The sequence below is a fragment of the Anguilla anguilla genome, chromosome 4 (assembly GCF_013347855.1).
Source record: "Anguilla anguilla isolate fAngAng1 chromosome 4, fAngAng1.pri, whole genome shotgun sequence".
NCBI lineage: Eukaryota > Metazoa > Chordata > Actinopteri > Anguilliformes > Anguillidae > Anguilla > Anguilla anguilla.
In genome coordinates, this window is record NC_049204.1 from 1,671,792 (window position 1) to 1,812,792 (window position 141,001).

Here is a 141,001-nt window from a genome sequence, read left to right on the forward strand (position 1 = left end):
TGGCGACTGGTCAGAGAACGGCAGCTGCGCGCGGCCGGGACGCCTTATTAAAACAGGAAACCATGTCACGTCCGCGAGAGATAAAGGGGAACACGTGCTTGCCAGGAACCCAGGTGGTGTTCGCGCAAACAGCGATAATTCGCAGACGCATTGTCTTTCAGACTCAGTGTCAAGATGTTCCTTTTGACTCATCTGAAGAACACGACTGCTTTAAAATGTTAATAAATGCATTTCCGTAGTGTCACCACCAGGGTTGTTTTCAATATGATGGCAATTAAGTATGGTTTCTACTCATGATTTATATCTAACAAAATCCTACAGTAGCCTATAATAAGAAACGGTAAAGAATACATCATTTCAGATTTTGAAAGAAAGACATACATTTAGCATGTAGCCTAATAAAAGTTGGATTGCACGAGGTCCATAGGCTCTCTTCCAGAATGCGTAAATGCAATTTCTGAAACGCATATTACATATTTCACACGATTTATATAATACTTCATATTGACTGACTGCAAAAAAGAAAAAGAAATACCAGGTTATAAGCAGTAGATGGTGCAAATTGTCAATATACGTATTTAACTGAAACAGCTGCCCTATCTATTGTTAGATTTTGCAGGCTTTGAAAACTGACCTGCAGCTTAATCGCTGTTATTTGGTGTTAGTTGCAGTTCTTCAAATGGATGCTTGTCAACGGATAAATGTGACCCTTTGGTTTTGGGTTGTGTTGTCCTCCGTGGGTTGGATGGGAAACATTTAACTAAACTCTGCTCTGACGAGATTGGGACACTTTGAACTCAGTTCAGGGCTGTACACTGTTCATATTAACGCCAGTGGATCTTTTACATGTGAAACTGCCTTTAGCAAAGGGTCAAAGACCGGATGTTGTCCCTGCTCAATTAGGAGAGCAGATTGAAGCACCTGAAAACCCTTACCAAAGCTACCTTTTGTAGCTATACTCATAAAACCTGACGTACTCCTTCGTTTTTAAACAGCCCGAACACCACCCAGGATGGTTCGATTAACAACAGCGTATAGACTGTGACACGTACAGTTTTTGTTATCATTTTGTTTGCTTTTTTGACAACAAATTCAGAGTACCAATATTTCGATTCTCCGCAGTCTGTCTTAGTTCGTCGGCCTACTGTATTATATTAAATCCTCCTCAAACATGCTAAGGTTATTCTCGTTTTATATCGCATTAGATTAGATTTGTACACTTGCCCTGTCCTTGCCTGCCCGTTTATCCGCCGGTGGCAGCAATGTGCATCTTTTTAGCATCGCTTCGCAAAAGGAGGAGAAACATTATAATCACGTGATTCTCCAGAGCCGCTTCGGAAGTGCTGGTCGTAAGCGGAAATACACATCCTGTCAAGTGCGCCTGGCGGGAATCTATTTTATGATAACCTGCATGTAAACATATCCTACTGTACGGATCTATCGTATCGTTCTATTCTATTTGAAGACTTTCATTCAAACTATTGGGTAAGAACAGCATAAAATAAACACATCGGCGATGCACTTTAATTTCTGGTTTTGCACACATAGCTATCATGGCAGCTAGTGAGCTCATTGTAACTAAATTTCTCTATCTCCGAAACTACCTAAGTTCGCTATATTTTGATTGAGTGAGCAAGCTGTTTATGAACTTATTCTCGGTACTGTTGCGAAAGCTCACGACTGGCTCGCGTGAATTGGTAGTGATGTAGAAGCTTAACAAATTGCATTTTGAGGATTTTATCGTAAAGCTAGCTAAACTAGTCATTCCATAGCACTTCGCAACGACCCATTCAGTAACAAAGTGTAGCGATTGTGTCCAAAGGATGTAACTAGTAGTGAGCACTTAACTAGCCGATCACGGAGTCATACCGAGCTAACTGTCAAACTCTTCTAACACAAACTTAGTAAAAAGTTAACTGTTGCGTGTTTTGACAGCAGAAGAGGATCATGCAGGCATTTCTGAAAGGCGCGGCCACTCAGAGCATTAAGCCGCAGAAAGATAAATCTGCCGGGACAAGCGGGGAGAAGAAGCCGAAGCCGGTGCCGTGGGTGGAGAAATAGTAAGTAAATACTTGTGTATCTGCTGAATATAGATATGCATCAGTTATACAACGGATGGGTCCAATATTTCCCTATAGGTATATATTCACCACTAAACAGTGCCAATTATTTAATTAGATTTTGCAGAAACGTTCATTGCCCAAAATACGTAAAATATAGATGACATGATTTTGTACACTATACTTGGCCCATAGATATGCAGATGTGGATGTATTTGTGAAAATGTTGCTTTTACATCAACCTCAGCGCAGTTTAGTATCCATGGCTACAAAAGCCAGGATTTTCAGACGCCAGAGGTAGATTTGTCATTTGGAGACACGCAAGGAGTTTCTTTAAAACTGAATAACAGTTTACTGTCCAAATAAGGAAAACATACCCACACGCACATAGGCATAGATTTTGGGGGGGGCGCAGGGGATACGTCCCCCTCAATATTTAGAACGTGCATTTGTCCTCCTGAATTTTGTGTTTTCCTTTACATAGATAAAGACATTTCCACTATAAATTGATGCAGAAAAGGGACCCCCAGACCCCTCGCTTAATGTGTCCCCCCCAATGTTCAAACGAAACCTACACTACTGCACACACACACAACACAATCAGATGATAAGTAGCAATAAGCTGACTGGTGTTGTAAGTGCAACCAAAAAACAATTGGGCAGAAAAATACATCCGGTCCGAGAGGAGAGGGACCACGCCCCCTTTGGGCTCCTATTGGTCAGGACGTCCCCCGCGAGCGGGAGAACCAGACAGGACAGAGATAGCAGCAGCGGGACGCGACTGAAGGCAGCGGTTCGATCTTGAGTTCGAGCTTGGGTTCGGTAGTGATGTCACTTCCTGATTCTTTAGTGGACGCTTGTTGACGTTATTTCATCTCCACCGGTGAAGCAAAAAGGTTTAACTTTTAAAAAAAATATTTAGATTAGAATAATTACAGAACTAAACAAGCACAACCAACCAAAAACACAGAAAGAACCCTAATCTACACATAGTAGAGAACATTCTAATAAACTCTTTCCTAAATGTTGATGGAATCCAGATATTCCGGTATAAAATATGGCTTTTTGGCCATAGAATATTTCCCATAAAGTACATCGTAAACTGCAGATCTTATTTCAGTATACTGTGAGTGGGGATTACTCATCATGCAGTAATTTGCACCAGGGTACTCTCTCCATGCTCTGTCCTGTCTCTGTGGAATGGGGTCTGAACAGGGCTGTGTCCCTGTTTCCATGGAGACTGCAGTTAATGACACTTCCTGTGTAGATAACTGTAATTGTTCAGTGGGGGAATTGGCTTTACATTTAAAGAGATCTGCAAGTGGCACGGGCCAGATTGCACTTAAACACACTCCATTTGCTGATAACTGAACATAAAGATTAAAAAAACATTTTCACCAATATTCAGGACAAAATTCTCCCGTGATGTGATTCTTTTTTTTTTTTTTTTTGGCAATCATCATGTTTTTCAGAAATAATGTTTGTCAGTTTATTGAGTTTCTGTAACACACCTATGAATGGATGTAGTGATATGACTTGTGACGTGAATCTGACACCAGGGCTGTTTTCTATATTGGCCTTTTAGAACTCTGAATCCTTTATATCCGTTCTTGATGTCTGAAGAAAAACATGCTGATATTGTTTGGTAACATCAGCACGCTGAGGTTGTTTGGTTAATTTGCTGGTAAGGGGATATATATTTTAAGAGTTTGATAAAATAATTCATGAAAACATAATGAATGCTTATGTTTGTGTAAAATGTTTGTGATTTGGGCAATAATGTGTATGTTTGCATTAATTACTTGGTCAAATTTTTTAAAAATATATATCATCTTACCAGCAAATTAAGTCACATAATCCTACATCTGCTATAAACCTGTTGTATTGGTTTACAGTGTATGTATGTATGTATGTATGTATGTTTGTATGTGTGTGTGTGTGTGTGTGTGTGTGTGTTTATGCATGTGTGTGTTTAATATATTTCCAATTTCTTCTCAGCCGACCAAAATGCGTAGACGAAGTTGCTTTCCAAGAAGAGGTGGTTGCAGTCCTTAAGAAGTCTCTAGAGGGCGCCGATGTGAGTGTTTTTACTGGAAGTACAGTGCTGCGTATGGAATGTTCAGGAAGTACCGCGGCTGCGCTTCGAAAGGTTGACAGGAAGCGTCTCATTTCTAAAGGGAACATTCCAATGCGCGGCATAATTTTCATCATCTTTTGAAGACTTTTTGAACGAGTCGGGTGAAATCTGAGAAATGTACTGCAGGTGTGAAAATGTTTTCCCTTTACATTTTTTCATATTAAGTATTCGTGAAACAGCACAGACCTATAAGCAACTGTACACTGTTCAGATCAGTTTTTGAAGAAACACCCATGCTGTCATTAAACACGCCAGCAAGCGTCTGTCATTTAAAAATGTCGCACCCCGATGTGAAGTGTTGCAGTTTGGTGAACGGTACAGCTTTAGCCTGCACTGTTTTGTTACCTGCGGTCTCGGAGAATATTTAAATGTAGACGCTTTTGGATCCTGCTTAGGTTTCTGTGGCACTATAAATATCCCGGGACCTGTTCGGCTTCAGCTGAGTCCCGCTCCGTACGGCTGGTGTAACCGAACCTCGTAACCCGAGCCGCGGGCGCTACGATGGCATTTACGTGCCCTCTGTTCTGAGCACGCCCAGAGCAGTCATCCAGCAGAGACGCCTCGCAAGAAACTCCCGCATCTCCGCACATTTTCCCTTTTACTGACGCTGAACATATGCGTCAAACTGCACTCGTCTTTAAAAAAAGAAAAGAGAAAAAATGTGTATAGTGAATGCATTTAGACAAGTTTGTAATGTGATTTTTGACGCGAGGCTGCAACGGTTTTAAAGTTGAGTTGTTTGTGTTAATGTATATGATGCGCTTACCTTCAATCCAAATTTTGCACAGTTTAAAACAAGGTGGAGAACCGTCTTTGTAACACAAAGGCCTGTCCTAATGTTGACACTCCATTGCAGTTAATCATTCACCCAGTCAGTCTTTGTTTTTGTAGAGCACCAATTGCAAACAAGTGGTCACACAGAACTTCATTCGGCCTGGGGGACTTGGGGCTCTATTTTTTCACATGTGCTCCAAATTTGAAAAATTTTGGTGCGTGCTAATGTATCCCAATTCGTAGCCGTGCCCTTAAATCATTTTTTTAGTTAACGCACACAGGTCCATGGCTCCTGCTGAAATGTGTTGAAGATTAGCAGATGGTGGTCATTTGTCCTGCCCGCATGCTAACACTGTTCCCTTCCTGTTGTATTCTGGCCTGCAGTAGAATGAACACTGTGATAGCAGTTAGAGGAGTAGTGTGGTTGTTGAAAGAGGAGTCCGAACGCTGAGGACGTGTTTCTGTTCTGGTATCGATTTCAGCTGCCCAACCTGCTGTTCTATGGACCTCCAGGGACAGGCAAGACCTCCACCATCCTGGCTGCCGCTCGCGAGCTTTACGGGTGAGAGCAGGAGGAGGACTAACAGCAGCAGCAGCAGCAGCAGCAGTAGTAGTAGCACTACCAGTAGTAGTAGCTGCAGCAGTAGTAGTTGCAGTAGTAGTAGCAGTAGCAGCAGCAGCAGCAGTAGTAGTAGCAGTAGTAGTATCAGTAGCAGTAGTAGTAGTAGTAGTAGTAGTAGTAGTAGTAGCAGTAGCAGTAGCACTAGCAGTAGTAGTAGCTGCAGCAGTAGTAGTTGCAGTAGCAGTAGTAGTATCAGTAGCAGTAGCAGTAGCAGCAGTAGTAGTAGCAGCAGCAGTAGCAACAGTAGTAGTATCAGTTGCAGTAGTCGTCCCTGACTCAAGGCCCCAGTGTGCTCCACATTCCTCCTGTTTGTACAAAAAGAGTCGAATCGTCCCCAGCCCCAGCTCCCACACCCCCCCACCCCCACCCCCACACACACACATATATATGAACCCGCTGTCCTCTCTGTGTCCGCAGCCCAGAGCTGTACCGGCAGAGAGTCCTGGAGCTGAACGCCTCAGACGAGCGAGGGATCCAGGTGGTCAGGGAGAAGGTGAAGAGATTCGCCCAGCTGACGGTGGCGGGGAGACGCACAGAGTGAGTGCTCACCTGGGCTCCGCTCACCTGCGAGTGGGGTTTCCTGTACACCTGTCCCCACACACACCTGTACATTTATACCTGTGTCCCACACACCTGTACATTTACACCTGTGTCCCATGCACACCTGTACATTTACACCTGTGCCCCATGCACACCTGTACATTTACACTCAGGCACTGTCATTACTTTCATCAGATAAAGTTGCAGTGAATTGAAATGTACGTTCATGATTAAGTTTTTAAATTTGCACATGATACCTGTTGTCCTGCAGTTTTGGGGTCCCTTGTGTAACGTGTGTTTCTCTTGGTCAGTGGGAAGCCCTGCCCCCCGTTTAAGATCATCATCCTGGACGAGGCGGACTCCATGACGGGCGCGGCGCAGGCTGCTCTCCGGCGCACCATGGAGAAGGAGTCGCGAACCACGCGCTTCTGCCTCATCTGCAACTACGTCAGCCGGTGGGTGGAGGACCGCGCAGCATCTCCTCGCCATGCCCTGCTGCCCCACCCCCATGCCACGCCCTGTCCCGCTTTGGCACCTGATCCCACCCCGCCCCGCCCCTCTGCCCCAGCCCGCCAGACGTGCGCTAACACCGCCTCTCCCTCCCTCCAGGATCATCGAGCCCCTCACGTCCCGCTGCTCCAAGTTCCGCTTCAAGCCGCTGGACGACCGGATCCAGGGCGAGCGTCTGCGGGAGATCTGCGAGAAGGAGCAGCTCCAGTGCAGCGAGGAGGTGGGAGCCAGGTGTCCTCCTCGGTCGTAGATCGTTTCGTCCTCGGGATAACCATGTCAGGGCTGCGCGGCGGTGCGGTGGGAAGATCCCGGGTTCGAATCCCAGCTTGGGCCTTTCTGTGGGGTCTGCATGTTCTCCCCGATGGCTGGGCTGATTGGAGAGTCTAAATTGCCCGTGGGTATGAGTGTGTGAGTGAACGGTGTGTGTACCCTGCGATGGACTGGCGACTGGTACAGGGGTTATTCCTGCCTCTCGCCCAATGAATGCTGGGATTGGCTCCAGCAACTCCCGTAACCCTGACTAGGAATGAACTGGTTAGATGATGTATGGATGGGTAACTGTTTTATAACTGCTCATATGTTTAAAACTGGCCTGATCATATGCGTGTAGTTAAGCGTGTGGTTTAGTTTGTAAGCGGTTTGTGGTTTAGTTTGTAAGCGGTTTGTGGTTTAGTTTGTAAGCGGTTTGTGGTTTAGTTTGTAAGCGGTTTGTAGTTTAGTTTGTAAGCGGTTTGTAGATTAGTTTGTAAGCGGTTTGTGGTTTAGTTTGTAAGCGGTTTGTAGATTAGTTTGTAAGCGGTTTGTGGTTTAGTTTGTAAGCGGTTTGTGGTTTAGTTTGTAAGCGGTTTGTAGTTTAGTTTGTAAGCGGTTTGTGGTTTAGTTTGTAAGCGGTTTGTAGTTTAGTTTGTAAGCGGTTTGTGGTTTAGTTTGTAAGCGGTTTGTGGTTTAGTTTGTAAGCGGTTTGTAGTTTAGTTTGTAAGCGGTTTGTGGTTTAGTTTGTAAGCGGTTTGTGGTTTAGTTTGTAAGCGGTTTGTAGTTTAGTTTGTAAGCGGTTTGTGGTTTAGTTTGTAAGCGGTTTGTAGTTTAGTTTGTAAGCGGTTTGTGGTTTAGTTTGTAAGCGGTTTGTAGTTTTGTTTGTAAGCGGTTTGTGGTTTAGTTTGTAAGCGGTTTGTGGTTTAGTTTGTAAGCGGTTTGTAGTTTAGTTTGTAAGCGGTTTGTGGTTTAGTTTGTAAGCGGTTTGTAGTGTGGTTTGTGTGTGTGCCTGTAGTTTAGTTTGTAAGCAGTTTGTGGTTTAGTTTGTAAGCGGTTTGTGGTTTAGTTTGTAAGCGGTTTGTAGTTTAGTTTGTAAGCGGTTTGTGGTTTAGTTTGTAAGCGGTTTGTAGTGTGGTTTGTGTGTGTGCCTGTAGTTTAGTTTGTAAGCAGTTTGTAGTTTTGTTTGTAAGCGGTTTGTGGTTTAGTTTGTAAGCGGTTTGTAGTGTGGTTTGTGTGTGTGCCTGTAGTTTAGTTTGTAAGCGGTTTGTAGATTAGTTTGTAAGCGGTGTGTAGTTTAGTTTGTAAGCGGTTTGTGGTTTAGTTTGTAAGCGGTTTGTAGTTTAGTTTGTAAGCGGTTTGTGGTTTAGTTTGTGAGCGGTTTGTGGTTTAGTTTGTAAGCGGTTTGTGGTTTAGTTTGTGAGCGGTTTGTAGTTTAGTTTGTAAGCGGTTTGTGGTTTAGTTTGTAAGCGGTTTGTAGTTTAGTTTGTGAGCGATTTGTGTGTGTGCGTGTAGTTAAGCGTGTAGTTTAGTTTGTAAGCGGTTTGTGGTTTTGTTTGTAAGCGGTCTGTAGTTTTGTTTGTGAGCGGTTTGTAGTTTAGTTTGTAAGCGGTTTGTAGTTTTGTTTGTGAGCGGTTTGTGGTTTAGTTTGTGAGCGGTTTGTAGTTTAGTTTGTAAGCGGTTTGTCCGCTCGTCTCTCCGCAGGCCATCGCTGCTCTGGTGAAGGTGTCGGAGGGGGACCTGCGGAAGGCCATCACGTTTTTGCAGAGCGCGGCTCGACTCGACGCTGAGAAGCAGGTCACCGAGAGCCTGGTCATCGAGATCGCCGGGGTACGTACAGCACGCGCTGCTGAGGAATGATTCCCAGTTAGCCGGGGTACGTACAGCACGCGCTGCTGAGGAACGAGTCCCAGTTAGCCGGGGTACGTACAGCACGCGCTGCTGAGGAATGATTCCCAGTTAGCCGGGGTACGTACAGTACGCACTGCTGAGGAACGAGTCCCAGTTAGCCGCGGTACGTACAGCACGCGCTGCTGAGGAACGATTCCCAGTTAGCCGCGGTACGTACAGCACGCACTGCTGGGGAATGATTCCCAGTTAGCCGCGGTACGTACCGTATGCACTGCTGAGGAACGAGTCCCAGTTAGCCGCGGTACGTACAGCACGCGCTGCTGAGGAACGAGTCCCAGTTAGCCGGGGTACGTACAGCACGCGCTGCTGAGGAACGATTCCCAGTTAGCCGCGGTACGTACAGCACGCGCTGCTGAGGAACGATTCCCAGTTAGCCGGGGTACGTACAGCACGCACTGCTGAGGAACGATTCCCAGTTAGCCGCGGTACGTACAGCACGCGCTGCTGAGGAACGATTCCCAGTTAGCCGGGGTACATACAGCACGCACTGCTGAGGAATGATTCCCAGTTAGCCGCGGTACGTACAGCACGCGCTGCTGAGGAATGATTCCCAGTTAGCCGCGGTACGTACAGCACGCGCTGCTGAGGAACGATTCCCAGTGGAAACGTTAGATGCGTTTGTGGCTTCAGTTAAATGCGCTTAAATGAGGTATTTGTATATTTCATTTGTTTGACGAGTATATTATTTACATTCATTTGTTCTATCTGATTTCTAGGTTGTGCCCACAAAGCTAATTGACAACCTGCTACAAATTTGTTACAACAGCACCTTTGATAAACTCGAAATCGCTGTCAAGGTACGTACTGAGACCCGGAGTCCACAGGTCGTCATCAGTCCTGGAGTACACGTGGTTTGGCTCTTACTATCAGACTTCACTCGGATGAATAAGGAAGTGTGCGTCTCTGTTCTGCTTTACCTCAGTCATGTGACCGGCACTCTTATCCACCGCCATCAATACAGCTCACTTACACAGCCTATTTAAACAGCTGGGTGCTTTACTGAAGCAACTCAAGTTAAGCAAACGTATTTAAATAGCTGGAAATTTTAATGAGACGGTTCAGGTTAAGCAAGTATGTTTGTATACAGCCGGATATGTACTGAAGCGATTCAGGTTGAGGACCATTGTTGGAGGTCAAGGTGGCAGTGCCCAACTGGGAATGAAGCCTGCAGCCTCTGGAATGGGGATGAGGAATGCTGGGATTGGGGATGAGGGATTCTGGGATGAGGGATTCTGGGATGGGGATAAGGAATGGTAGGATGGGGATAAGGGATGCTGGGATGGGGATGAGGGATGCTGGGAAGGGGATGAGGGATGCTGGGATGGGGATGAGGGAATGCTGGGATGGGGATGAGGGATGCTGGGATGGAGTTAAGGGATGCTGGGATGGGGATGAGGGATGCTGGGATGGGGATGAGGGATGCTGGGATGGGATGAGGGATGCTGGGATGGGGATGAGGGATGCTGGGAAGGGGATGAGGGATGCTGGGATGGGGATGAGGGATGCTGGGATGGGGATGAGGGATGCTGGGTACTCTGACCTAACGGCGCCGCACGCCGCCGTGTTCCGCAGAGCATGATCGACGAGGGCTACGCCGCCACGCAGGTCATCGGCCAGCTGCACGACGCCGTCATCGAGGAGAGCCTCAGCGACCGCCACAAATCGGCCATCGTGGAGAAGATGGCGGTGGGTGCTGCTTCAGTCTGCCTCGCCGCGGGTTTAGCACAAGGGCTGTAATTAGACTCCTCACCCCCCCCCCCCCCCATCTCACTAACATTCTCACACCCCCACCCCATCTCACACCCCGTCCCCCATCACACTCGACCCCCCCGTTAAAGGCCCCAGGGCCTCCCTGCGTCTCCGTGCTGTGAGATGTCTCCATATTTCATCGGAATTCTCCTTTGGCTCATAAGGAATGTCACCCTCTCTCACCTGGAGATCTGATACATGTGCTTTTAACTGCTTTTGAGCGGGTGTGTGACTGAGCAGGTGTGCTCTTGAGCAGGTGTGCTTTTGAGTGGGTGTGATTGAGCAGGTGTGTGATTTTGAGCATGTGTGTTGGTGCAGGTGTGTGATTGAACAGGTGTGCTTTTGAGCATGTGTGCTTTTGTGCAGGTGTGTGATTGAGCAGGTGTCTGATTGAGCAGGTGTCTGATAGAGCAGGTGTGCTTTTGAGCGGGTGTGTGATAGTGCAGGTGTGCTTTTGAGCGGGTGTGTGATAAGGGTCTGCAGGTGTATGCAGGTGTGTGATAAGGGTCTGCAGGTGTGTGATCAGGGTCTGCAGGTGTACCTGTGCATCCCAGAGCAGACCCGTTACCTGTTTTGCGTTTCCTCCGCAGGAGGTGGATAAGTGTTTGGCGGACGGTGCAGACGAGTACCTGCAGCTGATGAGCCTGTGTTCTGTCATCATGCAGCAGGCAGCCCAGAGCACCTGAGCACCTGTCCTACCTGAGCACCACACCGCCTCACACCCCCCCCCCCCCCCCATCATCATTTTGTACCTCATTAAAATACTGCCCATGTTAAATTGGTCTCCTGTGTTCCTTGTAGCTTAACTTTTAGATCGTAAAAGGCACTCAAATCGCCAATTTAATCAATGTTTTATTCCTACTGAGGCAGTTTCACACACCCAGATTAAGCCTCGGTCTGAAACAGAGGTAGAGGACTTTGGTAAGTCATAACACATCAAGGGCTTTGTGTTCTTCACAGCTGGAAGAAGAATATTCACCAATAAAGCCCAATATGCCATGGCCTATACATAGCACCTCTTAAAACAAAAAAATAGAATAAAACATTCTAGGACAAACTCCATTGGAAACAGCTGTTTTTAGTCGGGAGAAGGCGTAATCTGGGGCAGCGAAACGGCCTCGTTGCTATAAGCAGAAGAGAATGAGGCGCGAGAAGTGTCGACAGGGCAACCTGTAGGCTTCCGTTTTAATGCCTTCATTCCGGCATGCGCATGCGTCTTTAGCAAGCAGTCACTGTACGCGAAGCAAACTGGTTGTAACGTAACGGACACTAATCGCAGCATTTTTTAAAACTCGAGGATTCGCGAGGCAAATCAACCACAAAATCACCGTCAAATACATGCTTCTTTGATCTAAACAATATGCCACTCCCATTAAAGCGAACACGCGCAAGGCAATTTTCACGAAACCAGACATTTAATGTTTAAATGCGTGGTTACATAGTCAACAATGTCATTGATGTAGATAAAACTGCATCGAGTGGAAAGTCCACGTCAAGCAACAGCGAGCTATTTTTAACAATCGGCACAAACACAGCTGTATAGTGGTGCAGGCAAATTAATGGAAGTGGCACCGACTTCAAGATACAAGTACTGTCACTTAAGTTAATTTATGGCCACAATTCACCAGTCATTTCTGCGACTAGGTGTTTCAATGGATCCGAGTCAGTAAATAAAAACGCGAGAAACCATACATTTCCTCTTTATTCTTTAAACAAGGGTCAAATACAATTCATATTAGAAGGTAAAGTTTTAATTTAAATCATTGCCCACATTTAAAGAGGAAGTGTTAATTTTGGGTGGCCTCATTGGAAAAAAAGCATGATTAAACAGATTTAAATACATTTCACAAAATAAAACTAAAAAGAAAAAAGTGCTTTGAAAATTTGGTAGGTCACTGCACCTGACCCAAGTTTTACAATAACTAAATGTTAGTTTCACATAATTAGCAGACTTTATACAGCACTTATATCTTTTAGTCCATAAGTAAATTACTAAACGATAGAGAACATCTAACACACACACCTTTATTGAACTAGGAAAAAAATACCTACTGAAGAATATGTGTAAAGACCCCGTGTCTTCGAGTCCCATCCCAGCAGTCTAACTGTTAGAGGACGCAGTCTACAACCGTCCTCAAAAAGAGCTCACGACCAAAAGTCGACAGACTTAGCAAATATCTGAATTTTTTTCATCCACTTTCAGCATCGAGACGAGATTCAATATTTTTTTTTCTCCAATAAAATAAGCACAATGCACGCGTTTATTCAACAACAGCGAGCACCGCATAAAATGGATCTCATCTCGGGGTCAAATCAGGTCGGCCACGTTCATGGGCATCTCCTCCACAGTAGTATTGTAAAACGTCTCGATGTCCCGAAGAATCCTCTTGTCTTCTTCAGTCACAAAGTTAATAGCAACTCCCTTCCTGCCGAAACGGCCACCGCGACCGATCCTGCGCGGAGAGAGAAGGGGGGGGGGGAGGGAAGTGGAGCAGGTAAGTCCCCTCAGGTGACCCACACCAGGTGTGCACCTCAGGCACTGGAGAGCCAGAGGCCCACTGCTTCTACCCCAGGTAGGGAGTTTTAACCACACAATGAACTGCTTTAACTGATCAATAAACTACCGCCTGAATAAAAACGAACGCCTGAAGACCCCGGGTTAGACCCCAGCAAACCCCACGGCTCCCCTAACCCTAACCCTAACCCCACGGCTCCCCTAACCCTAACCCTAACCCCCCGGCTCCCCTAACCCTAACCCTAACCCCACGGCTCCCCTAACCCTAACCCCCCGGCTCCCCTAACCCTAACTCTAACCCCCACGGCTCCCCTAACCCTAACCCTAACCCCACGGCTCCCCTAACCCTAACCCCACGGCTCCCCTAACCCTAACCCTAACCCCACGGCTCCCCTAACCCTAACCCTAACCCTAACCCCACGGCTCCCCTAACTCTAACCCTAACCCTAACCCTAACCCCACGGCTCCCCTAACTCTAACCCTAACCCCACGGCTCCCCTAACCCTAACCCTAACCCCACGGCTCCCCTAACCCTAACCCCACGGCTCCCCTAACCCTAACCCCACGGCTCCCCTAACCCTAAACCTAACCCCACGGCTCCCCTAACCCTAACCCCCCGGCTCCCCTAACCCTAACCCTAACCCCACGGCTCCCCTAACCCTAACCCCCCGGCTCCCCTAACCCTAACCCTAACCCCACGGCTCCCCTAACCCTAACCCCACGGCTCCTCTAACCCTAACCCCCCGGCTCCCCTAACCCTAACCCTAACCCCACGGCTCCCCTAACCCTAACCCCACGGCTCCCCTAACCCTAACCCTAACCCCACGGCTCCCCTAACCCTAACTCTAACCCCCACGGCTCCCCTAACCCTAATCCTAACCCCACGGCTCCCCTAACCCTAACCCCACGGCTCCCCTAACCCTAACCCCACGGCTCCCCTAACCCTAACCCCACGGCTCCCCTAACCCTAACCCTAACCCCACGGCTCCCCTAACCCTAACCCCACGGCTCCCCTAACCCTAACCCCACGGCTCCCCTAACCCTAACCCTAACCCCACGGCTCCCCTAACCCTAACCCTAACCCCACGGCTCCCCTAACTCTAACCCCACGGCTCCCCAGGACCAGGGTGGCACGGTGGCACAGGGGCGCCTGCAGCCTCACCTGTGGATGTAGTTCTCCCGATTCGTCGGCAGATCATAGTTAATGACGAGAGACACCTGCTGCACATCGATGCCTCGAGCCTGGAACACAAGCACACCCGTCAGCATCCGCGGGACGGGTTTAAATCCCGAGCGGGCACCCAAATTCACAGAGTGTGGTTTAAGCAGTAACAGGCGGCTCGGTGCGGCTGTATCGGCCCCCGGGCGGATCCCATCAGCCAATCGCTCCTCAGCGCTGGAGCCCCGCCCTCCCCCCGTCTAACTCACCAGCAGATCGGTGGTGATCAGCACACGGCTGGATCCCGACCGAAACTCTCGCATGATCACGTCCCGCTCCTTCTGGTCCATGTCCCCGTGCTGCAGAAGGGTCAGGCGTTAGGAGCAGCACGGCCTGCCTCAACTCCGTAGTACCACACCAGAGTTAAATAACGGTGTGGCTCTTCCCACACATTAACACTGGAGATTACTGAACACCGTTCAGCAGTATACTTCAACCAATATCCAAAGCAAAATTCTGCAATCTGACAGCAGTACATTTCAGGAAGTAAAACATTTTGCGGAACATTCCCAGCAGCTGGGATATTTACATTTTTTATTTTTTTTTAATACAGTTTATAGTAATGAGAAATAATCTCCCTAATTGCCGGGTATTCTGGGAAATGGAGTCTTACCAGGGCAGAGACGGTGAAGTCCCTCGCATGCATCTTCTCCGTCAGCCAATCAACCTTTCTTCTTGTGTTCAAGAAAATGACGGCCTGGGTGATGGTCAGGGTCTCGTACAGATCACACAGAGTGTCCAGCTTCCATTCCTGTGACAGAGGAACAAGCGTCAGCTCTCATACTCAACACACACCACACACTCTCACACACGCACGCACACACACACACCAGAACGGCCGCTGCTGAAGGACAGCTGTGACACAGCCACCCTGGGACAGCACACACCGGACATTCGGAAAGAGGTCTGTCCCCGTCCCGTGGAGGGTGCCGTGCGGTTACTCTCCTCCTCGAGTGTACTTCAGCTAGCATCATCACAGGACCCCAGCCAAGGGCTTAGAGCTCGCGACTTCAGCAGAGTGCTTTAGCAAGAAGGGTGTGTGTGTGTGAGAAAGCCCACCGTCGCTACGCTAATCGCAGATTCCGCGCAGCTCACCTCTCGCTCTACATTGATGTAGAACTGCTTGATACCCTCCAGGGTAAGCTCCTCCTTCTTCACGAGGATGCGAATCGGATCTCGCATGAACTTTTTGGTCACCTCCAACACATCGGCCGGCATCGTAGCCGAGAGCAACACGACCTGCGAGGGAGACAGAGAGAGGGAGGGGTGACCTGCAGGAGACGTTTCCAGGACAACAAGCGCAGGAGTTTTCAAGAAAGGTGTCTGGGTCCATTCTCCCAGTGCCCAGCTGGCATGATTGCCCAGAGATTTTCAAAATTAATTTTCGTTTTGTATGGGAGAAAGGAGTCATACAAGCATTGCTGCAGTCAGGTATGACTTTAGAAAATGGCAATCCATTCCACTAAAAAAATAAATAAAAATAAAAGGAAAAAAAAGAAAAGAAAAAAAGTCCAATGGCCCAGTAAAGTGCTGTAATGTAACATGGAGAAGGGCACATACTCATGCTCTAGCTACTCGTTTGGGCCTTAGCGGTTCATTACGTTTAACAGTTGCCATGAACAGACTACACAGAACTATACAAACACTCACTTGGATGTTTGTGCTTAACTTTTGGAAAATTTCATAGATTTGATCCTTGAATCCTCGACTCAACATTTCATCAGCTTCGTCCAAGACAAACATCTTGATCCACTTAGGAGCTGTGAAGACGGGGAGACCAGTGTGAGACCACGGGGTCTTACCAAACACCGTTCCAAAAAAAAGGGCGCACATCACCATAGCGATCACAAGAACAGAGGGAATCTCCATCACACTTCCATCTATTGAAGAGGACAGCCAGGGCTCACTCTCAAACTCAAAAGTTTGCTTTTCCATGACTTTTCAAATGATATCAAAGATAGATGTGTGATCTTCAATTTGATACAGTAAATCAGGGAAACTTACGCGGTGGACCTACATATTGAGGAAGATAACTGAAATATATTTTGTCTACAGAAGGCACGCACCTCACTGTCCATTGGTGAACAGAATTTTGTCAGTGAAATACATGTGCAAAGCTGCTCTCCAGCAGACTACATTATGACCAGCAGCAGACTGGTATTGCAAGATCTGCTACCAACTTTGCAAAGAAAGTGGAGTGCATTTGCATTAAACAGAAGCTCTTATCTAGAGCAGCCTATATTACACTGAACAGTGCTAGGCAAGGCATCAGTCAACTGTACTAGTACTCAATACATGAGCAAACAAAATGAAGTCTGAGACGGCTACAGGTACAAGAGCTAAATGGGTAGCTGTAGTTGTATCAAGATGAAAACAGGCTATGGACCGCACTTTTACTTTTAACATACCTGGATATTCTCTTTTTAAATCATCACAGGTACGGCTAGTAAACTTACGCTGTATTACTTTTACAAGCCTGTTCAGCCTGCGTGTGATTGGACAGCACGCCTGTTCAGCCTGAGCGTGATTGGACAGCACGCCTGTTCAGCCTGTGCATGACTGGACAGCACGCTTGTTCAGCCTGCATGTGATTGGACAGCACGCCTGTTCAGCCTGCATGTGATTGGACAGCACGCCTGTTCAGCCTGCATGTGATTGGACAGCACGCCTGTTCAGTCTGCGCGTGATTGGACAGCACGCCTGTTCAGCCTGCGCGTGATTGGACAGCATGCCTGTTCAGCCTGCATGTGACTGGACAGCATGCCTGTTCAGCCTGCACGTGACTGGACAGCATGCCTGTTCAGCCTGCACGTGATTGGACAGCATGCCTGTTCAGCCTGCACGTGACTGGACAGCATGCCTGTTCAGCCTGCATGTGATTGGACAGCACGCCTGTTCAGCCTGCGTGTGATTGGACAGCACACCTGTTCAGCCTGCGTGTGATTGGACAGCACACCTGTTCAGCCTACACGTGACTGGACAGCACCCCTGTTCAGCCTGCGTGTGATTGGACATCACACCCGTTTAGCTTCTATGCAATTGGACATCATTCCTCTGTGTTTAGGCTGTGTGTGATTGGACATCATGCCCGTTTAGCCTCCATGTGATTGGACACCATGCCCATTTAGCCTGTGTGTGATTGGACACCATGCCGGTTTAGCCTGCATGTGATTGGACACCATGCCGGTTTAGCCTGCGTGTGATTGGACACCATGCCTGTTTAGTCTGCGTGTGATTGGACACCATGCCCGTTTAGCCTGCGTGTGACTGGACACCATGCCGGTTTAGCCTGCGTGTGATTGGACACCATGCCTGTTTAGCCTGAGTGTGATTGGGAGGGGCGGAGACTCACACAGGTACCCCCTGTTCAGCATGTCAAACACCCGTCCTGGGGTGCCCACCACTATGTGGGGGGCCTCGGCCTGCAGCTTCTGCATCTCGTTGCGCACGTTGGTGCCCCCGATGCAGGCGTGGCAGGTCGCGCCCATGTAGTCTCCCAACGCCAGGATCACCTTCTGGATCTGCAGGAGGAGACGGACTCATTACTGCACCCGTCTATCTGATGGGACAAGGCAATTAAACGAGGGGACTCAGGTTTTTAAAAAAGGAACCACATCAATTCCACATCAATTTTGCCAATTTTGGCGAAGAACTGAAATTCACGGAGTGAATTTAAAGAGCCACAATGCTCAAGGGCTTTTCAGTTCAAAAACTGAATTCCCACACCACCCCCCCCCCCATTCCTGAACAGCATGGAAGCAGGCTCCGCCCCATTCACAGGTGAGCCGTACCTGTTGGGCCAGCTCGCGAGTGGGTGCCAGGACCAGGGCCTGAGTCTCCTTCTGCTCGATCTCCAGCTGCTGCAGGATGGAAATGGCAAACGTGGCAGTTTTACCAGTTCCTGATTGGGCCTGAGCGATGACATCATAGCCTGCAACAACAACAACGCACAGCCGTCAGCCATGCAGCAAGCGGGGCTACATGCAAAACATTTATCTGCAAATCACCTCGGATGAGAACATCTGCTGCAGAACTAAATGCAGAAACTGCCTCTCGCAAGGTGTATTCATCTGGGATCAGACCCAGCTTCCATTAGTCAGACATGAACAGTCCTTTAGGTCAAAGAGCCAAGTCTGGCAAGACACTAAGCTCCCCAAAGCGTCCATCACTGCATGACACCGCTCACAACTGCCTGCTTAATCACAAGGCTGGAGTTCGAGTGATCAGTAATAAAAAAAAAGATTTCTCCATTCCAGGTCAGTCCCGAAAGATGGTAGGGCATCATCTCACTCGAACTCCCGCCCATTTCAAAAGGAGATGATGAGGCTGCGGAAAAACAGGAGCGGTACCTTTAATGCACGGAATTATTGCTCTCTGTTGAATGGCGGATGGCTTCTCAAATCCATATGCATAAATGCCCCTCAAAAGCGTCTCCTTCAGGTTCATGTCATCGAAATTGTCCGTGATCTCATTCCAGTTGCTCTGTTAGACGGGGGAAAAAAACCAAAGCTGTCGGCAAAAGCAACTAAATAAATAAACAAATACATAAATAAGAACACGGACTTGTCGCAGGCAGTCCACTTCAGGAACGTACCTCGATGACACCGTCGGGCTCCATTCCTTCCGGGCCGCCATGGTCTCGGTCTCTAGAGCTGTCCAAACACAAGTATATCAGAACAACTGGAGAGTTATAAATCCAAATGCACCGAAACCTTCGAAGCGGACGGGAGGGCATTCAAGGATAGCTTAGCAATGAAGGCTAACGTCTAGTCTTGTCAACCGGATTTAATTCTTCATTACCAATAACCCCTGATATTAGCGCTACGGAAGCTCAAATCGCTGATCCGCTCAATGCAGAAGAGAGAATCATTAGAACCACAAAAAGGTTTTTCCAACAAGGCATTTAATACGAAATCTCTGAAAACACTACTTAAGCAAAATCTCCGATTATGAATCAAACGGCGGAGGCAGGCCGCTCCCTACGCAGTTGCGCAATGGATGCATCGCCTATTCGCCGAGTGCATATAAGGTCTGTCAAATTCTCCGTATCGACATTCAGTGCCTCCGAGACCGTGCGATTGTCCTGGCTTCATCAAACCAAGTTAACCATATAACGTTATGTAGTAAAACAGACCAATTGATATTTCGCTAATAACTGACACGTTAGCCTTTAGCTACGTTGTCCACGGAAACATAACGGATGGCTAGCTAACGTTAGCTCGATATGTTAAAACAAAGTCCGTTGACTAACGCTAACCAGATGACCGGGCGGGCCTCTAGCAAGCAAAGACCGACCAGTAAAGGTGGCATTCAGCTTCCATTTACTTGCATACATGCCGAACGTCGTTTTTATTGTACAGCGTGGGTCCGTCTGGGTCCGTCTCGGTTTCTATTCGCCGTAGGATGTCATGCACTGCAGATCTTTACGTGCCAAATTCTTTCGCTCCTGCAGTTGGGGGAGGGGGGATCGTGGCCTCCCCGGAGCAGGGTGGGAAAGCGTATGTGCCAGGCTAACGTTAGCAACCGACGGAATAACGGGCATCTAATTCGGGAAGCCATTTCCCCTTACTCAATATTCGCACACTCCGGTGAATGTATTTTAAAGCGGGCACGATTACATTTCCTGTTAAAGTCGGCCTGCTAACTGACCAACCAGAATCTCTCCTAGTTTGGTTTCTGATCCGCGGTGGCAGGCCCCGCTTCTTGCTAGCAATGCATTGCGTATAAATCATGTGATGCCCAATGAGAATATACAAAAAACTTTTAAGCATGCAAATGATATAAAGATATGCAATACTTAATACACATACTAAAACGTATATGATTCAAATTTTGTTTTAAATGAATAGCTATACCTGCTGTAATCCGCAGAACCGCTTGACATGATCCGGCTGAAGCTTCAGTGCTCAACTGAAAAGGAGGAGGAACTAAAGCGCAGATCATTTCATATAGCCGGGACTCACACTTCCGGCATGTAAAAAGTCAGAAGTATTAAATGACAAAAGCCTGCTCAGCGGTGCAGCGATAAAAAAAACATTTTGTACTCTGCATAGTGTTCCGTGGTAAGCTAAGCACGATTTACGCGTGGAATGTGTCCATTTGCAACACACTGCATTTCGAACTACATATTGTTGCGGAAGGATATTGCAGTAAAAGAAAAAGGTGTTCAGATTGCTACGGGGTTTCCCCAGAACCCCTGCGCAAGATGCCACCGGAAGGCCCTTCTCTCTAAAACGTTTATGGAGCTGCCGTTGCACTGCAAGTACGTTTCTCATTTTTATGCATTTCTTTTTAAATAGCTTTAGGAATTAATGATCATTATATTACATTCTGTATAGTACTACACATAATAAGAAAAAACATCTACAGTTACTTGCAAATTAAATTCTAAATTCTGCTGATCAAAATCTATTCTAATGTACTTACTAAATTACATTTCACAATTTAACCAATTTATGACCATTCAAAATGTTAATACCGGGATTATATATATATATATATATATATATAGAGAGAGAGAGAGAGGCACACTATATATTCAATCAAATGAAATATAAAATTGAAATCAAAAATTCAGTTTTTGCCATTAAAGTTCTAATGAATGAATGAATTGCAATTATACTGCTTATAAATTCTGCTCATGGATCTCAAAGGATTTTTACAGCTAATTCGAGATGATCTAAACCACATATGTACAGCACCCACCTGGAAGATTCACATCAGTCACACAGTGCATCAGAAACCTCCTTACATGGATCAAATGGAGAAAAAGATACAGTGGAGTTTAATTTATACATTTACAGGTGTCCCGCGTGTTATGTCTGCTCTCCTGGATCGGTGGAGAATGCCACAGAGATGGGAGGGATCTACATATGACTAGCCAATCCAAATTAGGAGACAAAGGTCCACAGAAAGATGATAAGAATAAGGTTTGCGTTTTATCAGCAAGAAAATAGTTGTGTGTTAATGTGCTTTCACAATGTTTTTAAAAAAAAAAAAAACAAGACCAGTGTTAGTTGTGTCAAGTTGTAGTTTTAGTAGTTAAATTTTTTTGTGGACAATATTATTGACAAGGCCATCAAGCAGGTGGTATGTTTTAATACGTCCATATCAGTGGGGGGTTTCACCAAGCATGATTACCGAGTTAGCTGGATAACTGCCGAGTAAAAGCCAGAACAGCTCTTTTTACTTCAGCCCATGCTCCATATTTGGGATGATTCATATTCATATTTGGGATGATACATATCTTAGGGTTGTAGCTAGGCAAGCTGTTTATCTTAGTTGACTTAGTTATTGCACTTGTGCCTACTCAACTATTGCTTGTTTTACTTGCATAGACCGCTTTGTTGCTGTTTTTGTTGTGTTAATCAGATTAACCTACAGGGTCCAAGTTAAACTACGCGGTCATTCCCTGCACTTGGAACTGTACTTCCCTCTAGGGTCTTCAACACACTTGTTCCTGGTTTTGGTTATACATTTTGTTGTACGTCGCTCTGGATAAGAGCGTCTGCCAAATGCCTGTAATGTAATGTAATGATTTTGGGTTTTACTTGGCGCAGTTATCCAGCTAAGTTTCACAAAGCAGGGCCCTGATATATCTAGCATAAAACGCCCATTTACAGCTGAATCTGTTCCCCGAGCATCTCCACCAAAGCAAGCTGCCGTAGAATATTCATATTAGCACAGTCTCTATATGTTTCTGTAGCTGACAGTGGCAACACAATACATGGCTATGTTAAGAAGTCTAGATAACATTTATTAGTTTGCATATATACACGTCTGCATCCGTAAAATATTAAAAGAGCAGTATTTTTCCCCCCTCATTGTTTAAGCCAGTAACAAAGTGTGAGACTGAAAACTTGTTAAGAGTCAAAACCTTTTTTGTCCTCCCTGTGAAGATTTTAAAAGAAATACGTAGAGAAACTGTCACAAATGAACCTTCTGGGCTACATCTATCATATCAAGTCTAAGTCGCTAAAGGCCCCATTGTCTTCTAGCGTGAGCTCTGGGGCGGGGGTGGGCTTCTTTTGGGGGGTGGGAGGAGGAGGAGGGGGGGTGAGGGGGACGAACTGCTTCCAGGGTTTGGTGGGGCAGTTGAAGGGCTTGACGGGCTCAGACGCCGGGGGGAGCTCGAGCAGGTCGGCGGGATCTGGAGTGGCTCCAGAGCCCGTGGCGGGCGACCGCGAGGTCACCTCCTGCGACTCCTCCGAGGAGTTTGGTGTTGGGGCCGGGGGGGCCAGGGTTTGGGCCGTGCTCACGGGGGGCGCCGCTGTTGCCCGCTCAGCGAAGTTGTTGAAGTGTCTGAGGGGGGACCAGCCGGGAGGTCTCCGTCTAGAAAATCCCGTCTGTGCAGATGATTAAAAAATAAAATAAAATAAAACTCACACCAGCCTCAGAGCCATGAAGAAAACTAGACTGACGCACTTTGAGAAACTTTTCTTTTGATTGTTCGTGTCTCACAGGAGATGCAAAGTGATGGCGACGCACGCATGTGACTCATAGTAACACCAAGAAAAATTGGGGGGGTGGGGACGGGGGTCATCTTCAGCGGGTCTATTTTACCGTTACAGCAATCCAGCGAAAACACGTTGGGATGCCTCACCTGGACAATACGTTCACAGTTCACGTGAGCTTCAGGTTCCTCTCTTCTCCAAGGCGCTATATAAACGGTGGAATTGCACTTGGCAAACTCCTGCACACCGGGACACATCAGACATCAGGACCGCACTCTGGCACTAAACCTCACTTGTTCATTAAAAGGTCAAAGAATACAAATTTTACTCAGGCAAACACAAGGGAATATGACATCCTCAGTAAAAAAGCAAATGGAAATGTGGTCTTACTGGTTCTGTTTCAGCTGGGTGGCACTCCTCTGTTAACTCTTTGAAGTCACTTTTTGAGCAGTTGCTTTTTTCCAGGTAGAACTGAACGTCATACCTGAATCCTGCGACTACCTGCAAGGAAGTGGAGAATCAAGTATGAGGAAGTCCATATGCGCTTTACTCTCAGGAGAGATTCCAACCATTCAAACAGTATGACAACTCAGAACTACAGCTCCCCCCCCCCCCAATCTTTAAAAACAGCCCCCCCTTTTTTACAATCCAGTGTCGCCAACTGTGTTTCCTGCACCCAATGGCAGTCTGGGACAGGTACATGTTGTTCTCGGGGGGGGGGGGGGGTGGGGGGGTGGGGGGGGGGGCTTCTCGCTCAACAATACACCAACGGAGGAAGCTTTCTGTGTGAGTTCCTTACTGACCAGCTGGGGGCGCTGGTGTACAGTGAGATAAGGCTGTCCCAATGAAACAAACCCTTCCACACACTGGAACAGAGCCTTAACAGATACCAGACCGTGGGGCCCATCCACACACTGGAACAGAGCCTTAACAGATACCAGACCGTGGGGCCCATCCACACACTGGAACAGAGCCTTAACAGATACCAGACCATGGGGCCCATCCACACACTGGAACAGAGCCTTAGCAGATACCAGACCATGGGGCCCATCCACACACTGGAACAGAGCCTTAGCAGATACCAGACCATGGGGCCCATCCACACACTGGAACAGAGCCTTAACAGATACCAGACCATGGGGCCCATCCACACACTGGAACAGAGCCTTAACAGATACCAGACCATGGGGCCCATCCACACACTGGAACAGTGCCTTAACAGATACCAGACCGTGGGGCCCATCCACACATTGGTACAGAGCCTTAACGGGAGTCCCAGCTGTGTAACTTTTAATAAATTAGTTATGCTTTTGGTGCAGCCTCCCCTATGGCACTGCGAGCGAGTGAGACTACAGGTTCATTCCAAACGCCTATGTTCACTCCATGCATCTCCTCCTCGCTCCTTAGCTCTGCCCAATGGAGGAAGAGATGCGAGGATATGATACAATAACAAAGGAATCGAGCCAACATGCATTAAGCAAATGGAACGTCCATGTTCAGTCAACATCAACATCAATTACAGATGTGGCTGATGGGCAGAGGGGCGATCCACGGGTGGATCGTATATACGCCACAAAGGATGCACTCGTGTGTCCTCACTGAAGCATCCTCCTGAAGCCTCCTCCCTCCTCTCTCCTCCAAGGCGCCTTTATATGGATTGGAATGTCCTAAAAGATGGCGGACCTCGATCGATATCCGGGTCACGCGAGGACCGAGGACACGAGGACGGATAAAATGAGCGATTGGAATCAGCCCTGGATGCATGTGTACCTGTGGGACCCCAACTGGCCACCAGGGGTCGCTGGTGTGCGATGCGACGCTGTTTCCGAGCCAACTGAAACCCACCCACACGTGGTTAAAGTGGGAATGAAGCAGAACCTGTACCGGTACCCAGCTCGGCTCGCGGTGTGAGGTCCAAACGCACGACCCACCTGCCGTGTGGCGGACACCATTTCGCGCAGCAGGAAGTGGTGGCTGGAGCCGCCCTCCGCGTTGAACTTGGACAGGGAGGACAACACGGGCTCCCTCAGGTCCTCGCTCTCCAGGTCGATCCTCTGGGGACAGCCCAGACACTGCGCCCGCTCTGGAACCACCATGGGCTCCACTGCGAAAAAAAACAACGTCTACAACTTCTGCGTCTGCCGGGACACGCGTTTCTAATCCCGCTGCAGCGATGGCGCTCCCGCAACAAACGTAAACCAGCAGACCTGCGTCACACAGCCCTGCGGAAGGCTTCCCACAGACAGCCCTGCGGAAGGCTTCCCACAGACAGCCCTGCGGAAGGCTTCCCACAGACAGCCCTGCGGAAGGCTTCCCACAGACAGCCCTGCGGAAGGCTTCCCACAGACAGCCCTGCAGATTAACATTCAACGAACGTGAAATGTTTTTTATTGTGAATCTTTCCGTTTTTTCCCCAGAACTAAGGACCATTTTGTTAAAATGAGTGACCTAAAAGGGGTCATGAGTATCCGTCTTTTCCAGGTTTGTGGAGTTATGAAGTTCTGTTTCTGAATTCAATCTGGGATTTTGTGAATTTAGTTAACACAGCTTAAGCTGCTATTGTGTCAACAGCCGATGGACCTAGACAGCAACACTAAGAGAGAGATAATTAAAGTACAGAAACAAAAATCCAGAAGGTACGACAATAACCCTGTAGACAGACACCTGTTTCTGATGAACGTTTGGTGTGGAACTCAACCCTGTTCCAGTTACAGTGTAAATAATTTTTTTACATCTTTTATTTGAGTTCACTGACTTCGCGAGTCACTCAGTCTGACAGCGTCTGCCAAGTGTCAACAGCGCAATGTGAACTCTCAACGGCACAGCCTCCTCACATTCAAACTGCGATTCATCAGGGGCATCTCAGACGCATTTAGAACAACGGTTCATCTCTGCCCCCCAGGGATGGGGAGCTGGGTATTTATGAGCAGGCATGCAAACATGCGTGACAATGCAGATAATGCGATAATAATGCCCTAAATCAATGCGATGTTGCGTGTTACCTGAGGGTTTGCACTCGACTGAAACCACGGCTAGGCTTTCTTCAGCGTTGTTCCTGTACACCACTGCTGTGCACGGGCTGGGAGCCTGGGGGACAGGGACAGTGTGCACACATTCATTACGTTTCACACGTCTGAGCGACAGGGTTATCAGACCCCCCCCACGAGCCAGGAAGCGCACTCACCACCGCATCGGGCTGAGGCAGGTAGTCACAGTCTCGCCACTCTTTGTCTCCCCCTACTGGACAGTCAGACTCTCGCACGAGGAACGTCAGGCGGAACACAGTGGTGGACTCGTTCACATCCTGAAAAAAGGAGATTACACTGCTCTGTGTTCTGTGTTTGCACAGCTGGGTTCATGACCCAGGGGTTGCAGGTATCACTCATGCGGAGGCACTGCTTTTGTGTCCCCAAACAAGGTGCTCAACCTGAACAGTTTCAGCAAATATCCAGCTGTAGAAATGGATTGTGTGTGAAAAGACCAAGCTGTGTCTGTTTCTGTAGACAAGAATGTCTGCTAAATTATTAAATATAATGCTTTCAGCGAATGTTCAGCTGTATATATAAATGCTACGTAAAAAAGACTAAGTTGTCTCAGTTTATAGAACAGAACGTCTGCTAAATTATCAAATGCAACAATATGAATTCTTGACGGTTATTAAAAATGTGAAGACATGAGACAGAACTAGCAAATGCGACATTTTTTGGAGAGCCGTGGAGGAGGCGGTGTGTGGGTTAGCGGGGCGGCACCCACCTTCGAGGCTCCCACGGTCTGGTAGAGCGCAAGCTGGTTCCCCTGCTGCAGCTTGGCATTGTGGGCCACGAGCGCCAGGTCCACGCCGGCCTCCACGTCCTTGTTGTCGCAGAACGCTCTGCTGGACCCTTTCGCTGGCCCCAGCGCTAGCCCCTGCGCTCGCCCCTGCGGCCACAGCAGCAGGCCGACGGCGCCGAAGAGCAGAAAGCAGATCCCCCGCATGCTGAGCGTCCGCACGGTCCCAGAATCCCGCAGCTGGTCAGACGAGCAGCACAGCACACCCCCGTTCTCCACAGAGGTCCCGTGTCCACTAATGATTGACTGGCGTTATATAGCGCCCCTCCGGCCGGCGGCTCCTCCCCCAGCCCGCGATAGGCCTGCTGAGACAGAGAGGCAGTCAGGATGAGTGCATACGACTCTGAGCGCATTAAAATCAATATCTCACATTCACCAGCCACTCCTCAAGGAGTCTCCCACAGGTCCACCCACACGAGCGTCCTCCACACACAGCCACATCCTAAATCTGTATTTCACCGCCCGAGACCCCCGTTTCTCTCCGTCTCACCCCCCCCATTTCTCTCTGTCTTGCCCACAGTCTCCTCCCTCTACTGTTAAACAAGGACACACACCCCCATAACGGAAATCCCTTCACAATATGGTGGAAGAAAAAAAAAAAAAAACCAGTGATGATCATTAGAAAACAAATCATTTACAGCCAATGTGCTTGTTTGTGCTCTCAAATGGGGCATCACAAAATAATGAAAAAATGACACAGGCCACTTACTGCATTGATAACTGAGTTAATTAGGTTAATAAAACCAATAAAAACTGACCGGTGATCTCTGAGAAATGAGTACTGAATGAATGAAGACATGCCCAGTGCATAAATTATTGGAAAGAAAGCATCTGCGACGTTTTCGATGCATTCACAGTGAACAGTGCGCAGGAGACGACACCGTAATAAAAACATCTGCAGGACCGCTGATATGAATCAGCTTCGTCATTATGAATTATAACCCGCAGAGAAATGAATCAGCAACACACTGATCCACAGGCTGCTCCTGCGCTGATTCAGAGCTGCAGGCTGTGATCGGGGAGGGCGAGCCAGTTCCACAAACGACACAGCGAGGCCACAGAATGCTACAGTCGCAACGAACGGAGACTTTGGATGAGCAAACATCCCCCCCCCCCACAGCCCCCCACCACCCCCTCATCAAACGCTTTCCAAACTGCAAAGTTGCATTAATCACGCTGACAAAACTGTGTGTTTAAATAGATACTGTGTTCCTCTACCTTTGACCCAGCTTGCTATGCCCAGCCATCCTACACAGCAACATTGTCAAATACTTTCCTGGAATTTGTGCCGAGCTCCCACACAGCCTGACTGGGGTTCAAGAGCAGGCCAGCGAAAGCAGAACCGCACAAAGTCATGTGTCCTAAAGATCCATTATCACACAGCAACACAAAGTCATGTGTCCTAAAGATCCATTATCACACAGCAACACAAAGTCATGTGTCCTAGAGATCCATTATCACACAGCAACACAAAGTCATGTGTCCTAGAGATCCATTATCACACAGCAACACAAAGTCATGTGTCCTAAAGATCCATTATCACACAGCAACACAAAGTCATGTGTCCTAAAGATCCATTATCGCACAGCAACACAAAGTCATGTGTCCTAAAGATCCATTATCACACAGCAACACAAAGTCATGTGTCCTGAAGATCCATTATCACACAGCAACACAAAGTCATGTGTCCTGAAGATCCATTATCACACAGCAACACAAAGTCATGTGTCCTAAAGATCCATTATCACACAGCAACACTAAGTCATGTGTCCTAAAGATTCATTATCACACAGCAACACTAAGTCATGTGTCCTAAAGATTCATTATCACACAGCAACACAAAGTCATGTGTCCTAAAGATCCATTATCACACAGCAACACAAAGTCATGTGTCCTAAAGATCCATTATCACACAGCAACACAAAGTCATGTGTCCTAAAGATCCATTATCACACAGCAACACAAAGTCATGTGTTCTAAAGATCCATTATCACACAGCAACACAAAGTCATGTGTTCTAAAGATCCATTATCACACAGCAACACAAAGTCATGTGTCCTGAAGATTCATTATTACTGCTCTGCAAACTCCATGGAATAGCAAGGAACATTCTAGAGGAAAAAAGATTTTGTACTAGAATTAAGCTATGACACCAATATGAAAACACCACATATTTTGTACAGATAAACATTTTCATTACGCAAATACATCTCACAGTACAGTACAGGGTCCTAAATGATTGGGTTCTGGACATGAGATTGTGACTGAACCCTGATTATCACCCCCCCCCCCCCTCCCCTGCCTCCACCCTGGCTGATATACTGAGTGCATTGGCACAAAATGGCTCCCATTCCACAGTCCCCCCCCCACCCCTCACACTCCCGCACTTTTCTCCCCCTTCTAAAGTTCTTCAGACAAAGGGTGCTATGTGTTATTATTATTATTATTATGAATCCTCCTACTATTATTATACCAACACAATTTGATTTTCCTGCAATAATAAACAAAAACAACTGCAGTTTCAAGATCACCATAAGGCATAACAACGCATAGAAAACACACTGAGCAGAGCCTTACGAGCCCAGATCCAAACACTGCCTGCCAACATATTACATTACATTACAGGCATTTACCCATTATACTACACTGCTGCAACAATATTCATCACTTCCTGTTAGAGGTAATTTGAAGAAGCAGCGAAGAGCACAACCATCCATGCACTGGTCTGAAGGAGAGTGAGAAAGAAAAAAAAAAAAAAAGTGTGAACGCTTTGCTCATTAATTATGCAATTTTATAGCACTCAGAGCGCAGAGCTGCTGTCCACACCCCATCACTTCTCCTTTTCTTAAACAAACTTGCGCAGCAATTCCACAGATCAAAAAGACCCCATGCATAGCCTGTGAAGACGGCTCTACCCAGGATGCAATGCTGCAGCGGCACAGCCGAAACCACACCACAGATCTCTCACCTCGCTGTCCCACCAAGGCCCCCACCCCACCAAAGACACGGCGCTTCCGCCCCTCCCACTGCGCTACGCTACACCCTGTCCCCGCGCGCGAGTTCCCCCTCAGACGCACCCCAGCAGCGCCGCGGGCCCCCACTGAAGCACTCGGATGGAGAACAGGCTCGTCACCGTCGAGCACAGAGCGGTGCTTCTGCTCCTCTGCGTCCTGCTGGGGACGGGTGAGTCTCTCCTTACCGCCACTTTCTGTACCGCTTACCGCCTCGCGGCTGCGCATCGGGACACGCGGCTGCGCATCGGGACACGCGGCTGCGCATCGGGACACGCAGCTGTGCATCGGGACACGCGGCTGCGCGACATCACACCGGCGAGCGTTCACGAGACGGCGAGAGTTCACGGGAACTGACACAAGCGACGCTTTTCACACATTCTGCTTTCGCTGTCAACTCTGTAACTCCACGGCTCGTTTTCAACAGCTAAAAACGGCGCTTTCATTTACATTTTCATAAAACCCTTGAATATGCATCATTAAAAATGCTGTAAAAGCCTAAGCAATGCAGCTTACTTACAGGATAAAGTGTTTTTTTTTTTTTTTGCCAAGCGACGATATTGTATATACAAACCTTAGGATGTGAGGGTTGCTGGTTCGATCCCCACCCTGGGCATGTCGAAGTGTCCCTGAGCAAGACACCTAAGCCCTAACTGCTCTGGTGAATGAGAGGCATCAATTGTAAAGAGCTTTGGATAAAAGTGCTATATAAATGCAGTCCATTTACCATTTACCATCCTCTAGAAAGACACAGCATGCAAGGAACCTACAAGATAAGTCTACAGAAAAGACGTTTTATTCGGCACACAACTATGCAAGAATCATCAAAAAGTGGTTTCTCAGTTCTTTTTAAAGGAACTGTCATGGGAAGCGTTTCATCAAAAATGAATGTTCTGTTCTAGAACGTTCTCACAGGTAGTCATGGCGAAACTGAAGCGATGAGAAGGGTGATGACTCGTGCGTCAGCACCACCAGCGTGAAACAACACTGTGACTTGTGGGTGAGACAGACTCATGTGAACCCGCCCCCCTCCCATCCCCAAACAGGGACCAGCTCAGCCACAGAGACAGGAGAGGGCGCAGGCCCCCCCAAGACCAGCGGGAACCAGGCAACAACACCACCCTCCAGTGGGACCCCATCACAGCACCCCACAAACTGGACACCCCTCCTTGTCCGTAACCCAAAACAGCCGCCTACAGGGACCTATGACATCATCGACCGCAACGGCTCAGAGTGCCTCAAAGCTCAAATGGGGGTGCAGTACAAAGTCACCGAGAACAAGGTCAGTCAGCTGGGGTCTCTCTCTCCCTCTCGTTCCAGCTCTCACTCTCTCACTCCTCTCCTCCCCCCCCCTTCCTCCCTCTCTCTCTTCCCTCTTCCTCCCTCTCACCCCCGTCTCTCTCTCTCGTTATGATTTCAGTGCACCTCAGTGATGCGGGGGGGTAATAAATACTGAGCACATGTACTCCTAATACTCTCTCAGTACTCAGAAACATGTTGTCATTTGTTGTCGAAGTGACCTTGCTTATTTGTTTTGCAGAACACGCTGTATTTCAATATCGACCCCTCCTCCACCAGGGGAACCGGACAGTGTGGACCAAAGACTTCCAATCTGACCCTGAATTTCCCTGGGGGGCGTCTGGACTTCACCTTTCGCGAGGTATGCAGTTGAGAGTGCGTGGTAAGGTGCAGGATGCGCCTCCTCTGTCTGTCTGCGTGATGTCAGATCCCCCACAGGAAACCGCCGCAGTGACCCGGCCGACCACCCGCACGCGGATAACGGTGTGAGTGACTCAGAGGGGGCGGAGCCTACGCCCCACGCGCGTGAGAACAAAGAGCTGGCGGAGGAAGCGTCCGCGGTCGCGGCGAGCTTTAAACGCCACGCGAAACGACTCCAGCTGCGTTATAACGGGTCACTACGCCGCGGCATAAAGACTCACTCTGTTACCAAGTTACAAACCAGACAGTAATGTTCAAAAAAAAACCCTCCTGATGGAAAAGCAAGCCATTTGTAGACACGGATATTCACCTCAACTGCACTTCTGATTGGCAGCCCTATAAACAGTCACACTGCTGACTGGTTAAACCAGTGGTGTCAAACTCGTTGCCATGGAGGGCCGTGTGTATGCAGGTTTTCATTCCAGCCTCAGATCTTGATTATATAATTAGTTAAATTATTTGCTGAATTAGGGATGCAGGTTTGTGCACAATGGTGACCCGACGTCTATGGTGACCCGCATTGTCTAAATAAAAATTCTTATATTCTGTGCTTCAATGCAGTTGAACGCATATGGCTGAATGAGTAATTGGACTCAATTAAGGCAGCATTAATTGGTTGGAATGAAAACCTGCATACACACGGCCCTCCATGGCAACGAGTTTGACACCACTGGGTTAAACTGTAAAATTGCCATATCGCTTATGGCTGCATGTTAACTTTTTGTTGCTTTTGGAAAATCACAACTGAATAAAATGGGCGTAAGATAAAAGTAGAAAGAAAGACCCCATGTAAAGTAAACTAAGGCCACTGGGTACAAGAGTATACAAGATGTACTGCCGATACCACCTCCACAACCGTGACCCCTGCCCTCAGTTTTGGGTTTTAATTTGGCTCTCATTCTCTTATCCTGTCTGGCGAGCACGCTACCCAGGCGAAAGTCAGGTCCTGGCAAAAACCAGTGTGTGGTTTTAGAGGATAAACACAACTTTCAAGGTCATGGCTTTGTCAACAGGAAGAAAAGATGTCATACGTGACTACAGTCCGAGCCAGTTTGGAAACATCCGTCTGCAAAGACTGCAAGCGTAAGTACTGTTTTTGCGTTTGTCGTGCTACTAGAAAACTAAAATAAGGTGGCTAAGATGATTCACCTCACCGAACGTCTCGCACCGCCTCTAGGAGAGCTCTTCGAAGGCGTAATCACCGAAGCGATGTTGTTCAAGGTCAGCGCTGGACGTTGCTACAAGTGTGACGCCTGGACGACACTTCAGTTCGCCGAGAACCTCAGCGTCAAGATTACAAACGCTAAGATTCAAGCGTCTGGAATAACCGGCAGCAAATTTGGAACGGGTGGGTTTGATTCTGCTGTCGACTGGCACAGTGGACAAAAACAAAGAAAAAGCAGTTGAGATCAGACTTATGGTAAACAGACACTCCTACCTGGTGCATTTATTAATCACAAAGCACCGTTAATCAGGGACAGAACTTTGTGGTTACACCAGCGACACTCACTCTGGCTCCCCAAAGAGCCACAGAGGGGCTCTTTTTATTTTTTGCCTAAAAATCAGAAACCAAATCAGACCAAAGAAACCAGATGAGCTGATTAATCAATGGTTTAAATGGATCAATTAAGTGCTGGGCAGCAATGAACACCTGCATTCCCTGCAGTTATCTGGGGCCTGGACTGAACACCACTGCTCTGTGCTCCGGGGGTACAACAGCCGATCCGTTTCAGGATTTTGTGTCAACTTCTGCTCCTAATTATTTAATTAGCTCGATCATTTCTTGATCTGACTTATGTATAAGCACCAGCTGCAGCCACAGACTGCAAGTGCGTCCTAAAGATTTTACTGTGCTCAAGTACAGGGGTGAACCAGCATAGTTTATGGAGCTCTCCGAAAGCTAAAGTGAAGGTAACTGGTTGAAACAAAAACCAGCACAGACCAACTCTCTAGGACCAGAGTTCTGCACCTCTGAGACACTCAAATCAAATCTTGACCTTGAGTTTTCATTCTCCCCTTTAATCAGGGACAGCAGGTGAGTGAGATCTCAGACCAATCAGTGATGTTAATCAATTAATTAATCAATTAAGTCTCAGGTGGAAAAGAAGCCCTGCGGACCTCCAGGGTCGTATCTGAGTATCCGGTCTGGAAAGGGGTTCTAAACCCGGATTCTGGCAGGTCACAGCGCCTGGTTTTTGTTTTCACCGTACAATCAGTGACCAGCTCAGACCCAAGAAAGCAGGTGCGGTGGATCAGCTGAGTGACTGACAGCTTTAATCCATTACATTCAGCTGAACTGATTTTTTTATTTTTCCCTGTTGTCATTTCAGAGGAAGAGTGCTGGACTGACTTCAACAGACGGGTCATCCCGATCGTTTTAGGGGGGGCGGCTGTGGGGATCTGCCTAATTGCCGTCCTCACCTACCTGATTATCCGAGACAACAGTGCGCAAGGCTACGAGAGACTTTAAGGCAACGCGGCGGTGGCTGTCCGCCATCGCAGGGATAAGCGACTCCACGGGGGGCTGCTTTCTGTTTTCACCTTAAAATCAGCAACCGTTTCACACCCAAGAAAGCAGGCGAGGTGAGGATAAGAGTGTAATCGATGGCTTTAACTGATCCTTTAAGTGCTGCGCCCCCTGCTGGTCTCCACCCGGAGCTGCAGGTCCCTGCTCCCTCAGATCCGATCATTCAGAGCAGGCACTCTCAACCCAGGTGCTGCAGAGCCACAGTCTGCTGCTGTCTTACTCCACACCTCACTGGTCAGATAAAACGGTTGATTACACAGGTAACACACCTCGCCTGGCCTCCTGCGACTGAACTGGGGGGTATTTCAGGGAGCAGGACACTGGGTTAGCTGGATCACCGCGCTGAGTACAACCCGGAACAGCTCTCTTTACTTCAGTCCATGTTCCAGATTTTGGGATGGTTCTGGGTTTTACTCAGCGCAGTTATCCAGCTAACCCAGTTATCCTGCTTTGTGAAACACCCCCCTGCTTGGTCACACAGACTGTTAAGTTACTGTTTTTCTTGCTCTGAATCAGCTGCTGATCTTGAGATGAGAACATAAGCCAGCGAACGCTGCACCTCTCCAGTAGCAGGTCTGAGGACCTCCAGTTTAAACTGTCAATGTCTGCACATGACCCATGTGTCTGTGTGAAGGCTTCACATCAGTGGTCTCCAAACCTGGTCCTGGAGAGCTACAGGGTCTGCTGGTTTTCATAGTGATTCTTCACTTCATGAATCAATTAGAGCAGTTGATTACAGTTAACTCAACTCACCTGGTGTCTTGGGTCTCAATTGGGTGCTGATTTTAAGGTGAAAACAAAAAGCAGCAGACCCTGTAGCTCTCCAGGACCAGGGTTGGAGACCACTGCTTCACACAGACTGCCGTGACCTTCCTCTGCAGCAGGAACTGCAGGGAGAATAGTTTCTGGCAGCCAATTAAACAATAAGGTGAATGAACTGCAGTCTCAACAAAAACAGTTCACAGTGAGTTTTTCTACGAAACAAGTGTTTATGGGTGCATGGTCTCTGACTCCAGTCCTGGAGGGGGCGCTGTGTCTGGGTTTGTGTGGATTCCTTTCAGTTAACAGCCTATTAAAGCCTTGGAAACAAGGCATGTGGACTTTGTAGCCAATCTAATGACTTCAATTATGCACAGAAAACCAGCAGATGCTGCTGAAATACCTGTGAAGAGCTTGTATTGTAAGTTCCATCTGCTTGTACAGCCGGTTTGAGATCAAGCATTACTATTTTCATTATTGTTTTACATCTAAAATTACTTTCAACATGTTAAAATTAATTTTCATTGAAGTGAAAATATTACGAGATTATGAATGCTGACTGTTTGTAAATTTTATGTGCAATACTGTTCATGTGATTAGCATAAGGAAACGGCCCTGAACAAATACAGATAATAATAAAAAAATGATGAAAGCTGAAATGTTCTTTCACACGTTCTTTATATGAAGGGAAAGCCACATAATGGCCAGTCCATTCAACAGTTTAATCTATACATTGGACATTGAGTCTGTTATTGATTGCCTTGGTTGCAAATTGACAATATGCTGAAAACGTGGAGCGAAGATTTACAAGAATCATTCAATAAACCTTTAAACAATGTGTCAAAATCCCACACATTTAAAAAAAAAAAATTTAGACAGCGCTCAGTCTATTACTGAGTTTACATTTTATAAATGACGACTGTTTCCAATTTTATTATTGGGAAACGGACACAGAATATAAAACATATAAAATATCAAACTCGGGGATGCAGCAAGTCAAACTTTTTAAAAATCAGATTATTAAAGATTTTTAATACGTATTCGTGAGAATAACAATTAGCCAAAAGAAAGCAAGGCCGCCACCCCCTGGTGAAAAAAACACATTGCACGTTTCTCCAGTAGTGAACGAATTAAATGTAGATGCTCCATCTCTTGATCAGTTAATGTCGTTGAAACGTGTTTTTCTAAAATTTTGTGACCAGTAAAGAACAACCGACAACTGTTCGTTGACGAATACTGTTTCACAAACTGATTGATTCTCAGACATCCTCATAAAATACTGTTTGTATGACATAAACATATAAAGTACGGCGCCGGGCGCAATGTAGGAGCAAGATCTGGAAAAGGAACTATTTCCCACATAAGAACCCGCGACTGTTACAGGTAACATTAAAAGTATACATTAATATATATTTGACAAATTAGAATATGTTACACAGTCACATATGACTTTTTGGTGACACGAAACAACATTTCCATATTAACAGGTCGTAATGGCAACTTCAATCACGACTCGCTCACCGGGAACGCGAAAAAAAAACAGGATATCATGTGCTCACCGGGAACATATATGTTAAAATGAGCAACCAAGCATGGGATCTAAATTGATTGCTCATTTTAACGCGAAAAAAAAACAGGATATCATGTGCTCACCGGGAACATATATGTTCCCGGTGAGCACATGATATCCTGTTTATATGTTCCCGGTGAGCACATGATATCCTTCATTTTAACGCGAAAAAAAACAGGATATCATGTGCTCACCGGGAACATATATGTTCCCGGTGAGCACATGATATCCTGTTTATATGTTCCCGGTGAGCACATGATATCCTGTTTGAAGTGAAAATTGAAGTGAAAATATTACGAGATTATGAATGCTGACTGTTTGTAAATTTGATGTGCAATACTGTTCATGTGATTAGCATAAGGAAACGGCCCTGAACAAATACAGATAATAATAAAAAAATGATGAAAGCTGAAATGTTCTTTCACACGTTCTTTATATGAAGGGAAAGCCACATAATGGCCAGTCCATTCAACAGTTTAATCTATACATTGGACATTGAGTCTGTTATTGATTGCCTTGGTTGCAAATTGACAATATGCTGAAAACGTGGAGCGAAGATTTACAAGAATCATTCAATAAACCTTTAAACAATGTGTCAAAATCCCACACATTTAAAAAAAAAAAATTTAGACAGCGCTCAGTCTATTACTGAGTTTACATTTTATAAATGACGACTGTTTCCAATTTTATTATTGGGAAACGGACACAGAATATAAAACATATAAAATATCAAACTCGGGGATGCAGCAAGTCAAACTTTTTAAAAATCAGATTATTAAAGATTTTTAATACGTATTCGTGAGAATAACAATTAGCCAAAAGAAAGCAAGGCCGCCACCCCCTGGTGAAAACAACACATTGCACGTTTCTCCAGTAGTGAACGAATTAAATGTAGATGCTCCATCTCTTGATCAGTTAATGTCGTTGAAACGTGTTTTTCTAAAATTTTGTGACCAGTAAAGAACAACCGACAACTGTTCGTTGACGAATACTGTTTCACAAACTGATTGATTCTCAGACATCCTCATAAAATACTGTTTGTATGACATAAACATATAAAGTACGGCGCCGGGCGCAATGTAGGAGCAAGATCTGGAAAAGGAACTATTTCCCACATAAGAACCCGCGACTGTTACAGGTAACATTAAAAGTATACATTAATATATATTTGACAAATTAGAATATGTTACACAGTCACATATGACTTTTTGGTGACACGAAACAACATTTCCATATTAACAGGTCGTAATGGCAACTTCAATCACGACTCGCTCACCGGGAACGCGAAAAAAAACAGGATATCATGTGCTCACCGGGAACATATATGTTAAAATGAGCAACCAAGCATGGGATCTAAATTGATTGCTCATTTTAACGCGAAAAAAAACAGGATATCATGTGCTCACCGGGAACATATATGTTCCCGGTGAGCACATGATATCCTGTTTATATGTTCCCGGTGAGCACATGATATCCTTCATTTTAACGCGAAAAAAAACAGGATATCATGTGCTCACCGGGAACATATATGTTCCCGGTGAGCACATGATATCCTGTTTATATGTTCCCGGTGAGCACATGATATCCTGTTTGAAGTGAAAATTGAAGTGAAAATATTACGAGATTATGAATGCTGACTGTTTGTAAATTTGATGTGCAATACTGTTCATGTGATTAGCATAAGGAAACGGCCCTGAACAAATACAGATAATAATAAAAAAATGATGAAAGCTGAAATGTTCTTTCACACGTTCTTTATATGAAGGGAAAGCCACATAATGGCCAGTCCATTCAACAGTTTAATCTATACATTGGACATTGAGTCTGTTATTGATTGCCTTGGTTGCAAATTGACAATATGCTGAAAACGTGGAGCGAAGATTTACAAGAATCATTCAATAAACCTTTAAACAATGTGTCAAAATCCCACACATTTAAAAAAAAAAAATTTAGACAGCGCTCAGTCTATTACTGAGTTTACATTTTATAAATGACGACTGTTTCCAATTTTATTATTGGGAAACGGACACAGAATATAAAACATATAAAATATCAAACTCGGGGATGCAGCAAGTCAAACTTTTAAAAAATCAGATTATTAAAGATTTTTAATACGTATTCGTGAGAATAACAATTAGCCAAAAGAAAGCAAGGCCGCCACCCCCTGGTGAAAACAACACATTGCACGTTTCTCCAGTAGTGAACGAATTAAATGTAGATGCTCCATCTCTTGATCAGTTAATGTCGTTGAAACGTGTTTTTCTAAAATTTTGTGACCAGTAAAGAACAACCGACAACTGTTCGTTGACGAATACTGTTTCACAAACTGATTGATTCTCAGACATCCTCATAAAATACTGTTTGTATGACATAAACATATAAAGTACGGCGCCGGGCGCAATGTAGGAGCAAGATCTGGAAAAGGAACTATTTCCCACATAAGAACCCGCGACTGTTACAGGTAACATTAAAAGTATACATTAATATATATTTGACAAATTAGAATATGTTACACAGTCACATATGACTTTTTGGTGACACGAAACAACATTTCCATATTAACAGGTCGTAATGGCAACTTCAATCACGACTCGCTCACCGGGAACGCGAAAAAAAACAGGATATCATGTGCTCACCGGGAACATATATGTTAAAATGAGCAACCAAGCATGGGATCTAAATTGATTGCTCATTTTAACGCGAAAAAAAACAGGATATCATGTGCTCACCGGGAACATATATGTTCCCGGTGAGCACATGATATCCTGTTTATATGTTCCCGGTGAGCACATGATATCCTTCATTTTAACGCGAAAAAAAACAGGATATCATGTGCTCACCGGGAACATATATGTTCCCGGTGAGCACATGATATCCTGTTTATATGTTCCCGGTGAGCACATGATATCCTGTTTGAAGTGAAAATTGAAGTGAAAATATTACGAGATTATGAATGCTGACTGTTTGTAAATTTGATGTGCAATACTGTTCATGTGATTAGCATAAGGAAACGGCCCTGAACAAATACAGATAATAATAAAAAAATGATGAAAGCTGAAATGTTCTTTCACACGTTCTTTATATGAAGGGAAAGCCACATAATGGCCAGTCCATTCAACAGTTTAATCTATACATTGGACATTGAGTCTGTTATTGATTGCCTTGGTTGCAAATTGACAATATGCTGAAAACGTGGAGCGAAGATTTACAAGAATCATTCAATAAACCTTTAAACAATGTGTCAAAATCCCACACATTTCAAAAAAAAAAAATTTAGACAGCGCTCAGTCTATTACTGAGTTTACATTTTATAAATGACGACTGTTTCCAATTTTATTATTGGGAAACGGACACAGAATATAAAACTTATAAAATATCAAACTCGGGGATGCAGCAAGTCAAACTTTTTAAAAATCAGATTATTAAAGATTTTTAATACGTATTCGTGAGAATAACAATTAGCCAAAAGAAAGCAAGGCCGCCACCCCCTGGTGAAAACAACACATTGCACGTTTCTCCAGTAGTGAACGAATTAAATGTAGATGCTCCATCTCTTGATCAGTTAATGTCGTTGAAACGTGTTTTTCTAAAATTTTGTGACCAGTAAAGAACAACCGACAACTGTTCGTTGACGAATACTGTTTCACAAACTGATTGATTCTCAGACATCCTCATAAAATACTGTTTGTATGACATAAACATATAAAGTACGGCGCCGGGCGCAATGTAGGAGCAAGATCTGGAAAAGGAACTATTTCCCACATAAGAACCCGCGACTGTTACAGGTAACATTAAAAGTATACATTAATATATATTTGACAAATTAGAATATGTTACACAGTCACATATGACTTTTTGGTGACACGAAACAACATTTCCATATTAACAGGTCGTAATGGCAACTTCAATCACGACTCGCTCACCGGGAACGCGAAAAAAAACAGGATATCATGTGCTCACCGGGAACATATAAACAGGATATCATGTGCTCACCGGGAACATATATGTTCCCGGTGAGCACATGATATCCTGTTTTTTTTCGCGTTAAAATGAGCAATCAATTTAGATCCCATGCTTGGTTGCTTGGTTGGCAACTTCAATCACGACTCGCTCACCGGGAACGCGAAAAAAAACAGGATATCATGTGCTCACCGGGAACATATATGTTCCCGGTGAGCACATGATATCCTGTTTATATGTTCCCGGTGAGCACATGATATCCTGTTTTTTTTCGCGTTAAAATGAGCAATCAATTTAGATCCCATGCTTGGTAACAACGACAAACACGACCCTATTTAGTGATCGGCGATTGAACACCACATTTAGCTTTCATACCTTTTTATAGTCTCTGTTGTGGATTCAGCCAAACATCACAACGCGATGTTGAGTGAGTGATTCTATCGGATTCACTTTCGCGCTTTTAATGGCAACAAGCTCACTTGTCTAGCAGTTTTACTTCTGTCAGTTATTTCAACCACACGATTCCTCCTACATAATTACAGCCTCAAACATTTCCATTACGTATTTGTTCAGCTATGATTATGAATATAAAAATATGAAACCAGACAAACCAGTTACCTGTACGAAAAGTCCCATGCTTGACAAAAGTGACCGCCCCGTTGTACCCACCTTCGTCTGAGAGTTTCTGATTGGCTTTCCTGTGTACGGGTCCACGAGAGGGACAAACTTAAAGGGCAATAAAATTAGCTGAATTAAAAATGAAAATAAAGCCGCAAAATTTCGAAGCATTGCTAAATTTAGATCGATTTATCTGTTTTATACTTTTTGTTTATAGGCAAGCTTGTTAATGGGCTCCACAGAGTAAAAATTGGTTTGTGCAATCGAGTGCTTGGTACTTAGCCAACGATATAAAACGCCCTCTGCGTTCACTGGCAGTGGTACCAGACATGGCCGCTGTCATATTGAGAGTTCAATCCTTCCAGGGCTTGAAACCAGTGCTACAACAGTAAGTGATGTGCAGTATGCACAACCTCGTCTCAAAACGAACATAATCTTATTTATACTTTCTGATCTGCAACAATGAAATGTTGGGGCTACTGATGAGGGAACTTATAACGGTGGCTAACACTTGTGTCAGCTGGCTAGCTTAAAGCTGAATCTTAGAATGTGCAAGCTAGCCGCGCTAGCTAGTTTGTAGGAAAAAATTGACCGACTAGCAACCGTCATACTGTTTATTTTGCAATCCGTATCATCACTATGTGCCAGGAACTAACCGCTGTCTAGCTTGCTGGCTAAATCTCAAACGTTAGCTAGCTGGCTAGCTTGCTGCTGTCATGCTGGTTTGATTCTGTGCAAGGTGAAATAAAGGTGCTTCTCCGTAAACATAACTTCTTAGCTGATTATTTCTTTACCCCCTGGATCGTCTTGTGGCGATAATATCTCTAAGTCTACGTTACTAGTTACACCAGATAAGATGCCTTTGTCAGAAACTTTGTGAACAACTTGCATTTAACCTAGCTAAATTACTTAGCATTGGTAACTTACTAGCTGCAACTGTTGAGTTGCCCAACATTTGTGTTTCCAGTTGGTGTGCAAGAAACATGGTAAATAACGTTGCGAGTTTTAAACCTTCGTGTTGCACATCCATGACTACCTGTTCCGCTGTCTTCTAGGAAATGGCTATGGACCGGCGGATCCGTCAGGTGTGCGTCCGTTGGTAAGAAACCAAGAACTCCCACGCGTAGAGTGGCTCTCTTGCTTCTGACAACGTTCACGTTGGCTGTGTTTAGGCTTTTTTTTAATAGGCAAATGTATGTTTCGTTGTCTCTGTCCAGCGCGAGGCAGGATAGAGAAAGTCCTGATCGCCAACAGAGGGGAGATCGCCTGCCGCGTGATGCGCACGGCCAAGAAAATGGGGGTGCGCTCTGTGGCCGTGTACAGCGAGGCCGACAGGCACGCGATGCATGTAGCCATGGTGAGCAAACCGAGCATCCCCTCGATCACGGGGCTTCGCTTTACTTCAGTGAGCATGTCATTGGGCCCGCAATCCTCTGGTAAAACGGACTCTAAACGTTACATTATGTAGTAATTAAGATCTAGGCCTATGAAGTGCTGTGTGTGTGTGTGTGTGTGTGTGTATATGATATATATTTCAAGCTTCCGTTTGAAAATGGGTAGCATGTCTGTGTTATGACGTGCTGCCGAGTGAATGTGTGTCATCCTTTGAATATGACTGAAATAATAAAAAAATGTGTTATTTGATGTCATTGAGTTTTGTTGTCATCTCCAGGCGGATGAAGCCTATCACATCGGTCCAGCCGCATCACAGCAGAGTTACTTATCTATGGAGAAAGTCATGGAAGTTGCTAAGAGATCACACGCTCAGGTAGTTTTTTCCTGTGGTGGGCTACCACTGTTATGTTTGTGGGTCTCCCCAGGTGACTGAATCCGGTGATCTGGAGTGGTTAAAGTACTTTTGCAGCAGTACAGTGTTTTGTTGAAGGACCTGGGCTTGTAGCTCTGGTTGCTGTGCTCCTGAATGACTTGCTATGTTAGAGAATCGCATATCCTGAAAATATTGCTAAAACTCAATATGCACATTTAACTATATTCCATGTAATTGCCGTTAAACCAGTTAAGGCATGGCTGCTAACCGTTACTTTCACAATAATTTAGCGGGCGATAAACTGCCTTTTCAGTGCCACATCTGTTTTTTTTATTTTATTTTATTATTGTTACTTAATTTAAAGATACAACATGAACCTCTGAAACGCTTGGTTTATGATAGTCTCTCTGTATGCAATTAACTGCTAACCGGTGAGCAAAAGTGTGTATTGGAGGTACTCATTAAGTATGAAAACACAATTCAGAGTAATGCTAGAGAGTCATTTGGCGCTGCCTCTTTAGACCATGTTTGCTGAAGAGGACTGGTCTCTTTTGTCTTAGGCTATCCACCCAGGATATGGCTTCCTTTCGGAGAACACCGAGTTTGCAGAGCTGTGTAAACAGGAAGGCATTATCTTCATTGGGCCTCCATCTTCTGCAATACGGGACATGGGGATTAAGAGGTAGGTGTGAAGTCACAGTCTCCCTTCATCCCCGTCTTCATTCAGGGAATTAAGTGGTGCATAATGGTAATATTTTTGTGTCAAAATGTTGTTTTCAGAAATGACATTTGCTTGTGCTGTCTTCAGGACACTAACTTTCCACTATCTCCCCATTGATTTTTGTTTAGCACATCAAAGTACATCATGTCAGCGGCCGGTGTGCCCATCATTGAGGGTTACCATGGTGAGGACCAATCGGATGAGAGACTGCAAGCTGAAGCTGCCAGGATAGGTTACCCTGTGATGATCAAGGCTGTTCGTGGTGGGGGCGGGAAGGCAAGTGTGGAGTCTATGGGCTCATTCCAATCACTTATTTTCACTCCGAGCATCCTTCCCTCTCGTCCTTTCCTCACTCCTTAGCTCCACCGGACAGAGGATGCAAAGAAACATATGCTAGCGCTTGCACTTAATACGGTAATACCTGTGCTTGAGATCAGTGTGCTAGCGCACGCACTAATGCTGTAATATCCATGCTTGAGATCAGTGTGCTAGCGCACATGCTAATACTCTAATACCTGTGCTTGAGATCAGTGTGCTAGCGCACGCACTAATGCTGTAATATCCATGCTTGAGATCAGTGTGCTAGCGCACATGCTAATACTCTAATATACATGCTTGAGATCAGTGTGCTGGCGCACGTGCTAATGCTGTCGTTATTTCCACGCACAGGGAATGCGTATCGCTCCCTCTGAGGCGGACTTCCACGAGCAGCTGGAGTCCGCGCGGAGAGAGGCTCGCAAATCCTTCAATGATGACGTCATGCTGGTGGAGAAGTTTGTGGAGAACCCCAGGTCTCTGCAGGTTTCCATGGGCACTCGTTAGTAAAATCAAGGCCCTGTTATTTTCGTGTAAATATACCCCTGTCCCTTCCCCCTCCTCCTAGGCATGTGGAAGTCCAGGTGTTCGGAGATCAGCACGGAAACGCTGTGTACCTGTTTGAGAGGGACTGCAGTGTACAGAGGAGGCATCAGAAGATCATAGAGGAGGCGCCCGGGGTAAACACCTGTCACTCTACCGTCAGACCACAATTGGTTTATTTTTTAATGTTATACTGGTTAAATCATGTACAGGTAGCAATATGATATCAGTGGGGATTGTGTTGTGTTTTTCTTTTGGACGTAGCTGGTGTGATGTGGTTGTATCTTTATGAGTGTGTGTGTGTGTGTGTGTGTGTGTTTTCAGCCGGGAATCAGCCCTGAGGTGAGGAGGAAGCTGGGGGAGGCGGCAGTTCGGGCGGCCAAAGCCGTCAACTACGTGGGGGCAGGTAAGAGGGCGTGGCTTCAGTGCTACCTGTGTGAGACTGCAGTAGCCAGCAGAGGCTTTACATAGCACCTTTCATCTCATTATCTCAGTCTCTTACACCTGTGTGTAGCACCTGCTTGGGTGACCCAAGGGAGGGAGTTATTGAGCCAGTTGGACTGTATGATGATTCGTTAGAGGCTTCAGATGAGAGGGTTCTGGGGAGTGAGTCGGCAGTGAATCCCTCTCTCCCTCCCCGACCTTTCCGCTCCAGGCACTGTGGAGTTCATCATGGACGCCCAGCACAACTTCTACTTCATGGAGATGAACACCAGGCTGCAGGTGGAGCACCCCGTGTCCGAGATGATCACGGGCACCGACCTGGTGGAGTGGCAGCTGAGGGTGAGCGAGCTGGAGTCGCTCACTCGAGTGAACGAATCACGAGTGCTCATTACCAGCACATGAGCACTTATCGCCATCGTACGAATATGAATCTCCACCACAGGAGTACGAATCTTCAAAACCAAACTGTACAAATCTCCAACGTACGAGTATCTCCACCACAGGAATCACTGCAACCGCACAGTATACAAGTACAAATCCCCACGAGTACTCTCCAAAACATGGAGTATTCATCACAACTTATAGAATTGCAAATCGCCACCGCGCAAGTACGAATCTCCACCACGAGAGCCAGGAGATCCAGAACACACATCAGGAATCCTGTAGTGCTTTATTCCGTGGGAAAAGTGCTTGCTGAGGTTTGCATACTGCTAAGAAACTTTACATACATTTACATGAGCAGGGTCTTGTGGGGCTGTGTTTCATGTTCACAGCACCTGCTCTGACATCTGCGCAAGTAAAATATCCACCAGAGGGCAGCAGTGAGCCAGAGTACCACACACTGCTGCTCCACTGCAGTCTTGCACTGGGATGATTTTGGGAGTTCTACACCTGTCTTGACTGGTAGCATTGCGTGAGCGTTGTGTAAATGTTGTGTGAGCGTTGTCTGAGCATTGTCATGCCGTCAGGTGGCCGCGGGGGAGGAGCTTCCGCTCGCTCAGGAGGAGATCGAGCTCAGTGGGCACTCCTTCGAGGCCCGAATCTACGCCGAGGACCCCAACAACGACTTCCTGCCGGGGGCGGGGCCTCTGCTGCACCTGTCCACGCCGCAGGCGGACGACTGCACGCGCATCGAGACCGGCGTGCGCCAAGGTACGAGAACCTGGGTCCAACCGGGTCGTAAGGTCAAATTACAGAAGAACATGAAACATAAAGATCATGATAATGGTCCATTTAGCCTTGGGCTGCCCAGCCCTGTTCCTGCAGATCTACTGTCCTGTAGGTTTTCACTCCAACCCTAACAGAGCACACCTCATTCCACAGCTCGAGATCTGCGTTTAGCTGCTAATTAGTAGAGTCAGGTGTGCCAAATTAAGGTTGAAGTGAAAAGCTACAGGCCGGTAGATATCTTGGAACAGAGTTGAACCCTGATTTAAGCCAGCTGGCCATGTCATTTTTGGCTGCGCTGTAGAGTGGTGATGCCACTCTTCCCCATGGAGCCACATGGTGTCTGAAGGGGTTTTGTTTTCCCCTTCAAAATTGACAACCAGTTTACACCCAAGAAACTACAATACCCAGCAGGCCCTGGGGCTGTCTGAGGGGACAGTGGATGGCTCTGGTGAGACAGTCTGACCAGCCCTGCTGTTTCTCTGCCTCTCAGGGGACGAGGTTTCGGCGCACTACGACCCCATGATCGCCAAGCTGGTGGTGTGGGGGGAGGATCGCTCCGCCGCCCTGAAGAAGCTGCGCTACAGCCTGCGGCAGTACAACGTGAGCCCCAGTGCACCCTGGGAAAATACCCATCTTCTCACCCAAACGCCAGGGACTGCTGAAGCTGAGAAACACTATACACACTTTTTTTTTTTTTTTATAACTGAAATGCTGTGGCTGTAATTGTTTGGTTGCTGAGTGCTGTTGCTATGGCGGCTAACAGGGTGACTGTGTGCAGTGTGACACCGATTCTTTAATGCTTTGCTCGCTGTGTCTGGTTACACCCCTGGCACGCCCACCCAATTGGAGCAAATGCGTCTGAGGGACGATTTGCAGGATGTACAAAGCTGTAAATTATACAGTAACGGTGTGAGAAGTGTGTGTGAGTGCGCATGTGTGTGAGCGCATGTGTGTGAGCGCGTGTGTGTGTGTGTGTGTGTTTGTGTGTGTGTGTAACGTGTCTGCCCTACCCCTCAGATCGTGGGCCTGAACACCAACATCGACTTCCTGCTGAGTCTGTCGGGCCACCCGGAGTTTGAGGCGGGGAACGTGCACACCAGCTTCATCCCGCTGCACCACGCCCAGCTCTTCCCCCCGCCCCTCGCCCCCCCCAGGGAGGTGCTCTGCCAGGCCGCCCTGGGCCTGCTGCTCCGGGAGAGGGGCCACACCCGCGCCTTTAAGGCCCGGTCCCACGGTGAGATGTGCCCCATTCTGTTCTCTGATTGGTGTGTGTCGTGCTCTGATGCTGCAATCCTCCTCTCTGATTGGTGTGTGTCCTGCTCTGATGCTGCAATCCTCCTCTCTGATTGGTGTGTGTCCTGCTCTGATGCTGCAATCCTCCTCTCTGATTGGTGTGTGTCCTGCTCTGATGCTGAAATCCTCCTCTCTGATTGGTGTTTTCCACTGCAGACCAGTACTCCCCCTTCGCTTCCAGCAGCGGCAGGCGGGTGAACGTCCTGTACACCAGGAACCTGACGCTGCAGCTCGGCGACAAAAGTAAGCCCCGCCCCCTCGGTGACGGCGACCGCGGCGGCGGCTGAAGGGCGGAGGGCAGCGGTGTGGCGGTCGCGGTAGAACGCTGGTCGCGGTACAGCCGCACCGTTCACGCGGAACGAAGACGCGCCCGTCCATGGCCGCACCCGTAGAACACTCTGGGGTTCAGCGTCGGCTTCCCGCACGCGCTCAGTCCCCTCAGGTTGGAGCTCACCTGCGGGGCGGTGGGCAGGGGCACCAGCCTGGCGCTGGGAGCGGCGTGGCACAGCGGTTAGGGAACAGGGGCTTGTGACTCCCGAGGTTGCAGGTTCGATTCCGTGGTAGGGCTCTGCCTTTAACCCGAATCACTTCTGCAGAGTGTTGAGCTGTGTAACGGATGAAAGCATTAGCAAAATCCCTACCTGAATATGTAAAGAGAATTCTGGGAGGCAGGAAGTAGGATGCAATTCAATCAGAGACTCGCCCACGGTTGCTGCGGGGACCAATTTCGTCCCTCCCCCATGATTGATTTTTATGGAGAAATGGGCGGAATATTAATGAGATATTATATGAATGAGGCCTCGCAGGGAGGCGGTTATGGGAGTGAATGTCTCTGAAATCTGGACACGCTCATGCTCTGACTAATTAGTGCAGTAACACTTTTGTCCTCCCCTCCTCTCCCTTTTGTTTTACAGCTTTTATATCGTGCTTCTGCTCCCTCTGAAACATGGTGACGCTTTTCTGAACACCTGCCAGGTGTAATTAAACTTGCGAGCCTTTTGCAGTGACAGGTCTTCGTCGGGCTCGGCGCATTTTAACCTGCGCAGAGAACCAGAGCGCTCGTCTGCATCCCCGCATCCCTGCAGCCACGCAGCAAGAACAGCTGCTCTGTGCATTAATCCTCTCCTGTATTAGCCCTGCGTTCGAGGCACATGCGCGCGCGCGCGCGCACACACACACACACACACACACACACCTGCACTCACGCACACAGTGGTGCCAGTGACTCTCTCGGTTGCTCCACAGTATGATGTATGTGATGCTAAGGTGATTTGAAAAAAAAAAAAAACATTTTAATCTGCATTATGCATAAGGCAGCGGAGCAACATTAATCATTCTGATACGGATTCACCCGTTCCACCGGCTCGGCCAAACATTAAATGAACAAGGAGACCCGATTCTGCACAAAAATGCTGACTTCTGAGAAGCTCTTCTTAAACTTCATTTTTTAAAAACGTAATTTGTGTTCTGAACGCTTAAAATTGCATTTTTTCCCCTTCTCTTTTTAAACCTGCAGAGGTAGAAGTGGCTGTTACATACAACCCAGATGGCACGTACAGTATGGAGGTAAATTTTAATATTTAATTTCTGCAGTGTGGCTCCCCCTGGGCTGTGCTGAATAATATTACTCGTACGCTCACCTCACTCCAGAACCTTACCTGAACCGCACGGCCAGAGAGCTGAGAGGTCTCAGCCTGCAGTCCTGGAGGCCGCCCTGCCTGCAGGCTTTCTGTGCTTTCTTTCAGTCAGCAGCCAGTTTAGGCCTTGTATCGAGGTGTGGGACCTCTTCAGCCAATCAGTAACTGGCATTAATGACTTTATTTATGGTTGAGATTCCTGACATAGCCATCATTTGGTTGTGGTTGGAAGTTGGACAGGTGTTGGTTGTGCTTGGCAGTTGTTTGGCAGGTGTTGGTTGTGCTGGTTTGGGTGTAGCTCCAGAGGTTCAGTTCTCTGTCCGTCCCACAGATCGGGGGGGAGGTGTTCCTGGTCTCCGGGGACCTGGTGGAGGAGGGCGGAGCCTCGTACCTGCGCTGCTCTGTCAACGGGGTGGTGTCCCGGCCCAAGATGGTCGTCCTGGACAACGACGTGCACCTCTTCTCCATGGTGAGCAGCCCCTTCGCCTGTAATGAGCTGCTGCTCATTCTCTGGTGCTTAACGCCTGGATCTCAGTTTGATTGACACTTAACGAACAAGGTGTGTCTGCTTACCGCGCGCTCCCTGACGCCCTCTGCAGGAGGGCAGTTTTGAGGTGAAGGTGCCCGTGCCCAAGTTCCTGGCGGGGGTGAGCGGCTCGGGGGCACAGGGCGGGGCCGTGGCTCCCATGACTGGGACGATAGAGAAGGTAACTCCGCCTCCACGATGATGATGCTGATGATGAGTGACACCTGTCACTGTTACAGAACTCTCGAATGGAACTCTAGTGTTACAGGCCTGGTAACGGAACTCTCTAATGGAACTCAAGTGTTACAGGCCTGGTAATATAACTGTTTAAGTGGCTGTGGTGCTCATATGGTGTGACTGACTGACTGTGGCTGGCTGTGGCTGGTCTCCTGCAGGTTCTGGTGAAGGCTGGTGACACTGTGCAGGTGGGAGACCCTCTGATGGTGATGATCGCCATGAAAATGGAGGTGAGTTTATCGGCTGAATCGGGCATTTTACTGCTGGATCTTAGGCATGCACCCCTCTCTGGTAATATTAGGCAACGCCTATCATGAAGTGGGACCAGGGCCTGGGACTCCTGCCTGTGAATTTGCATCATCTTTGTGCTTCAAGGGCACCGAACAGATTAACTTTTTTTTACTGAGTCTGTGCTTCCCCCCCCCCCCTTTACAGCACACTATCCGGGCCCCGAAAGCAGGCATCATCAAAAAGGTCTTCTTCAAAGAGGGCTCTCAGGCCAATCGGCACGCTGCGCTCGTGGAGCTGGAGGAAGAGGAGGCCAGCGAAGAGTAGCTCCACACTGACCACGTTCGGACTCGCCGTAGGAATAGTTAAACTGAGGAGGGTGCGGAAGTTAAAACTGTAGATCGAGCTTTTCCAGCTCTGACTGAACACTACTACCACTACTGTTATCCCTGGTTGCCTTGGAGATTTGAGTTAGCCGCCTCCATTTTATTGTGGCAAAAAAAAAAAGTCAATCTTTAATGTCCTGCGCGCAATATTCTTGGCCTGATGACTGAAGTGGTGAAGGTCTTTGTTTTGAGTAGTTTCTTTATACCTGATTTAAGGTTGGATCCAGACTGATTTTAGTCTGAGCAGAATACGCATAAAAAATGAACTGGCAGCAATCAAAGCAAAGCTCAATTCAGTGCAGTGAAATCATGTAATATTATTTCTGTGTAAAAGAGCAAAACGGAACCTGTTTTATAGGTCAAAAAAAAGTTTTTCCCCTAATGTTGGATAGAAAGAAAATGTAACTAGGTGGGAAAACTGGCTGAGACTCCTGACTATGTTCCTGGAGACTGCGATGCCTTAATGCACTTACTGTTGTACTTACAGACGTTCCTTCACTGAGCATTTTATCTTCCCCTCGCTGTGTTTCCCTGTATGTACTGAGCCCTTGTACAGCTCTACCTTTTCCTCCTATGAATGAGAGGGTGAAAGGAGCATTCTCAGTTTTGTATTTGATGAAACCAATGTTCTTCTGTATTTAATAAAGAGATCTTCCATCTTGAAAATCACAACGGTGGGGAGAAATTCTTTCTTGTGTGTCAAAGGTATTAATGTCAGTATCGCTGTCAGAGTAAACCTCATACATCTGAAATGCAAAATCGGGGTTTGCAACATTGCCTGGCTTGAATATGCAACACCATACACGCATGCAAATGGTTGTGGGGTCATTCATACAATCAGTTTGTGGTGCAAAGTGGTCTGGTTTTCAGTTGTCATGGTAATTCCTCAACAGAAAGCAAAATTTGTAGGACGCAAAGAAAAGGGGTCAAAGGGCATTCCATTTGGGATAAACTATTTTTGACTGACCAGATAATACAAGACTGACATAAATAAGACATAAACACCCTGGGGGGGGGGGCATGATCAGGTTTATGTGATTTCCTGGGGGGGGGGGTTCAGAGAGACGCCTCTTCACTCTGACTCTTATGAAATCTTAACGAGCCTGCCGCCCCTCATGCCCACACTGAGGAGGACTTTGGGGGCCGGGGGGGTGCAGAGGTCCTTAGCGTAGCAGTGCGTCCTGTACTTCCAGGGCAGTGGCTTTGGGCTGTGGGGGGGGTCAGCACACGGAGGGGGTGGGGGCACGGCCGGCCAGCGCTGTGCTTCTGTTTCGGGAGGTGATTCCGGTCCTGTCCTTTCAGGAGGTGATTCCAGTCCTGTCCTTTTGGGAGGTGATTCCGGTCCTCTCCTCTCAGAAGGTGACTCTGGTGCTGTGGATTCAGGTGGTTCGGCCTGTGTGTAAGGCCAGACCTGAAACTCCGCCCCCCTGCTCAGTGGGATACAGCATTCCGCAGGTGAGCACGGAGTTCCAGTATCCGTGGAAACGCAGCCTCTGCCAGGTGCGATAAGGCCACCACACACCGGCTCTGCTACCACGCTTACGGGGAGCTCGCCATCAACAGACCTGGCCTTTATCCCGCCTCCACCATGATGCCCAATCAGAGCTCTGCTCTCTTGGCACCATTCTGTCTGCTGGCCAATCAGAGGGAAAGAAGCCCCGTCACTATACAAAGCATGTCCTGTTTGCATGACTGGGTGAAGCTGTGACTCTTTCTCTCCCTGTGAGGGATCTGTAGACAGTGACTCTTTCTGTCTCTGTGAGGGATATGTAGACTGTGACTCCTGTCTCTGTGAGGGATCTTTAAGTACATTCTCTTTTTCTCTCTGTGAGTGATCTGTAGACTGTGACTCTTTCTGTCTCTGTGAGGGATCTGAAGACTGTGACTCTTTCTGTCTCTGTGAGGGATCTGTAGACTGTGACTCCTGTCTCTGTGAGGGATCTTTAAGTACTTTCTCTTTTTCTCTCTGTGAGTGATCTGTAGACTGTGACTCTTTCTGTCTCTGTGAGGGATCTGTAGACTGTGACTCTTTCTGTCTCTGTGAGGGATCTGTAGACTGTGACTCCTGTCTCTGTGAAGGATCTTTAAGTACTTTCTCTTTCTCACTCTGTGAGGGATCTGTAGACTGTGACTCCTGTCTCTGTGAGGGATCTTTAAGTACTTTCTCTTTCTCTCTCTGTGAGGGATCTTTAGGCTGTGACTCTTTCTCTCTCCTAAATGGATCTTTAAGTTCTCTCTCTCTCTGTGAGGGGTGTTTAGCCGGAAGTGGACAGAGCCTTGTGGTGATTGGCCTCTCCAGGGGAGGGGGGCGGAGCCTCAGCAGATTGTCTCTGTGCCCCAGTTTGGTGAACCGGGACCTCAGGAGCTGGAAGCGGGAGGGGTATGGGTGGGGAGGACGGACCGCCCCCTTGCCCCTCCCCCTCCCCCTCCCCACGTCCTCCCTGGGCTGCCCGCGGTCCTGCCGGCTGGCCACGCCCTGCTCCAGGAGCGCCAGGTAGTTCAGGAGGGTGTTGATTTCGTCGTCCGTGCGCTTGCAGGACAGCCGTTTTACCGCCTGCCACAGATCGGCGTGGAATTCACCGGAACTTATGGGGGCATCACCGGAACTTACGGGGGCATCACCCAGTTCTGGCCTAAGAAGGGAAGAATGGAAAAGTGAGGAGAACTGCATTCCTTCTTTTAGGAAGACTGAATAAATGGCGTGTGTGTGCTGCAGCAGGGAGGATGTTGGCGTGTGTGTGCTGCAGCCGGGTGGATGTTGGCGTGTGTGTGCTGCAGCCGGGTGGATGTTGGCGTGTGTGTGCTGCAGCGGGGTGGATGTTGGCGTGTGTGTGCTGCAGCAGGGTGGATGTTGGCGTGTGTGTGCTGCAGCAGGGTGGATGTTGGCGTGTGTGTGCTGCGGCAGGGTGGATGTTGGCGTGTGTGTGCTGCAGCAGGGTGGATGTTGGCGTGTGTGTGCTGCGGCAGGGTGGATGTTGGCGTGTGTGTGCTGCAGCAGGGTGGATGTTGGCGTGTGTGTGCTGCAGCAGGGTGGATGTTGGCGTGTGTGTGCTGCAGCAGGGTGGATGCTGGCGTGTGTGTGCTGCAGCAGGGTGGATGTTGGCGTGTGTGTGCTGCAGCAGGGTGGATGTTGGCGTGTGTGTGCTGCAGCAGGGTGGATGTTGGCGTGTGTGTGCTGCAGCAGGGTGGATGTTGGCGTGTGTGTGCTGCAGCAGGGTGGATGTTGGCGTGTGTGTGCTGCAGCAGGGTGGATGTTTTCAGGAACGTGTGACTCGAACATTACCTCTCTCCGTTAGCTGCGGCGTACAGAGCCGCTCCTAAGCCCTCCATCTGGCCCTTCAGTCCCAGGTTGAGCAGGAAGGAGCTGGGGACCCCCAAACTGCCATAGAGGAGACCATACAGGCACCCCACCATACTGCCTGTCCCCTCACTGTCACCTGGGATAAACAGGGTCACAGTCATACGCGCGTGTGTGAGAGTGTGTGTGTGTGTGTGTGTGTGTGTGTGTACAGAATGTGTGTGTGTGTGCGTGTGTGTGTGTACAGAATGTGTGTGTATGTCTGTGTGTGTGTGTGTGTGTACAGATTGTGTGTGTCTGTGTGTGTGTGTGCGTGTGTGTGTGTACAGAATGTGTGTGTGTGTCTGTGTGTGTGTGCATGTGTGTGTGTGTGTGTGTGTGCATGCATGTGTGTCCTGCCTGTTGTTAATTAATATTTGAAATGCTCCAAAAATGCTACCTGATGCCCCCTCTAATGCCTGGTGCCTCCCTACCTCCATGACACAAGGCCCACTGACAGAGCCTGGTCCAGTCCCCCCCAGCACCGAGGATGGCGTCGTACACCATCAGCGTGATCGCCACCCCCTTCCGTTTCCCTGGAGACGCTGCGGACCAATGCCTGTACAACTGTCACAGGAGAACCGGGTCAGGATTCAGGTTCGTCTGAGCAGAGGAGCGGGCTGAGAGATTCATGCTACTGTTCTCTGTAATGTGCTGTATAAGAAAGCGTTCCCGTAGAAACAGGTTATATTGATAACTGATTCCGTTAGACACTGGCTGGTGAAATTAGTGGTGTCCAACCAGAATGAAAGGAAGGTACCTTATTTCTTTCAGTTGAGTCGTAGTTTTCAGGAAAGAAGGGTTCATCGCAGCCCTCTCTGTCAATCTTCCTCTGCTGAAGGTAAAACTGCCATTTTGTTTCGAAGTAGAACCAGTTTTCACTGTAGTCTAGGAATAAAACACAAATAAATGGGAAATACTTGCATAGGCTTCAAGCAGACCATCATAATAACACGTGTGCAATAAGATGGCCTAATGTAATCAAGGTATAATTCAGCCCTGGTAATGACACCAATCAAATATATTTCACTTGAGTCAGGTCAGTAAATCCCCAGCATATTACTACGCTATTCACAGACATTACACAACTGTGCACTCATGCCACACACTGTGACTAGTCTGGCACAGGTTACGCAACATCGCAGCTGCCTCTGTGTCGCTGGTCAGCCCGCTTACATCACCGCTATTCCCTGTCTCACCTGTGAAGAGGGCGGGTTTTCCTCGGCAGTACTGTTCGGCCCGTGGCAGCGCCCCCAGCATGAGCCTGCCCCAGCGGGACACCGGCTGCCCCTGCACGGCGTACGAGGCGAACAGCGCCATGCACACGCATCCCAGGAACCCTGCCAAAAAAAAAACATTCCCAAACGTGTCCGTCCAGCACCCTTCCGAAACGTTCCCAGGAAGGGGCCGTGTGGTACCCCATTGGGAACTGATCCTATCCTCAGATTCATTAGTGGCAGCTGGTCGTTATTTGAGTAATGTTATGAGGCATTGGTAGCTTTAAAAAAACATATTTGTTCAGCTAGCACCCTCACCAAGTCATACTGCTTACATTTGCATATGTTATATTATAAGGCAGAGTACTTTCGGAGAATTTATTCAGATGCTCTTTTAAGGGTGCTGCTCAAAAGTCCAGTTCCTCAATCACTGCTCAAAGCTGCTTCCATTATGGGACTATTATATGTTTAATTCCTGAGGATTACAGGTATATTAGCATTTTATGAGCATGAGTAGAGATGTTCAGGTGTGGACTCCACTCTCTATTACCTGTGGGACAGGTGTGCGTCATGCGGCCGCATTCGACGCTGGCGTGGATGAGTTCCGTGACGTGCTCGGGGCGGGGAAATCGCATGCCGATGCACAGGCCCCTCACCGCTGCGCTGGTCCCGGGATCTGAAAGGAGGACAGTCAGCTGGCCGGGCTCGCTAAAAACGACACAGCTGCCCGCTGACGTCTGGAGCAAAGCCAGACCCACACGCTCACATAAAAACACACAGTGGAGGGAGTGGCCGAGGCCGGATAGCACGCAATCACAGCTCGAAACGGAGATCCACCTGCTAAAGCTCATTCGGCCCTGCTATAAATACAACTGCTGTTTATCACAAGCACTGGACAGTGGCCTGCCTGGGGTCTATAATTAAAAGCGCCACCCTGACAAAGAACACAAGCCTCACAGTTATGCGGAACCCACAAACAGCAAATGAAATACTCGGTAACAAGGGGACAGTACAATCAGCAAATGAAATACTCAGTAACAAGGTGACAGTATTTTCTAGGGCAAACGTGATACGAGTGAATAGCTTGTCGGAATAAAATAGCTCACCTGTTCCAGTCTTGGTAGCATTGCGCTTATCTTCATTACAGCTGAGATATTTCTCCAGCGCTATGAGGTACCGTCTGGCCGCCTCTCTGCAGAATGTGTGTTGACTTTTCATGCCTACGATTAGACCACAATGTCAGGATAACGCTGGAGAGGTAACCACTGAACACATGCCACCGTTCTCACAACACGTATGTGTGTGTATGTGTGTGTGCGTGTGCGTGTGCATGTGCGTGTGTGTGCGTGTGCGTGTGCGTGTGTGTGTGTGTGTGTGTGCGTGTGCGTGTGTGCGTGTGCGTGTGTGTGTGTGTGTGTGTGTGCATGTGTGCGTGTGCGTGTGTGTGTATGTGCGATATTCCTTGGCTTTGATATCTGTTGACCGGCAGAGTACATCAAGTTTATAAACAAACAATTTGTTTTTTTCAAACACCAGATTCAAAATTTTTTGGTATTGTCATATACAAATAGACAAAAGTAAATAGGAAAGGCAATATGAAATGTGGCACATTTTTAAATCTTGTAACATGGGACACATCAAACCAAAATTTCAACAACCACACACACCCAAACACAGCAAGATCCCACTGAGTCTGAAGACATAGTAAACATCTCGACTTCTTTGCGATGTCGTCCCCAGCATAAGAACGTTTGGTTCAGCGTTGCGGAGAGGTTGTGAGAACGTTGTGTGTGGGCCGAAGTGAGGGTTAGCGTTGGTGTTAGTGTCAGGGTTAGCATTAGGGTCTGAGGCACTGACCTGCCAGGAGCGCCTCGGCTGTGGCGATGTGCGTCAGGAGGTCCAGGGGCAGCCGCCGCTTCTCCACCCTCTCCAGAGCCCGCTCCAGCCCCCTCCACACCTCCTCCGGCCGGACCAGGGACCCCCGCCGGGCCCCCCCTCCCCGACGGGCGCCGTGGTAACCCACTCTGCCCCCCGCCTCCAGAAGCAGCATACCAGCACAGTAACGCTCCATTCCTCTCCGCTAACCTGGCCAACCGGGCTCACGGGTTTGAATCCACTGAGGAGTCAGGGGGGAAATACACACTCACTCACTCACACACACACACACACACACACACGTGCACAGGCACGCACTAGCACAAGCACACACACGCACGCACGCATATCACCATGCTCGCTGGTATGCCCATGAATTGCTTTAGTTGGCTGCCACACTGAAATAGCGTTACACACTGTACCTTAGCATGACTCCTAGAACATTCCGTCTGGCTAACCTCACCGTGCTTCCTGCTCTCAGTCACTGTGCATTACAGCTCAGTGCCATCACGCTATCAGCACTGCTGCTGAACAGAGACGAGGAAAAACACACAGGGCTCAAGATTCAAGATTTCACTGGTGTATAAAAGTCAAAGTATTTCAAATGTGTATATGATAGAACTCAACAGAGCAACTGAACAGGATTCAAACTAAGCATGTTTCTTTCTGTTTTTTTTTTTCAAATGTGTATCCGACCCATATTGCCTTGTGGCTCTATGATATATGGAAAACAGTTTGGGGTAAACAGAAGCTTGACAGGAATCTGAGCCAACACCCACCCCCGTGGATAATGCCCCCAGTTGGTAATAACCAGAGCTGAATTCAGTCTTTAATTTACACTTCAACAAGCTCGTCATGCTATAATTACAAAACATGTGAAGGAGGCATTTGCATGTCATCTGGGGCACAGATAATTATTCTTAATGATCAATCTCACTTTCTCACGTCCCATCACTGATGACAAACGCCGAGACTGCTTTCAGAAGCTTCATTGTTTCTGGCACCAGAGGCTGCTCAAGCAGCTGAACCAAACCAGAGAGGTACCATGACGACATAAGAACTCCACACTGATTTATTTCATTACTCTTGTGTGCTTTCGAGTAATTACAATAAATATTTGCTTCGTCTTCCCGCGCCGACATCTGTGATCATTTTTATAGGAAACATGTATGTGGTTTGTATTCTACATGGCAATCACAACTCCTTATCACCCTCAGCTACAGGAAAGAGTCAGAGACAGGCCCTTTTAAATGAGTGAGTTTTCATATAAATATTTTGATAGGGGAATCATTATAAATCCTCTGATATAGTTGTCATCATGTATGTCTGTATGTACACGTCTGTTATCTACAGGTTGGCCAACTGGCTGAAATATGTCTTCCAAGGGGACCTGTGGCATAACTATAAAAGGCCCTGATGCAAACTCACATTACTAAAGATAAAACTAATATCTAATGATGTCTGATTGACGTCAAGTGCAGAAACGGGTGTCAGGTCCTGTAAACAACCAACCTCGCGTCCTGTTACCACAACTCAAGTCAAACAAGACCCCCCAATTGCCCTTCAAGCCAGTACAACACAAACCAGCTTGCATAACAAGGCTTGTGGCTTCACCAGTGAACATTGCTAATGCTTTAAATGGCGAGACACTGAATTAAGACACGATTCTTACGTCATGGTGATAAAGAGCGGCATACAACTCATGACCTTCCGGTTATCAGCTAAACTCTAAACAGCTCACTGCTCCACTTGTCATTTTCCGACAATCTGAGAAATGACATTCAAATGAAAATTCTCTAGCCTGCTTCGCCATGTGAACACACGCGCACACGTACAAATTAAACATGCATCTTTTAGAAATGATTTATATAAGATTATTTTAGAAATATTTCCTATGAACCCGTTACAAGAAGTCCCGTCGACACCCCGCGTTGTCGCCCGCATACTGCCAATAGTAGTACCTGCACCGCTACTGTCGTTCAGCGTGAATATGACGTGAGGTTTGTAGGAGCGCTTACCTCTGCGCATGTGTAGGAAGGACGAGCTGGTGGAGGAGAGAGGAGCGGAAGAGTCTGTCAATTATAAACATGGTGAGTGAAATTACACTTTGTTTTTGTTTTGAATGCTATATTTCTCCCTCACCAAGATAATATTGTTTCGTGGCCGCACTGAACCAAACGCAAACAGCGTATTGAACGAGCTGCTCTGTATTGGCGGTTTTCTAGATTAGCAACAAAAACTGGAGCTTTCCTCCTGTACCGGTTTCTGTTCATTGTTGGATAGGCTGAAAAGCAGAGGGTAGCTGCAGCAGCAAGGTCCCCGCTGCGCACTGCACGGAAAGCGGATACCTGCGCAATCGAGGGCCGTGGATTGACGAGGCCTGTGTGTGCTAAGCGTTAGATGCTACCACTATACAGATTAATGTATACGAATATTTTCATAAGCATCACTGCAATGAGTGGCATAAAAATAGCACACTATATAACTGTATAACTAGCTGTCTATGATGCCAATTGTGTTTTATGCTGGACTACAATTAATTTATCTAACAGCAACTAGTTTGCTAGATAGCTGGCTAATGTTCAGTCGCTTATTCGCCTTGTAACAACCTTTGGAAACTTGCTTACTAACATTGGATTAGTCACCATGAATTAAATCAATGCGAGCGGATTGGTGAACACATGTAGTTTAACGTTTGTTCACGTTAACTGTGTATTAATGTTACGCTTGCTATAACTTGCTTGCTAAATAATGTTCATGGGCAAAATCGCATCTAGGTCGCTGGCAAATAATGTGATGTAACGTCAGGGGTAGCTACCTAGCAAGTTAGCCAACTTACCTGGCCAGATAAATAATGTTGAACTGTTGGCGTTAGTTGGCTATCTAGCTACGTGGTGCTTCTGCTATATTGTTATGTTAGCTCAAGGAAGTAGATCCATTTGATGTATTTGTACAAGAGCTGAAGAAAAGCATGTTGGGGACACACGATCAGAAACAGAAACATGATGCACTCGTCATCGGTTCGGACAATAAGCCATAGTTTCACAGTTTTACTCGTTCCTATCTCACTTGCAGTTTTGCTGTGCTGCTCGGGGCTCGTCTTAATTTTCCCATTTTAGAACACAGGTGAGAAAAGTAAATGTTGGGTTAGTATATGTGCTGTTTGGTAAGCAAGCTGGGTTTTCTGCCTTCTTAGGATCGTCCAAACCGCTTGCTAGTTTTGTTAACAGTGGACATGCCTTTTTAAAGTAAGAAGATTGGTTAGCTTTTTTTGTTTGGACGTTTCACTGCCACCTTGGAACTACAGTGTCATTCCGTTAGCTAACAGCAACAGGGTGCATTTGCGCACATGATACTAGAAAGCTTTCAATGGAGTTTCCAGGCTAGCTGACGCTAGTGTGTTCTTCCCGCAGAACAAGCTGAAGTCGTCACAGAAAGACAAAGTGCGCCAGTTCATGCTCTTCACACAATCCAGTGAGAAGACTGCGGTGAGCTGCCTGTCACACAATGACTGGAAACTAGACGTGGCCACAGACAATTTCTTCCAGAATCCGGAGCTCTACATTCGCGAAAGTCTGAAGGGAGTTTTGGACAGAAAAAAGTTGGAACAGCTCTACAACAGATACAGAGGCAAGTACTCTACGGGTGTACACAGTTGTTTCTAAGTGCAACTAAATAACGGTTTGTTGTGTTACTGTTCATGGTTTTCACAAGCACAGGTTTTACTTATTCAGCGGTGAGAATAGCCATTTTAAACAATTAAATGTGTTGCTTGCTGTTTTATGTAATACACACTACAGGTACACACATTTTAATAGCACATAGCCTACCTCAGATACTGCCCATATCAAATTCTTAACTTAGCATTATGAGGTGTACAGTACATTGCACGTGTAATGCTAAGCGAGTCTTTAAATAAACCCAACATTAAGGTAGTATTACCCCTTTCTTTCCACCGTAGAAATGAGATGAGCACACATGCACCGTTCGCAGTGTCCTAACTGTTTGGACATTAACTTGCAGACCCTCAGGATGATAATAAAATCGGGATAGACGGGGTGCAGCAGTTCTGTGATGACCTCGGTCTGGACCCCGCCAGTATCAGTGTTCTGCTCATAGCCTGGAAGTTTCGGGCTGCCACGCAGTGCGAGTTCTCCAAGCAGGAGTTCATGGACGGAATGACGGAGCAGGGGTACGTCCGCCCGCCAGTTTCGCACGCGCTTAGCGCCGTTATTTAACCGTGAAGGCGGTCGGGACTAACAGATCACTCAACGCATCGCTCCGTGCATCACTCAACACAGCGCGCAGTACATCACATACACTATGTGCCTTTTGCTGTCTGCTGAAGACTGGTGTCGTTTCAGTTGCAAATGTCTGCTGCGAATTTCCCTGTCTTGTTTTGCTTGAAGGCTAATGTTCTCTCTGAATGTACTACGATGTCTTTCCCAAGGTGCGACAGCATAGAGAAACTGAAGGCACAGCTGCCAAAAATGGAACAGGAGTTAAAAGACCAGGGGAAGTTTAAGGACTTCTATCAGTTTACATTTAACTTTGCCAAGAATCCTGGACAGAAAGGCTTAGGTTTGTATTTCTGCATCTGCTTCTCCCATGCTCTTAATTTGTGTGTTTGGTTTCGAGGTCTGTTATACTTTTATTGTTATCACAGTTTTTGTATTTAATTTTCATCAGTGTTTTGTGTTTGCAGATTTAGAAATGGCCATTGCTTATTGGAATTTAGTATTTGCTGGAAGATTCAAATTCTTGGACCTGTGGAACCAGTTTTTATTGGTAAGTCTGTTCTTTTCACGTGCAACATTTTTTCCCCTCTCTTTCCATCCATTTTATATTTGTTTAATTTGAATCGGGTGGAGAATTTAAGGTGGATTCCTGCGATAATGGTGCCTGTGCTCTCAGTACGGGAGCTGCGGGTTCAAATCCAGTCCTGACTGTGTGTCTTTTCAGTGTGAGTGTGGGCCTCCTTTATGTACTCAGGTTTCCTGTTAACACTGTTACTTGGCAACACTAAATTGCCCCGTTTATGTTTGTATTTGCCTGTTTGTGTGTGTATCCTTATTCGATAGCCCTCAGGCTCACTGCTTCAGTAAGCAGTATTATATATTGGGTAAAGGCCTGTTTATTGATATGCACTCTCCACACCTGTACTGTGAGTTAATGTGCAGTGATATTTAATTGTTATATTTAAGCGCTTGACGTGGATGTGATTTACTTCCTGTCGACCTCTCCAGGAACATCATAAACGATCGATACCAAAAGACACGTGGAACCTCCTCCTAGACTTCAGTACCATGATCACCGATGACATGTCCAATTATGACGAGGAAGGTGAGTTGGGTAATGTAGTTCCTGGAGCTGAGTGGACTACACACAGCCTGCATGCTAGACTGTGGTGGCACAAAGAGCGTAGTTAAGACAATAACGTTGTGATTTAAACGTGATTCTCTGCTGGATTTTTATTTTTTGTTTTCTAGGAGCGTGGCCGGTCCTCATCGACGACTTTGTAGAATTCGCGCGGCCGAAAATTGGGACGAAGAGCACGACAGTGTGAGGGGCGGGGCCGGGGGGAACGTGCGTAACTCCGCGCGAGCGGCTGGCGGTGGGACCGGTGGGTGCGGCACGCCGAACCAGACTGGGCTGTGGGTTACGCCAGGGTGGAGAGTCACAGCACACGCTCCGAACACATCCTGACTCCTCCCACAGGGGGCGGGGCTCCTCTGTAGCTCCGCCTTCCTTCTGCGGTTGCTCCGGGCAACTGAAGCTCAGTCTGCACCCTGGACCATCCCTCTGGTTTTGTTTTGTTTGTTTTTTTGTTGGGTGGACGTTGGCGCAGCAGCGACTGTGTTGTGCACGCGGAGCACCACTGCGTCTGACCCCAGCCTGCAGACGAATGGCATTTCCACAGCGCAGCCCGCTTCGCCATCTCCTTTTCATTTTAAAAAGATTAAAGAAAAGACATATATTTAAAGTGTATATGCATATATACATTTACGTATAAATAGTGTATATATAAATGTATATATTTATGTACACATATTTGAGTGACAGACCAGTACAAAGCATTCATTGTAGCAACTTTTGTTATTGAACAACTGAGTTCCGTTTTGACACAAAAAAAATAAAGTTTGGTTTAGTGATGAATGCTTTCATTTGGCTAAAGTGGATTCCATTTGTTGCTCTGTCAGTAGTTATTTGTGCTCGTCTGACACTTGTGTGAAGATTTTCTGTCAAAGCCTTTGTCACTGAAGCTGCGATCACGTGTTTTAATTAGTTTATTTTGGTTTGTACAAAGGAGAATGTGGAGTTTGTACCTTTTTTTTTTTTGAGCGTTTGCTTTTGCTAAAGATGCTGGTTCCTGTAGTGGCTCTGTGCGGGTCCCGGTGGGGCTCCTGCCTGCAGTCTGTTGCACAGCGAACTGAAATGCCAAAACGCTGAACTGGAACAGCATTGTAAGGACCACTCTGATTGGATAAACCACCTGCCCAATGGAAACGCTCAGCTGCTGCTGCTGTGGGGATTGAGGGCTGAAGGCCTGGGTGCTCACAGGAAGCAGTCACCCGCCTGCATGTTCTAAAAGACAACAAATCACCTTTCAAGTTGTACAAAAAGAAACGGAGGACTTCTGATGTTGGAGGAATCCTTCCAGCGAGACGAGAGGACGTCCGTTGGAAAAGTGGGCTGGACCAGTCCAGGTTTAACCCACTCTCTTCTGTTCTTTTCTATGTTTATGTATAAAGGGGATTAACTTGTCGCAGTACGAAACGGGCGTGGCAGCAGACGGTACATGTGGAGGATAGATGCGAAACATCCCAACGTGCGTGCCCGCCCACCAGCTCCGCACAACGCTGCCTGGACTGCCGTTACGCAGAGACGCCATCTTAAACGCAGGCAGCCGGACCAGAGCACCCAGAATGCTTCTGAGATGAGACGCCGTGCACATTCACCCCAGCTGTTACAGACCAGGACAGGCGTTTGAGTCAGTGAATCTGTGGGATAGGCCCCTCCCCCTGAAGCTGCAGCTTGAAGGCTTGTGACTCTGCAGAGGAGATATGAACTTTAGGTGTATGATTTCCTTCTATTGTGTGGAGAAATGGATCGTAAAAATTCACTTTTATTTCATTCATACTTAAAAAGAACAGAAAAAAAACTAGTCCTTGTACTTGCCTGTGTGGTATGTGTGGTCCAGAATTTCTGGCTGACAGAAAGACACCTTGTTCACGGTCTGAGCTGTATGTCCTAAAAGTCATTAGAGTTCTACTGCATTGTTATAATTACTGTGTAATTATAAAAAAATAAATGGATTGAAGCTTGAAGTGACGTTATTCTCAGAACTGTGACGCTTGCAGCTCTTAGCAGCAGTGTGTTTTCAGAACAGGAGCCCGCTATAGAAATGCACAACATACCTGCCCCAGCACACAGGTGAGCTGCAGGTGTGTTAACATACCTGCCCCAGCACACAGGTGAGCTGCAGGTGTGTTAACATACCTGCCCCAGCACACAGGTGAGCTGCAGGTAACATACCTGCCCCAGCACACGGGTGAGCTGCAGGTGTGTTAACATACCTGCCCCAGCACACAGGTGAGCTGCAGGTAACATACCTGCCCCAGCACACAGGTGAGCTGCAGGTAACATACCTGCCCCAGTACACAGGTGAGCTGCAGGTGATAACATACCTGCCCCAGCACACAGGTGAGCTGCAGGTGATAACATACCTGCCCCAGCACACAGGTGAGCTGCAGGTGATAACATACCTGCCCCAGCACACGGGTGAGCTGCAGGTGATAACATACCTGCCCCAGCACACAGGTGAGCTGCAGGTAACATACCTGCCCCAGCACACGGGTGAGCTGCAGGTGTGTTAACATACCTGCCCCAGCACACAGGTGAGCTGCAGTGATGCTGTTGAGTATTACCCACACAGGTACTATACAGAAGGGGATTCTGGGACAGCGATTTAGGTTCCGTGGCTCCTCACACCATCTACAGCTGCACAGTAAAACGGAATCACCAATTTTCAAAGTCTTATTTTTCATACTTTTTTTTATTCCGTAAATAAATTGTTCTCATATACATAAGCAATAAAACAGCTTCACTGACATAATACAATTAACATACTTCATTTTGAGATTTACTGAAAATGACAAACCAAGAATAATCATAATTTAAAAAAGTTGATACATCCGATGGAGCCCGAGGTCCAGGCAGAGTCTTATTGCTAACAATCAGTATCCCAGTTAAACATCCCTTCTGTGAATGGGGCGGAGCCTGTGGAAGTTGGATAATTAGCATCTCCTGGACATTAAATAGTTCAACATATGCAACTGACTTCAGTCGTGACAAAACTCAACTAAAAGTACCTTCATGAAAATGACCAGTTCTTTGGAAACTTGCTTTAGCTTAGACAAATTACTAGTCTCTATTGTAATTTAGACATTTCAAAACCAGCCTTTGAAATGACAAGGCCAGTCGCTCTCTTAGTTCAGCAGTGGAACTTCAATCCTCTGCGATTTGGAAGCTGAGCCAAAGCCCAGGAAAACATCCAAAATGAGCAGCACCTTCTTCAGCGTTGCACTTCTACACTAAAGCACAGGGTAGGCCAACTGCCTCTTAAACCGTGACCACAATCCAACCTTCACTTTGATATTGTGTCACTGCGTCAACGGTGGCCAGTTTAAAACGGTTGTCTCGGTAACCTCCTGCACCCAGCCAATCGCTGGCCTCTCTTAACGGTGCTTTCTGGTTTCTGGAACCTTCCAGATCCAACCAAGAGAACAGCGTCCCCTGACTCTCCTTACGCACAGAGGTGGGTCTGTGGCCCTCTCAACTTCAGATGAACTTCACGTGAACACACACGTTCACACGCACGTATGCACACACACACACAGTGAATGAGTGGTTAGTAACAGGAAAAAAAAAAAATACACACAGCAACCAGATAAAATGCAAATTAAATGGTGACAAACAATGAATGAGGAAAATAAAACAATGCAGTTTGAGATGTAACAAAAACAAAACCAAAGAGAAAAACCTGTGCAAGTGACTCAAAACTGTAGTTTAAGACTCGTACACATGGACTGTCCCCTGGCTGATATCTGCGCAAGAATTTCAGCAACAAGTTCCAACAGAGCACCAAACTCAAGTGCCGAAGTCTCCCAGCTCCTATGTCTTCATACCTTAAAAATCAGGTACATTAAAATGGGAAATATGGCTTTAAAAAGGACCCCATGTTTTCCTCAGGAAAGTTGGTGGACCTTCAGAACAGTCGGAGGAGAAAGCAGCAGTAACTAACGGAGCACAGCGGGCCGGATCCTTCCGGCAAACACGCGCCCAGCTCCCGGCTTTGTGCCGATTCGCTCCCTTCTGTTACGGAGGAAGCGGGGAACACCACTGCCCTTCCGGAACACCGAGAGGAAGCGGGGAACACCACTGCCCTTCTGGAAAACCGGGAGGAAGCAGGGAACACCACTGCCCTTCTGGAAAACCGGGAGGAAGCAGGGAACACCACTGCCCTTCCGGAAAACCGGGAGGAAGCGGGGAACACCACTGCCCTTCCGGAACACCGGGAGGAAGCGGGGAACACCACTGCCCTTCCGGAACACCGAGAGGAAGTGGGGAACACCACTGCCCTTCTGGAAAACCGGGAGGAAGCGGGAAACACCACTGCCCTTCCGGAACACCGGGAGGAAGCGGGGAATGCCACTGCCCTTCCGGAACACCACCGGCGCTCAATCCTTCACATTATTCCCAGGAATTTAGTTTGCCGGCACCAGCGGAAGTTTGGAAAACACGGACCACTGGCTCCACCGGAACTGCTTTAGCAGTGAGTGGACTCCACAGGCGAGAGAGTCAGGACGCTCCGGTCGTTCGAATAGAAGGGGTCCAAGTCGCTCCAAGATCTAAAAGCAGCACAAAGACAAGAGGGTTTGGCATCGGACAAATGAGCGGGGAGAGTCACGCCTTACTCCCATTCTCCTTCCAGCTCTCCTTCCCCCCCCCACCTGTCCCCCCCTCCCTCTCTCCATCTCTGCCCCCTACAACCTGGATCAGTTTCCCCTGACCAGTGGACCAATAGCGTGAGGCCTGTGTCCTGTGTGTTGCTGTGGGAGGGGCTAGGATCAGTTAGCTCCACCCCAAGCCCCGCCCACTCTATATAATGACCCATAGTGCAGACTTACTCAACGTGGAGTGAAAAGAAAAGAGGTAATGGGGAGATGCTAGCTGTTAGCACAGTGATGAAACATGGATGATGGATGACGTGAACACGTATGACCCACGTATGACCCACGCTTCTCACACGCTCGTACACACACGTGTGTTTCCTCTGCACGACATCAGCTACATACAACCGATCCTAATCGCAAAATATAATTTCCTGGTGGTTTATGTACACACATAATATATAAACACAGTTTTAATTGTACAGCGTTATAGAAAAATACAACAGAAAATATATGGTTTTATTTAATACCATATCTAATATCTTGACAAACAGTTTCATATATCTATCTATATACGGTAAAAAAATCTATATCTATATATATATATTTGTTTTTAAGCAGAGCATTACTTTTAATAGCCCTTGAAAAAAAAAGAAGACATCTTTCATAGGTGGAAAGGCACCAGTGCCGTGTTAAATACAGTAGCACCACCAGGGGGCGCAGTTTCCACTCCACTGGCCAACCTCCGCCATGACACTCCGTGTCCAGATCTGCCTCATTCAAACAGAACCCATGCACGCGTTTGTGACTTCACAAATAAATACCAGATTCTCTTCTGTTCTCTGTGGATGAGAGAGTCCTGTTTCTTTCTTCCAAGTCTGAAACCGTCACCTTAATGCCCCAGTTAGAACGGCCTAACAGTCTCACATATTTATATAATCTCTCAGACAACCGTTTTAAGCCCCGTCACACTCTGCAATGCGCATTCAACAGCACGTCTAACATTCGTATCCCCCCCCCGAAATGCTGAATCGCTCTGTTGGAGGGACGTGAGGGTCTACCCGTGTCACCCGTCCCAAAAAACCTTTAATAGACACAGAACAATACGCAGCACACAACATGTCCATTCCCCTGCCAAACCAAACATAGGCAGATTAAATATAACTGTAGACCTCTGAGATGGTACAATAATGTTTTACACCTTGACTGGCCAAACAAACCGTAAAAAAATATCTGAAGAGGATGAGACCTAACACGGGACTATAGAGGAGGGACCTGCGAACAGAGTTATTAAAAACACAGCATGTCTGTTCACTCCGCGTACAGAAACACGACAGGCAGGCAGCACCCATGCAATCGACTCCCCCTGTTCCCTAAAGCACCTATAAGGCTTCAGATTTCAATAAAAAAAGATGCAATATTCCCGGGACAGGACAGATGATTCCGGCGCGGTTTTTAAAAAAAATCCCCTCGGCGTGGTCCGGCATCTCGGCTGCGGAAACTTCCGGAAGCGGCGGCGTCAGAAAGAGAGCTTTCTGGTGTTCTGCGCTGGGGTGCAGTCCCCCTCCCCTCCTCTGGGTGGCAGTGTTCTAGCATTAAGACCGCTACGCGTTTCTGACCGAGAGCTCATGATTATCCGCCCAGTCCTGGAGCACCTGCGCAGGCAAGATGGACATTTGACGTGGGGGGGGGGGGGGTGGGGGGCTATGAGGAGAAGGCTGAGGGGGTGTCACAAAAGGCATGCCGTCATTCCCGTCTCCATAGAAACACGACAACGTTACTTTGGCAAGTCAGAACCAAGGAACCGAAACACTAGCGAGGAATGCTACGTCCTCAGCAGGAAGTAGCACTCACTCCCAGATGTGCAAAACGTTTCCTGTTTCCAGTAAAGATCATTCAACGAGGATATACTTTTTTTTGGATAAATAAATGCGTTTTACATCTCGTTTCTTTTCACACAGAGAAAGACTGTGCCTCTAAAATCAGCCGTGCGCTAAGAGGCTAACACACGAATCCGACCGCAAACCGACCGCAGGCTCCAGAGCTGGGACCGTTGCAGAAAACCGAACACAATAAAAACGCGGGTTTGGAAAGACGGATCCGCCAACACTGACACGGGGCGGTACCGATGCTGCAGGTGTGTCCCCCTCGCCCGCGTCGTGAGGAGCATCGGGAAGCACGAAACGGATCAGCGATGCGCAACAGAAACCAGATTCTGGGGAGAGGCCAGCGAGCCTGTGGGCTCCGCCCCCTCAAACAGGCCAATGGGAGCCCTGGAAGCCGGACATTCGCTCCCCGGCGCCCCCCGCAGGCTCAGAGGGGTACTGCGGCCGGCTCGTAGGGGGCGTGCCGGCAGCACAGGCTGTGGAGGGAAACGTCGCACCTGCGGACGTGGGCGGGGTCACAGCGACTCATCACGCGGTCCACCAGCCAGCCCAGCCGTGCGGTCCCGCCCTCCCCCTCTGAGAAACAGCACAGCGAGTCCACACAGCCGACGCCCCGGCAGGCCTCAGCAACCTGCAGAGGGGAGGGGGGGGGGGGAGAAAGGGGACCGACGTGAGACAAGATTAGCATCAGCCCCGCCCTGAAGGAAACCGTGATCAAAGTCACATTTCCAGGGAGGGCAGAGAACCACACACACACACACACACAAACTCGGTCTCTCTCTCCCACACACACACACACTCAGCCTCTCTCTCTCACACACACACACACTCAGTCTCTCTCTCTCACACACACACACACTCAGTCTCTCTCTCTCACACACACACACACACACACACAGTGATAAGGAGGGCATGCGTGGTGCTGGTGCAGTAACAGAAAGGGGCAACGCTGTGGTGCTGCTCCAGACCTCCGAGCCGAGCCGAGCCGAGCCGAGCCGAGCCAAGCCAGGCCGAGCCGAGCCAGGCTGAGCCGAGCCGAGCCGAGCCGAGCCGAGCCGAGCCGAGCCGAGCCAGGCCGAGCCGAGCCAGGCCGAGCCGAGCCAGGCCGAGCCAGGCCGAGCCGAGCCAGGCCAGGCCGAGCCGAGCCGGCCCTGAACAGCTCTCACTCTGGAGCAGCACCTCCCATCTCTGCGCTGAGTGAGCTGCAGAGGCCTTAAAACATGAGCGGATAACAGGAGAAGCCCATGAGGATGGAGGGTGGGATGAAACTGCAGGAGCAGCGTAAACTGAGCCAAAGTCGATGCCCCCCCTCCCCCCCCACCCGGTCTGATCTCTCACAGCAGAGCCTGCGTTTCCCTGACTAAGCGCTAAGCTGACTGCCCCCCCCACAGCGCCACGCTTCAGACAGGTCCGGAAGGGACAGGTCCATCTAACCGCAGACTGCTGCAGTGCATCACACCATGCCCAGCGGAACCTTCACCCTCCCGATTCTACCCAGAACCCAGAACCCAGACCCACTGCGTCCTTCACTGTTAAACCCATAACCCCGCCGGGCTGCCTGTACCTGGGGGGGCGGGGGGGGGGGGGGGGGGGGGATTAATCTTCACACTCGCGCTGTTTTATGTGAAGTTCTCATTTTCCTCCTGAGGCCGAGGTCACGGGAAATCTGAGAGCACATTTCAAGGCCACGGCCAAGGGCCAGGATACCGTATATTATTTAATCAAGAGATCCTGTGTGTGCGTGTGTGTGTGTGTGTGTGAGTGTGTGTGTGTGTGTGCGATGTGTGTGTGTGTGTGTGTGTGAGTGTGTGTGTGCGCGATGTGTGTGTGTGTGTGTGTGTGTGTGTGTGTGTGTGTGTGTGTGTGTGCGATGTGTGTGTGTGTGCGATGTGTGTGTGAGTGTGTGTGTGAGTGCACGTGACAAAGGCTGACCACCGCCTTTATCCCTCATCTACACTGTACACATGAAATACAGGGAATGAACACGGTTGGGAAAAAGACGATGCATTAAGTTACTCAACAGAGGAATGTCACAAGCTTTTTACAAAGACATACTCAGTGGATAGCAATACTATTTCAGAGAACTAGTGGCATTAAGATGTCATTTTGGCACTTAAACACAAAATTTTTTAAATGCCTCCAAATATGAATAATAAAAACAATTATGTATTCAAGTTTCAGGGTCTTTAAAATGTTTGTTTCTGGGTTCCAAGACAGCCTGTAATTTCAAGGAAATCTCATTCCTAGTAGAAGTTTTTAAATGGATTTGACATTTATGAAGTAGCAGATGACAAAACTGAAAAGAGAAAAAAGCATTTGGATAAAATAACTCTTTATTCAAAAGAACAAGGCAAACAAAAAGATGAAAAACACAATATGATTTCTGACGATATATATAAAAATAATTTACGTAATGTGGTATAATATGTTCTGTACGTGTTTTATGTATTTGTTCACTTCTGAAACGTATAACCACAGCATAGGCTTAAGAAGCTGGTAGAAGGCTTGGATTCGCTGGGAAATCCTAAACATGCACAGAAAGGAATCCTTACGCACACGCGTCGCTGTTTTTGGTTTAAACCAATTTCACCAGAACATTCCTGGGATTGTTTTTCAGAAATGCAGCCCCCCACCCCCCCAATTTGGCATTTCCCACAGAAACAAAAAAGCTTGGATTCCACGGCGTCAATGACTATGACAACAGATGGTTGTGAAATAAACTTAATATAATATGGCCAAATAACCTGTCAAGCAAAATGATTTGAATTAGCTAAGACAAACCTCGGTTATGCAGTTTCACCCCAGCAAGACTCAGTCAGACATAGACTTCATCCCAAAAATAACAAGAAACTCCTCAATCATCATCATCATCATCATCAGTTCAGGAGACACCGCCCAGGTCAAAGGACCCCAGGACATCACTGCGGTGTGGACAACGATGATCTTCTGATGGGGTTTAAAGGCAAACTACGAGCCTGCATCTCTCTCTGCGTGCTGCAAGGTTATTTAGCTGATGTCACATCCCTGCACGATCTGAACTGAGCATGCTCAGAAGTACTACCGGCGTCTACGAACGTAAGGCATGAGCCAGCTTGAGGAGGGGTTCAGTGTGAATAAAGCAGCACTGATCTGACAGTCCTTAGGAGTGGCTACGAAGTCACAGAATAGTACACACGACAGCAGCACTCCCCCACCCCACCCCCCCCCCCAACCACAATCTTTCACAGAACCACTGTGAGCATATGCAAGCAAGGCTGTGAGCCCATGCCACTGTATGCTGACAGCACTGTTTCCAGGCAACTAGGAACTTCTTTAGCGAGTAAGGATAACCAGAGGTATCCAAAAGGATAATTACAGTCTCTAGATGTTACACGCAAAGAATGTGGGGAAACCTTCTGAAAATGTGAAATGGCAGACAACTAGCCCAGTGTGCTACTAGTGGTGCCAGAGGCACTTATCTATCTGCATCATAAACTCAGTACTCACTTCCAAGATCAGAACAGTCTGTCCTGCTCTAAATAAACTAGTGATAATTATCTGGCCACCGTTTATGCGGCTGACGGGGCTACCTGCTAAACACAACCCTGGTCATGGTGAACACTCCTGTCTGGCGTTCAGGTGTGAGCTGAGCACGCATCACAAGCACAACGCAGGGAGCTCAACACCAAGCCATCCTCTCTGCCTTCACTGCTTCCTCCCCCCCATTATTAAAACATGAAAACGGATAAAATCCCATTTTTTTCATTTCTTTGTAAAAACCAGAAACAGCAAGGCTTAGTCATAAAGTAAAAAAAAAATATTCCAGAGAAAGACAGACAGATGTCGCAAATGAAATGAAGAAATGCTGCATCTTCAGGAGGGGTGGAGGCATAAGGGACATTTTTGGCACACATGATACGACAGAATGGGCAGAGGGGGCGGGAGGGGGAGTTCACAACATTAAGGACAGAGGACCAAACACGCCAGCATTTCCCCACGGTTGCCCCCCCGCCTCCCCTACAGTCTGTAGGCCGGCTGCTGTACCGTGCTGGGGGGGGGGGGTTGAGGATGGGGGGGGGGGGGTGGGGTAGGAGTGCATCAGAGGGTGAAGACAGGCTGCTGATGAACTCACAGGCCGGGGGGGAGGTTGACGATGGGGGGGGGGGTTATAGGAGTACATCAGAGGGTGGAGACAGGCTGCTGATGAACCCACAGGCCGGGGGGAGGTTGACGATGGGGGGGGGGGGGGGGGGGGGGTTATAGGAGTACATCAGAGGGTGGAGACAGGCTGCTGATGAACCCACAGGCCCTGCCTGGGAGCGCTACCTAGTTCTGGGGAGGGGGGGGAGGGGGGGCGGCTAGCAGTTGCCGATCGTTCTCCCCGGGGTCCCCACTTTCAGCAGAGTCATATTCTGAGCCGAGCGAAACCTTATCCTCTTCCATCTGGAAGGACAAAACAGCGGTGAGCGACCCAACGGCGGTGAGCGACCCAACAGCGGTGAGCGACCCAACAGCGGTGAGTGACCCAACGTGGGTGAGTGCCCCAACGTGGGTGAGTTACCCAACAGCGGTGAGTGACCCAACGGCGGTGAGCGACCCAACGTGGGTGAGTGACCCAACAGCAGTGAGCGACCCAACAGCTGTGAGTGACCCAACGGCGGTGAGCGACCCAACGTGGGTGAGTGACCCAACAGCGGTGAGCGACCCAACAGCTGCGAGTGACCCAGCAGCGGTGTGACCCAACAACGGTGAGTGACCCAACGGCTGTAAGTGACCCAGCAGCGGTGAGTGACAACAGAGGAGCCAGAAAGCCTCTGAGGCTGCTGTGGAGGTTCCACCGAGCGATTACGCTCCAGGACGTCCCAACAGGTTACGAAGCCCGCCCACGTGGTCCAACAGGCCAGCGATCCGCAGGGCAGTCCTCCAATCACAGAGTATTAAGCCCAATGAGACGCCTCATTACAAACAGGCCGCTCGATTCGGCATGTCGAAAAATAAAAGCGATTTAAGAAAATTCTAAATTTGAGCGGTCCCTGAACATGACAGAATACCGTCACATTAAACCACAAACTGAGAGCACAGCACAAGAGGCTTTCTGAGAACAGCTTCACCGTTCAGTATGCATGCCAATAAAAAATAAATATAACAATAATATCTTTTAAAAATCCACATGCATCCTTTAAAAAAATGCAGTCTGGATTTAAAGTGAAATACACATCAGTTACCAGGTACCAAATGGAAGGATTTATCACGTGCTCCCTGAGTACGAGCAGGCAACTGTGCAGCTGAGTCTAAGACAGCAGAGCTCCCATGCAGCAACAGGTCTGCATGCGCCAACATGCGCCATGCGCCAACATGCACCATGCACCATGCGCCAACATGCGCCATGCGACAGTAACGGCCAGGAGGAACCTGCGCGCGTCGCCATGCAGCGCGGCTTGCAGAAGCAGGCTAGTCCATGATTGGGGACAAGGGGGGGGAGTGTACAGGACCGAACCACTGTGCCATGCTAATGGGGTGGGAGCCTGAGAGCTGGCTAACATGCAGGCACTTTGGCCCCTGTCTGTCTGTCTGTCTGTCTGTCTGTCTGTCTGACTGTCTGTCTGTCTGTCTGTCTGACTGTCCGTCCGTCCGTCCGTCCGTCCGTCCATACCGACTGCTGGTTAGTTTGTCCTGCTCATGCAGATGGGCTGGGGGAGCTGCTGGTTAGTTTGTCCTGCTCATGCAGATGGGCTGGGGGAGCTGCTGGTTAGTTTGTCCTGCTCATGCAGATGGGCTGGGGGAGCTGCTGGTTAGTTTGTCCTGCTCATGCAGATGGGCTGGGGGAGCTGCTGGTTAGTTTGTCCTGCTCATGCAGATGGGCTGGGGGAGCTGCTGGTTAGTTTGTCCTGCTCATGCAGATGGGCTGGGGGAGCTGCTGGTTAGTTTGTCCTGCTCATGCAGATGGGCTGGGGGAGCTGCTGGTTAGTTTGTCCTGCTCATGCAGATGGGCTGGGGGAGCTGCTGGTTAGTTTGTCCTGCTCATGCAGATGGGCTGGGGGAGCTGCTGGTTAGTTTGTCCTGCTCATGCAGATGGGCTGGGGGAGCTGCTGGTTAGTTTGTCCTGCTCATGCAGATGGGCTGGGGGAGCTGAGGGGGTGGAATGGGGGATCTCTCCTACTCTACCTAATCTTCCCCAGCTGGTTCTTGGCCCTGGTCAGGGGCTGCAGGGCGATGAAGTCGTCCCCTATAGCCACTCTGCTGGAGTACATCTACAGCAACACACAGATCAGCAAGGAGAAAGAGAGACACACGCTGGTCAGACACGCACACGCGTGCGCTCACGCATGCACACACGCACACGCGTGCACACACACACACGCACGCACACACACACACGCACACGCGTGCAGGAGAGATCGCCTGTCGTTAAATCACTCCTGCTCAGAAAACCATTTTGGAAACAGAGTGTAGGTTACAGCAGGTAGTCAGTAATTAGCCCAATTACTACTCATGACCACCTGTGAGGGACTCAGGCCAGTGAGCGCATCTGTGAGGGACTCAGGCCAGTGAGCGCACCTGTGAGGGACTCAGGCCAGTGAGCGCACCTGTGAGGGACTCAGGCCAGTGAGCGCACCTGTGAGGGACTCAGGCCAGTGAGCGCACCTGTGAGGGACTCAGGCCAGTGAGCGCACCTGTGAGGGACTCAGGCCACTGAGCGCACCTGTGAGGGACTCAGGCCAGTGAGCGCACCTGTGAGGGACTCAGGCCAGTGAGCGCACCTGTGAGGGACTCAGGCCAGTGAGCGCACCTGTGAGGGACTCAGGCCAGTGAGCGCACCTGTGAGGGACTGGGGACTGGGGACCACTCCAGTGTCGGCTGGCCAGGTGAGAGCCTGCATCATGTGTGGAGCTCATTGTTCCATCATTTTACACCTCTAGAACAGATAACGTCTCCTTCTACGTCTGTCACAATAAACGCCTGTTTGTCTATATCACTGTGCGCTCAACTGGGTTTTCTTTCGGGTTGTGGTATGGATTAGTGTTACTTCCATTATCATATACCTGGTTATTGTAACACAGGTGAATTTTGGGACATAACGGCACACACACACACACACACAAATAAACACACACACACATGCATCACCTCTCCACTGGGCACTACTGGTGATATGGGCACTATTTATTTATTTATTTATTTTTTTAATCGAGCTGATTATATTAAGCCATCCATTTCTGCCATCCATTTTTTAAATTGAGTGACTTTTAAAAAATGTAGTGGGCAAAGGGCTCCCTATAAGTGGATGTCTTCGTTCACAGTTAAAAGCCCCTTTACTTTATCCTTCTGTTTCCCATTTACAGGAAACAGTTTATAATTAGGATACTTTTACTTTTTTTTTTTAAATGCAGCTCAACACAATAACCCCTCTGATCTGAACACACTTCAGCTCAGTGGAAAACCCAAACCTCTGCCGTGAGACCTGAACTTATTTCAACTAAACCACCTGACCGAGTTTTAAGAGCTTCTGTTAGCGGACATGCTAAGACAAGCCGAGAATCAGCAGCAATTTAATTTAGATAAACCTCAATCTAATTTACTCTCCAGTCCAGACTCTCCCTGTGGAGGCCAGAGGCCTTATGCCAGATTAAAATGCTTTCTCCTGTTTTATCTACAGCCACTGTCCTACACGGTAGCGGGGGGGGCTTTAACACACCTAAGATTTACATTTCATACCGTCTCCCTAAAATAAGCGCACAGAGACAGAGGACAGAGAGCAGAGTGGTAGCAGCGTGTAGTGAGTCCTCCCGACCTGCAGGGGGCGGAGCGGGACGTCCAGGAGCACCAGCACGAGCGTGAGAACCAGCAGGCCAGAGAAGAGTCCAGGTGTGTGTGTGTGTGTGTGTGTGCAGGTGAGCAGCGTGTAGTGAGTCCTCCCCGACTGCAGGGGGCGGCGGTGTGCAGCCATGCTGTGAGGAGAGAGAGGGGCCGACGGTGCTGCGGCAAACGTCCGCGGTGCTCAGACGTTCCCGCTGAACGAGCCTCGTTACCAGCGGTGCCTGACGCTAGCGGGCGTGGGGTTAACACGTCGGCGGAGCCTATAGGAGGCGGGGTTAACATGTGGGCGAGCCCCACAGAAGGCGAGGTTAACATGTGGGCGGGCCCCACAGGAGGGACAGGGGGTGGGGTTAACATGTGGGCGGGGCCTACAGGACAGACAGGGGGCGTGGCCCGGCGGCGGGCGGCACTTGCCTGGGACTTCTGCGTGCTGGTTGGCTGCAGGTGCCGGTACAGCACCTTCTTGATGACGTCGGGGAACAGGCAGCTCATCACGATGATGATGATGGCAAACCAGGCCGAACCGCTGGACAACAGCTGGACGAAGACGAAGTACATGTCCTGTGTGTGCAGGAAGGGCCTGGGGGAGGGGGGAGGGGGGAGGGGGGGAGGGGAGAGAGATGGAGAGAGAGAGGAGGGCAAGAGCAGAGAGTGGAGAGGGAGAGGGGAGAGCGAGAGATCAAGCTCACTTAGAGATCCACCGTTTTAGCAAGTAACAAAACACTGAAGTGTAATAAATAAGCGTTGAATTTTGCAGAGTAAGAATGTGGAAAAGTGTTCCATAACAACCCCTCGGTTTCTCTGCGGTTTGCACTCTGATTCTGCTGTTCCTGGTATTAGACTGAGCCCCTCTGAGCCCTTAACACACGCCTGGCACTGGCACAGTTTCAGTGGGAGAAAACGAGGTGGGATTTGAGGGCTTTACCAGATGATTCCCCCGTAAAACAGGGAGAAGATGAAGTAGAAGGCGATGGAGCCCCAGGTGACGAAATGATTGATCCACGTCCAGAAGTGAGTCTCCAGAGCCAGCTGGGGACAGAGGAGTACAGGTGAGGCAGACAGGTGAGCGCCCCCCCCCCCAAAATACACACGGGGGTGCAGAGCATTCATCATAAACTACACTGCTACAATCTTCAGCATTGAGAGTTCAGCTCAGAATGACTTGCTCATTTTCATGTCATAAGTGAACCCCATACACCTGTTCAATCTACACACATCCTAATTCACTTTTAAACCATTATCTCTTCCTCAAAGACAGATTAATGTGGATTAACTTACCTTCAGTGTCACTGTTATGACCATCACAGTGAAAACCAAAGTGCCAAATGTCCAGTTTCCAAACATCTAAAACAGGACGGGAGAACAACTCTTAAGAGGGGCAAAGATCCAAGAATGCAAACATTTCACCTGCATTTTGTGTTGCATTTCAGCACACTTACAGAATAAGTGTTCGCACTGCAGTACGATAACGAAATGACGTGTCATTTTGGCACACTTATGGAGTAAATGTGGCGTTTCAGGAAGCATACAGAACGCGTGTTTGCATTTCAGCAGGCTTCCGGAATACGCGCTCACATTTCTGTGCGCTCACGAGTGACACAACACAATGTTGACTTGCTAGGGTGGAGGCTCAGGTAAAAGATGACCTCATCGGTCCTTAGGGGCAATGATGAAGCCATCGGTCCGTGGCGGGGAAGAGAAACAGGAACACAGAACCGAACTGAGCGACTGGGTTTCACAGAAAGCTGGACCACCGCCCCCCCGTGAGTGAGGTGGTGGGACGGGCAGCGGGCTCTACGGGACGATGGAGCGGGCGGAGACGCAGGCGACAGAGGCGCAGGGTTAGGAGAGTGCGTGCAGCAAATAGAGTCCACTCTTACCAGCTGTCTGTTAGCTTTCAAAATCTGGAGACATGCAGAGCGTGGAGAGAGGGAGGGAGGGAGGGAGGGAGGGAGGGAGAGAGAGGATGAAGAGAAGAGGTGACACCGTGAGAGAGAGCTTTTCCACACTTTTCCCTTTTCACACACAGGGACTCAGCAGCAATGTAGAAACCCCCGGGGAGAACAAAAAGAGAGGGAGGGGGCAGCAGCTGGGGGGGGGGGGGGGGGAGCGTGGGGCAGGGGGGGACCCCACATGGAATTAAAATTAAAAGGGAGACCAGGGAGACCATGCCACTGCTGTCTGTCCAGAGCGGAGGGGGAGGGATCCCCGTCCTTATGCACCCCAAAACCAGCACAGGTTAAATTCACCTTTAACAGAAACTCTGCATCTGGGCAGGTGAGAGTCTATTCAAAATAGCGACTTCAATTAAAAAACTAAGATAGGGGCGAAGACGAAGGTGCAGCGAAGATCCTGCGGCCTAGCTCAGGACGGGGACGTCCCTCCCCTGCTCTACACAAACACCCTGCCTGTCAATCACACCACAAGACTCGCTCATAAAAACATTCACCGGACCTTTCTCTCAAAGCAGCGTCATTCTGTCCAGAATACCCCTCAGTGTTCCCACCAATGAGCAGCAAGCGCGCGTTTTCTCCTCATTAATTAGGAAGCACTGAGTTTTCAGACCCTTAATGTCTCTGGTGCAGCTGGGTTTACTGCAGAACACCTGTACCTGCTCTCAGCTGAGAAACACAGCAGACTGTGCACACGTGTGCTCAGAATGTTTGTGACTGAACATTCTAATGATGTCACAGTCACTACCAGTGACTGAAAGCAACAGAGTTCTAGAACACTGACTAGAATTCTGAAAAACCATTAAAAACCTGCTCTTCAAAGGGTTAATATCCATGCTGCTTACAACACTGAAGTCCTCTGTGTCTGGGAGAGACATTTAGGGTCTGAAAAAATCATCATTTCCTGATTAATCAGGAAAAATCTGATAAGATTATTCAGCAGCAGATCACAGCGTGTGTGGAGTTATTGGTTTACAGTGAGTCAGCTTGCAGGATATGCCTGCCGGAACCAAAGCAAGCCAACACCTCCCATTAGTCACAGAACCGCGCGGCAGCCAAACCCACGCGGTCAGACCCAATCAGAGCAAAGCGCTGCGGCAGCCACGCCCCGGCAGAAACGGCTGCTGCCCCGCTGTCGTTCCCGCCCCAGCATGCCGCGGGAAAGCACCCCGCGCGGAGCGTGCTCAGTGCAGCGCCCCGCAGGCTCCGCCCCCTCACCTGGCCGTTGCCCATGAGGGAGGTGTCCTCCCCCATCAGGACGTAGGAGCCGAAGAAGAAGAGGAAGGCGTGGCAGAAGCCCAGCAGCGTCCAGTACAGGAAGGTCTTAAAGGACAGCAGCGAGTTCTTACTGATGTCCCTGCCAGCGCCCGGGAGAGAGAGGGCATTACGCACGGGGGAGCTAAACAAGCTGTCTGTCTTTCTATCTATCTATCTATCTGTCTATCTATCTATCTATCTATCTATCTATCCATCCATCCATCCATCCGTCTATCTATCTACCCATCCATCTATCCATCTATCTATCCGTCTATCTATCCATCCATCTATCTATCTATCTATCTATCTATCTATCTATCTATCTGTCTATCTATCTATCTATCTATCTGTCTGTCCATCTATCTATCTATCTATCTATCTATCTATCCATCTATCCATCTATCTATCCATCTGTCTATCTATCTATCTATCTATCTATCTATCAATCCTATGTTATTAAGCACAGTTTATATTTGCCTTGTGTGTGTGAGCCAGTGTGTGTGTATGCGTGTGTGAGAGTATAAGTGTGCGTGAGTGTGTGTGCACGTGTGTGTGTGCGTGAGAGTATAACTGTGTGTGTGTGTGTGTGCATGTGTGTGAAAGTATATGTGTGCGTGTGAGAGTGTAAATGTGTGTGCGCATGTGTCCGTGTGTGTGTGAGAGTATAAGTGTGTGTGTGTGTGTGTGTGTGCGTGTGTGTGTGTGTGAGAGTCTAAGTGTGTGTGTGTGCGTGTGTGTGCGTGTGAGAGTCTAAGTGTGTGTGTGTGTGTGTGTGTGTAAGTGTGCGTGTGTGTGTGTGAGAGTATAAGTGTGTGTGTGTGACAGTATAAGTGTGTGTGCGTGTGTGTGCGTGTGTGTGAGAGAGTATAAGTGTGTGTGTGTGTGTGTGTGTGTGAGAGAGTATAAGTGTGTGTGTGTGTGTAAGTGTGCGTGTGTGTGTGTGTGAGAGTATAAGTGTGTGTGTGTGTGTGTGTGTAAGTGTGTGAGAGTATAAGTGTGTGTGTGTGTGTAAGTGTGCGTGTGCGTGTGTGTGTGTGAGAGTATAAGTGTGTGTGTGCGTGTGTGTGCACACTCCTGTAAAAGCGGTAACTGACCTGTAGAGTGCTGGTTTGCTCTGCAGCACGTGCGGATGAACCAGCTGCTCAAACAGGCTGTAGACCAGGATGGGCAGGGATGTGAAGCAGATGTTATACAGCGTCAGATACACACTGTCGTACAGCGTCTGTGGGGGGGGGGGAGAAACCAAACCGTCAGAGCCCCCCCGATACTGACCCAGCTGAGAACCACCGGCAGTACAGACCACATCAAAGAGCTTCTCTTGCTCCTGGTTACAGGAAGACAAGTCACATCCTCTCACAAAGACTCAAAGAGCCTTCGCCAGTATCAGGCTTCACGGACACAGAAAAGCTGCGTTTCTCCAGTTTCTCATTCCACAGTTCATCCAGGACAACACAATGCCTTATGAATGAAAGCCATGGTGATCACTGTCCCACAGGACAACAGCAAAAACACAGCAACAAAGACCACCACACACACACACACGCGCACACAAACACACACACGCACAGAAAAAACACAAACACGCACATGCACACACACCCACAAATACACACAAAAAAACACACACACACACACACACACTGAAAGACACTTACTTGTTGTGAAAACAGACAGAAGAACTGGTATAAAAACTGGGGCGTGATAAAACACACATTCTAAAAGAAAATAAAAAGGTGATTTAGAAGCTGGAATCTCAGAGCTGAACCCCAAATTCAAACGCATGCAGACATTCAACCCCCCCCTCCCCCCCCCCGCACCCCCCTCCCTGACTCACCTTGTAGAAAAAGTACTGTACAAGGGTGGCTATTCTAATGTAGTAGAAGTGGCCGTGGACCAGCAGCAGTTTGGCCAGGAATTTGAACCTGGCGAATGCATAGTCGCTGTTCCTCACTGCCTGGCGCCCCTCTTTACCCATGATGCCTAGGGAGAAGCCAAAAAACCAAAGTTACTTTAACTCCATCACAATGACATCACCTCATCAGGAAAGTGCAGAGCAGTCTGGAGTCCTGCCATGATTATTGAATTGAATATTCGCCAAGATGTTGATGCACAAACATGATTGGCTACAGAGTAACATCAATCAGCTTTAAGGGCAGGGCTATCAGAAAAAAATTGTCTGTAGTGCTGAAGTATCCAGGCAGGGAGAGAAACCGGAGCGATCACGGAGAACAGAATTCCGGGATTGGGGATGGGGAAGGGGAGGCGGGGGGGTGAGGGATGAGGGACAGGAGACGGGGGGTGAGGGATGGGGGACAGGGGACAGGGCCTACTGCAAGCCAGCGGAACTGCACCTCCTTTCTCCTCCTTTAAAAAGGAGCAGCTGGCCCTGAAAAGAGTGTTTGAGCGTAGGAGGCGTCCCCGCCGTCCTCTTCTCTCCCGCTGCCCAAACTCCCGCATGACATCATCGTTTTCCCCGCGGCTGCCTTCCAGCCTGCCCCCCCCCCCCCCCCCCGCCGGCTGTCTAGTGAACCGGCGCCCAGGAGAGCGTTTCAGAACTCACCTATTCCCACGTGGGCCTCCTGGATCATGCTAACGTCGTTAGCGCCGTCCCCGATGGCCAGCGTGATGGGCTTCTCCGGGGAAGTCTTTAACAGTCGCACCACCTGCCAAACCAGCAGCAGCTTAAGCAACCCTCCCCAGATACAGGGGATCATTAAATCACTCCAGCACACGGGAGGAGGGGGGAGGGAGAGGTGGAAGGTGAGGGGGGGAGGTGGAACAGGAGGGGGGGGCTATACGGCAGCAGTGAAAGGGGAGGGGGGTATAAGGTGGGGGTGTAATTGGGGGGGCGCAGTACCTTGGCCTTCTGCAGGGGGGCCATGGGGCAGCAGTGGGGGGGGGGGGTGTAATTTGGGGGGGGCAGTACCTTAGCCTTCTGCAGGGGGGCCATGCGGCAGTAGGGCGGGAGGGGTATAAGTGAGGGGGTGGTGTAATTGAGGGAGGGGGGCGTACCTTTGCCACGGGGCCATGGGGCAGCAGTGAGGGGGGGGTGTAATTGGGGGGGGGGGGGCAGTACCTTGGCCTTCTGCAGGGGGGCCATGCGGCAGCAGTGGGGGGGGGGGTGTAATTGGGGGGGCAGTACCTTGGCCTTCTGCAGGGGGGCCATGCGGCAGCAGTGAGTGGGGGGTGTAATTGGGGGGGGGGGGGGGCAGTACCTTGGCCTTCTGCAGGGGGGCCATGCGGCAGCACAGCACGGCTGAGCAGTTCCTGCACACCTCCATGAACAGCTTCTCGTGCCCCCGCAGTGCCAGAGACAGGCTCGCCCCGTCCACCACCAGCCCGTGCTGGATCACATGATCCTCCTTAATCCTGCGGGACACAGACCACACAGAGTACACTGAGCGCGCTCAGTACAGCGCTGGACTGGGGAGACACACTGAGCATGCTCAGTACAGCGCTGGACTGGGGAGAGACAGAGCACGCTCAGTACAGCGCTGGACTGGGGAGACACACAGAGCACGCTCAGTACTGCGCTGGACTGGAGAGACACACAGAGCACGCTCAGTACTGCGCTGGACTGGAGAGACACACAGAGCACGCTCAGTACAGCGCTGGACTGGGGACACACAGAGCACGCTCAGTACAGCGCTGTACTGGAGACACACTGAGCACGCTCAGTACAGCGCTGTACTGGAGACACACTGAGCACGCTCAGTACAGCGCTGGACTGGAGAGACACACAGAGCACGCTCAGTACAGCGCTGGACTGGGGACACACAGAGCACGCTCAGTACTGCGCTGGACTGGAGAGACACACTGAGCATGCTCAGTACAGCGCTGGACTGGAGACACACAGAGCATGCTCAGTACTGCGCTGGACTGGAGACACACAGAGCACGCTCAGTACTGCGCTGGACTGGAGACACACAGAGCATGCTCAGTACAGAGCTGGACTGGAGACACACAGAGACACACAGAGCACGCTCAGTACAGCGCTGGACTGGAGACACACAGAGCACGCTCAGTACTGCGCTGGACTGGAGACACACAGAGCACGCTCAGTACTGCGCTGGACTGGAGACACACAGAGCATGCTCAGTACAGAGCTGGACTGGAGACACACAGAGACACACAGAGCATGCTCAGTACAGAGCTGGACTGGAGACACACAGAGCACGCTCAGTACAGCGCTGGACTGGAGACACACAGAGCACGCTCAGTACAGCGCTGGACCGGAGACACACTGAGCACGCTCAGTACAGCGCTGGACCGGAGACACACTGAGCACGCTCAGTACTGCTCTGAAACAGAAAGAATTTCCGGAGAGGAGACAGCTTTACTGAAATACAGCAATTAAAACAGGTAATAACTCCTCATTACACACAATAAATAACAGCTACGCAATCACACAGTACGGCTGAATTCAGAACACCGCTCACCTCTCGGTCCAGATATTGGAAACACGCCTCATTTTCATGTGCATGTCAAACAGGGGCGTTTGTAATTTGTGTGTCTGTTCCTTTCATGCTGCCAGGCAACAGTCTGCATAGCAACCCAAACATCGCTATGCTGAACCCCCCCCCGGCAGTTTCAGGAAATCTGAACAGCAGCATCTCTACCTCAGAAGCTCTACGATCAGAACATAAACGGGCAGGGCAGTGTAGGGGCGTGGCAGGGCTGGGCAGGGTAGGGGAGGGGTAGGGGTGTGGGCGTGGCTCACCTCCGGGCCAGCCTCCTGAGCTGCTCCGCACACTCGTTGTCGGACCGCTGCTGCACCAGCTCCAGCACGTTCATGGTTCTGTGGAAGTGGCCGCAGGACAGGCTGACGCTCACCGCCGTTTCGTGCTTGTCCCCGGTCAGCACCCACACCTTGATCCCGGCCAACCGCAGAGCCTCGATCGTCTCCTGCACCTTGTCCTGCAGCCTGGACACAGCGACCGCGCCCGGTTAGCATGACCCAGCATGGTCAGCAAGACCGCGCCCGGTTAGCATGACCCAGCATGGTCAGCAAGACCGCGCCCGGTTAGCATGACCCAGCATGGTCAGCAAGACCGCGCCCGGTTAGCATGACCCAGCATGGTCAGCAAGACCGCTCACTGTTAGCATGACCCAGCATGGTCAGCGAGACCGCTCACTGTTAGCATGACCCAGCATGGTCAGCGAGACCGCTCACTGTTAGCATGACCCAGCATGGTCAGCGAGACCGCTCACTGTTAGCATGACCCAGCATGGTCAGCGAGAGCGCTCACTGTTAGCATGACCCAGCATGGTCAGCGAGAGCGCTCACTGTTAGCATGACCCAGCATGGTCAGCGAGAGCGCTCACCGTTAGCATGACCGAGCATGGTTAGCGAGAGCGCTCACCGTTAGCATGACCGAGCATGGTTAGCGAGAGCGCTCCCCTTTAGCACGACCACTCACAGTTAGCATGACCGAGCATGGTTAGCGAGACCGCTCCCCGTTAGCATGACCGCTCCCCGTTAGCACGACCTCTCCCCATTAGCGTGACCGATCCCCATTAATCGATTTTGTCGGGACATGGGGTGTAAATGTGGGCCTCTCTGCATTCCCTCAGCAAGGGCAGCTTTGGACGGTAACACGCCCAGATGCTGTTTACACAGGCAGGGAGCAAACGCAAAGTCATGTAAAATAAGCCCAGGGTGCTTTGCAGGAAGGTAGACAAAAGGGGAGGCGGTGAGACACGTGTCGGAGAGGAGCAGGAGGAGGAGGAGGAAGATGTGTGTCAGAGAGGAGGAGAAGGAGGAGGAGGAAGTCTCTCTGCAGAGCAGCCTGCCGCAGAGTCGGTCTGTAGAGACCTCCCTCTCCGCCCGAGGGGGCATTAATTAGGCCTGCACAGGGACTGTCACCAGATGGTGTTATTTCCCACTGAAACACACACACACACACACACACACACGCGCACGCACACGCACACGCACACACACACACACACACACACGCTCACACACACGCTCACACACACGCTCACACACACGCTCACACACACGCTCACACACACACGCACACACACACACACACACACACGCGCACGCACGCGCACACACGCACGCACACACACACACACACACACACACACACGCGCACGCACGCGCACGCACGCGCGCACACACGCACGCACACACGCACGCACACACACACACACACATGCACGCACACACACACACACTCACACACACACACACGCACGCACACACACGCACACACACACACGCACACACTCACACACGCACACACTGCTTTCATTTACAGATGCCAGGCGGTCTGGCGGCTCCCTCTCTCACATCTACAGTCCCCTGGCTCTACCAGGGCAGGGCGAGCCAGTGGGCGGGGCAGGGGGCAGGCAGGGCTGCCAGGGTTCGGTGGGTTTGGGGTTCAGTGGGGTAAAACCTTGCTGGTTTTCGGGGTTCAGTAGGGTAGAAGCGTGCTGCATTCCGGGACTGGCGGGGTGAAGCGTACTGCATTCTGGGACTGGCGGGGTGAAGCGTGCTGCATTCTGGGACTGGCGGGGTGAAGCGTGCTGCATTCTGGGACCGGCGGGGTGAAGCGTGCTGCATTCTGGGACCGGCGGGGTGAAGCGTGCTGCATTGTGGGACTGGCGGTGTGAAGCGTGCTGCATTCTGGGACCGGTGGGGTGAAGCGTGCTGCATTGTGGGACGGGCGGGGTGAAGCGTACTTGTCCTCCACGCCGGTGGCGCCCAGCAGCTGCAGGTCGCGCTCGATGAAGGCGAAGACCTCGGCCAGCCGCTCGTCCCGCTGCTGCAGGGCGGTGCGCGCCTCGTGCAGCCGCCGGTCCACCTCCTCGTACTCCCGCGCGCCGAACCGCCTGCACGCCACCACCAGGGTGCGCAGTCCCTTCTGAGAGAGGAGAGACGGAGCGTCAGGCCTGAGCTCAACACACACAGGAGCGCAGCATAGCTTAACACACAGGAGCACAGCTGCAGCTGAACACACAGGAGCACAGCTGCAGCTGAACACACACAGGAGCGCAGTGTAGCTGAACACACAGGAGCACAGCGTAGCTTAGCACACAGGAGCACAGCTACAGCTGAACACACACAGGAGCGTAGTGTAGCGTACAGCTGCAGCACATCATCACTGAACACGCAGGAGCACAGCTGCAGCTGAACACACAGGAGCACAGTGTAGCTGACCACACAGGAGCGCAGTGTAGCTTAACACACACAGGAGCACAGCGTAGAGTACAGCTGCAGCACATCATCACTGAACACGCAGGAGCACAGCTGCAGCTGAACACACAGGAGCACAGTGTAGCTGAACACACAGGAGCACAGTGTAGCTTAACACACACAGGAGCACAGCTATAGCTGAACACACACACAGGAGCACAGCTACAGTTGAACACACACAGGAGCACAGTGTAGCTTAACACACAGAGGAGCACAGCTATAGCTGAACACACACACAGGAGCACAGCTACAGCTGAACACACACAGGAGCAGACAGGGAAGACTGGACCTAAATCTGCTGCAGAGGGTGACGCTGGCAGATTTTTCATTTTATGAAATATTTCACAGGGCCAGCCAGAAAACGCATTTCACCCCCCTTTCAGAGCCCATATCTCGCTACACGAACGGTAATCCACTGAGTGAGATTTATGACTTCTGATGAGGTTGCTGCCCCCCCCCCCGAAGTAACAACAGAAACAAATCACTCTCACCCAGCGCGCATGCGCACACGCACGCGCACACACACACACACACACACACACACACACACACACACACAGGTAACTGAGAGAGACGGAGCACTCAAACATGCACAAAAACCAACAGTCAATCAATACTGCTTTCTGTTCATATTCACGATCAAGATACTAAATACCATAATTCACTTGTTTGGTTGTGTGTGTGTGTGGTAGTGTGTGTGTGTGTGTGTGCGTGTGCACGTGTGTGTTGGAATGTGACATTCCAAGCTGTGAAAGTGTCTTTGTCAGGGCAGTCAGGGCTGAGGCAGGGTTGTTGGGCGGTGTAGTATTATGGGTAAGGAGCTGGTCTTAAAGGTCATGGGCTTGATTCCCAGGTAGGGAATGTTGTACCCTGGAGCAAGGCACTTGACCTGTATATCCAGTTTGTATAAATACATGCAAAGTAAATACTGCGTAAAAGGCTGCGTAAGCCACTCTGGATAAGAGCGTCTGATAAATGCCTGGAATGTAATGGTTGTGCTGAATGGATTTCAGATGAACAGCGGTGAGACAGGGTGAAGAGCAGCGGTGAGACAGGGTGAAGAGCAGCGGGGAGACAGGGTGAAGAGCAGTGGTGAGACAGGGTGAAGAGCAGTGGGGAGACAGGGTGGAGAGCAGCGGGGAGACAGGGTGGAGAGCAGCGGGGAGACAGGGTGGAGAGCAGCGGGGAGACAGGGTGATGAGCAGCGGGGAGACAGGGTGATGAGCAGCGGGGAGACAGGGTGGAGAGCAGCGGGGAGACAGGGTGAAGAGCAGCAAGGAGACATGGTGAAGATCAGCACTCTTACCAGCGCAAACTCGTCCACGTGGACTCTGGTCTTCTCGATCTCCCCGCTCTTTGTGTACGGCAGGACGGACGACTCCGCCCCCTTGGTAAACATAACCTTCTCCCCTGCAATCAACAAATGTTCGCAGATGAGCAGAGCATTGTGGGAAAATGAGGCCGCAGGACAGACTGGAGGAAGGCGCTCACCTGTGGGAGTCTGCAGTATAACGCTCATTCTCCTCCTGTTCGCATCAAACTCCAGAACATGGAGCAGTTTAAACCTGCAAGACACGCAGAGGCTTTAGAATGCAACTCAGCTCCCAACACACTGAACCTGTACCTCCCACACTTAGCTTATTCAGCGAGAAGGAGTACGTCAAAAAATTATTAAATAACATCAAATGCACATCCATCTATGTATGAACACTAGATTTAGGCACATCCATATATGTGTGAACACTAGACTTAGGCACATGCATCTATATTTACAGGATCACCAATTCATTCTTAAGGCTTCGTTTTTCAGACATGAAACTGTAAAATAAGCGATTGCTGGTGTTCTGCAACATGGCAGAAGAACTCCCAACACTTCAGAAATACAAAGCAACAAACCATCACGCTGAATTTTCCCCCATTTGTCTCATCAACTCTCTCCTTCACTGGAAACACTTTGAGGACACGGCATAATTGCAAGAATGCTGCATATTTTCATAAACATAAAGCTTGGCAGGAGGTCAGAGCCGGTAAAATGTGACTCAAAGAGACTGACTAAAACAATAACAACTTACATCAGCTATTAAACGTATTTAAAAACCTGGATATATTTTCCTTTAAACAGTGGAGTTGAAACGAGGAGCTTTAATGCGCTTTCAGAGCAGCAGTGCAGACCGATGTGGCGTGATAACGTGCTAAATCGAGCTCTCCAGTCGACCGCAGCTAAGAGAGCGTGACAACAGCTACGGCTTCCCACAGCGCTCGCTGCGAGAGAGACAGGGCCTCCAAACACAGCTCCTGCTGCAGAAAAACACCCACCACCGCCTTTTAAACACAACACACCACTCACACGCCGTACTGAGCAGCCTGGCTTAGCGCTCTTGGAGGAATTTAAAAAGATTCTGCTCCCAGACGCTGGTATTACATTCAGGGTTTAGGGCACACTTTAGCTCTAGACTTCCAGAAGAGACAGATGTGTGATGACAGCGGGGATCCCTGCACACTGACACTCACCTGCTCCAGTACAGGAAAACAGGGCGGCCAACAGGAACCAGATTTTTGCTGGTGTTAGGGGATGGTGCTACGCGTGATGTTCCTCCATTTTATACCATCAGTTTTAAACCCAGTTTTATTATTGAATCAGTCAAACCCGTGACCCATGGCAACTGAACAGCAACCCACATTTAGGGGGTTAGTGCCCCAAATTCAGATGGGACAGGCCATTCCTGTCTGAAACCTGGACCCAGATAATATCAGACAGTTTAAACCATACATCAACAGCCACTGTGGAGCTGTGTTTGTGTCAAAACTGAATATGCAAAAGAAACAGGAAACTCTTACTTTTCTGATTTTCCAAATGTTTTAATTTCCATTTTTTCTCCATTATTTCCCATGAAGGTAACTCCCAACCTACAGAGACAAAAAGACCTTTAGACAACACGTCACACTCACACAAACAGCACATCTCTGCATTGACTAGATGTCAAAAAAAACAATGACAGTCATACATTTATGCACTTCATTACCATATTAACTGAGTCATATGGTCACACACTTCAACACCTCATTCACTGAGTCATATGGTCACACACTTCAACACCACATTCACTGAGTCATACGGTCACACACTTCAACACCTCATTCACTGAGTCATATGTTCACACACTTCAACACCACATTCACTGAGTCATATGTTCACACACTTCAACACCACATTCACTGAGTCATATGTTCACACACTTCAACACCACATTAACTGAGTCATATGGTCACACACTTTAACAGCACATTAACTGAAAGAGTCAGAGCGAGCACTGGACTGGTTTATTGGTTATTAATTCATTGGCTGCATGTCTGAACTCAAAACTTGGCTTCCAGTGCACTGAGGAGAGACAGAGAGAAGCGGTTATATGCAGCACAGAGCAATCGCAGAGTCAGCTTTCTGTGTTCAATAAACAGGGCTGAAATCGCCAATTCTCCCCCCCTGGGAGAAAGCAAATCGAAATCCAAAAAGGAGGCGGACACACTGCCAGGCAAACTTAGCACAAACTTAATCACACACAGCTCTACAACTTAGGTTTATTATTTAATTCTGAAACAATAACATCAAGGCATTTGAAATACCTTCATTAATATAGATTACCCACCATCACGCATTATCACAAAAACTTTTCAGCTTACTTATCTTCATCAGGGCATGTGTACTGTTACTTGTAATAGTAACATTGTTATTACTACTCGTAGTATAGTAGTATAACTGTATTTATTAATGGTCGCAACATTATTAGGAGCAGGGGTAGCAGTAGTAGTAACACTGTTATTACCAGTAATAACAGCAGTAACAGAAGTGTTATTCAGTAGTGGTTGTAGCAGTATTGTTGTTATTGTTACTGCTAGCAGTAACACTATTATTATTACCATCACTATCCTCATTAGTGCCGTTATGAGGTTATTGTTATCATAGTGAATGGCCCACCTCTTCATGGCCTCCACCAAAGCCTTTTCGTCGGGGGAGGAGGCGTAGTACTCCATCTGCAGGGAGACGCCGTTGGCGTGCGCGAAGGCGGAGGCGGGGCTGTCCGTCTGGTCGTAGCTGATCTGTACCGTGTGGCAGAGCGACACCGCCTTCAGGAAGAGCTCCTCCTCCTCGCTCTGCAGGAGAGGAAGAGGAAGGGGTCAAAGCCAGGACCTGCGTAAGCGTGCACATAACCGCACGCAAACACACACGCTCACACGCACGCACGCACGCACGCACGCAAACACATACGCTCACACGCACGCAAACACATACGCTCACACGCACGCACGCACGCACGCACGCACGCAAACACATACGCTCACACGCACGCAAACACATACGCTCACACGCACGCACGCACGCACGCACGCACGCACGCATGCACGCACGCACGCACGCACACAGGGGCCAGGACGCATGGATGCATGATTCATGCGTGGACAGGAAGGGGTTAAAGCCAGGACGTGCGTGCTCACACACGCACAGACACACACACACACGCACACAAATGCGTACATTAACAGCTGGTGGGTTAGGGTTTTGGGTGGGAGGGGGGTGGGGGGAGCGGTTACGAGGCAGGGTTAGGGTTAGGGTTAGGGTAGGGGGGGCAGGGTTAGGGTTAGGGTAGGGGGGGTGGGTTAGGGTTAGGGTAGGGGGGGATGGGTTACCAGGCAGGGTTAGGGTTAGGGTTAGGGTAGGGGGGGCAGGGTTAGGGTTAGGGTAGGGGGGGTGGGTTAGGGTTAGGGTAGGGGGGGATGGGTTACCAGGCAGGGTTAGGGTTAGGGTTTTGGGTGGGGGTGGGGGGAGCGGTTACCAGGCAGGGTTAGGGTTAGGGTTAGGGTAGGGGGGATGGGTTAGGGTTAGGGTTAGGGTAGGGGGGGGGGGGTTACCAGGCGGGGCACAGAGCCGTCGGGGAAGTCCTCGGTCATGCCCTCGGGGACCAGCCGCCCGTTGATCTCCTGGTATTTGACGCCGCTGATGGAGCACTCTCTGAACTGCATCTCGTTCTCCGTCAGCGTGCCCGTCTTATCGGTGAAGACGTACTCCACCTGCAGCACCAGCAGGGGAACGCGCTCAGCCCAGATTACACCGAGATTACCACAGAGCTCAGCAGCACAAGCAGAGTAATCCCAGCAATCTGCTTTTTGCATCCTGTAGCACCATAACAGGCTAACAGAACAGGGCTAAGTTTGCTCTTCAAAGGAAACCTCCATTAGAGAGGAGTAGAGTAAGCAGTCTGTAACAAGGTTTTTCTTTTTTAACGGACTCCTATAACAGAGTCCCAGCACAGGGCACATGGTTCCAGCAGGCAGCCAATGATAAGCCAGCGCTACACTGCCCAAAACATCACATCACATCGCATTCACTCAACAGACACTTCCACAGGGTGACTTCAGAGTGTGAGGTGACTAAGGATTCCCTAAGCAGGGTCTGACTGTTGCACGCACACACACACACACACACAGACACGCGCACACTCACGCACACGCACACACACACACACACACGCACACACACACACACACACACCTGGCCCAGCTCCTCGTTCAGGTCCGACGTGTTGACCTGGGCCTTCTGGTCTGTCTCCTCGTGGTACAGATCCAGGTCCCAGCCAATGAAGAAGGAGCCCAGGAACTTCTGCATCTCCACAGTGACGTAGAGCGAGATGGGAATGATGAAGTTGTACAGCACCAGGAACGCCAGGAAATCCGAGATGAACTTCAGGATCTGGGGGGGAAGGACAGAAAGGCTTGAGGGCCCAGCTGACCCCCCCCAAAGGGACAGAGAAATTTTGGGGGCAGCCACGCGTTCCGCAGTGATGGATGAGTACTGTAGGGGTGTGAGACGGGGGGGGGCAGTGTGACAGGCGTATGCTCTCACTCTCTGTCACAGCGTTCATCGCCTGCCGCAGCGCGTGGGCGGGAGCGCCAGAGGCAGCCCATTCATCAAAAACACCCCGCCCCCCCGTCCCCCCGTCCCCCCGCCCCCCCGCCACCCCGTCCCCCCCGTCCCCCCCGTCACCCTCATTCACATTCAGCTGCTCTGGATAAACACCGCACAGCAAACACAGCACACTTATTTTCACATACACTGCAATCATACAGCCGCCTACCTAATGAAACGATTCTACTCAAGAATTTAAGCCAAGGATGATAACATCAGTATTCAAGTTCAAGTTAAGTATGCTGTCACAGAGGAATTGAACCTGCAACCTCCAAGTTACTATCCCAGTTCAACCACCATTGTACCCCCACTGAAGAGTGGTCAATTAGATATGCGGCTAGGCATTCAGCAGATATGCAGCTCATTTACACAGTTTAACACTTACTGAAGTTCAGCTTAAGTACCTTTGCTCAAGGGGACAGTGGCTGTGCCCCACCAGGGAAAGAAACCTGCAGCCATTATATTACACAGCTGACTTATTAAATTGGAGACAGATAGACAGGCAGGCAGACAGGCAGACGGACCAACAGACAGGCACACACACAGACAGGCAGACAGACAGACAGACAGACAGACAGACAGGCAGGCAGGCAGACAGACAGACAGACAGACAGACAGACAGACAGACAGACAGACAGACAGACAGACAGACGGACCAACAGACAGGCGCACACACAGACAGGCAGACAGGCAGGCAGACAGACAGACAGGCGCACACACAGACAGGCAGACAGACGGACACACAGACAGACAGGCGCACACACAGACAGGCAGACAGACGGACACACAGACCTGGCTGCTGTTCCTCTCCTGCTCGGTCTTCTGGTTGTAGAAGGGCTCGTCCCACTTGCTCTCCGCCTGCCAGGCGTACTTGAGGATGGTGCTGAGCACGGCCTCAAACAGCAGGATGCCCAGGTAGATCATCAGGAAGGTGTTCATGGACCTGTGGCAGGACAGGACACACAGGTTAGAGCACCAAGACCACTGTGCTCAGAGAAACACACAACACACACACACAACACACGCACACACAACGCGCACACACACACACACACACACACACACACACACACAGCCACAGAGCACAGATTCTTTATCACTTACCAGATGCACAGCTCTGTCTGCCTAACATAAGAAGTCTCTCCCTCCCTGATTTGATGCAACCTCTGAAAGTGTATTACAGACACATGTGATAACAGACCCTCTGTATTGTGATACAGCACCAGGAGCTTCTGTTACTGTTACCCCCCTGACCCCCCCCGCTGTTCAGAAGCAGACAGGAGGCATTTAGGAGCTGAGGATCTGGTGTGTGTAGAGAATCTGTGCTGAAGCTCTGCGGTCTCCTGTCAGAGACACACTTCTCCACCGCCGATCTCTTCTGGGACTTGCACTTGTAGTTCAGCGCCATCTTGGACTCCATCCCCGTGTATACCGCCACACCTGGAGAAACCGACGGCAACACGTTACCGCGGAAACAGCGCAGAACCAACAGTCTGTTCAGCTGCTTAACAGAACATTCAGAGTGTGATGACATCACCGTAAAGACTAAAACACAAACACATTCAGACTTATAGAAGAAAAAATGACTTACCAAAAATTTCTTTGGTGTTTTTCAATCGTGCTCCGCGCAGCAGGAGGTTTTCTGGGCCCAGAGGTCTAACGAGACGAGAGCAGACGTCAGGGGCACGTTACAAACCCCCTCAAAGCCCCCCGCCCAAGGAGCCTGCACTCAACTCCACCACAACCCCACCAGGGGGCGCAGTGACAGGCAGGGGGGCCAGCAGGGGGGTCAGCTCCAAGCTCAAAGCACGTTCATAAGACCCAGAGTAACTGCTGTGCCAGAACCAGTGTGAACTTCACCCCTTCACCAATATTAGCGTGATAAGGTAGTCTGGGACCAACATACCCCCAACGCCCCCCCCCCCCCAAAAGCGATCCATCTCACCTGACGATCTCTTCTCCCTGCTGGGTCACCGTTATTCGACCGACGAACCTGGCGACAGAGAGAGAGAGAGTTTCTGCTGAGTAAGAGGAGCAGGACAGTGCCGCAGACTCTGAATATAAAAGAGGAAACCCGATCTGGGGTCCCGGGCGTATGGGGGGGGGGGGGGATCGATGCTCCTGCGGGTGATTGATCGGGTGCGGTGGGGGGGGGTTACCTGTACAAGTCGGCCTCGGGCTGCTGGCACTCCACCACGGCTAGCAGCGCCTCCAGCTGGGACACGGACTGCGACACGGCCGTCTCCGGGACCGCAAAGTGGGTCTGCGGGGGGGGGGGGGGGGGGCCGGAGGGAAACAGACGAGGGTTTTTTGGCAGGAAAAACAGCTGCGGGGGACTCGCGGATCAAACCTGGCAACCCTGAGTCCAAAATGAAACTCTGTCAGACCTCTCTGGCCATCGAGCTCTGTGGCGCTTCTCTGACCTTCCGCTGCGGGCAACGCCCTGCTCCCCCCCACCCTGCCCCCCCCACCGCCTCCATCCTTTCAGACGCAGGGCAGAAATTACATTCAGCTCAACAAGATCTCGAGCTGTTGAATGAGGTGTGCATTGGGCAGCCCTGCTCCATTCTGGGCAGTGTTCTTTTAGAGAGAAGCATTCAGCAGCTCTTTCCTACAGCCTCTGAACACACATGTTACATCACAGGTCTTCAGACACAAATCCCAACTGCAGTCCTTACCTGATTATAATATTATTGCCCATCTCCACCTCTACTGGTGTTTGCTTAGCCGTTAAGTGCCCTTTTCTAAGTCACTTCGGCTAAAAGCATTTGCTAAATGAGCGAATGATAGTCTACCTCCGCTCAGCCAGCGCGTTTGGGTGTTTGCTGAGGAGGTCCAGGTTAATTACTCTGCCTTGGGGGCTGAAAAGCGGCATCCCAGCTGACACTGAAAGAGCAGGTGTGTGTGTGTGTCTGCCAGACACCCTCCCCGTTTGCACAAGGGTTCACAGACGGGGAAAAAACTAACCCAGAATTCCATTAGGCGCAGATAATTAGCCGCATAACCTCCAGCAAAAAAAAAAAAAAAAACTTACTCGTTTAAAGTTTTTTAAAAGTTTTTTTTTTTTAGAGGCAGTTGTGAGGACTCTGTGGGTTTAGAGCACCGACCTTCAGGTTGGTCTCCCCGTCCAGACTGGCGGTGGTGATGTGGCAGGTTCCCTCCGCCCGGTCCGACGATAAGAGGATCAGGTCCGCCGGGAAGGTCTCATCTTTGGCGACTCTGACGATGTCCCCGACCTGGGGGGAGAGGAACGGCGGGATGTGTCTGAGGCGGCAACATCTGCCTCTGTCAGATTTATCCAGCCACACGGCCCAACAGAAGCTGCTTCTTTCAGCAGCACATAGAGAGATGCAGACAGGTTTCCACCTTCCCATGCCTGCATTAAAGCCCAGTTCTCTTAGTTTAAAAGAAGTCCGCAAATATTTATTTCACAGGGAAATGTGTGCTGGATAGACCATACCAGAAACTTAAGATATAGCTAGAGTGACTACTGTGCTTTTTTCCCTTTCCTTTCCTGAACACATGATATTGCACTGGTGCAGTAAACACAAGATAATCCCCATGGTAACAGTATCTCTTCTTGGTGAGCGGAAGTTTGCTGCAGCTAACAGCTGCACAGTACAGTTAGCAGTTAACTCTTCAAGTCATTAGATTAAATCACAAAAACCTGTTTCCACCCATTATTACAATTACATCATTTAACCCTCTAAGGTGTGAGATCACACACGTGATTAGCTGAACATTCTAATGCTGATGTCACAGTCACTGCCGGTAAATGAAAGCAGTGGAGTTCTAGAACACTGACTTAGAAATGTGAAAAATCATTGCAAGTCTTTATTCCCACGTGACTGTTCCTAATTAATCATCAGGTTCCGTGTGACAATTTTTTTAAGAGTATGACAGCCTCCTCTCGCAGTCCACCCCCTGCCCTCCCCCACACACGATGGCCAGACTGTGTGCCAGGGCTGAGGCCAGAGAGGAATACTCCTTTAACATCTCACAGGAGCTGCAGAGCAAACAGGGCAGGGCTGAGAATGTGGCGCCTGCTGTTTACCTATGAGTGACACGCAGGCCCCACATTCCTCCACCTCAGGGCCATGGGAAGGGCTTTCAGACACACACGTCACACACACGTCACACTCAGAGGTCACTGTGTGCGCGTGTGTGTGTGTGTGTGTACATCTGTGTGTGTGTGTCTGTGTGTGTGCGTGTGTGTAGCCACACTTCTACCTCAACATTTTTTACCTGACCGACAACCTGTTATACCAATAGGAATGAATGAAAAAGCCCAGGCCTCGGCCCCACAGGTTAAAGCTAACACAGGTGTGTGGGGGGGGCGTGGTCACAGGTTAAAGTTAACACTGGTGTGTGGGGGTGCTCGGACACAGGTTAAAGCTAACACTGGTGTGTGGGGGTGCTCGGACACAGGTTAAAGCTAACACTGGTGTGTGGGGGTGCTCGGACACAGGTTAAAGCTAACACAGGTATGTGGGGGGGGCGTGGTCACAGGTTAAAGCCAACACAGGTATGTGGGGGGGCGTGGTCACAGGTTAAAGCTAACACAGGTGTGTGGGGGGGCGTGGTCACAGGTTAAAGCTAACACAGGTGTGTGGGGGGGCTCGGGCGCGGTCACACTCACTCTGATGTTCTTGGACCGGGTCTGCACCAGCCCCCCGCTGCGCACCACGAACACCGGAGCCCCGTTCACCTCGTTATCGGCCTTGTGCCGGAGCCAGTCCTCGTAGCCCTGCGGAGAGAGAGACCTCACTGTACCGACCTGCTAGCGCACTGTACCGGCCTGCTAGCGCACTGCACCGACCCGCTAGCCCACTGTACCGACCTGCTAGCGCACTGTACCGGCTTGCTAGCGCACTGTACCGGCTTGCTAGCGCACTGTACCGACCTGCTAGCGCACTGTACCGACCTGCTAGCCCACTGTACCGACCTGCTAGCCCACTGCACCGACCTGCTAGCGCACTGCACCGACTTGCTAGCGCACTGTACCGACCTGCTAGCCCACTGTACCGACCTGCTAGCGCACTGTACCGACCCGCTAGCGCACTGTACCGACCCGCTAGCGCACTGCACCGACCCGCTAGCGCACTGTACCGACCCGCTAGCGCACTGTACCGACCTGCTAGCGCACTGTACCGACCCGCTAGCGCACTGTACCGACCTGCTAGCGCACTGTACCGACCTGCTAGCGCACTGTAACCAAAACCGCTAACCAAACATCGCTAACCCAAAACGACAGCATGTACTCCTGCTTTTCCACTGCTTCTGCTGTTCCTATGTTCGCTTGCCTTCTAGGAGCTTTCTTCTGTATTTTGTTATTATTATTATTATTATTATTATTATTATTATTATTATTAATGCCATAGCTCAGTGCTAATCAACCCTGTTCCTGAAGATCTACCGCCCAGTAGGTTTTCACTCCAACCCTAACAAAGTGCACCTCATTCAACAGCTAGAGATCTCACTGAGCTGTTAATTAGTTGAGTCAGGTGTGCCAAATTAGGGTTGGAGTGAAAACCTACAGGACGGCAGATCCCCAGGAACAGGATTGGGAACCACGGCTGCAGCTGATTCTGTTCCACCGCAGAGAAGGCTCTCGCTGTGTACGTTCCGCTCATAATCGCTCAATGGATGTCAAAGAATCCGCAGCTGCTCTCTTTCTCTCCCCCCTGTGAGAGGAAGCGGGCGGGTCTGTGAAGCCGCGGGCGGGTCTGCGAAGCCGCAGGCTGGCGACGTTAGCGGGAACCACAGCGCCATCACTCCAGCGACTCAGCTCTGGCTCTGGAGCTGGGGCCAGGCCTGTATCACACAGCAGGGCTGCGGAGTTACCTGGGTAACTGCGCTGAGTAAAACCCGGAACCCTCTCAAGTGGAAAAATAGTCCATAGTTCCGGGTTTTACTCAGAGCAGTGATCCTGTGAGGCTGCTGGGCCCAGACACTCACACTCACACTCACACTCACACTCACACTCACACTCACACTCACACTCACACTCACACTCACACTCACACTCACACTCACACTCACACTCACACTCACACTCACACTCACACTCACAGACACACACACTCACACAGACACACACACTCACACTCACACTCACACTCACACTCTCACACACACAGACACACACTCACACTCTCACACACACACACACACACACTCACACAGACACACACACAGACACAGACACACACACAGACACAGACACACACAGACAGACACAGACACACACACACACACACACACAGACAGACACACACACACACTGACACACAGACACAGACACACACACACTGACACACAGACACACACAGACACAGACACACACACTCACACAGACACACACACACACACACAGACACAGACACACACACTCACACAGACACACACACACTGACACAGACACGCCAGAGAAACAGGAAGCTGCACTCTCCTGGTGCTCACCTGCTTGATGGCCGTCACCGTGATGACAAAGAACAAAGGAAGCCCGCTGGTTATGGGAGAGGTGGGCGTGTCTATCATGAGCTGGAAAAGGCAGTGAGAGTTCCAGTCAACATGGGAATCACGCTGTCATTTTAACTCCATAAAGACACAGATAAGCCTGTGCAAAGACAAGAGGCCATAGAGGAACTCATCCTGGTTTCTGTAATCCCATTAAATGAATCAGGCACACAAGGGAAATCAGTGTTCGAGCATTCCTCCTGCAGCGCTCACAATGAGCTGTTCCCCTTCAGCTTCGCCCCGAGTCCTGAAGCTGCAGGCCTTTACTGAGCCTCACATCCAGAACAAACCCAGAGACCCACATCACCCACCACTGAGCCTCACATCCAGAACAAACCCAGAGACCCACATCACCCACCACTGAGCCTCACATCCAGAACAAACCCAGAGATCCACATCACCCACCACTGAGCCTCACATCCATAACAAACCCAGAGACCCACATCACCCACCACTGAGCCTCACATCCATAACAAACCCAGAGATCCACCTCATCACACACTGAGCCTCACATCCATAACAAACCCAGAGATCCACATCACCCACCACTGAGCCTCACATCCAGAACAAACCCAGAGATCCACATCACCCACCACTGAGCCTCACATCCATAACAAACCCAGAGATCCACCTCATCACGCACTGAGCCTCACATCCATAACAAACCCAGAGATCCACATCACCCACCACTGAGCCTCACATCCATAACAAACCCAGAGATCCACCTCATCACGCACTGAGCCTCACATCCATAACAAACCCAGAGATCCACATCACCCACCACTGAGCCTCACATCCATAACAAACCCAGAGACCCACATCACCCACCACTGAGCCTCACATCCAGAACAAACCCAGAGATCCACATCACCCACCACTGAGCCTCACATCCATAACAAACCCAGAGATCCACATCACCCACCACTGAGCCTCACATCCATAACAAACCCAGAGATCCACATCACCCATCACTGAGCCTCACATCCATAACAAACCCAGAGATCCACATCACCCACCACTGAGCCTCACATCCATAACAAACCCAGAGATCCACATCACCCACCACTGAGCCTCACATCCAGAACAAACCCAGAGATCCACATCAACCACCACTGAGCCTCACATCCAGAACAAACCCAGAGATCCACATCACCCACCAGTGAGCCTCACATCCAGAACAAACCCAGAGATCCACATCACCCACCACTGAGCCTCACATCCAGAACAAACCCAGAGATCCACATCACCCACCACTGAGCCTCACATCCATAACAAACCCAGAGATCCATCCCATCACACACTGAGTATCACATCCATAACAAACCCAGAGATCCACCTCATCACACACTGAGCCTCACATCCATAGCAAACCCAGAGATCCACCTCATCACACACTGAGCCTCACATCCATAACAAACCCAGAGATCCATCTCATCACACACTGAGCCTCACATCCATAACAAACCCAGAGATCCACCTCATCACACACAGAGCCTCACATCCATAGCAAACCCAGAGATCCACCTCATCACACACTGAGCCTCACATCCATAGCAAACCCAGAGATCCACCTCATCACACACTGAGCCTCACATCCATAACAAACCCAGAGATCCACCTCATCACACACTGAGTATCACATCCATAACAAACCCAGAGATCCACATCACCCACCACTGAGCCTCACATCCATAACAAACCCAGAGATCCACCTCATCACACACTGAGTATCACATCCATAACAAACCCAGAGATCCACATCACCCACCACTGAGCCTCACATCCATAACAAACCCAGAGATCCACCTCATCACACACTGAGCCTCACATCCATAGCAAACCCAGAGATCCACATCACCCACCACTGAGCCTCACATCCGTCACGCATCACTGACTCACTCAGTACCTGGCAGCAGACGCCACACTCACCTGGACCAGGAATATTATGAGAAAGTAGAAATTGGCGATCCTTCGGAACTGCTCAAATAAATTCTTGGGTACAAAATTCCAGACGGTGTACTGTGGAGGGGAAAGAGAAACCAGGTGAGTGGAGGATGTGAGAGCCGGACTCAAAGACCTGCGCAGCTCAGAGAATGAGCAGCAGGTTAAGTGTTTGTTTGGTTTAAGGCCTCTCCCTGGCACTCCTGGCTGGTAAGCAGCAGGTTAACTTCACAGCGCCAGCGTGTGTTTGGTTTAAGGCCTCTTCCCGGCACTCCCGGCTGGTAAGCAGCAGGTTAACTTCACAGCGCCGGCGTGTGTTTGGTTTAAGGCCCCTTCCTGGCACTCCCGGCTGGTAAGCAGCAGGTTAAATTCACAGCGCCAGCGTGTGCTTGGTTTAAGGCCTCTTCCTGGCACTCCCGGCTGGTAAGCAGCAGGTTAACTTCACAGCGCCAGCGTGTGTTTGGTTTAAGGCCTCTTCCTGGCACTCCCGGGTGGTTCAGCAGTAAAACGCGCTGGTTTGTTTGAGCGCTGCAGGGACGCCCTGTCCGGTCTCACCTTGGAGGAGATGATCCTGTTGTCGGCAAACTTCTGCGGGACGTAATGGCCGTGCTGGGGAAACCGGTTGGCTATGTACACCGTCCTGGTGTCGCTCTGGTGGGGAGGGTCGAAGCCCTGGAGCAGGGAGAGAGAGAGAGAGAGAGGGGGAGAGAGAGAGAGAGAGGGAGAGTCGAGCACCCGGTCAGGAAACGCACCTCTGAACAAGCGGCCCTCGCTGCACCCTCTTACTCAGGTTCAGGAGGGGGCGCATGAGCGTGCGAGTTCTGCTAAAAAAAAAAACAGCTTTTCAGTCTGCACTCCACCAGCTGAGCTGCGCAGGGACTGCGCAACAGGACTGCGCAACAGAACTGTGCAGCTGGACTGCGTGACAGGACTGCGCAGCTGGACTGCGTGACAGGACTGCGCAGCTGAACTGCACTACAGGACTGCGCAGCTGGAACAGGCAGATCGCAGACACACCGTCTGTAAGTGACAGGCTACCCCCTGGAAACCCTTCCTACCAGACCTGGGTCAAATACGTATTTGTTTTGGATTCAAATACTTTTGAGCGCTCTATTGATCTTGCCTGGTGTAATTGAGCCTGCCAGTATGACCAGAAGGCGGGATTTGACCTGACCAGAAGGCGAGAAGGCGGGAGGCACTTTTGGAGAGTATTTCATTGGTTCCAATACACCAGACAAGATCAGTAAAGCGTAGAAAAATATTTGAATCCAAAACAAATGCGTATTTGACCCGGGTCTGCTTCCTGCCTGCTGAGCACTGGCACAGGCAGGACGGAGCCTGACACTAATCTCACAGCCTTATAATGCATACGCAGAACATAAAGACATATAATACACACAAATACAAACAGCAACTCAAACAGTCCGATGAGACATTTCCGCCTAAAGGCCAGTCCAGGTAACATTTTATGAGCAGCCATGATGGTACTGCCCAGTTTTCCAAAACATTTAATAACGTCTTGAGGTAAAGACTAGGAAGTTCAAATCAAAACAATGGCAAAACAATGCAATGACCGTCACTTTAACACAGAGTCTGTGTGCGTACCAAATGCAGGCTAATACTCTGCCAATATCTTCTTCAAATCCAAACTCAATATTTGACACAGAGAATCTTGCAGATGCCAACGGTTGACAGCAAATGTTCACACAAATCAAACGTCCCCATATCTCTCTGCGACAGCGCAGTCAGGCGATGACTCTTTGGTCTGAACGAGCCTGAACTGCTGATGAATGCCCTAGTGTTGATCGATGAGGGCCGTCTAGCTGGGTTCTGATTGGACACATTGCATGACTGACACGGAGAGAGCCCTGTGTAGCTGGGTCCTGATTGGACACACTGCATGACTGACACAGAGAGCCCTGTGTAGCTGGGTTCTGATTGGACACACAGTATGATTGACACGGAGAGAGCCCTGTGTAGCTGGGTTCCAATTGGACACACAGTATGATTGACACAGAGAGAGCCCTGTGTAGCTGGGTTCTGATTGGACACACTGCATGACTGACACAGAGAAAGCCCTGTGTAGCTGGGTTCTGATTGGGCACACTGCATGACTGACACAGAGAAAGCCCTGTGTAGCTGGGTTCTGATTGGACACACTGCATGACTGACACAGAGAAAGCCCTGTGTAGCTGGGTTCTGATTGGACACAGTATGATTGACAGAGAAGGCTGCTGCACAGTAATGTTTCAAAGCTGGGAGGACTACAAACACCCCACACTTCTACAACCAGCATGCGTAAAGTTTCATAATTTGCCAGTTAAATTTGTTGCCCTTTTTGAATTGCAAAGCTCTCTTTAAGGCAGTTGGACTTCCCACTTCTGGAAACACTGCACTCTGACGAATTTAAGTGCCAACAATTTCGCCAGGATTCCGCTCATCTGGAAAATTACCTCACAACTCTTCAGCACCATTTACTCCTAAATGTGTGGGCTGAATCCCAAGTGGCAACTGTTTCAGGAATAAAAACATTTTTTTCCCTGTGAGTGTCACAAATGCAGAAACCATTAAAGAAAACTGATTTCATACGAGGGCAATACAGCACTGTGACAGAACTGCAGCACATATTTTCCCAACATTGCGTTGCAGTGCTGCTGTGAAGATCATCCCACACGTCCCCGTAAAAACCGTCACACAGCACAGCACTAATAGGTCTGTAAATTTAAACCATTTGTACGTATGTGCCAGAGGTTAAGGGTCATCTGTCATTAGGCAAGGTGCACAGACGTGAGTGGAGTGAGAAGGAGGAATATCAACAAAACAATCGTATCAGACAGGAACAGGAAGAACCACACAGCCCGTGGCAGGAGATATCAAATTAAATCAAATCAAATTTATTTGTATTGTGCAATTTACAAACATTTGTCACAATCTTCTTCACAGTGGACCCTGGCCCAAACCCCCACAAGGGCAAGCGTGGGGGGGGGGGGTATCCTGCTCTGGCCTACACAGTGACAGCTGCATGCAGCCAGACACCTCCCCAGTCTGTTTAAGTTTGGGGGGGGGGGGGGGGTCTCATCACTCCGTTAGTACTAGGACCGTTTTTAAGATAACAAACGGCACCGGACTGAGAGATTACACTCACACTGCCCTTTTTAAAGATGGGGGGGGGGGGGTGCTTGTGTTCTGTGCAATCCGACACCACTCTGAGTACGCTACGCGAGCCCCCCAGGCCCCAGCCCTCACAGCTGTGCAGCGGATGAGTGATGAAATTGCATTAAGGGGATCACTGCAGTATCACCGGCGAGTAAATCCACTTCCAGCCCCAACAGAGGCTCCGGGGGCTGTCTTTATTTACGGCGGCCGTAACGCCAAAGGAAATACGGCCCCCCAGCTGAGATTTACCGCCACGCGTCAGCTGGGGGGGGGGGGCGAGGGGGGGCGCTCATCATGTGAGCCGAATCAGGAGACAGGCATTTTTTCCACATTGCTTTTCCATGAAATAATGCAGGTCCAAAACACAATTTAAGCACTGAGGCACAATAATGTCAATCAAACAAACGAAGCTCAGTACCTTTCCTGCAACAGCATTCCTGCTGTCCCTATGTAATCTCAGGGCTGTGGCTAATGGCTACATACAGTATATACATACATCCAAGCATATATATTTCCACATATACACACGTGTGTGTGTGTGCTTACATACATACATCCATAGAGCTTTAGCATAATTTGGAAAAGCGTAGGTAATTACTGGCAAGCAGACTTGGAAAGATAATGTTCAGGACTGGAGAGACGGACCTTCAGCCAGCCAAACCAGGCCACGTCATCACAGCCTGATGGGAACACATGCTTTCAATTACTGCTGCTCGACTGGCTCTGTGTGCGAGTGTGTGTGTGTGTGTGTGTGTGTGTGTGTGAGCGAGTGTGCATGCGTGTGTATGTGTGTGTGTGTGTGTGTGTGAGCGTGTGCGTGAGTGTGAGCGAGTGTGCGTGTGTGTGTATGTGTGTGTGTGTGTGTGTGTGTGTGAGCGTGTGCGTGAGCAAGTGTGCATGTGTATGTATATATACGAGTGTTTGTGTGTGTGTGTGCGTGTGTGTGTGAGTGAGTGTGTGTGTGCACGTATATATACGAGTGTGTGCGTGTGTGAGTGGATGTTTATATGTGTATGTGTGTGTGAGCGTGTGCGTGAGTATGAGCGAGTGTGCGTGTTGTGTGAGTGTGAGCGAGTGTGCATGTGTGTGTATATATACGAGTGTGTTTGTGTGTGTGTGTGTGTGCATGTATACATACGAGTGTGTGTGTGTGAGTGTATGTGTGTGTGTTTGTATGTGTGTGTGTGTGTGAGAGTGTGTTTATATGTGTATGTGTGTGTGTTTATGTGAGAAAGTGAGACAGAGAGAGTAAGTGTGTACATGTGCATACACAGGACCAGGCGGATTACCCAGAGTCCTTCAGTTTACTGAAAACAAAAAAAAACCCAGGACCTGACACAAGCATTAACACACCTGTGATAAGAATTGCTCCAGTACAGCACACTGCAGTGCTACAGGTACTTCCAGGGAAAGCTAGCACACCTTTTGGACTACCGTGAAAGTCGACTCGACTGACCTTTACAGAAGAGACCTACACAAGGCATGGAAAAAGCCTCCCACCTTCACAAAAACCAAAAGAATAAAATAAACCCCCCTTTTCTTCCCAGCTGCCTGTCACGGAGCGTGACACCGCCGTACAGGTGAGCAGGCCTGTGTGCGGAGCTGCAGGTGTGTCCGTTTCACCAGGCCTGTGTGCGGAGCTGCAGGTGTGTCCGTTTCACCAGGCCTGTGTGCGGAGCTGCAGGTGTGTCCGTTTCACCAGGCCTGTGTGCGGAGCTGCAGGTGTATCCGTTTCACCAGGCCTGTGTGCGGAGCTGCAGGTGTATCCGTTTCACCAGGCCTGTGTGCGGAGCTGCAGGTGTGTCCGTTTCACCAGGCCTGTGTGCGGAGCTGCAGGTGTGTCTGTTTCAGCCCACAGTCACCGCCTTTATTGATTTACGTAGAAACGAGGAGCAATTAACACCGCAAACAAGGAAACGACAAACGGCGTCGAACACCAGAGACATACTGACCCAGGAGCTCATATTTCAGAGGCCTGTCATTGGGGGGGGGGGGGATAAGGGGGGTGTTTACACAGCTCCTAACTCTGCTCTGCTGACCAGCAGCACCTCTAATATTCTTTAACATCCAGTACGGGGGGGGGGGGGGGGTGATGAAGTGAATGTTCAATAAACTCCTGGACTAACCGATCACAAATCACATCAGAGTGCAGGCAAATCTGAAAACAGCACGGGCCTAAATCTCCACTGGAACAGATCTGCCCGCCCTGCAATAAATACCAAATATTCCTAATCATGCAAAGCATCTCCTGGTTGAAAACACGAAGCAAAAGCAAACAGAAAGAGAAACTACGAGTAAAATACCGAATGTCATCAGGCTCCGTTCATCCCCCACAAAGCACTCATTTACATTCAATAAATCCCCTCTAATCTTCTGAAAGGGACTCTTAACAAACAGTGATAAACCGTCAGAGCGCCTTTCATTATGAATGATGAATCTGTCACCGGTTATCCGTTACCAATTAAAAATTCATTCTGAGAGCGGGGACTGCGCTCTATTAAAGGAGCTCGCGGGACTGTGTGTAATCAGAGCGAGGTTAATGAGCTGGAGATAACGACTGCGCAGGTAACGGCTGTCGGAGGGGGGGCGGCCGCCGTCTCTCCTCCCCTCCGTCTGTGGCGGAAGGGTCAGCGTACGCCCTGCTGAACCGAACAGCCCCTGCCGCCGCCAGACCACTAAATCTCAGAGGAAATCAGCCGCTGTCAATCAAGCTCCCAACGCATCGAGCACCACACGACAACGGTGGTCCTTCCTGCAACAACGCAGAGCGTCGTAGCGTCAATCACGGCAACAGCGCAGCGCACTGCAACAATGCCCCACAACGCCCAGCAGCTGAGCTCGCTTCTGCACTTCAAACGACAGACCGTATCAGCTGGCACACGTAAAGCGCACGGTCGGGGAATTCAACCGCGTCCGCAAAGCCACCGCGAAAGATTCGGGCCGTAGTGCGGTGTGTGCCAGGAGAACGGGCTAAGGGGAAAACACCTGTGAAAGATGTGAGCTCCCTTCAGGTCCAATCAGACCACACAAGCGAGCACCACGTTACCTGACACCTCCATTTCACAGACAAATACAACAGCACATTTACATACTGACCAGATGAGTTGCATCATAGAAACCAAACAACAACAGCCACTTAAAAGGCCCCTACTGAACCACACAGACCAACCCTGCTGAACAGAAGGGAAATAAACTGGTTTTGTTTTTTAGAAAAAGGGAAGAGATTGTGTGTCCGCCAGTGAAGGACTCTTTGGAGAATTTTACTGGCAGGATCCAATCAGCCGAGCATAAATAAAATGAGTTTACCCTCCTGTAGGCTACTTCTGCCTGCAAGCTGACCTCACGTAGTTGCTCTCACCCATGCAACAATCACAACACCTGCTGTACCATTCTCTTTGGATACAGACGAATGTTTCAAAACGCAAGCGAAAATGAAGACACTCTTATTCTCTTTCTCTCTCATCTTCCACCCCCTATCTCTGCAATTAAACCGATCTGAACGATGCAATCAACCCGCAGCCGGAGAAACCCCACTAGCATTTCAGTCATGACTCCCGCATGCAACTTCAGCTCAAATCACATCATTAGAGCCAAAAACAGCAGCAAGTGCTTCTTCAGCTCCTCCTACAAAAACGGAGATAATTTTCTGGTCGGACAAATTTTCAGACATTGGACTATTGATATTTCGAGATTATGCATCTTTGTTTTTTCTAGTTGAACGCTATTATTTAAAGAAAAGTCCAAAGATGTGTTCTAAATCACGATTATGCATATGCGGACATTTCATTCAGGTTCATAAAATGGAATCGGGTTTTCCTCTGTGAGCAATGATGGTCAATGCCTTGTTTATACTGAAGCAGGTAGGCTATGTTATTAAGAAAAAAAATATTTGCGTGAATCAGCTACGTGATATTTGGGGACATCTATTAATAATGTGTCACAACTTCGGAAAAGCCAATTGCCAATGCCACAATCACATAATGGATTTTTAATCTAATTTCAAGCATGAAGCATCGTGCAGGGATCTAGGGCATTGTTTATAAAAAGCTCTCTCTTCCTCTCTCTCTCTCACACACACACAAAATTACTCACCAAAAAAAGCAAATAAAATACTATTTTCAACAGATAGAGATTATAGATGCACTTTCCGAATACCATGGCACTGCGGTGTAACTGGTCTCAGTAAACCGTTCAACGGAAATTACATTACGACGTCTGTGTCGAAATGATAAGCAACAATCCATTCTGATTAATTACGAATTAATTAACTACGCCGCATCGCCTTCAGCCCAATTAGCTAACGAATGTGGTGTGCTATATGGGTGACATAACGGTTAGCACAGTAACCTGGTGAATAGCGACATATTCTGGTATCGTTAATACAGTTACAGTCTTAACTACTTATGATAGACAATTTGAATAAACTCGGTTGTTAGTCTCTAGTTCGTTGTAGCCCCATCAATGAAACGTTAGCTAGCTAGCTGGCCAGCAAACATTTGCTAACTTAGCTTGCTAGCTATTAGCAGGTCAATGAGCTAGACAAATATTTAGTCATGTTTGCCAAGTAATTAGCTCTAGATATGTTTTTTTAAAACTTCAGACGTTAAAAACGGTGAACTGCTGGGAGTGCCTAGCCTAACGGTCTAGATAACTAATCACGAACTGTGGTGGCTGCACAGCTCAGCTAGCCCAGCTATCTACTTGACGCTAACTTTACAAGTTAACGATACCAAGCGTTTGCCAGCTTAGCTAACTTCCAGTTAAGTCAACAAACATTAATTGCTAGCTAAACGGTTCTCTCAGAATAGTCCAGCTATAGTCATTAGCTGAAGGGGTCTGGAAAACAAAATGGTTAAAATATGAATAAGTTACTTAAAACCAGAATTAGTTCCACGTCTCCAGAACTAAACAAGCTAGAGTCAGGTTTCACAGCAAATTCGTTACTAATAAGAAGATAAAATATAGAACAGTTGATAGGTGTTAGTCTACTTATTCGTAGCTAAACACAGGTAGACTAACTAGTCCACACGGTTAACTAAGGCTAAAGTAAACTTGAGTGAACACTTCATTAACCACAGTTAACTGATGATGGACAACTTTTCCATCAAAGTTAGCAGACAGTAGCGAACATATCACTGAGCCGCGTATAGCTGTCTAATAGCCTGGCAGTATTTATTTTAACTGGGCATTAATCTCCTCAGCTAAGATAATTGCTTTTTTTATCAGACAAAGCACCGACTAAACACCACGTAAACTAATGGGCCCGGCTAACAGCGCTACAACTAGACAGGCCAGTTAGCCGCATGCTAGCTTAGCTTCATTTGAGAATATCAGGCTTGTCATTTGAGGAAACGTCGCGGCTACGAAGCCAGACCCGGAGCGCTAGACCTGGTGATCCCCTTCTGGAGTCCACGGCGGAGCAGCCACACGGTAGCCATAAAAAAGCCAGCAAAATCAACCAGAGACACCAGGAGCTGCTTACCAGCTGCTGCCGTATCCACCGCAGCATCCTTGGGCGATTTCTTCGCTAACGTCAGCTAGCTACGCCAAGCAAAACCACCCAAAACATAAATAGGTCCCGTTTTTAAACGACCAACTCCTCCTGTGCGGATTATGAACACAACCGACAGGCTGCCTGTACGTCACTTCAAAAGGTATTGTCCCCCTTCATGACAGTGTGCGGAATATCCCTGGGCTCCGTGGTGGCGGCGCCGCAGTCTGGCGCTCTCTGTACCGCCTCCTTCCACCACCTCCTCCAGTTCTCGTCCTGCTACAGCGAGGGCGCTGCCTCCGCCTTCATGCCTATGCGTCCCCCCCCCTTTCCCCTCAATATCCTGGAAATGACGCCAAAATATTCGCTGGCAATGGAGGTTTTTAGGGGTGGTGGGCGTCACACGATCGAGGATGTCGTGACCGTATATATTTTTTTAAAATACCAAAATCTAATCAAGTCAGTTTTATTTGTATTGCGCTTTTTTTGTAGAAAACTGTCACAAAGAAGCTTTACAGAATAGCAGAAAATCCAAAAGCAGAACAAAAACCGAGCAAAAACCAGGCCTGAACCCCCAAATAACAAGCACGTGGGGTAAAGAACTCCCAGTGGGGAGAAACCCCTCAAACGGTGGCGAGAATGAACTACCCGATGAGAAGAAATCTCTGGAGGAACCCGCCTATATAGGGGCAGCCCATCCATCACTGGCCGCCAAGTAGCGGTAGAATGGATGTTACAGAAATGTAATAAGGGGTCAATCATAACAAGTAAAATCGTTTGAGCAGGTTATAGTCGAGGCAATAAACTAACTGGAGAAGTGGAAGTCCAAATTTTATAGTTCATGTAGTGGAGTTTAGAGGGACAGGCTGATAACTAGCTCTTCGCGATATGAATGGATAATGATAGCCAGTTCCTCCAGTTTACAAGTAGGCTATTTATATCCCGCATGACTAAAATAAGTGCAATGCGGTGTCTAAAAGTGTTCTTTATTTATTTATGTAAAAAGTACATATACTTCATTATGAGGATTAAATGGCAGCAGTTCCATTGCCATTCAAGAACAGCTACTGGTGCGTTTATTCTAATGGGGAAAAGCCCTTGCAGTCTGTGCCACTTATTTATATTTATTTATTTATTTTTGTGAGAACCTTGCCTGCCTGTAACCAGTGATTATTCTTTTGTTTTTCCAAGGCTACCTGTTTTTTTTTCTTCTTCTTCCTGTGGCCCTTTTAAGTATAATATAGGGGGTCGATAAAGCAAGCTCGTGAGAGAAAGCTCGTTTTCTCCCTGACTGGGTTAATGCCCTTCTCACATTCTCATTCCTGCCGTTTTCCTGTAGTGGACATTATGGAAGTTCTGATTGATAACCTTCACTGAACCTGCAGGGCACACGCTGAAGGTTTAGGAGCATTTTATGATTGGGCAGAACGAGATGAGTCACTTGATTTGTTGATTTTACCTTCAGTCTCTATAATCTGGCTGTAACACCTTGGTGTGGCCCTTCTGCGTTATCCTGGAAATTAAAACAGCTGACCAGAGAGCCTTCTCCACTTCCATGAACGGGGAGGCAGGGGAGATTGTGGGATACTCTAGATCCAGCCTCCACATGCTTCCAGTTCTCCCCGACCCTTCTCCCGAAAACAATGCCCATAAAACATACAAGAAATGTAATTAATTTTGTTTTCTGGCAAAGCACCAGACAGCATGTGCAGCTAGTGACTTTCAGCAGTAATCATGTCGTGGCTGAGTAACTTTGCCCCAGGCTGAAATCCCACGAGGGGTGTTGCTGTTGTGTTGTTGAGTCTTCAGCAAATACATAAACTACTGTATGTAACTCATCCCTGTTAAGTCTACCGGTCAAAATATTAACACCTGCATGAAATATTTAAGGTAATAAAAATGATCCTGAAGTGATTATAAATCAATTATTTATGTTCTGTTGTCTCCTCTAGTCGTCCGCTTTCCATAATGTTCAGTAGATGATGCCGGTACTTTGCTGCCTCATTAAATATCAATGGGACATCTGTTGCGTTCATTGTTTTTATCGTCAATTAATTTCATTCGGCAGCTAGAAGCAGCAGCAAATAATATCAGAGCATTCGATTGTTTCGATAACTAGAGTCGATCTTAATCTTACCTTCTCCCCATGTTATCTCATGATATTTTGCGATACAACAGAGTAACAGGTATTCATATGATTCACTTTGATTTAAAATGAGTCACAGGTGTCATATACTTGTTTATAACTGTATGAAGAAGGGGCACGATGAACAGAATATTACAGATGTTCAACAATAGCTGACAAATCTCTTGTTTTCACTCAGGTCAATGGTGTGTGACTGTCTGTGAGACTGTTGGCAAGGACTTTGACAAGAACAAGACAAGGACTTTGAGTGTGTAAATTCCAGGAGAAAACTACAAGAATCTGTAGTTAGGAGCTGCTTGTAGTTACAGTTTTTATTACGGACAATGAAGGCCATAACTGAGACTGCTACCACCCTGTGGGTTCTCATTTAAACCTTCATTTGGCACACCTGATTCTACTAATTAGCAGCTCAACAAGATCTCTAGCTGTTGAATGAGGTTGTGCTTTGTTAGGTCTGGAGTGAAAATATTCAGGATGGTAGATCGCCTGGAACAGGATTGGGAAGCCCTGCTCTAGATGTAAAATGAGGTGTGTTTGGTTAGTGCTGGAATGAAAACCTACCGGACTATAGATAACCTGGAACAGGGTTGGGCAGCCTTGCTCTCGCCGTTGAATGAGGTGAGCTTTGTTAGGGTTGGAGTGAAAACCTACCGGACTTTAGATCTCCGGGAACAGGATTAGACAGCTCTACTTTAGACTCTATGGTATTTCTGTCCTCTGCTTCTGAACTACAGTAGGTTACTGGTTGGTTAGAGCAAGCCTTGCTGATTTATAACAGTACATAATGTCCATTTCTATATTACTACTCTAGATCAAACACCTAAATTCATTTTAATCAGAAAACCACCCCCTGTGAGTGATGCTGTTACTGTACCATTTAAGCAAAGAGTCCCACCATTAAAAAAAATGTTTTCTGTAACTCAGCTAAAAGAACAAGAGTAAATAAATGAATAAATAAATGCACACCAAAGCCACGGCTGAACTTCAGGGCCCATTACGTAATGGTGCACACAGAATCCCCTGCCTGTGTGCGACACGTGCCTGAGAAAGGTCAGGCTGGGTAATCCGGGCAAATCAGGTTACGCAAGCCGGTACATTAGCGCAGCGTTTCTGATCATCTCCCTTTCGCATCCTGGGTCATAGGTCACACGGATAACCACACGCTCACCCACAGGGGTTCCACGGGGGCTCTGTGGGGGTTCCGTGGGGTTCCGTGGGGTTCTGTGGGGGTTCTGTGGGGTTCTGTGGGGGTTCCGTGGGGGCCTGTGGGACCCGTGGCTGTGGGATAGCCATCCTGACAGCAGAAGTTGTGTTTGGGAAGGAGATTAAATGTGCATCAGAGGCCTGGACAGCCAGAAACAGGAACATGTTTATCAGAGAGCTGGGGAGTCAGTCTGCCAGGACAGAGCATTACAGTCTCCTTAATCCCGCCGCCCTGCAGCTGTTCCCAGCGGGATGTTTGCCTGCGTGGATTATCCGTTCGGATTTGGAGATATTTTCCACTGCTAACCAGATGTCCTGACAGTAGATTAATTGACAAATGGGACAGAGAAAAATACTTCCACATTCCCAACACATTCTCATACGGGTTATGGATGTTTTGCTCTGTATAACTGTCAAATAAGTAATAGAGCAATAATGACAATGAAAACAGTTGAAGGATTGCCTTTTTGCTTATTATAACATGATGTGTAAAAATAGTGAATGTTAAAATCCAGCATCTTTGGGTACTGTATCGTTCATATAATTAGGATGTGATTCAAACTCCCTTTCCGAAGATAGAAAGGGTTTTTTGCTGCCATTATGTCTGTGTATTTAAAATGGAGCTTTCCCCTGTTAGGTTTAACGTCGTTTGAAACATACCATTTTCTTAATTATTATTCCTGGGTACTCATTTGCACCATATGAAGATGCGATGAGGCAAGATGGCGTCCACCCTTCAGCGGACTTGCAGTACTGAATTAATCCCACCTTTCCTTCTCCTGTTACCTTGTCAGTGTTTAAAATGTGGGCATGTTAATATTACATCATCGCCCCTTTCTAATGGAACCTCCCTGTGGCGGGATTCTAAACACACAGGATGGATTGCTATTAAACTGTGAATGCAAATAAAGACAGGATTGATGACAGCTGACCAAATGATTCAGCAAAAAAGCTTGTCAAGCCTGTTCTATGCGATATGGATAAATGACTGCATCCTACCCCGTTATTAAATGATCTGAACTGTGATTGGCCAGCAGCAAACACTCGCTAAGTGAATCAAAGAGCAGGACAGTAAGACCTGTGGATCAGTTGAACTCCCGCCAGCAATGCTTTCAGTGTTCGTTATCGTAAAAAAGTTAAACATGACATCGTTTTGGAACTTTTAATCTACCATTACTATTTGTTTCCATTTATTACGGATTCAAAATAATGGCTAAAATTAACATAGTATGTGAATCTCTGAATGTACAATGTATTCACGGAAGAATGGAATAAATAACTCTAAGAAGTATTGAGATATTTTGCCTGAAAACCTGGTGTCCTCAGGAAGTTCAAACTGGGCCACAAATGGATCTTTCACAAAAACAATGAACCCAAGCACATCTAAAAATGAACCACGAGGTACTTACAGGACAGAAAGATGAGGGTATTGGAATGGCCGACTTGAGTGTTATTGGAAATGTGCGGAGAGATTTCAGACATTCTGGGCATGCGAGGACATTTCTGAGCTTGAAGAGCAATGCCAGTAAGGACAGGATAAAATACCAAAATAAGACTAAAGACTTCACTGGCGATAGGAAATGTTTGTAAGCTGTTATAGATCTGCCAAGGGAAATGTACACAAGTATTCAGTAGACAGAATGCCCAAGCCTTAGCATGTGGCATGTTCAATTTAGTCTCTTATTTTGAATCTGCAGTCAATGCAAATGTGGTAAATCATACATTACGTTTTGCAGAAAGTTTGTACCTGTAAAGGTCAGGTCAGCTTCGGCTCATTTGGAGATTTATGGAAATGTGCACTTTGACCATGAATGTTCTGCCTTTAGTGCTCTAATCTGCTCATTATTCTGTGGGCCTTGAATTTACATCCACGTTAGCCTTGGGCTAGCCAGGACGACAGACTGGAATGGACAGAGGAGACTTGAATTCTTCTAACTATCGACATTTCGAGGAAAACACAGTGACAGACGTCTGAGTGAGGTCACCTCGAACGCAGACTCATAGGAATACAATGAGAACTGACCTGCAGGAGTTAGTGCTGATATTAAGGGACTGTGAGTTGCTCGTGCATTAGAGAGGAGGCAACATCAAATCAAAATCAGAACATGAAAAAAATGTTAAATTAATACACAGCATGCCTCATCTTTATATTCAGGATTTTACATACCGACCAGCGTGGGCAGGGATAATTAAAATTGTTTTCTACATCATGTGTTCATCTCGGTGTGCAGTACTGCCATGGCAATAAAAGATCATTTCGGGAATGGGTTGATATAGTGTTCACGTGACTGTGAATATATCCACAGTTCTCAACTTCTCTGTCATCATTCACCGCACCTGACGAGTGGTTATTAGACTCATTAGGAAGCAGATTAACGGGCGACAGATGGATTAATCGAGGAGGAAGCCGCGAAACAGGAAGTGATCGGAATGCGCACTGATGTCTGCGCCCAGGCCGCAGGTTTAGACGCGGCGTTATTTACGATGAAAAGAGACGAGAGCGCTGGGGAGCGTCCGTGCGAGAGAGGGCGTTTGAGTTACGAGCTCCAGGCTAGCGGTCTAATCGGCTAAAGAGAAATGTAAATCCCCCGTTTAAGGGGATGGAGGGCCGGGAGCGCCAGATTGCATTAATATCGACACTCGTCTCTCTCTGCCTCATTAAACCCAAAACACGCGGGGCCCAGTAACTCCCCCGCCGCTCATTAAACCTGAAGGAGGAATCGATAGCAATTGAACCCCATCGCCGCCAGGGTCAGGCACAGTTTGATCTTTCTTATGAATCCTTTCAGAAGTGAGAGTCACCTGGAGGATGTTCTGGGGAACACGGAACCGTACCGTAAACTGGAAAGTCTGTGTGCGGTGTTTCATAAAAAAGCTTGTGACTGTGGCAACTGTGACAATGCAGGCAAAAAAAAACACCCAACACCTTAATATACCTGCTTGCACACACACACACGCACACAGATGGACCTACCCAACACCTGGACCTATGTAACTAGCAACTTCAGTCCATCAGGAAAGGAGATTTTTGGAGACTGGCCAGAGGAATCATGGCCGTGAAGAGTTTAACATAGCTGTGACCGTGGAGAGGAAGGCAATGCTTATACTCTTCCTCAACCCCCTGATTCCTAGCAGCCAGAACAATGAGCCTCATTCACAAAACATGCGTACTGTACGATCACATTTGATCGTAAACTGCGTGTAAGAACGTTTCCAAGAGCAGTTGGGCAATCATAATTTTTTTAATTATCTGTATTTGTTAATGGCTGTTGTGCTAATTACATGAACAGGATTGCAGATAAAATGTACAAACAGCCAGCATTCATCATCTCATACACCTGGGATACACACAAAAACAAAGGTCTGCACAATATGGTCATGAAATCTCATATTGCTTTTTCGTAGGAACATTTTTAAGAACAAAAGTAAGAATACTTTAAGAAAGGTTTTGTGAACAGCAAGCCCTCATCGGTACAAGATTCCCGCTCAGTTAGGGTAAGTAAGTCAGTCAGTGAGCCCTTTTGACTACAGATTGCTCTGCTTGTAGTCTGTCATGGCAAAATTCTATCACAAATAGTTACTCTGTGAAAATAGGAATATTATTATGTTCAATTTAAAGAAAATAAAGGATTTCCATCTTTAAACGTGTTTGTAACTAGTGCTGTTTCTCAGGTTTAGCAAGGTAACCATTCTATGCTTACAGGTGAGGATGTAAACGGATAGAATCTTTGTCGTAATCCCATTCATCTACGAATTGATTTCAGAGTGGTGAGCTTTCGTGGCGCCTGTGAATCCAAATGTTGGTGGTGACACCTAGTGGACAAGCGGCAGAATGCGTCACTGGAAAAAAGGTCGAGAAAAACTCTCAAGCGTGCAATTGTCAGAGAAAAGTTATGCCTTCCGATGGGACCATAAAGCCTCGTTCATCATTCCTGCCATAAATACAGCTTTGTCCAGTGGTCTTTTTGTGTTCAAGTGAAACTGGGGAATTGCGATGACTGTTTATGCGGAGTTGTTTTGAGATCTTTCTGAATACAGTGTTACATGATCTTCATTATGTCAATGGTATAGTGCCACCTACTGGCGTGCTGTTAAATAACGCCAAAAGACATTGTTTTTAGAACCACGTGCATTTTCGCAGCTCACAGACACCATCTTCTTAAATGAGCAATAAAGACACTTTAACCAAACCCGAATGTTTCCTTTTACGATTTGGTCACAATCGTGGTATCAGAAATGATCGAATCCAGGGTTCTCAAACTCAGTCCTGGGGATTCATGTGCATACTGTGTTTTATTCCAATCATAATTGCAACTCCCAAATTCCAATGAGCTGTTAATTATTCTTAAGTAGACACTTTGAATGTCTATTAATCTAACAGGGCAAATTGGTTCCCAAACTCGGTCCTGGGGACCCCTATGCTCCAACCACAATTCCAATCCTAGAATTTTAGCAAGCTCTTTAATTTTTAATTTTCTTAATTCAGTACGTTTTATGTTTGGATGGCTTATTTACCTTATTGCTCCTGGAGGCCTACCTTCCTGTGGGTTTTCATTTGAACCCTAATTTGACACACTTGATTCTACTTATTAGTAGCTCAACAGGATCTCTAGCTGTTGAATGTGTGCTCTGTTAGGGTTGGAGTGAAAACCTACAGGAGGGTAGATCTCCAGGAACAGGGTCGGGCAGCCCTGTCATGATAGGTCAGAAATATCTTTACATACCATGAAGAATACATATCCTATATTGACACCCCAGTGTTAATCAGTCAAATTAAATAATGCTTTCATTTTCTGTCATGTGTTAAGAATATCTTTTTAAATGTGATACATTTAAATTGATTAAAGACTCTTAAGTGAAAATAATTTGGGTCCTAATTACTGAAAGTGAGGACAACTGGTTACTGAAAGTAAACCAAATACCCGTATGTATTAATATAAGCTTAAAAAAACAATTCTGAATGAAATTAAACATCTGTTTTCAGCAACTTTAATAGATCAAACGTTTGGCTGAAAGAAACCTGGCACACACAGGAGTGTTGAAAATGATGATTTTTGAAGCCTTTGCAAATGTGTCGGTGCTTTTGTTTGCTTTTCCCCTTCATTATTAGCAAAAGAAGAACAGAACTCACAGAGCTGAGCGGGACACACAATCGCCTGTGGCACGCTGCGACGACAAAGCATCACAGATTCCCATCCATAATGCATGACCGCGCTGATTAACATTTCATCAGCCCGAGTGACAGTGAAAAGAGTCCAACATGCTCCCTCATATGAAAGAAGGGGCTCCCTAATTACCTGTAACAGGACCTCCTGACCCCACCTGAGCATCTCCCTGCTCCCTCCAATCAGACCAAGCGCTTCCGTAATGAGGATGCGTTTAACGCATCACGCGTAGGAAAACTATCATTAGACTGCTCATTCCCAACAAACAAAAAAAAAATGCAAGTCATTAAAAAGAATAATTTGTTGCAAATGAATGAATATAATTAACTGCCATGCTGGTCTTAACTGGCAGGCCAGGCATACATGCAGATTTTTCTGTACACAGGTTGCTTGCTGCTGGTGCAAAGTGGCTCTGGAAAACAGGTACGGTCCTTATGATTCAGTCCAATTTAAAATGAAATGTCATTTAGGAAGTATTCTGGGAATGTCCTGACTTGTTTAAACCTTGGGCAGTGCGGAGGAAGGGATTTGACGTTACACGCCAGGGAAATGTGATTGACAGCACCAGTAAAGTCGTGAGGTTTCTCCCCTGTTCATTTCCTGCAGTGTTTTTCCCCCACCTGTGGCATTTGGCCGCGCTGAGAAAATTAAGAAAAGTCTGTTTCTGTACCCTTTAGAGCACGGGTAAAAGTTGTGCAATATTTCACACACACACACACACACACACACACACACACACACACACACACACACACTCTAACGCAGGGATCTCAAATCCTGGGTGGTCTCCTGGGTTTCAGCGAGTTTCAGCACTTAAGTGCTTAGCCGCAGTCACAGAAGGGCTGGAGACGGGCCCACACACCTGGTCTCTAAGGCCTCACCTGGCTGCCGGCTGAAAAGAAACCACTAAAACCAGCACTGGCCTCGGCCCTCCGGGACTGGAGCGTGAGATCCCAGCTCTTAAGATATTTACTGCTGCGTGAACTAGGGCTACTCCGTGTGTGAGGGAGGGATGGAGGGAGTGTGTGACAGAGGGATGGAGGGAGTGTGTGACAGAGGGATGCAGGGAGTGTGTGACAGAGGGATGCAGGGAGTGTGTGACAGAGGGATGGAGGGATTGTGTGACAGAGGGATGGAGGGAGTGTGTGACAGAGGGATGCAGGGAGTGTGTGACAGAGGGATGCAGGGAGTGTGTGACAGAGGGATGGAGGGAGTGTGTGACAGAGGGATGCAGGGAGTGTGTGACAGAGGGATGCAGGGAGTGTGTGAGAGAGGGATGCAGGGAGTGTGTGAGAGAGGGATGGAGGGAGTGTGTGACAGAGGGATGGAGGGATTGTGTGATTCTTAGGCGCTGCCAGTTAATCTGTGGAGAGCAGGCTTGCTCAAAAGATACCAGCCTGACCATGGGGCCCATCCACACACTGGAACAGAGCCTTAACAGATACCAGACCATGGGGCCCATCCACACACTGGAACAGAGCCTAAACAGATACCAGACTGTGGGGCCCATCCACACACTGGAACAGAGCCTAAACAGATACCAGACTGTGGGGCCCCATCTACACACTGGAACAGAGCCTAAACAGATACCAGACTGTGGGGCCCATCCACACACTGGAACAGAGCCTTAACAGATACCAGACCACGGGGCCCATCCACACACTGGAACAGAGCCTTAACAGGATGAGCCACCCAGCAACCCTGGAGGCTCAAAGTGAACTTTTAACGTCCTCACACTGGAACCTCAGACACTTTCAGACCTGTGACTTACACAGCAGGTGATCCCTACACAACCTCAGCCATGTAGGTTTTATATTGCTGTCATTGTACAGAGAAGCAGCTGTGTGCCACTGTTTAATCACAGAACTATGCGAGCACACTCTCTCTGGGTGACCTGTAGCAAACTGCACTTGGATTGTGTGAGGTGTGTGTGTGTGTGTGTGTATCCCAGGTGTGCTAGGGAAGGTCTAACACCCTGACAGCCAGCCCAGACAGACCAGCTTGCAGGCTATTGTTTCCTGTCGTGTCACAGATGGGTTTTTCACTGAAAAGTTCAATGCAATAAATCATTCGTTTGAAGAGCGGGCTTCGATGTAATTTTTTTAATCTGTGACAAAGTAAAAAAAAAAAAAAAAAAATTCAGTAAATATGCCATTCTTGGGCACGTGTTTGTGAGGGTGGGTGAAAGAGAACCCCCAATCCATCCTCGCCATGACTGTATGGCCACTGCTCAACTGTAGGCCTACTGAAGGACTGAGGTTTATATTTTTTTATGGGTTTGGATGAATGTTTCAATGTGTGATTGCATGTTTAAGTAAGTTTGCTGTCATCACTGCATAAGGTGTATCCAAACAGCAGTGATAGCCTACTGTACAAATGTGCACAAAAGGCTTGTTCTAGATAAACTTATTAGCCGTTGCCTATTACGCGTTACTTGTATTTAATTGCAGTGCGCAGCCAGAAATGAAAAGAACACTTCAGCGTCTTCAGGAGTTCTGGCGCACGTGCTGTAATTATAATTTTGCTCAATTAAAAAAAGGCTCTCTCTTTAGCTCATTGCCAAGAGCCCGGAGTATAAACAAAGTTGATGGAAATCTGGGACTTTTTTTTTTTTTAAAGAGTCTCTCGCCGCTTTATTTGCCACAACTTGTCTCATTGCCATGGCGATGAGGAAGCGGCTGCAGCTGAGAGCGAGGACGGAGGGTCACGCCAGACCTCCTGCGTGACTGTTAGTACCTGCATGTGTCTTAATCCGCTCAATTTAGCGCTTTCTTTCTGCTTAAGCGGGAGAGAAGAATGCCAGAGAAGAGTCAGACCGCACCTGCGGACCAGCCACCCCCGCGTCGCGGCAACGGCCGTCTCCCACGCGCGCGTGTGGAATCTCAGAAACTAAGTTACTCCCGGGAAAAAAGAAAAGAAAACTTTTATGCGACGTTGTGAACAGGCCCAATTCACACTTTCAACCCCATTGTACTCACTGGAAAACGTTTTAAGCATTAGTTTTCTTCAGCAACATCAACTTTTCTGTAACTTTCCACTACCTATATAGAAGTGTCGCAACTGTTCTGAGGCGGTGGGGGCCTCCCACGACGAATGCGGAATCCGAGAAAGTAAGTAGCAGTTTTGGACCGTCCCAGAAACAGACTCAAAACATGCAGTATTTCACACGCACGCATTTGAACGTAGCTCGAGTTGATTTCCTCTTTTTGTATGGCTGTAAAACAACCAACACCTCCACCATTTTTCATTGCTGTTTTTGGGGAGGTATTTTGCAACAAGACAGATTTTAAAGTTGTTTTTGTCCGTTCCAGGCCATATGTAAAATTACATGCTCACTTATCGACAAACTCTCTGTTGAGCTCCGGCTGAGAGGTCGACTATAGAAGCCAAGACAGCGGCGAGAGATTGAAAGGGGCCTCTCCCAGACGCGCTGTTTTCAGAGCCTTCGCTGGATTAAAGGTGGATTTCCAAAGGCTCATTCTGACATGAGTTCTGCATCGCGCACACACTAAAAACAATGGCCTGCTGCCATTAACGTACCGCAAATTATAGCCTGCAGTGTGACATTTTTGCAGGCTTTTTGTTGTTTAAAAAAAAAATCGATACACCTGTAAAAGTGTTATGGCTGAATTTGCTTTCATTGATACCAATGCTAACTTGTCAACCCCTGGCTAATCCGGGAGCCTCTGGCTCTGATTCAGAACTGGTGAGTCAATTCTCCAAGGCTCACTCGCCTACAGAGAGAAGCGCAGACCACCGTGTTCGCATCAGATACCGATGATTGGGGTTATTTTCACAGCTGAATTAGATTTTTCCTCGAATCTTTGGCTGTAAGGTGCCAACACGCGTTCATTTGATACAGAAATAAACTATTCAGGTATAATTTTATTATGAATCCATTTGTTTGGTGGGAGGGGGAGGGGGAGGGGCACTTCATAAGGGAGAAATCAGGTTTTTACTTTTTTTTTTTTTTTTTTTTAGTGTATTTATCCCGGAAGCTGAGATCAGCCTGTTTTCCCGCGGACCCTTTGCCCAATCATGAAGGCTCTCGTTAGAGACTGTTTTGAAGTTGCCGTTATCTCGGCCGTGGAAACACAACACGAGCCGCACAGGCCTGTGATCCCAATCGCCTACTTCACCCACGTCGCAGACATGTGCCCAACCTCCTCCGTCTTTCTTTCGACGAGACGGCGTTTCCCCAAAACACCGGAATCAAAGGCAGCGGCGCTCCACTTTAAAATAGGCCTCGCATGACATCCAGGTGAGCGGCACTCCCCGCAGATAATCCTTTCAACATCGGCCCCCTCTAAGGTAAATAATTTCGTCTGGCAAGCACGTGCACTGTAATCTCAACTGGCGGTAATAAGCGTGCACCAGTTAAATAATAGCCTTGTATTTCGTTACATCGCTTTTCTTGACGCGTTTTTTTTGGGCATATTGTGTTTTCATGTTATAAATTGTAAATCCAAAGTCTACTTGTCAATTAGTTATTTGCGATGTAATATTTTTAATTGTGAGTCTATAAAGGCTGAACTTGGTATCCTTCTCGGAGTAATGGACTGGCTATTAGCTTTGTATTTTGCTTTTGCCTGTTGAATAATTTCTGAAGACGTTTATTTTATCCTTTTGTTTTTTTGCTTTTGAATTCTGTGCTTTTGTTGGACTTTGAGGGGGAGGGGGAGGGGGAGGGGGAGGGGGGTCAATTCAATCTGGTTGTACTTGAAAATTGAGCTGGAACAGCACCTAACCATTACCGGGTTAATGACCTCGAGTTTTGCGCCTGAGCGGGAATGCCTGTGTGTCCCAATCACACCAGCAGAGGGCACTGTTTACTCGTCAATCTGCCACGAGCGGCCAGACAGGGAGTTTACAGTGGCCTTCCAGAAGGCCTTTAAAACACGCGCGCACACACACACACACACACACACACACACACACACAATAGTGTCATTAGTCAGTGTTCCATCGTTTTACCAGTTTAATGCTGTAAAGTTTGGATAGCCACTGGTCTTTCATAGAAGGCTGTTATTGTGGGGTAGATTTCTTTAAAGCTAGAATAGAAGTTTAAATGAATGCATTAAATGCAAGGTTACTTGCTACTTACCACAACAGTTGGTCAGGTGATCTATGCCTTTTCTTTTTCATTTCTAGCCTGCTTATTTTGTCATGCTGCGACATATTTGAATCTGTTAGTTTCTGGAGTCCGTGCATTTTGTGTAGTACAGTTATTAATCCACTTACAGACAGCATTAGATTTTGATATTGATGATTTAAGCATGTCTCTTCTGGTTTAAAAAATATCTTATAAAGTTGTAACTGACATTCGGTAAAAGTTTCTTCTTAACATAAGAGGCTGACATAATCTGTTTGTAAAGCACACCGACCTCTTTTGTGTACAAATGAAAATGGACTGAATATACAGCATCATTGGTTACCTCATCCTCTGTTAGAGATAGTGACTCATAGTGGGTGAATATGGCAGATCAAACAATGACAGATTTCTTCTCACGGTTTTCTTATCTTTCAGCGCACTTTGTTTCTGCTTGATGACATTTTATATTTATTTTCATTGATAAATGTGTTTTGTGTAGTTTGTTTCGATTTTCAGTCAGTGATATTAAAACATGTTCCACCCTTCATTAAAAAGAAATGGTCTGACATGCTATATTATATCTTGACTAAAATTTTTAAAAGAGCTGTAAGCACCAGCCGTAACACAAAAATGAGACAAAATGTCTGAACCCCCCCTTCAAAAAAAAAAAAAAAAACTAGTCTGAAAGGTCGTTAGAAAAGTTGGCTCTTGGAAAGAGAAACCATTGTGCTGGTCGCTGTGTTGCTTTAAAGGTGCCAATCATAGTGCATTTTGTGTCTGGCAGAGCATCTAATTGGCTGTGTAGCTTTTAACCTTTGACCCCATACTGTAGCTACGGGGACTTGTCAGTGATAAAACCTGTTGGTAACAAAAGAAATGCAATTTTAATGCTCTAAAAAACACAGCAAAACATTGATAATAAAATATGACAGCAATTCTGGCACAGGCTGCTGTAGTCTGTGCTCTAAAGGGGTGGATTGTGTTTATCAGATTCTTAGGTTTGCAGGGCAATGTTAGTGTACTGTCTGAGCAGTAAAAAAACAAACACACGCACGCACCTGATGACTGCCAACAGGCCCCTCGCATCTTAAACCAAACGTAAAAAATAATAATAAAAAACAACAACATAACAGACAAAGAGCATATCCCCTCTCTTTGTTTGTCAGATGCCCATACAAAAAGCGAGAGGGCGTTAAAAAAAAAAAACACACCAGGACTCTGCACATTAAACAGCAGGGAGCCCCTCGTTCACAAATAAATGTGCCTCAGAATGGTGTGTTTTTTTTCTCCAACGCGAAATATAATGGCGCTGGTGCAAATCAATGGTAGAATGTCGCTCCCGCGGCTTATAGCAAGACTGACATGACATAAATGGATAACTAGCCGTCATTACGGCGAAGATTGTTTGCTCAGCTAAATTGATTTCTCGGCTGCCTCCGTGGTGTTTAGCGTCGCCGTGCTTCACTAAACATTTTCTATCCGGCTCCAAGAAAATCCCGCTAACGCCGTATACGTGTACCGGTGTATTTAATTCATGTGTCCACGCACACGCATCTAATTTCACACTTGGATAAAGTGCCCGTCTCACTCACACACACAGCCTACACAAACGGGCCACTGAGTAATACTATAAAGTATTCAGGTGCGCAAGTGGAGTTTGCTAGAGGTGGGCGAAGATCAAAAAATGCATACAGGTGTACAGAAACAATCGGCGGTAGGGATTGATGTTGGCTACCGCCAGCCTGTGGTTTAGAACCTGCGTGACTACAACAGCTATCCTCGGGGAGGCAGGGCGGCCCGACGACAGCTGTGTGTATGGAAATTCTTTTATTTTTTCTGTTTGTTTGCTTTTCGACTGCAAGTGAACTGCCGCGCTCGCAAAAGACGCTAATCCCACTCTAGGCGATGGCGGAAACACGCGCAATTTCAACAGAAGCCTCCAACAAAGTCCTCTCTTAAAACTGAACTTTTGCCGATTAATACCAGGAAGCAGAGGAAAGGCTAGGGGGTACATGATGTTTTTCACCTGGCTGAGACAGAAGGAAGGACAAACTTACACACAAAAAAATGATGTGACCTTCTTAGCGTCTGTGCATGTAAATATTGGTTAAAAAAAAGCTTCAAAGGATATGATGAGGAGAAAGGGGATATACTGTGTCAATACACGCCTTAAAAATATAGTTTCCCCGCTTAGCGTCGTTGTGAAATCTATTGGTTTCAACTTGTCTGCTGTTCTCATGGTTAAACAGTTCATGGCTCACGATAATATTCACAGACTGTCTGATATTCTGTACACTCCGTAAAGTGCATCCTCTGCGCGTTGCATCTGAAAACGCGGCCCGCATTTTCCGCGTGAGCATGTTCGTTGTGTACAAGGCTGACACACACACACACACACAAATAAAAACATGAATAGGCCCCCAGCTGGGCTGAAGAGCTCGCGCTAACAACAGCGTAGGTCTGAAACAAAAGTGTGCAGAGAAATCTGAAACGTCAGGAAAAAGCCCGGGACGCAAACAGCCGGGCTAGCGCGAGCTAGATTACTGAGGCACTCCGTTCGGATTAACTCTTTGTTTGACAAAATCGGTGATTCTTATGTCGGTTTGTTCTGCCAGTGTTAAAAATTTTTTTTTTTTTTTAAAACACCACATTATTCGGTTTGCTACACATGCTGGTGAACAGACAAGGGGAGAACACACACGCACACAAAACAAAAAGAAAACAAGAAACATTTTGTTTATGATTTTAGTTTAGTTAGTGGTATTGCTCATAAGGAACTACCTGATGATTTGCCATTCTGGAACGTTCTGGGCCTAAAGAAACAGCGCTCATATCTATGACATTGTGTTAGTTAAACCACTTGTTAAGTGATACTGAGTGTAAAGTGACAGAGTAATGAATATTAAACTTAAGGGTAATGTTGATACACGTTCCCATTTAAAAGCGTTTGATTCTGAAACTTTAAATACAGCTCATTTTAAAATAGTTAAAGGGTGAAGTGTTCTCATAAATGTCACGAAATGTTTTCCCATTGTCGCCCAATCCAGAACATTATGTAATTCCGAACTGTTTTAAATTGCTAACACGGCACAATATCAGTACAAACAACTATTATTGACACTCGTTTAAAAAATATTTGCACCAAGCAGAACACAAAAGGGGTCAAATTGCTTCCCGTGTTTCATTACAGCAGCAGTGGTGATGGGAAATGGAGGGCCTTTGACCAGTTTGTGTGGGTAGTGTGGAAAAGCGGTTGTGTGTGGAGCTGGCTGTGGCACTTTTCCCGCTCTTTTCTGAGGGCCGACGCCTCAGTTTCCCTGCTCGTCGCTGTTCGCCAGCTTCGCCATTCCCTCAGCCGTCCTCCTTCGCTCCTGTTAACTTTCACCTGTTACCTGATTAACATTTAACCTTTAACCCTTAACCCTTAACCCTAACACACTCTATTTGCTGTGATAGGTCCCTTCTAGCATTTCTGCTACCTTCCGTTCTACCGCTGCTTTACACCAGGCCGGCCTGTGGAGGATGGGCTCCCCCTCTGTAGCCGGGTTCCTCTCGAGATTTCTTCCCATTGGGGAGTTTTTTCTCACCGTTTGAGGGTTTTCTCCTCACTGGGAGTTTACATCATATGTACCTGCTATTTGGGGGTTCAGGCCTGCCGTTTGCTCTTTTTGCTCTGTCTCTTGCCTTGCTTCTTTGTAAAGTGTCTTTGTGACGGTTCTCTGTAAAAAGCACTATGCAGATATAATTGAATTGAACTTTTGCCGAATATCATCGCTCCTCTTGGACGCGTCCCAAACTTTACGCCTTTACGTCTCAGGCCGGTCCCGTCAGATGTAGGCCCCCGAGGGGCCCGTAGATCAATCAGGGCTGAGAGGGTGGGCCTCGCACAAGCCTGGGACATTCCCGGGACGCCGCCCCCCCCCCCCCCCCCCCGGAGGGAGGAGGATCTGGGCACGGCAGTCGCACCCCGCAGGCGAGAGGTACGAGCCGAATCGCTGCCAAGCGTCTGCTCCCCAAAGGGCTCGCCCACACCCCTCCTGACACCCCGAGAACAGACAGGAGTAATTAGATCCCGTAATTAAAGATCAGCGCCGTTACATCGATTTTTGTCATTTTGCCGCTCAGTCTCTAAGGAGCGGGCACTTGTGCCTGTGCTGCTTCTCCATGTGGACCAGGGGTGGCCTCAGTCTTACCCAGAATGGGCCGGTGTGGGTGCAGGCTTTCATTACATTACATTACAGGCATTTAGCAGACGCTCTTATCCAGAGCGACGTACAACAGCTTTCGTTCCAACCAAGCAGCTACACACCTGACTCTACTCATGAACCTCTGGAGTCTTTGCTAAGGACCTTGATTAGTAGAATCAGGTGTGTAACTGCTGAGGTGAAACAAAAGCCTGCATCCACACCGGCCTTTTCTGGATAAGTCCCCTGGTGTAGAAGTTCTTCAGCATAGACTCTGTAGACCAGGGCTGCCCAACCCTGTTCCTGGAGATCTACCATCCTGTAGGTTTTCACTCCAGCCCTAACAGAGCACACCTCATTCAGCAGCTGGAGATCCTGTTGAAGCTGCTAATTAGTAGAGTCAGGTGTGCCAAATTAGGGATGAAATTAAAACCTCCTGGACATTACATTTATTTTATATTTATTTCTTTAGGAGGGTAGATCTCCAGGAACAGGGTGCCCTGCTGTAGACCTATACAGACTCAAACGGCTGTGTCTTTCTCTTGTTTAATGAGCAGGGGGACGTTTTCCCACTAGGTTGGGGGTCATTTCCTTTTTAAGCCAATTTAGGAAACAGATTTAAATTCAGTGAATAATGTTTTATGGAGATTTTTGAGCCCATGGACTGAATTTTACTCAATGTCCTGAACTGGCTGGATTTAAACAGAATTGACCCCATCTCTGTTTTCCTGCTGGTAAACCCGAGGAACATGATTTATCACAGTGGAAAGTCGGAAAAACCGCATAAAAAGGAAATAATATTCGACTGGACACTCGTCCCTGTATGCATCACATAAAAGAAAAATCTTGCTCTGAATATCGGGTGAAAATGTATATATATATATTTTAATGGACAATAATCAAGAGGAATTGAATAGGTGGCTGGGGGTTGAAGTATTCCAGATGTATTCGGCCCAGTTGTGGTACCTCACAGATGAAAGGCTCACGTCCTGTAGAGGGAACACTCTGCAGCTGATTGGCTGTCTGTAGTTCTGTCTGTTGGAAGGTGGTGCCATTGGAAACTTAGACGGGCCTCAATAATTGTGCTGTGCCACGTTCTCCAGTAATGAATACTGTCGGGTGCAATCACAAAAGGCAGTTGGCCCCACCGGAACTGCTGTTAATGATCATGGGCACTTTTCGGAATTTTCTGAGATTGGTGAGGGTGCCCTGACCGTTTCACCAAATCTCCTGCACCCTCGTCCCATTTCGGATGGTAGCAGATTTTCAGTTTGTTTTTTTGTGCACCCCGATGCAGAGCGGTGGGGTGGGGTGGGGTGCTGTCACTGCCCTCCGGTGTGGGTACACAGTAATTTGGGGTATTCTGGATGCAGTAGAAAATTCGGTCAAACGGTATGCTGAAGAATGTTGGACCCAGGGTAACGTAAAGACTTTCCATGCCTGAAGATGAGTGCTTTGTGTCTCTCCTTGACCTGTAGTGTAATGCCACGTTCTCCGGGGTGAGAAGCCATTGCATTTACTCATTCATTTATGGACGATAAATCTGCGCACTCTGCACTTTGTGTGTTCTGTGAATCACTGCCTGCGCCGAAAAGGAGTGTGTTGGAGGCAGGCCACGTGTTTCAGAGGTCTCTGTCTGAACGTCACGTGTGTGTGTTTCTGCTTGCTAATGACGGTGTGAGTTTCCCCACCGGGGACCGGCGGTGTTTATCCAGCACCTTCTCCCATCTGCTTGCGCCCGAGGTGCCCAGGGGCTGCTCCCTTTCAGGGGTTCGGTCCCTCGCCTGCTCCTCATTATTTAATTAGCCCAATCGCTTATTTGATCTGGCATGATTGGGGTGGGGAGGAGCCACAGCTGCCAGGCACACGTGTGTGTGTGTGGGTGCGTGTGCGAGCGTGTGTGTGTGTGCGCGAGTGTGTATGTGTGAGTGCGTGTGTAGGTGTGTGTCTGTGTCTGTGTGTGTGCGTTTGCGTGCGTGTGTAGGTGTGTGTGTGAGAGAGTGTGTGTGTGTGTAGGTGTGTGTCTGTGTGTGTGAGAGAGTGTGTGTGTGTGCGTGTGTACGTGTGTGTGTGCATGTGTGTGTGTGTGTGTGAGTGTGTGTGTGTGTGTGTGTGTGAGTGTGTGAGAGTGTGTGTGTGTGTGTGTGTGTGAGTGTGTGTGTGTGTGTGTGGATCAGATGCTTTACGGCAGGCCGATACAGGCTGAGCAGGAGCCGCTGTTTACAGCTATTTAGAAGATTAAGCCCGAGTAACTGTCTGGACCAAAACCAGCACACACACACCGGTCCTCACACCGGTCCTCACACAGGTCCTCCATCACTGGGCATGTACACACCCGGTTCATAGAGTCACTGTGCTGATATAGCACTTCTGTGTACATTTTTAAAAACCTCACTGTTGCTGTGATGGGAACGGGCCGTATGTGTTGTTGGTGACCTTTTGGCGGCGTTGGGTGTGTGTTTGTGGCAAAGTGTGTGTGTATGTTGTGTTTGTGGTGCAGTGTGTGTGTTGATGGTCTCGCAGTGTGTGTGTGAACGTGGTGTGTGTGTGTGCATGTGTGTGTGTGTTTTTGGTGGCGCAGTGTGTGTGTGAGCGTGGTGTGTGTGTGTGCGTGCATGTGTGTTGATGGTGGTGCAGTGTGTGTGTGTTTTTGGTGGCGCAGTGTGTGTGTGAGCGTGGTGTGTGTGTGTGCATGTGTGTTGATGGTGATTCAGTGTGTGTGTGTGTGTGTGTGTGTGTGTGTGTGTGTGTGTGTGTGTGTGCATGTGTGTTGATGGTGATTCAGTGTGTGTGTGTTGATGGTGATTCAGTGTGTGTGTGAGTGTGTGTTTTTGGTGTCTCTGTCGGCATGCCGCAGTGCAGATGTGAGTGTGTGTTTTTGGTGTCTCTGTCGGCATGCCGCAGTGCAGATGTAAAACGCTTTGTTTTACATTTCTGAGGAAATGGAGGAGTTTTATCGGCTTCCAGCTTTAATTGATCACTTCTTCCCGACTGTTCGCCAGCGTAAAACAGCCCAGAAATGTCACTTGTGATAGAGCCACATTTTTTCATCCATTTTTCATAAAATCCTCCACTTTTCAGTCCTTGTGTAATTGAACTGTGGAAAAGCCGGGTCTAATATCGAGTTGACATACCATCTTGTCAAACAATCCCATTGCCTAATTAGAAAATTTACATGGTTAAAACTCCGGAATTAGCATGGAGAAATTGCTCTATTCATGTCTGACAACTTTGAAATAGAACTGGTCACATATTTGAATTTTTCTAATGCCGTAATAGGCCGTCAAATATTGTGATTATAATCACTATAATCATCATGCTTAATTCACAGTATCTTTTGAATTAAAGGATTCAATTCAATATAATTTCATGGAATCAGGCATTATCAGTTGGGGATAATTGACAGTAGAGGATAGCCGCAGCCTGAGTTCATTTCCCTCTTTTCTGTATGAAATACCGGCCTTCGCTATTTCCTCTGGCTTTTCTAACTTTCTAAAAAAAAAAAAAAAGAAATGCTTCTGCTTTTCCGGGACTAGCTGCTTTGATATGTTTGATTTGTTTTGCAATCCAGCACAAGGAAATTACAGTATTATTAACTTTAACTATACCATGGTCATAACGTTAATCGTAAAAAAAAAAAAAAATAGAACTCAACACTTTATTCACACATTTTGAATTATTATGTTACTTCTTTGAAGGGAGTTTCTTGGACATGTGGGAAGATTGCGAATGGCTCACAAATGGGTGGAATAAACTCCACACCATACCAGTTATTTTCTGCTTGTACCACCGTTCATGAACCTTTAAAGACTGAAATTGGATCATATTTACCTTCAATTTTCTGTTACAAATAGAATAAACTCTCTTGAGGCATAACCTTCTTTCCCCACACTCTTATGCACAAGAGCAGAGTTGGCAAAAGAGGATGTGCTTTTTTCTCAACGTAGTCTGTAAAGGTCGAACGGAGGTCATCTTCTTTGAAGCCGCACGCAGACAAAGATTCTGAAAATGACTGTTCACCGCGCGCTTTGTGAGTGGAAGTATGGGAAGTCTGCACGCACACAAAGGTAGATCTCTCCGGTGAGAAGTATCAGCTGGGCCGGGAAAAACCGATGGAAAGCCACAATGAGAGATTTTGCTTTCTATTTATTTAAAGTTTAGCGTCTGCCTTTTAATCAGACCGTCAGCATTAAGCATCAAATAGCGAGTTATGTTTTTATGCCTTGACGAGCTGTCACAAATGACCCGATGCATTGTGCCTCTTTCTATAGGCGGCCGGGGAACTCTCCCCCGCTTTTATTTGCTTGCGCGTAGCTCGTCTTGTTTTGTTGTTTTTCGAGCCGCCGCCCCGGTTAAGGGTACGCTCGCGCACACATGAAAGGGAAGACGCGGTGGTGTATTAAAAAAAGAAAAGAAATCAAACACTCTCCGTTTGCTCACCTGGACCCGGAGTTTTTCCTGCAGGCATTAGTAAACAATGAGGAACTCCTGTCAGGGAAAACACGCCACGGCTTTTCACCGCAGACCTACGCAGCAGCTGATCTCTTTACCCACAATCCTCTCCCGTCGGCTGCTTAGAAGCTCGCTCGCCCCGTTCATTTTTAGAACCTTGGGAGAAATGAAGATGACCTTTACGAAAACATTAATAAATAAATTAAACAACATAAAAAGCAGCATGTTGTTGTAGTTGCATTAATGGTCCATAAATAGGAATGGCTGATAAATACATTTCATTCAAAAAATTCAATGCCAAGAAAGGTCTGTCCAAAAATAACATGTAAACTTAATTCAGTAATGTACAGTACACGTTCATGTATGGCAGTGTAAACATTGTTAAACCATTAACCTACTGGTTATATTTCATCAAAAATATTCTCTCTCTTTTTAAATACACTAGTATGTGAGTACCCATAATGCTAACAGGTACATAAAATCAATATCCATGGACCAACTTTGGCAGTAGGATGGGTCATACTGAAGAGCTCTGTGACTTTCAATGTGGCACTGTCAGAGGATGCCACCTTTCCAGCTTAATGCCCATGGTTTTGGAATGAGATGTTCAGCAAGTACATATGGGTGTGTTGTTGCGATTCTTTTGGATGTGTAGTGTATTTCTAAGGCGCTTTTCTTTAAGGAATACTGCTTTCCCATAACATGACATTTAAACCAGAGTTACTGTGCACTAGAGAAGTTGATAGAGAATTGATCAGAGACCAACGAAAGAGGAAAGGATCAGTAGCCTGTTTTTCCCTCGCCCTGCCTCTGGCTGTGCTGGCTTTGGGATACGTACCGAATACATCTGGCACAAACAGACCTGATGCCAGGGTTAGACGTTTGAAGTGAGAGATGTCTTTTTTAAATGGTAGTGAAAGGAAATATGTTTTTTAATGTACATGTATGATTTGCGAGGTCAGGCTTGGGTGATTAGAAGGGTAATCAACCTGTCACCGCATATCTGTTTGGGGGTTTTTTTCTCTTCCGTCGTTCCTTCGAGCGAGCGAGCGAACGAGCCCGGACTTGGAGCGCGACGAGCGTTTAAACAGCTGGGCCGGCGCTGGGAGAGTACCGCGCGCGGTAACATTCAGGCAAACATGCAGACGAACGCGCCGCGCGGTAACATTCAGGCAAACATGCAGGCGAATGCGCCACGGTAACATTCAGGCAAACATGCAGACGAACGCGCCGCGCGGTAACATTCAGGCAAACATGCAGACGAACGAACGCGCCGCGCGGTAACATTCAGGCAAACATGCAGGCGAATGCGCCACGGTAACATTCAGGCAAACATGCAGGCGAACGCGCCGCGCGGTAACATTCAGGCAAACATGCAGACGAACGAACGCGCCGCGCGGTAACATTCAGGCAAACATGCAGGCGAATGCGCCACGGTAACATTCAGGCAAACATGCAGACGAACGCGCCGCGCGGTAACATTCAGGCAAACATGCAGGCGAACGCGCCGCGCGGTACAGACAAACATTCAGGCGAATGCGCACCGCGGTAACATTCAGGCAAACATGCAGGCGAACGCGCCGCGCGGTAACATTCAGGCAAACATGCAGGCGAACGCGCCGCGCGGTACAGACAAACATTCAGGCGAATGCGCACCGTGGTAACATTCAGGCAAACATGCAGGCGAACGCGCCGCGCGGTAACATTCAGGCAAACATGCAGGCGAACGCGCCACGCGGTACAGACAAACATTCAGGCGAATGCGCGCCGCGGTAACATTCAGGCAAACATGCAGGCGAACGCGCCGCGCGGTAACATTCAGGCAAACATACAGGCGAACGCGCCACGCGGTAACATTCAGGCAAACATGCAGGCCGCGCGATGTGCGATTGCTGTATTGTGGATTGCGGTCGAGGGAGAAATGATCTCAAACTACAAGGTGATCAATAAAACATGAGCCTCCTTTTTCACCCCTGCCCCCCCCCATCGCCGCCCTCTCCAGTTCAGGAACCTTCAAACAGGCCTGAAGCGCTTGGGGGGGGGGGGGAGATGGGGCAGGGGGCGCAAGTCTGATCTGTCCTGCTTTTGGGGACAGACCCTTCAGCAAAACCCTGTGTGAACACTGCTGGATGATATGAGGGATGAACAGGCCCCTCCCCGCTGACAGGGCATGTTTGACCCCCCCCCCCCCCCCCCGGCTGGCAGGTAAACAGTATTTCTCTGGGCCATTCTCATTATTTTTACTGAAATGTCGACACAGTTTGTTTCCGAGACCACTGATGGTGAATGACAACAACCTGCTGACCGCTGTGCCCCTGCAGGACTGGAGTTAAACCTGCAGGCACTTGCTTAACTCCAGTCCTGGGTTTCCTGTGTCTGTTTTCATTGATGAACCGAAAAGCAAAGCAGTTTGAATTTCAGCTCATTCACAGGCTCAGCAGCTGATTCCCTGAGTGCTACGCCATTGTAAATGTTTCCTGCAGTTGTCTGTTCTAGACATCAAGATAACACACAAGTTACACCCAGTTAATTGGAATAATGCTATTTGCTAAAGCTGATAGTCGGTGGCAAACAATTAGCTATCGGTAATTGAAGCTCCGCTGTTGCACTTTAACAGTACCAATCAAAAGGTTTAGCTGAATTTACACTATAAATCTGAAATTGAATATTAGTCTGAACCAGCGGCCTAGAAACATGATTTCTGTCTGCGAGTTTGTCAACATGATTGCGGGAGCTTGAGGGAAATGTGTAGTTATGTTTGGGCGATGTGCGCGACACACATCTGGTGCGCACATTTGTTGGTACAGGACTGTGGAAAAAGAAGCAGCAAATTTAAAGACCCCATTTTTACAGTAATTTGTTTGGTAGTAAAAAGGTGTTAATTTCCATTTCAAAAAGCAGAATTTTAGACTGGGTCTGTGTGTTTTGGGTAATGGGGGGGGGGGGGGGGTGAGAATTGTCCAAAGAGACGTCCAGGGGGGCTGTGTTTACGGCCGGCCCCATCACAACCTGGAGGTCGTCTCGGATTCGCTGTGAATATCGGCCAATAAAAGAGTCCGCAGGGAGGTGTGGGAAGCCGTTAGCGCTGGCGTTAACTGGGTGTGAAAAGAAACGTGGGAGCTGACGAGGTTATTCACACGGCCGTCCGTTCATGCCCCCCCACGGCCCACGGGTTAAGCCCTTCCTCTCTTCAGAAGGGGCCAATCACCTGAGGAATTTCCTGTCTGAGTTCATTTTAACTGCAGGAGATAAAAGAAGGAGAGTTTTGGGGTGGGGGGGTAGTGGTGGTGGGGGTGGGGGGACTCCCATTGGGGGGCAAAGGTTTATTATTATTTTTAAGCTGATCTAAACACCTGCCCCCCCCACCCCACCCCGCTATCTCATAACAGTGAACTCCATTAGGCTGCTAATCAGAGTGCGTGACAGTTCGTCTCCAAACTTTTTCAGTAGTCGGCCATCAGCAGTGAACAAGCACAGCAGAGTCAGGTGTTATAAGGGTGACATCATACCAAGGTATGTAACCCCCTCCCCTCCCACCCCCCCCCCCCATTTAGAAAGCCTGTTTAATCCCGAGGGAAATGCCAAGTGCAACTTGAACCCCTCATTTCGGATAATCGCCACTACAGGCCGGGATGTAGCTTCTTGTCGTCGCCATGGCAACGCGCGCACGGGTTCTGCGTGTGGCGCGTCTGACGTGAAACGCCCTTGTGCGCCCGTGTGCCCCGGCGGCTCTGAGCCCGTTCGTGATCAGCCAATGAGAGACAGGCTGCGCACCGTGATCAGCCAATGAGAGACAGGCTGCGCACGCGGGCCCTAACGCCCGACGTGTCAGTGTTGAGAGAATCTATTGCGCAGTTTGTGGGGCTTTTTAAAGGCACCTGTACAGATAAAGAGGTTGTGCTGAACTCTAGATCTCACAACCACATTTTTTTCACAGCGTGAAGATGCACCAGTTCACCACTCACACACTGTTCTCACAGGACAGGTGCTTTATTTTGGCATTTGGGCCCAGTCTTTTGCAGTCAGGCCGATCCAAACCGGAACACAGTAAAACCAGGTCTCAGCGAAACGTTTGTCTCGCCTTTTCTCTTTGCTTGTGAGATTCATTAGGAGTTACCGAAGTTTGCACTGCATCTGATGATGCAGGTTGCCATGAGACAGTGTAGTTCCAAAGGGGCAGGTTGCTATAGTGACAGAGTGTAGTTCTGGTGGAGCAGGTTGCTATAGTGACAGAGTGTAGTTCTGGTGGAGCAGGTTGCTATAGTGACAGAGTGTAGTTCTGGTGGAGCAGGTTGCTGTAGTGACCAGATGTAACTGTGAAGGGGCAGGTTGCCATAGTGATAGGGTGTCGTTTTGGTGGAGCAGCTTGCTGTACTGAGAGGGTGTAGTTCTGATTGGATGGCCACTGGGTGTGGTTGTGATGGGGATGGTTGTCATAGTGAGGGTTACAGCTGTGAGGTAATGCTGTATAAATTATTTTCCCGCTCAGCAGAGACGGCAGTATACCTCATTACTGTGTTGACTCTACAGACATGGAGAAAGTGGGGGGCGGGGCCTATTCCCCATTCGTCCCTCCCTCTCATTGACATAGGAAGCGCCAGAGCTGCATTTGACTGCTGCTGTGGCCGAGGCTTCTGTGAGCTCCAAACTGCCAAACCCCTGGGCCTAGTGCTTCTGTGAGTTCTCAGCCTCCTGACCTTGAAATCCCTGGTGCTTCTGTGAACTCCCGAACTCCCAACCCTTGGGTGAAAGTACATGGCGGGCTGGAGCCTCCGTGCTCTCCTCCAAACCCCTGTCAGCACTGCCTGCTCCAGGCTGCGCCACTCCCAGTCCCCTGTCCTGTTTGATCTCTATTTTTTATTTTATATATTTTATATAACGCTTTTTTTCCTTCCCCCCCCTTTCAGAAGATAAGATGAAGGATGGAGGATTGTGAGAATTAATGAAAGACGCGGAGATGGCGTCTGGCAGCGGAGGGGGTGAGGAGGAAGTGGCCTGGGTTCGAGCAGGTGCACCGTCCCAGAAGCAGCTGTTTCGGGTACTCAAGACGAGCCATTTCGGCTCCCACAGGCACTTGATGTAATCCTCTCATGCAGTTCACCCCGTAATTGCCGAGGCACAGGCTGGCAGCCACCCCCCCTCCCCCAAATCCGCCCCCCCCCCCCCCCAAACCCCCCCCGAGTTTCTGTCTACCAGGGCAAGGTCCTCAGCTACTGGGGATCCACTGTGTTAATTAGTTACATGCGCCCAGACAGGATTGCATCAGACTTGTGCCCTGTTTGTTTATTTCTGTGTATGTGTGTGTGTGCGTAAATACTGGTGACTGTGTGTGTGTGTGTGTGTGTGTGTGTGTGTGTGTGTGTGCGTGCGCGCGTAAATACTGGTGACTGTGTGTGTGTGTATGAATGTGGGTGAGCGTTTTTTGAGATGTTTTGTGCAGTTTTTAGACAGTTTGTGGTCCTGACTCGAAGCATAATGATCCCGCTCATAACATTACTCAGAGAAGTGCCTCATTTGAGAGTGTTCTCTGCCCAAGACAAAACTTTCCTGCATGAAGTGAAGAACACTTGTTGCTCTTTATTTTGTCATGTCGATTTTTTTTGTTTTTTTTGAACTGTTGGAAAAGTATGCTGACTGGGATTGTGGGACAACAGGGATCCCCAAATCTGGGCCTGGAGGCCAGCAGTGCTGCTGGTTCTCATTCTTCCCCTCTAATCAGGGACTGGGTTAAACCTGGGACACCAGGTGAGTTAAATCTCTGGCCAATCAGTGCCATTAATCGTTAAATTACCTATCAGGTAGAAAAGGAGCCCAGCGTCCCTGGTTTAGAGTCATCCCTCGTTCCCATCAGGAGTGGTTTGGTTTCTGTGTTTGGGGGGGTTGGGGGGGGGGGCGCGGGGTGTGGGGTGCAGTGTGACTCTCTGCGGGCTGGACAAAGCCCCCGCCCTCTCGCTAAACTGAAAGAATGTGCTGGAAAAGCAGGGGCCAGGCTGTGGGTGTAGCCCCCCCCCCCTCCACTGCTCCTCCACAAAGCCCCCCCCCCCCTCCCTGGGATGACACAACTCATTGATGCATCTCTTTCATTAGCATTTTACCAGCTTGCCTGGCTAGCTTCAGACGCGGGCCATCATGAGAAAACTGAAGAATGTGCTCCATTTGCATGATTCTGTGCCAGAATGCCCCCCCCTCGCACCCCCCCTCCCCAGCGGTCATTGTGATGTTGCCCTGGGTGTACAGCTTTCCCAAGAAAATCACTGAAATCATAGCAGGGAGGGAGAGGGGGAGAGAGTAGGAGAGAGAGTGTGAGAGAGTGGGAGGGAGAGAGAAAGAGAGAAAGGGAAAATGCTAACGTTAGCATATGCTAACATGACGTTTATATACAAATTTTATTTATGCAGTGTCATCAGTTTTGCTCTTAAAATGTGTTTATATCTTTGTTTTCTTTTGAGAGGCTGTATTTGGTCTTTAAAGAAAGTGGCAACAACTCTTCTTGTGAGAAGATTGTTTATTGTCATGCGTTGTTTGACAAAATTCATTACAAAAGGACAGAAATGCCTCTTGAAAAACTTTTTAGAAAATGAGTCTGCAGTTACTGCTTTCTCAAGGGAAAACCCCACATTTTAACACAAAAATGCTTAAATCAAAAAAAGCACTCTGCTATGGTAAAATGTGTCCTTTAATAATTTACAATTGTGTGTTTCTGATTCAAGCCTTCGTGTTCCCCCTCTGACCCTCGTATCTGTGCTGTTCTGGCCGAATTAAGCACACATAAGAAAGCAGTAAAAATCACATTTGCATTGAAAAGGAGTCCCTGGACGGCCTAATCCAGGCCTGCCGACGCCGGGTCTCCTCATTCAGCCTCACGCGGGTTTGAATGGCACAGTAACCACCTGCTACAGATCCCTCCTTGTTCCAAACGTGTAGGACTAATGTGAGCTGAAAGAGTTGTAATTATCAGCCTAATATGCTTTTGTCATTACTCACAACTAATCTGTGATTTTAATCACCACCTCTGTCTGAAGCCTTAGGGCACGCTCACTTTCCCTGCTGCCGATCTGACCAGCGCTTCTAAATGCTTATAATCCCCCTTTTGTTTACATATTTTATACTGTACACGTTACACTAAGTGTGGTTAGCTATTAACTGTCTTTGCTTGGTAAATAGAATTCATGATAAACTAAGTGTTTATAAACTGATGATTGTTTATCTATAAAAGAAATCATTTCACATCTGAGATTAAACATAGGTAAGGACATTAATTTAATGATTAAATGAGTTTGCTACTTTTATATGCTAGTCTAGTGTACCATTTGAATAAATAATAATAATAATAATGAATAGAAACTGATGGAGATCAGTGACTGGTTCTGGCAGTAGCAGGTTTTCTCCCATGTCTCTGCAGCAGTTGCGGTATAGTGGTCTTTCATTAATTACAGGTGAACGAGTTTGCCTTGGAGAAGAGCTAAATTTCTTCCTCCTCCTCCTCCTCCTCCTCCTGCTCCTTCGCGGCCTGCACTCATCTGTTGGTTAACTCTCCTCTTAATCCAGCTCTGAGCTGATGGGAACCTCTTTGTTCCTCCCTCCCTCCCTACCTCCAGAAGAGGTAGAATAAATCTCCTTATTCAGTTCAGCATCTCGTCTCCCTGCCTGTGACTCACAGAACCCCCCCCCCCCCCACATACACGCACGCACGCACGCACACACACACACACGCACACACATGCACACACATACACGCACACACACACACGCACACACACACACACGCACGCACGCACACACACGCACACACACATACACACACATACACGCGCACGCACGCACGCACGCACGCACGCACACACACACACACACGCATGGACACGCACGCATGCACACACACACACACACACATGGACACGCACGCATACACGCACACACAGACACACACACACACACACACAGACACACACACACACGCACACACATACACGCACACGCACACACACACGTGCAAACATAGACACACACATACACGCACATGCACGCACACACATGGACACGCACGCACGGACACACAGATACGCACACACAGACACGCACATGCACACACACACACACACACTCTCATACAGACACACACGCTCATACACGCACAGACACACACAAACACACAGGCGCGCGCACACACACACACACACACACAGACACACACACAGACGCACACGCTCATACACGCACAGACACACGCACACACACACACACTAACCCCCCCGCCCTGATTAATGGCCGCTAATTAGCAATGTTAATGAGCAGGTGTCCGAGAGCGGGCCAGCTTCTCTCAGCATGGAAGGGGCTCTCTCACTCAGGGGCCCCTGCAAATCCAGCCCCACTGACCCCCCCCACGCCCCCGCCCCACCTGGCAGCGCACCTCCCTCATTACACTGGGGAGCGGGTCGGGGGGGAGGGGCGATGGGGGAGGGGGGCGGGAGAGCCGGCTGCAGCCCCATTTCCAGGCTTGTATTAATTAAGGACAGAAATGGCCAAGACTGTGGGGTACACTCAGGGGAGGAGGGGGTTATCCTTTGGAGACTGAGGGAGAGAGAGAGAGAATCAGAAGAGGAGAGAGAGCGAAAGAGGGAGGAAGGAGAGGGAGAGAGAGTGAGGGCAAGAGGGAGAGAGAGAATAAGAGGGAAGGAGAGAGAGGGACAGTAGTAGAAAATAAAAAAATTCAGGTAAAAAAATGTATGACTACAGTGGGTGCCTATTGTTAATCAGATCAGCACTGTGGTCCTCCAGAACTGGAGTCAAACCCACAGGCCCTGTGGCCCTCCAGGACTGGAGTCAAACCTATAGACACTGCGGGCCTCCAGGACTGGAGTTAAACCCGCAGACACTGCGGCCCTCCAGGACTGGAGTTAAACCCGCAGACACTGCGGCCCTCCAGGACTGGAGTTAAACCCGCAGACACTGCGGCCCTCCAGGACTGGAGTTAAACCCGCAGACACTGCGGCCCTCCAGGACTGGAGTTAAACCCGCAGACACTGCGGCCCTCCAGGACTGGAGTTAAACCCGCAGACACTGCGGCCCTCCAGGACTGGAGTTAAACCCGCAGACACTGCGGCCCTCCAGGACTGGAGTTAAACCCGCAGACACTGCGGCCCTCCAGGACTGGAGTTAAACCCGCAGACACTGCGGCCCTCCAGGACTGGAGTTAAACCTGCAGACACTGCG

The 141,001-nt window shown here is 48.3% G+C and overlaps 8 protein-coding genes and 2 non-coding genes across 17 annotated transcripts; 4 read left to right on the plus strand and 6 right to left on the minus strand.

Annotated features, from left to right (window-relative positions):
• The first annotated feature begins 1,240 nt into the window (after positions 1 to 1,240).
• On the plus strand, positions 1,241 to 11,330 carry rfc4 (replication factor C (activator 1) 4). 2 transcript variants are annotated; one of them, XM_035415751.1, is made up of 11 exons: positions 1,241 to 1,485; positions 1,936 to 2,060; positions 4,059 to 4,137; positions 5,454 to 5,533; positions 6,011 to 6,130; positions 6,445 to 6,588; positions 6,743 to 6,863; positions 8,597 to 8,722; positions 9,520 to 9,600; positions 10,376 to 10,489; positions 11,143 to 11,330. In XM_035415751.1, the coding sequence occupies exons 2-11, from the start codon at positions 1,948 to 1,950 to the stop codon at positions 11,236 to 11,238; spliced, it is 1,074 nt and encodes a 357-aa protein (XP_035271642.1). In that variant the 5' UTR covers positions 1,241 to 1,485; positions 1,936 to 1,947; the 3' UTR covers positions 11,239 to 11,330. The 2 variants fall into 2 exon arrangements, with proteins under 2 accessions (XP_035271642.1, XP_035271643.1); XM_035415752.1 differs by having other exon boundaries at positions 1,939 to 2,060.
• A 905-nt stretch (positions 11,331 to 12,235) lies between these two features.
• On the minus strand, positions 12,236 to 20,292 carry eif4a2 (eukaryotic translation initiation factor 4A). The gene is made up of 11 exons (XM_035415748.1): positions 20,142 to 20,292; positions 18,881 to 18,938; positions 18,636 to 18,768; positions 18,078 to 18,217; positions 17,639 to 17,807; positions 15,937 to 16,046; positions 15,382 to 15,525; positions 14,900 to 15,037; positions 14,496 to 14,585; positions 14,230 to 14,309; positions 12,236 to 13,005 (listed from the first exon to the last, which is right to left on the minus strand). Exons 1-11 carry the CDS (start codon positions 20,168 to 20,170, stop codon positions 12,861 to 12,863), a joined length of 1,236 nt encoding a protein of 411 aa, XP_035271639.1. The 5' UTR covers positions 20,171 to 20,292; the 3' UTR covers positions 12,236 to 12,860.
• LOC118226637 lies at positions 15,140 to 15,322 on the minus strand. The gene has a single exon (XR_004765067.1). It is a non-coding gene; the product is annotated as a small nucleolar RNA SNORA81 (small nucleolar RNA).
• Positions 18,504 to 18,578, minus strand: LOC118226639. The gene has a single exon (XR_004765069.1). It is a non-coding gene; the product is annotated as a small nucleolar RNA SNORD2 (small nucleolar RNA).
• A 1,725-nt stretch (positions 20,293 to 22,017) lies between the features above and the next one.
• kng1 (kininogen 1) lies at positions 22,018 to 26,869 on the minus strand. Its single transcript, XM_035414009.1, has 7 exons — positions 26,493 to 26,869; positions 25,924 to 26,043; positions 25,742 to 25,826; positions 24,671 to 24,843; positions 23,130 to 23,240; positions 22,889 to 22,978; positions 22,018 to 22,631 (listed from the first exon to the last, which is right to left on the minus strand). Exons 1-7 carry the CDS (start codon positions 26,712 to 26,714, stop codon positions 22,242 to 22,244), a joined length of 1,191 nt encoding a protein of 396 aa, XP_035269900.1. The 5' UTR covers positions 26,715 to 26,869; the 3' UTR covers positions 22,018 to 22,241.
• Positions 26,870 to 29,544: 2,675 nt separating this feature from the next.
• LOC118225526 (lysosome-associated membrane glycoprotein 3) lies at positions 29,545 to 35,232 on the plus strand. Of its 2 annotated transcripts, XR_004764843.1 has the most exons (7): positions 29,545 to 29,750; positions 30,625 to 30,860; positions 31,119 to 31,238; positions 32,311 to 32,380; positions 32,475 to 32,645; positions 33,628 to 34,472; positions 34,644 to 35,232. XR_004764843.1 is itself a non-coding variant. In XM_035414011.1 (6 exons), the coding sequence occupies exons 1-6, from the start codon at positions 29,681 to 29,683 to the stop codon at positions 33,765 to 33,767; spliced, it is 807 nt and encodes a 268-aa protein (XP_035269902.1). In that variant the 5' UTR covers positions 29,545 to 29,680; the 3' UTR covers positions 33,768 to 34,573. The 2 variants fall into 2 exon arrangements, 1 of the variants encoding a protein (XP_035269902.1); XM_035414011.1 differs by lacking the exon at positions 34,644 to 35,232 and having other exon boundaries at positions 33,628 to 34,573.
• A 5,621-nt stretch (positions 35,233 to 40,853) lies between these two features.
• mccc1 (methylcrotonoyl-CoA carboxylase 1 (alpha)) lies at positions 40,854 to 50,668 on the plus strand. Its single transcript, XM_035414008.1, has 19 exons — positions 40,854 to 41,119; positions 41,787 to 41,830; positions 41,949 to 42,088; positions 42,404 to 42,499; positions 43,060 to 43,181; positions 43,349 to 43,496; positions 43,890 to 44,011; positions 44,104 to 44,215; positions 44,403 to 44,484; positions 44,734 to 44,861; positions 45,491 to 45,674; positions 46,183 to 46,292; positions 46,710 to 46,926; positions 47,142 to 47,228; positions 48,502 to 48,551; positions 48,954 to 49,091; positions 49,222 to 49,329; positions 49,544 to 49,615; positions 49,821 to 50,668. The coding sequence occupies exons 1-19, from the start codon at positions 41,061 to 41,063 to the stop codon at positions 49,938 to 49,940; spliced, it is 2,139 nt and encodes a 712-aa protein (XP_035269899.1). The 5' UTR covers positions 40,854 to 41,060; the 3' UTR covers positions 49,941 to 50,668.
• Positions 50,669 to 51,083: 415 nt separating this feature from the next.
• On the minus strand, positions 51,084 to 56,624 carry LOC118225158 (protein ADP-ribosylarginine hydrolase-like protein 1). Its single transcript, XM_035413220.1, has 9 exons — positions 56,411 to 56,624; positions 55,660 to 55,773; positions 55,104 to 55,229; positions 54,536 to 54,676; positions 54,097 to 54,224; positions 53,771 to 53,903; positions 53,283 to 53,436; positions 52,276 to 52,632; positions 51,084 to 51,207 (listed from the first exon to the last, which is right to left on the minus strand). The coding sequence occupies exons 1-9, from the start codon at positions 56,622 to 56,624 to the stop codon at positions 51,084 to 51,086; spliced, it is 1,491 nt and encodes a 496-aa protein (XP_035269111.1).
• A 1,746-nt stretch (positions 56,625 to 58,370) lies between these two features.
• Positions 58,371 to 63,756, plus strand: LOC118225231 (DCN1-like protein 1). Its single transcript, XM_035413347.1, has 7 exons — positions 58,371 to 58,518; positions 59,842 to 60,058; positions 60,452 to 60,620; positions 60,879 to 61,009; positions 61,134 to 61,216; positions 61,675 to 61,771; positions 61,918 to 63,756. The coding sequence occupies exons 1-7, from the start codon at positions 58,516 to 58,518 to the stop codon at positions 61,992 to 61,994; spliced, it is 777 nt and encodes a 258-aa protein (XP_035269238.1). The 5' UTR covers positions 58,371 to 58,515; the 3' UTR covers positions 61,995 to 63,756.
• Positions 63,757 to 64,463: 707 nt separating this feature from the next.
• Positions 64,464 to 109,890, minus strand: atp11b (ATPase phospholipid transporting 11B (putative)). 6 transcript variants are annotated; one of them, XM_035413343.1, is made up of 32 exons: positions 109,538 to 109,890; positions 101,455 to 101,571; positions 100,888 to 100,977; positions 98,902 to 98,982; positions 97,079 to 97,186; positions 95,547 to 95,675; positions 94,599 to 94,702; positions 94,385 to 94,432; positions 94,031 to 94,095; positions 93,798 to 93,879; positions 93,232 to 93,382; positions 92,026 to 92,223; positions 91,386 to 91,544; positions 90,454 to 90,629; positions 89,319 to 89,387; positions 87,972 to 88,045; positions 87,787 to 87,890; positions 85,967 to 86,148; positions 83,994 to 84,197; positions 82,489 to 82,642; positions 81,834 to 81,936; positions 81,108 to 81,253; positions 80,929 to 80,988; positions 80,368 to 80,495; positions 79,235 to 79,373; positions 77,945 to 77,968; positions 77,343 to 77,408; positions 76,990 to 77,093; positions 76,479 to 76,644; positions 74,412 to 74,497; positions 68,765 to 68,898; positions 64,464 to 66,339 (listed from the first exon to the last, which is right to left on the minus strand). In XM_035413343.1, the coding sequence occupies exons 1-31, from the start codon at positions 109,562 to 109,564 to the stop codon at positions 68,796 to 68,798; spliced, it is 3,447 nt and encodes a 1,148-aa protein (XP_035269234.1). In that variant the 5' UTR covers positions 109,565 to 109,890; the 3' UTR covers positions 64,464 to 66,339; positions 68,765 to 68,795. The 6 variants fall into 6 exon arrangements, with proteins under 6 accessions (XP_035269234.1, XP_035269232.1, XP_035269236.1 ...); XM_035413344.1 differs by lacking the exon at positions 64,464 to 66,339 and adding an exon at positions 72,573 to 72,689; XM_035413341.1 differs by lacking the exon at positions 74,412 to 74,497 and having other exon boundaries at positions 109,538 to 109,889.
• Positions 109,891 to 141,001: the final 31,111 nt, after the last annotated feature.

Coding starts and splice junctions, on each gene's coding strand:
- rfc4 (XM_035415751.1), top strand. CDS start 1,948: ATGCAGGCATTTCTGAAAGGCGCGGCCACTCAGAGCATTAAGCCGCAG. Junction 2,061..4,058: donor GTGCCGTGGGTGGAGAAATA/GTAAGTAAATAC, acceptor ATTTCTTCTCAG/CCGACCAAAATGCGTAGACG. Junction 5,534..6,010: donor GCCGCTCGCGAGCTTTACGG/GTGAGAGCAGGA, acceptor CTGTGTCCGCAG/CCCAGAGCTGTACCGGCAGA.
- eif4a2 (XM_035415748.1), bottom strand. CDS start 20,170: ATGTCAAGCGGTTCTGCGGATTACAGCAG. Junction 15,038..15,381: donor ACATCAATGTAGAGCGAGAG/GTGAGCTGCGCG, acceptor CCTCTGTCACAG/GAATGGAAGCTGGACACTCT. Junction 13,006..14,229: donor CGGGAGAACTACATCCACAG/GTGAGGCTGCAG, acceptor CTCTCCGCGCAG/GATCGGTCGCGGTGGCCGTT.
- kng1 (XM_035414009.1), bottom strand. CDS start 26,714: ATGCGGGGGATCTGCTTTCTGCTCTTCGGCGCCGTCGGCCTGCTGCTG. Junction 24,844..25,741: donor AGTCGAGTGCAAACCCTCAG/GTAACACGCAAC, acceptor TTTTTTTCGCAG/TGGAGCCCATGGTGGTTCCA. Junction 22,632..22,888: donor ACTGTGAACGTATTGTCCAG/GTGAGGCATCCC, acceptor TCATCTGCACAG/ACGGGATTTTCTAGACGGAG.
- LOC118225526 (XM_035414011.1), top strand. CDS start 29,681: ATGGAGAACAGGCTCGTCACCGTCGAGCACAGAGCGGTGCTTCTGCTC. Junction 29,751..30,624: donor CTGCGTCCTGCTGGGGACGG/GTGAGTCTCTCC, acceptor ATCCCCAAACAG/GGACCAGCTCAGCCACAGAG. Junction 31,239..32,310: donor TGGACTTCACCTTTCGCGAG/GTATGCAGTTGA, acceptor CTTTGTCAACAG/GAAGAAAAGATGTCATACGT.
- mccc1 (XM_035414008.1), top strand. CDS start 41,061: ATGGCCGCTGTCATATTGAGAGTTCAATCCTTCCAGGGCTTGAAACCA. Junction 43,182..43,348: donor CGGGACATGGGGATTAAGAG/GTAGGTGTGAAG, acceptor ATTTTTGTTTAG/CACATCAAAGTACATCATGT. Junction 43,497..43,889: donor TTCGTGGTGGGGGCGGGAAG/GCAAGTGTGGAG, acceptor TTCCACGCACAG/GGAATGCGTATCGCTCCCTC.
- LOC118225158 (XM_035413220.1), bottom strand. CDS start 56,624: ATGGAGCGTTACTGTGCTGGTATGCTGCTTCTGGAGGCGGGGGGCAGA. Junction 52,633..53,282: donor GCCGCAGCTAACGGAGAGAG/GTAATGTTCGAG, acceptor TTCCCTTCTTAG/GCCAGAACTGGGTGATGCCC. Junction 51,208..52,275: donor GAGAGGCCAATCACCACAAG/GCTCTGTCCACT, acceptor CCCCCCCCACAG/CCCAAAGCCACTGCCCTGGA.
- LOC118225231 (XM_035413347.1), top strand. Junction 60,059..60,451: donor GCTCTACAACAGATACAGAG/GCAAGTACTCTA, acceptor ATTAACTTGCAG/ACCCTCAGGATGATAATAAA. Junction 61,772..61,917: donor GTCCAATTATGACGAGGAAG/GTGAGTTGGGTA, acceptor TTTGTTTTCTAG/GAGCGTGGCCGGTCCTCATC.
- atp11b (XM_035413341.1), bottom strand. CDS start 109,564: ATGCTGCGGTGGATACGGCAGCAGCTG. Junction 100,978..101,454: donor ACAGGATCATCTCCTCCAAG/GTGAGACCGGAC, acceptor TCCCCTCCACAG/TACACCGTCTGGAATTTTGT. Junction 94,703..95,546: donor ACGGGGAGACCAACCTGAAG/GTCGGTGCTCTA, acceptor CCCCCCCCGCAG/ACCCACTTTGCGGTCCCGGA.